Consider the following 141,725-nt stretch of genomic DNA (forward strand, 5'->3'; position numbering starts at 1 on the left):
AACATGCCTGAAACCTCAGCCCCTGCCTGGATAGTAGAGGTAGGAAGAGCTCTGCAAGTTCGAGCCCAGCCTGATCTACAAAGAGAGTCAGTCCCACGGTAGCCAGGGCCAAAAATCTCAAACATTGCTGGGATTAAAAACACAATCAATCAATCAATCAATCAATCAATCAATAAGGACTGGAGAGATGGCTCAGTGGTTAAGGGCATTGCCTGCTCTTCCAAAGGACCTGGGGTTCAATTCCCAGCACCCACATGGCAGCTCACAACTGTAACTCCAAGATGACACCCTCACATCAATGCACATAAATTAAAATAAAATATTAAATAAATAAATAAATAAAAAAGCATTCACTACCATGCCCAGCAGAGGTTTATTTTTAATAATGTGGATACGTATGTGTGTGTGTGTGTGTATGAATGTATGTCACACGTGTGTGAGTGTCCCCAGGGACACTGGGACCCTGAAGCTGGAACACAGACTGTGGACAGCCTCACATGGGGGTACTGAGAGTGGAGCTCACGTTCTCGGAAGCGTTATACTTGCTCTTATTGATGAGCCAACTCTCGACCCCAGAGATTGGGTTTTTTGTTTCTTTGTTTTTTGTTCCAGACAGGGTTTCTCTGTGTAACAGCCCTATCTGTCCTGGACTCCCTTTGTAGACCAGGCTGGCCTCAAACTCACAGCTATCTGCCTGCCTCTGCCACCCAAGGGCTGGGATTACAGGCATGTGCCACCACGCTGCGCCCCAGGAACTCAATTCTTACCTTCTCAAATCTTAGGCCTTACATTAAAACAAAAAACAAAAAACCTGAGATAGCTGCAGTGGATTAAACATTGCATCAAACATGTAGTTTCCACCCCCACCCCAGACAGGGTTTCTCTGTGTAGCCCTGGCTATCCTGGAACTACCCTGTAGACGAAGTTGGCCTGGAACTCAGAGATCTGCCTACCTCTGCCCCTGGAGTGCAGGCATTAAAGGTGTGGACCGCAGGCCATGATAACATGTACAATTCTTAAGGATTTTACATCTCATTGAATGAATTAAGGGTCTGAGGGATAAAGCTTAATGAAAAAATTCTTGAGATTTTTAAATCTTTAAAAATCTGGGGTTTAAGCCGGGCGTGGTGGCACATGCCTATAATCCCAGCACTCAGGAGGCAGAGGCAGGTGGATCGCTGTGAGTTCGAGGCCAGCCTGGTCTACACAGTGAATCTAGGACAGCCAAGGCTACACAGAGAGATCCTGTCTCAAAAAAAAAAAATCTGGGGTTTAATCCCAGCACTCAGGAGGCAGAGGCAGATGGATCTCTGAGAGTTCGAGGCCAGCCTTAACTACAAAGCCAACCCAGGACAGCCAAGGCTAACACAGAGACCCTGTCTCGAAAAACAAACCACAAAACCAAAATTAAGCCGGGCGTGGTGGCTCACGCCTTTAATCCTAGCACTCGGGAGGCAGAGGCAGGCGGATCGCTGTGAGTTGGAGGCCAGCCTGGTCTACAAAGTGAGTGAGTCCAGGACAGTCAAGGCTACACAGAGAAATCTTGTCTCGAAAAACCAAAAAAATAATAAAATAAATAAATAAATAAATAATGGACGCCTTTAATCCCAGCACTTGGGAAGCGGAGGCAGGAGCATCTCTGAGTGAGGCCAGCCTGGTCTACAGAGAGGGAGAGTTCCAGGACAGCCAGGGCTACACACGGAGAAACCCTGTCTCGAAAAACTAAACAACAAAAATTAAAAAATAAAAAAGGAAATAAAAAAATTAAGGGCTTCAATGGGTTCAATCTATGAGGTAGGCTAAATATGAATAAACATTTGAAATTTTCGTGTTTCCTTAGTGACGATCGCATAGAACCTTCTCGAAGTTTCTACCAAGGACACCAAGCATAAGCAGGCTCAAGAACAGCCTGGAAAAGATCTAGTTCTGCCTCGCTTCAGGTCTAATGCCAACAGTTTTCATGAACTGTGTGGACTGTCTGCTTTCCTTAAAGAATTAAGATTTGTTTTCCCCAAATGGGGAGGAGCGGTTTCTTCCTTTATAATTTTTTTAAAAATTCATTTAAAAAATCTTTGTAATTTCCCTTGTTTTGAAATTTGCATAGTCATCCACCCTGTCACCGTGCCAGAGAGGTGAGGGCTGGGCCCAAGGGAACCCTCCGTGGCTGAGGAGAATGAGGAGGCAGGGTCGTCAAAGCAACCTAAGCCCTTTGTCCCCCAGGACGTGCAAAGGGGACCAGGACCCCCCAGATACAGTTAGCTGGTGTGTGTATGGGTGGGTGGGTGGGGCTACTGGGCGCGAAGCCGTGGTGCGCCTGCGCCGAGGTCCGCTTCGGCCGCGGTGATCCGAGCCGGGTTTTCACGCCGATCACGTCAGCGTCTGACACAACACACGCGCTGATTCCTCCGCGGGGCCGCCTAGGGTCGCAGCCCTTCCCTCCCCCCCCCCCAAAAAAGCCCCGCACACTCTGAGCTTCACATGCGAACACTCCACCAGAGGACCCCGACGGTTACAGCCAGTCGTTTCCGCTGCAACGACGGGAACGGCCTTTAAAAAAATAGTCCCTAACCGCCTTTCCGCGGAGGAATCGCGGGTAAGGGGGCGGGGCTTCCTAAGACTATATAAAGCAGACGCCGGGCTCGCCTCCGCTAGTTTCGTCGAGACCTGGCGTTCCGTCCCTTCTCTTCTGTGAGGACTGCTGCTGCCACCGTCGTAGGTGAGGACACGGCCGTCGTACCCCGCGGGGCCGAGGGGCGGGAGGAGGAGGGGACGGGTAGCCCCGCGGCTCCGGCGTTCGGTTTCCGTGGCCCGCGAGGAGGGCGGCTGTCGTGGGGCGGAGGACCCCGGCGACAAGATGGCGGCCTAGTGGAAGTCGGAGGAGGAGGAAGACGCGCGGCCCTGACGCGCTGGGCGAGGTCGGGGTGGTGGAGCAGGGTCGCGAGGCCTCTGCCGTCGGTTAAACCGGGAACTCAGGAGGCCGTGGGGTGGGAAATGAAGGCGGGTCGCGCGCGCTAGGGAGGAGCCTCTGGCGTGAAAGCTGTGGGGGCTTGACCGGCGGGAGAGGTCGGTTTTCCTTCCGTTGGCAAATACGGAAGTGAGGTGGAGACGTAGAGGGGAGGGCGGCGGTAGGTGGCGTAGGTTCCGCCCGGCCTGCTGCCCCTGTGACGTCGCAGGTTCGGTGAGCTCATAATGCATAGTGACGCCATTTTCCCTGACCAGGTTTTACTCAGATGGAGGGCAGGGTTTGGGCCTCGGCCTCGGGTGCCCTCTGCAGAGTGGACAGGAGCCGGAAATCCAGAGGGGAAAAGTGAGCCCTACGTTATGGGTGTTATTTCTTGCCCTGCTTGGTTTTGAGAGAAGGTCGCTGCCATGGCCGCCTGTTTAGACCAGGATGTTTTTAGACGTTGAGACCCTCTGACTCTACCACCTATGTGATGGGGATTCAAAGCCAGTGCCACCGCCCCAACTATTAAGTTCGATGTTCCTTTGGTGTGGGGGGGGGGCGGGTTGTTTGGGTTTTTTTTTTTTTTTATTTTTAGACTTGGTTTCTCTGTGTAGCCTTGGCTGTCCTAGACTCAACTTTGTAGACCAGGCTGGCCTGGAACCCGGCAGCGTTCCTCCTGCCTGTGCCACCCTAGTGCTGGGATTAAAGGCGTGCACCATCAGGCCTTGCCCCTGAGTGAGTTTTTCTGTTTTCGTTTTGGTTTTTTGAGACGGGTTCTCTGTGTACCCTGACTATCATGAACTTGCTTTGTAGATCAGGCTGGCCCCAAACTCAATCAGCCTGCCTCTGTCTCCATGAGTGTTGTGATGCTGGGATTACAGATATGCGAAGTTTGGTGTTCTGCGTAGACACAGGACCGTTCCCGGTTGACTTAACAAATCCAGAGATCTGTCTCAGTCTTTTGTTCCTGGGGCTTGGAATAAACTTGTGCACTGGCTCAATTTTTAACCCGGGAGACTGGGTTTTTCTGTTTCTCCTTGGCTGGTCTGGACTCACTTTATAGACCAGGCTGGCCTGGAACTCATTGATCTGCCTGCCACTGCCTCCCAAGTGGGCCACCACACCCAGCACCGGACCTGTTTTTTAGGTCGTCTGTAGTAGTAGCTGGCTATATTGACCAGACTGTTTGGGAGTCTCCCAATTTTGCCTCCTAAGTTCTGTGATTTACTGCCTATTTGGAGTGGGTTTTCCCAATCCCCCAGAGGTGTCATGTCAATCAGGCTTTATTCCAAACTATACACATAGACAGGAACTGACTTCCAGCTATGTGTACTGCAGTCTCCACTTACTAAATTGGTAAATATAGGCAAAGGTCACCATGCCTAAGTCCCTATCTTTTTTTTTTTCTTTTGGGTTTTCGAGACAGGGTTTCTCTGTGTAACACTGACCTGACCTGCTTTGTAGACCACACTATCCTCGAACTCAAAGTGATCCTTCCACCTCTTCCAAGAGTTGGGATTACATGCCAGGCTTGCCTAGGTTTCTTTCTTTCTTTCTTTAAGGTTTCTTTATTGAGACATGCACTTTATTTTACTTTTGGTTTGTCAAGACATTTTTTTCTGTGTAGACCTGGCTTTACTGGACTTACTTTGGTAGACTTCTGTTAGCCTCAAAATCAGAGCTCTGCCTCCGAGTGTTGGGATTATAGGCATATGCCACTATGCCCCCAATGAAGTTTATTTCTTGTTGGATTTTAAAGTATTCCGGGGGAATCAGTGGCTGAGTTCCGGGACAGAATGGGGTCTGTGCAGCTAGAACTTATGTAGACTGGTACCCAATTAAGAGATCTAACAGTTGGTACCACCCCACAAACACATCGTTCCTGACCTGTTTATTTTGTTTGTAATAGACAATGCAGATCTTTGTGAAGACCCTGACAGGCAAAACCATCACCCTGGAGGTCGAGCCCAGTGACACCATCGAGAATGTCAAGGCAAAGATCCAGGACAAGGAGGGCATCCCCCCTGACCAGCAGAGGCTGATCTTTGCAGGCAAACAGCTGGAAGATGGCCGCACCCTGTCTGACTACAACATCCAGAAAGAGTCCACCCTGCACCTGGTCCTCCGCCTCAGAGGAGGGATGCAGATCTTCGTGAAGACCCTGACAGGCAAGACCATCACCCTGGAGGTCGAGCCCAGTGACACCATCGAGAATGTCAAGGCAAAGATCCAGGACAAGGAGGGCATCCCCCCTGACCAGCAGAGGCTGATCTTTGCAGGCAAGCAGCTGGAAGATGGCCGCACCCTGTCCGACTACAACATCCAGAAAGAGTCTACCCTGCACCTGGTCCTCCGCCTCAGAGGAGGGATGCAGATCTTCGTGAAGACCCTGACAGGCAAGACCATCACCCTGGAGGTCGAGCCCAGTGACACCATCGAGAATGTCAAGGCAAAGATCCAGGACAAGGAGGGCATCCCCCCTGACCAGCAGAGGCTGATCTTTGCAGGCAAGCAGCTGGAAGATGGCCGCACCCTGTCCGACTACAACATCCAGAAAGAGTCCACCCTGCACCTGGTCCTCCGCCTCAGAGGAGGGATGCAGATCTTCGTGAAGACCCTGACAGGCAAGACCATCACCCTGGAGGTCGAGCCCAGTGACACCATCGAGAATGTCAAGGCAAAGATCCAGGACAAGGAGGGCATCCCCCCTGACCAGCAGAGGCTGATCTTTGCAGGCAAGCAGCTGGAAGATGGCCGCACCCTGTCCGACTACAACATCCAGAAAGAGTCCACCCTGCACCTGGTCCTCCGCCTCAGAGGAGGGATGCAGATCTTCGTGAAGACCCTGACAGGCAAGACCATCACCCTGGAGGTCGAGCCCAGTGACACCATCGAGAATGTCAAGGCAAAGATCCAGGACAAGGAGGGCATCCCCCCTGACCAGCAGAGGCTGATCTTTGCAGGCAAGCAGCTGGAAGATGGCCGCACCCTGTCTGACTACAACATCCAGAAAGAGTCCACCCTGCACCTGGTCCTCCGCCTCAGAGGAGGGATGCAGATCTTCGTGAAGACCCTGACAGGCAAGACCATCACCCTGGAGGTCGAGCCCAGTGACACCATCGAGAATGTCAAGGCAAAGATCCAGGACAAGGAGGGCATCCCCCCTGACCAGCAGAGGCTGATCTTTGCAGGCAAGCAGCTGGAAGATGGCCGCACCCTGTCCGACTACAACATCCAGAAAGAGTCCACCCTGCACCTGGTCCTCCGCCTCAGAGGAGGGATGCAGATCTTCGTGAAGACCCTGACAGGCAAGACCATCACCCTGGAGGTCGAGCCCAGTGACACCATCGAGAATGTCAAGGCAAAGATCCAGGACAAGGAGGGCATCCCCCCTGACCAGCAGAGGCTGATCTTTGCAGGCAAGCAGCTGGAAGATGGCCGCACCCTGTCCGACTACAACATCCAGAAAGAGTCCACCCTGCACCTGGTCCTCCGCCTCAGAGGAGGGATGCAGATCTTCGTGAAGACCCTGACAGGCAAGACCATCACCCTGGAGGTCGAGCCCAGTGACACCATCGAGAATGTCAAGGCAAAGATCCAGGACAAGGAGGGCATCCCCCCTGACCAGCAGAGGCTGATCTTTGCAGGCAAGCAGCTGGAAGATGGCCGCACCCTGTCCGACTACAACATCCAGAAAGAGTCCACCCTGCACCTGGTCCTCCGCCTCAGAGGAGGGATGCAGATCTTCGTGAAGACCCTGACAGGCAAGACCATCACCCTGGAGGTCGAGCCCAGTGACACCATCGAGAATGTCAAGGCAAAGATCCAGGACAAGGAGGGCATCCCCCCTGACCAGCAGAGGCTGATCTTTGCAGGCAAGCAGCTGGAAGATGGCCGCACCCTGTCCGACTACAACATCCAGAAAGAGTCTACCCTGCACCTGGTCCTCCGCCTCAGAGGAGGGATGCAGATCTTCGTGAAGACCCTGACAGGCAAGACCATCACCCTGGAGGTCGAGCCCAGTGACACCATCGAGAATGTCAAGGCAAAGATCCAGGACAAGGAGGGCATCCCCCCTGACCAGCAGAGGCTGATCTTTGCAGGCAAGCAGCTGGAAGATGGCCGCACCCTGTCCGACTACAACATCCAGAAAGAGTCTACCCTGCACCTGGTCCTCCGCCTCAGAGGAGGGATGCAGATCTTCGTGAAGACCCTGACAGGCAAGACCATCACCCTGGAGGTCGAGCCCAGTGACACCATCGAGAATGTCAAGGCAAAGATCCAGGACAAGGAGGGCATCCCCCCTGACCAGCAGAGGCTGATCTTTGCAGGCAAGCAGCTGGAAGATGGCCGCACCCTGTCCGACTACAACATCCAGAAAGAGTCTACCCTGCACCTGGTCCTCCGCCTCAGAGGAGGGATGCAGATCTTCGTGAAGACCCTGACAGGCAAGACCATCACCCTGGAGGTCGAGCCCAGTGACACCATCGAGAATGTCAAGGCAAAGATCCAGGACAAGGAGGGCATCCCCCCTGACCAGCAGAGGCTGATCTTTGCAGGCAAGCAGCTGGAAGATGGCCGCACCCTGTCTGACTACAACATCCAGAAAGAGTCCACCCTGCACCTGGTCCTCCGCCTCAGAGGAGGGATGCAGATCTTCGTGAAGACCCTGACAGGCAAGACCATCACCCTGGAGGTCGAGCCCAGTGACACCATCGAGAATGTCAAGGCAAAGATCCAGGACAAGGAAGGCATCCCCCCTGACCAGCAGAGGCTGATCTTTGCAGGCAAGCAGCTGGAAGATGGCCGCACCCTGTCCGACTACAACATCCAGAAAGAGTCCACCCTGCACCTGGTCCTCCGCCTCAGAGGTGGAATGAAGATCTTCGTGAAGACCCTGACAGGCAAGACCATCACCCTGGAGGTGGAGCCCAGTGATACCACCCAGAAGGTCAAACTGGAAGATGGACGCACCTTTCTCAACACAGTGTCTAGAAAGAGCCCTTCTTGTGGTTGTTCTTGGGCTTGATGGGGAATTGTCTTAGCTTCCCCATATCTTTTAAACTGTTAACCAGTTTCCTTGCACTTTGAATAAAGTATTGCATTCCCAAAGGTCTGGTCTTGTTTGGCTTTGCTTCATTAGTTCCTTTTGGGTTGTGGAGGCTTTCAATTTTGTGTTATCAGTTCATGTTTCTGTCAGAAAATGTTGGCTGGAGAGATGGCTGTGAGGCTAAGAGAGTACTGTCTGCTCTTCCAAAAGTTCTGAGTTCAATTCTCACCCAGCAAGCACATGATGACTCACAACCATCTATAATGTGATCTGGTTCCCTCTTGGGGCATGCAGGCCAAACGCTGTATATGTAATAAAATGTTGAAATAGGGGCTAAGTGGTAGAAGTCAGAAGATGTTCAGTCCTCTAGGATTTAGATGTTGGTGAACCAACATGAGTGCAGGAAGAACAAGTTCTGATCCATCTTTCTAACCCTAGAATATATTTCTAAAAAGATGTGTCTAAAAGAAACCAAATACAACTTTCTAAGATTTATTATTTATGCAGTATAATGCCTGAATGTTTGCTTGTCAGAACAGGGCAGGAGATCTCACTATAGATGGTTGTGAGCCACTGTGTGGTTGTTGGGAATTGAACTCAGGACCTTTGGAAAAACAGCCAGTGCTCTTTTAACTGCTGAGCTATCTCTCCAGCCCCACCCCACTCCACCCCCACAACTAGAATTTTTTAAAGGTTTAAGTTTAATTGTGCAAAGTATTTGTTTGCATATGTGTGGGTGCTTAAGCTCAAGGCTGTAGTATCAGATGCTTCATTGGCAGTCAACCTGATCTGCATGTTCAGAACCAACTGCTTTATTTTTTTCTTGGTTAGTTTGAGATAGGGTTTCTCTGTGTATCGCTGGCTGTCCTGGGCTTGCCTTGTAGACCAGGGTGGCCTGGAACAAATCTGAATGCCACTGTGCTTGGCTTAGGACCTGTTTTTAATGTGCTGTCTCCAGGTTGTAGGCAAGTGGAATTTTGTGTGAAACATGCCAGGTAATCACAAGTGAATTGTGCAGAGGACATGAAGAATAGTTAATAGTCCTGCTCAACCCCCCCCCCCCAAAAAGTGGAATTTAATGGCTGAACTATTCTGCACAGTGAGTTCCAGGCTTCAAGTTCTGTGATAACAGTTAACAGTTTCATATGTAGTATGTAGGTGTATTGACTTGAACTTGCACAAGTGTGGGCAGTCAGGTGATATGTTTGCTAATTGGAGAGGTTGGGAGGGATGTATTTATAAGAGGATATAAGTTTGGTTCCCTTTACCCACATATTTGCCTCACTGCTTTTAACTAGCTCCAGAGTAGTCCAATACCTCTAGCCTTAGTATGTACCTCTACCGAAGGTGCATTTACGTCCCTTAAAGATAACAGATAGTTGAAAATCAATTGGTGTAATCCCAGCTCTTAGGGACAGGTCAAGTCAGGACACCCAAGGCTACACACAGATGTGTTTAAAAAAATGTTTTTTTAATTAAAAAACTGAGAAAAGTGTGATTTGGCTGTCCTGGGATTTGTGCCACATGCCTAGCTTTTTCTGTTCTGTGTGGAAGGTGCAGGTGTTCCTTGGAGACCCTGGCTTGACTTTGGGGAAATGCTCATGGTAGGTGGTAGCCGTTTGGGCAACATGATGTTGATAAACCATAGTATGATCTGATGACCCCATCTTTATCTTCTCTATTTCTTGTAGCCCCTGATTTGGAGACCAAAATTTCTTAGCATAGGTTGACTTCAAATTCCTGATGCTGTGAGCTTCCGTCACCCCTTTTTTTCTTTAGGAATAATGTGGGGAATAATGAAATAACCAGTCTTAGCCATGTAAGCACACGTTCCACGTGATTAAAATTAACCTCACTTTTTGTTTGTTTCATTATAGTCCTAATTAAAACACATGGTGTCCTGCAGACTGACTTTGAATCTGACATATATCCCTGCCTTAACCTCCTTAATCAGAATTACAAGCTTGGGGGTTGGAGATGTGGCTCAGAGGTTAAGCTTACTAGTTTTTCCAGAGGACCAAGGTTCAGTTTCTGGCACCCATCACCAATCATTTGTAACTCCAGTTATCCAATACCCTCTGGGCCTCTGCACAGCAGGCAGGCAGCAAAACACCTATACAGTTTTTTAAAGAGTTATTATATATACAGTGTTCTGTAGGCCTGTACTCCAGAAGAGGGCAACAGATCTCATAGATGGTTGGGAGCCACTATGTGGTTGCTGGAAATTAAACTCAGGACCTCTGGAAGAGCAGGCAGTGCTCTTAACCTCTCAGCTATCTTTCCAGCCCCCACCTATACAGTTTTAAGTTAAAAGCATAACTTGGTGGTAGTGAGTACTTCTTGTTTATTATTTATTTTGGTTTTTTGAGACAGTTTCTCTGTAGCTTGTACACCAGGCTGTCCTCGAACTCAGAGATTGTCTGCCTCTGCCTCATGAGTGCGCCACCATACCTGGCTGGTAGTGAATACTTTGAATTGCAGTAAAGGTAGGCCCAGTTCCAGAACAGCCAGGGCTACACAGAAACCATGTCAAACTACAAGCATGGTTGTCATGTTCAGCGTAATTAAGAAAAATTTTTATGCTTATTTGTAGGTATGAAGATTGGAGTCAAATTTTTCCACTATGTGTGGTCCCCAGGTCCAGCAGCAAGCATTGGCTGACCTATTGCTTGATGCTTTGTTTCAATGAGAACTCTTTGGTTTTTAGCCAGTGCTCCCACTCAGTATATGTTCAGCTTTGTGTGCATACGAGTCCTCAGTTGGGGACACTGGGAGAACTCGAGGTTCCACACTGTCCCTTTTATGTTTTCACTTCTTAGTATTGTCAGCCTTAATTAGCCTTTCATCTTGTGCAAAGGGAAGAAAGTCCTTTTCTAAAAACGAAGCCAGTATCTCATGTTTCTAGAGTACAAGCATGTGACGAGCATGTAAAAGAACTGCTCTCCATAGTTTGGATTGATATTTGATACTATTTTAAGAGTTCACTTACACCCCACCATGTTGGTGCACCCCGTTAGTACCAGCACTTGGGAGGCAGAGGCAGGTGGTTCACTGAGTTCGAGGCCAGCTTTGTCTACAAAACAAGTCTGGGACAGCCAAGGCTACGCAGAGAAACCCTGTCTCAAAAAAACAAAAATCAGCCAGGCAGTGGTGGCGCACGCGTTTAATCCCAGCACTCAGGAGGCAGAGGCAGGCGGATCGCTGTGAGTTCAAGGCCAGCCTGATCTACAAATTGAGTCCAGGACAGCCAAGGCTACACAGAGAAACCCTGTCTCAAAAAACAAAAAAGACAAAACAAAAAGTTCACTTACAGAGGTGGGTTTGAGTTTGAAAGTATAAGGCTTGAATAGTGTATATACACAACCACTTGTAACTCCAGCTCCAAGGGAATACAACAGCAGGCACTTAGCACCCAAGATGTCCCTGCTTCCAGATTGACAGTTCCGGCAAGCAACGCTCCTCTGCAAAGAGGGCACCACTGGGACACATGCAGGTTTAGTAATGAAGACTTGCAGTGCCCCCAACTACAACAGCTGGAATTAAACTACAACACCCACTGGATTACAGCAGGGAAGAGGTCTCTTATTAACCACCGTCTTCCCTAATCTCACGTTCTGAGTCGTCCTCCACCTCTTCACCCAAGTTGTCTTTTTTTCTAGAGCCACTACTCTTACTAGGGGCTTCCACAGGGTGTCCCTTGTAACCGAGACTGGCCTTAGACCATCTCATGCCTCAGTGTTGTGCAGTACTGTCTTCCAAGCCATACTGCCACCATCTTCATCAAATCAGATGTGCCACCTTGCAAAATATCTCAGCTGGGCTTGTTGACTGTTGTTTTGTAGATGGAGCATCCTGGGACACTGACCTAACTATCCAACTGCCATTCCCAAGCACTGAGTGCAACTCTGTCCTAACTCCTCATGGCCTCCAGGGCAGGCTAGAGAAAATAGGAAAGGAGTAGGTGAGGCTGACTTCATCTATGTGGCTCCAGGAAAGTCATCCATGCTGGGTGCAAGCCTTCCAGTGTCCCTGCTGTGGGGGTCACACGCACACTTTGTAAGGAAGCCCAAAAAACTCATTAGTTTCTCTGTGTGACCTTCGGTGGACTCGAGCCTCTGTTTGTCCTTGGGACCTTAGGAGGAGGGGCAGGTGTGTCTTCCATAACCTCCAGGGTAGGAATTTTAGCAACACTAACACTGAAACTTTTCCAGGGGATGAGAGTCCTTTATTTTTTAAGATGTATTATGCTCTGCCTGCATGTACACCTGCAGGCCAGAAGAGGGCATCAGATAATATAGATGGTTGTGAGCCACCACTGGAAGAGCCATCAGTGCTCTTCACCTCTGAGTCATCTCTCTAGCTCCCTAACCCTAACCCACCTACCCCCACCCGGTCCTTTCCTTACACTAGTGGCTTAACAGTATTTGGTAATCAGCCATGGTGACAGTGGCATCTAGAGCTCTAGGTGGCTCAGGTGTTCAGGGAAGGGATGTAGGGATAGAGGAGCTCAGGGGAGTAGACAGCAGATGATGGAGTAGGGACCAGGTACTAGAGAGAGCCTGACTTTATTTTAGTTTTTTAATATGTTTTATTAATTTATTCATATTACACCTCAATTGTTATCCCAACCCTTGTGTCCTCCCATTCCTGCTTTCCCCCTACTCCCCTCCCCTATGACTGTGACTGAAGGGGACCCCTTCCCCCATATATGCTCATAGGGTATCAAGTCTCTTCTTGGTAGCCTGTTATTCTTCCTCTGAGTGCCGCCAGGTCTCCTCATCTAGGGAGCCTGACTTTCAAAAAGGGCCAAGTGTCTAGTGTGGAGTAGGGCCCAGACACTGGCTCTCTGCCGTAGTGCTCGGGGACAGAACTCAAGGCCCTGCCTGCACAGGCTGAGAATTTGAAAATCCAGGGAACTCTCAGCACCAGGTACATTAGAGAATGATGCTCTTGGGCCGAGTGAGGCTGGAGCTCAGAGGGTAGAGCACTAGTAAAGCCATTAGGCACAGGGTTCCACCTCCTGGACAGTGTACATGGGACCTGGTGGTGCAGGCCTGCAGTTCCAGAGAGGGAGCTGGAGGCTGGAGGGAGGCCTGCTTCATCATGAGTTTGAGGGCAACCTGGACCACAACAGACTCTGTATCATATTTTCTCCCCATTTAGGGTTTATTTTCTGGTTGTTCAACCAAAGCTTTCTGGAACGTCTGCTCTGAGGCTGCTCTAATAGGGGGGAAATCAAAGCACAGGGCCCCAAATCTGCTCTGTGGTGGCTTTCAAAAACTCTTCTGTTCCCTTCAACACAGCTGGGCCATTGACAATGTGGCATGCAGACAAATGCCCAGAGAAATGAAAGGTGTCACCTCTTGCCTGTGACTTCCTGGAGTTGAGAGCCATTTAGATGTCCTCTGGCAGACCTGTCCACTCTGGCCACTGTTGGGTTCACACTTCATGGAGGTGGAAACTCAAGCTGACATTTTCCCTCATTATTGTTCTTTCTCGTTGGTGTCAAGGACATAGATTTTGATGGGAGATAAAGATTGGGATACAACTGTCTCTTCCTCAGAGATGATCATAGGAAATGATAGGCTGGGGGAGGGGCACACTAAGCTTAACACTAAGAAGGCAGGAAGGAGGCAGGTGCCTTTAATCCCAGCACTCCGGAGACAAAGGCAGGCAGACGACTGAGAGTTCAAGGCCAGCCAGGTCTACAAAGAAAGTTTCGGGACAGCTTGGGCTATTAGAGAAACCCTGTCTCGGGGTGGAAGGGAAAGGAGGAACCAGGTACAGTGGCACCCCTTTAGTCCCTGTGATCTCTCTGAATTTGAGGCCAGCCTGGTCTACATAGGGGGTTCCAGGCCAGCCAGGGTTACATAGTGAGAGCTTATCTAAATAGTGCAGGAGAGGGGCTGAAGAAACCTACCTCTTGCTCTTGTATAGGACTCAGTTCCTAGCACACACATCAGTGGCTCACAGCCTCCTGTTGTTAGGTTTGGGGATCCCACAAATAATGAGGGATCAGCAGTGCAAGTCAAACAATCAGGTTTGATTGTCTGTTTTTGTTTTTCTTTTTCTTTTCTTCTTCTTCTTTTTTTTTTTTTTTTTTTTTTTTTTTTTTTTTTTTTGCTTTCTTTTGTTTTTGTTTTTGAAAATGGTCTCAGAATAGCCATGGCTGTCCTGAACTCACTATGTAGACCAGGCTGACCTTGAACTCACAGAGATCCACCTGCCTCTGCCTCCCAAGTGCTGGGATTAAAGGTGTTCAGTACCATGCCCAGCCCACAATTTATTTTAAATGTGTAGGTTTTTTTTTTAATTTATTTATTATTATGTATACAGTGCTCTGCCTGCATGTACACCTGCAGGTCAGAAGAGGGCATCAGATCACATTATAGATGGTTGTGAGCCACCATATGGTTGCTGGGAATTGAACTCATGACCTCTGGAAGAGCAGTCAGTGCTCTTAACCTCTGAGCCATCTCTCCAGCCCCCTAAATGTGTAGGTTTGTGGCACAGGAAATAGTGGCCGCTGGGTGCACCTGCAGACTATAGCATCCATAGAGCTTGCATGATAGTGTGTGTGACTGTCTCTTACAAGTCCTCATCTCAGTTTCCCTCCCTGGTGTTTTTGGGGAACTTTCCACTTGTTGGTCTGCCATCTGGCTGCCCAGAACAGCAACTGACTTCACTAACACTGAGTAGTTAGCTAGGCTTCCAGTACGAGGCATGGTTTCCTTTTTTTTTTTTTTCCCCCAAGACAGGGTCTCTCCGTGTAGCATTGGCTGTCCTGGCATCACTTTGTAGACCAGGCTGGCCTCAAACTCACAGAGATCTGCCTGCCTCTGCCTCTGCCTCCCAAGTGCTGGGATTATAGGTATGCGCCACCACGCCCAGCTCATGGTTTCCTTCTTTTGAGCAGGTCTTAAGTCCAGTTAGGGAGCAGTGGGTTACTGTCAAGACACTGTGCCACCACTGCACTTTTACGCTTATCATGCCATGGTATACACTGAGGTGGTTCAAAGGCGTCATAGCTGGGTAGGATTGTTAAGTGCCACCCTATTTTGGAAGCTTCCGCGTCATCTCCTGGAACCATGAAGGCAAGTCCTCAGGGAGGAGACATTCAGGTCACTTCTATCTCAGGGGTCTCTGGGCCTTATTTCTGAAGTGTGTGATGCTTGCAGTAAGAGGGCATTACCTTTCACCTTTGGGGGGAACCAAGAGCAACAGCGAAATGACATATGTTTTGGACAGCCCTGACGAGCACTTCAAAAGGCGGCTTCTTGTATCTGGTATTGGGGTTTTGGTTAGATGGTCTTTGGCTCTCAGGAGAAGTACCATTAGCCCAGATGAGAAAAGTTCATTAAAACTGTATATGTAGCCGGGCGTGGTGGCGCACGCCTTTAATCCCAGCACTCGGGAGGCAGAGGCAGGCGGATCGCTGTGAGTTCGAGGCCAGCCTGGACTACAAAGCGAGTCTAGAACAGCCAAGACTACACAGAGAAACCCTGTCTCGGAAAAAAAAAAACTGTATATGTAGTTGTATACATGGAGTTACTTGTATTATGAATTATTTTTGGTAAACAGTTAATATGGTTTTTCAGACATAGTTATTATTTTACCCACCTCCCTCCTCCTGTATTTACCTTCCTCTCCAGAAAGAGCCCCACCCTTTCCCCATTACCTCTATAAGATCATTTGTTCCCTGCTCTCCACTTTTAAAAAAATATTTATTTATTTATTTATTTATTTATTATGTATACAGTGCTCTGCCTGCATGTACACCTGCACACCAGAAGAGGGCATCAGATCACATTATAGACAGTTGTGAGCCACCATATGGTTGCTGGGAATTGAACTCAGGATCTCTGGAAGAGCAGTCAGTGCCCTTAACCTCTCAGCCATCTCTCCAGTCCCTGCTCTTCTCTCTCTGTCTCTCTCTCTCTGTCTCTCTCTCTCTCTCTTTTTTTTTTTTTGTTTTTTTGTTTTTTTGTTTTTTTGTTTTTCAAGACAAGGTCTCTGTGTAGACTTCACTGTCCTGGACTCACTTTATAGACTAGGCTGGCCTCGAACTCACAGTGATCCACCTGCCTCTGCCTCCTGAGTGCTGGGATTAAAGGTATGCGCCACCACTGCCTGGCCCTGCTCTTCACCTTAACAATTCCTTTTTTTACTTGGGAGGCAGAGGTAGGCAGATTCCTGTGAGCTCGAGGCCAGCTTGGTCTACAAAGGGAGTCCAGGACAGCCAAGGCTACACAGAGAATCCCTGTCTCAAAAATAAATAAATAAATAAATAAGTAAATAAGTAAATAAATAAAATAAAAAAGAATTCCTTTTAAAAAAATATTTTTAAAAGATTATTATGTATACAATGTTCTGTCTGCATGTGCACCTGCCTGCCAGGGTAGGGCAGCAGATGTCATTACAGATGGTTGTGAATTACCATATGGTTGCTGGGATTGAACTCAGGACCACTGGAAGAGCAGTCAGTGCTCTTAACCTCTAAGCCATCTCTCCCGCCTCCCTTAAGTGACTTCTATCAGACCTCACAATTGGCTTGGCAAGAAAACCAGACTATGGGATATTCTTGTGGAAGATGACAAGTTGGAAGGCACCAGCTGAGTGTCTGTCTGTCCCTGACATGGATTTGAAGGATAGAGAAACCTGTTTTTGTTATGACCCCAAGTGTGGCATGGGGAATGGGCTTGTGAGGGAACAGGTGATGTTAATCCACTAGAAGGCAAACCACATCATTCAGGAGCTTGATTGTTGCCAGCTAAAAAGATCTGTGAACGGACTCTGGGAGGAGATATATAAGTGAGCCAGAAACAAGAGGTGGGGTCTTTGGAGACCTGGGATAGTTTTGCCTGTTTATCGCTCCACTTCGAGACGCTCCTAGAGAGAAACCATTTCAGGGAAAGCTCTGGGGCTCCGGACTCCTGCTGAGGTTCCAGGTTCTGGTTACTCCAGGTTCCAGCAGAAGAAATCCTGCTAATTACGCTAGGAGAATCGTTCCTTGGAGCTGATATCCTTACTGTTTTGTTATTGTATTCTTTAATCCTCTTCTCCTATTGTTTTGGTTAGTCAGGTTATAAGTGATGTGCTTTCAGGTACTAAGTTCTTAATAAAATATATTTGTTAGGAAAATTGAACCTACATGGATTAAGGCAAGCATCCACACACGCACTCCTGGACAGAGGCTTTGGGTGGATGGTGTGGATACCCTTGAATGTATCCTCTGTGGACACACTGGTAACAGATGATTGGTGTCCACCCCTTCGGACCACAAATGGCTGGCTTCTGCAGGCTGCCTGTTCTGTAATGGCAGCTTGGTTCTCTCATGTGAGTCAGTTTCCTCTGTGCATCCGGGGAAGCACCTAGCCTTTACCACATAGAAGAGAAGAGAAAGAACGGTCTTGAAGCAGCTGAGTTCACTGAAATAACACAAGGTACTTTACAGTTAGACTTTGCACCAATATGTGCATCAGGAGTGTGTAAGTAAGAGAAAAATCAGAGAGATATAAGTTAGGACATGAGGCCGGGCGTGGTGGCGCACGCCTTTAATCCCAGCACTCGGGAGGCAGAGGCAGGCGGATTGCTGTGAGTTCGAGGCCAACCTGGTCTACAAAGTGAGTCCAGGACAGTCAAGGCTACACAGAGAAACCCTGTCTCGAAAAACCAAAAAAAAAAAAAAAATAAGTTAGGACATGATAGTTTTTTCACGCACAAGTCTGAATATAAAGACTACAGATCTCTAACATCAAGGCCTTTCTGCCCCACCCCCACCCCTGTCTCTCCTCTCTCTCTCTCATGGGCTCTAACTATGTAAGCCTGACTGGCCCAGAACGCAGAGTTCCTGCCTCTGTCAAGTTCCAGGATCAAATTTGTACACCAAGAAGCTGGAGAGATGGCTCAGTGGTTAAAAGCACTGAGTGTTCTCGCATAGGACCTTGACTTAGTTCCCTGCACTTACACAGTGGCTTCAGTTCTAGGGAAATCACACTGTCTTCTGACCTCTATGGGCATTGGGCATGCACATGGTACACATATATGCATACAGGCAAAACACATACATGAAATGTAAGTCTAGGGCTGGAGAGATGGCTCAGGGGTTAAAAGCACTGGCTACTCTTCCAAAGGTTGAATTCCCAGCAATCACGTGGTGGCTCACAACCATCTATGATGAAATCTGGGGCCCTCTTCTGGCCTTCAGGCTTTACATGTAGGCAGAACACTATATACATAAATAATTTTTTTTTTAAATCTAAAAAGTAGAAATAAAAACATGCACCACCACACCTGGAAGTTTTCTTGTTCTATTCCTTAGCTTTACAAGATGGCTGTCACAGCTCTGGAGATGACAAAAGAGGAAGGTGTGGGAAGGGATAGTCAACTTTGAACTTTGGTAGTTGGATTGAAACAAAGCCTTTTTATGTATGAGTAAAGTGCCAGCAGCGGCTACAGAAGGTATCAGATCCAGATCCCCTGGAACTAGCGCTACAAATAGTTGTGAGCTGTCATGTGGGTGCTGGGAACCGAAACTGGGTCCTCTGCAGTAGCTTTAATAATAATCATCATCATCATCATCATCATCATCATCATTATTATTATTATTATTATTATTATTTAGGTTTTTTGAGACAGGGTTTCTCTGTATAACAGTCCTGGCTGTCCTGGACTTGCTTTTGTAGATCAGGCTGGCATCAAACTCACAGCAATCCTCCAGCCTCTGCCTCCCAAGTGCTGGGATTAAAAGCATGCACCACCACACCCAGCTCAGTGCTTTAATTCTTGAGTGATCTCTCCAGTCCTAACATCTTTCTTTCTTTCTTTTGTTTTGTTTTGTTTTTTCCGAGACAAGGTTTCTCTGTGTAGCCTTGGCCATCCTGGACTCACTTTGTAGACCAGGCTGGCCTCGAACTCACAGAGATCCGCCTGCCTCTGCTTCCCGAGTGCTGGGATTAAAGGCGTGCGCCACCACGCCTGGCTCGCTCTTTCTTTCTTTCTTTCTGCCTGAATGTACACCTGCAGGCCAGAAGAGGGCACCAGATCCCATTATAGATGGTTGTGAGCCACCATGCGGTTGCTGGGAATTGAACTCAGGACCTCTGGAAGAGCAGTCAATGCTCCTAACCTCTGAGCCATCTCTCCAGCCTCTAACATCTCTTTCTTTTATGGAGAAAACAAAAGCCTTCACTTACTTGCTCAGCACCCATCCTGGGTTTCATTTGTCCTTGGTGTCATTGTCACTAGAACAATCTTCCTTCCATAGCCACAGAGATGACTGGGGAGAAAAGGGGGGGGGGTTGTTGATTGACTCCCTGACTTCTCACCTCTGTACTGCTCCACTGCCCACTTCAAGGCTTCAATTGGTCTGGGTCTTAGTTATAAGGACCTGCCCCATGCATTGTGTGATATTCAACAGTATTCCTTGCTTCTGTCCCCAAGAAGCCTTACTGTGATAGCTAAAATGTTTCTAGACACTTTGAAGTCTGCACTGTGTTAGTTAATTTTATCTGTTACAAAATACCCAACAGAATAACTTGAGGGAGGCCAGCATGGTGACACATGCCTATGAACACAGCCTGTATGAGGCTAAGCTAGGGAGGTCCTGAGTTCAAGGTCAGCCTGTGCTCCATACTGAGATTCTAGCTCAAACAAACAAACAAACAAACAAAAAACCCCAAACCAACCTCTCCTTCGTCGAAAAAAAACACCCAAAAATCCGGGGCCTGGGAGATAGCTCAATAGTTAAGAGCACTGGCTGCTCTTCCAGAAGGCCTAGGTTACAGTCTCAGCACCCATCTGGTGGTTCATAAATAACTACATGTAACTCTTCTTTGTTTGTTTGCTTTTTCAAGACGGGGTTTCTCTGCGTAGTCTTGGCTGTCCTGGACTTGCTTTGTAGACCAGGCAGGCTTCGAACTCACAGCAATCCACCTGCCTTTGATTAAAGTCTTTTTTTAAAAGATTTATTTATGCCGGGCATGGTGGCGCATGCCTTTAATCCCAGCACTCGGGAGGCAGAGGCAGGCGGATCACTGTGAGTTCGAGGCCAGCCTGGTCTACAAAAAAAAAAAAAAGATTTATTTATTTTGTTTATACGAGTGTTCTATCTGCATGCACACCTGCATGACAGAGGAGGACACCAAATCTCATTATAGATAGTTATGCACCACCATGTGGTTGCTGAGAATTGAACTCGGGACCTTTGGAAGAACAACCAGTGTTCTTAACCTCTGAGCCATCTCTCCAGCCCAATTTATAGGGTTTTGTTCAGGCTTTTCACCTCAGAGAGGTCCCACTGAGGGGCTGGAGATGGCTGTTTTGACAGAGGCTGGAAATGCCAGTTTGACAGTTAGAGAGCTGTGGGGGAGGGGCCTATTAACTCATGCCTCAAGGGGTTTACACAGACTTGGACTCTAAGTTAAACAAAACAACGTTCCTTAACTAAACCATGAACTTATCCTAAAGGGTCAGATTCCTGGTCCTGGTCCTGGTCCCTGGCTGGCAGTGCCAGAGCATGTAAAGCTTCCTGCCTCAGAGCAATGGCCAGGAGCTCACAGACTAGCTCCAGGTGGACAGGCCTCCCTCCCCTGAGTTCCCTGTCAACAGCAGCCTTAACTGAGGTCTCGGGTGCTGCTGCTTTATCTGTGGCTGCAGCTTCTCAGTTCCTCCAGGAGTCTGGTCTCAGGTCCCAGGGCTGTGGAGATTTAGCCCCAGCTGCTCTGGGGTCAGGAGGTGTAGAGAGGCCAGCAGCACAGCCTGAAGATCTGAGCTCCTGCTCAGGGACCACAGGGGATGGCACCTAGGGTTACTGAAGAGCTGAAGAGGGAGTACCCAGGGAAACATGTAGGGGGAGCCCAGAGGCAAAACTTGAAGCACTCAGGGACTGACTGCTGAAGCTCCTCAGGCAGGGGCCTCAACACTTTCCTGCAAAGTATACAAAGTTTACAATGTATATCAAATTTACAAAGAGAGTCAGCCAGGCATGGTGACACAGGCCTTTAATCCCAGCACTCGGGAGGCAGAGGCAGGCAGATTGCTGTGAGTTCGAGGCCAGCCTGGTCTACAAAGCAAGTCCAGGACAGCCAAGGCCACACAGAGAAACTCTGTCTTGAAAAACCAAACAAAGGGAGTCTATGGCAGGGAATGCTTTCCTTCCTGCCTAAGACTGAGGCGTGAACAGCCAACACTTCTGGCCTCTGCAGGCACCAGGCATGCATATGGAAAACAGACACACATACAGCCAAATCACCCGTACACAGAAAACAATATTTGGGGAAAAAAAGAAATGAAGAAACATAGGTAAATTTAAAAATACATTTTTTAAAAAGATGTATTTATTATAGTGTTCTGGCTTGCATATACACCTACACACCAGAAGAGGGCACTAGGTTTCCTTATAGATGGTTGTGAGCCACCATGTGGTTTCTGGGAATTGAATTCAGGAGCTTTGGAAGAGCAGATAGTGCTCTTAACCTCTGAGCCATTTCTCCAGCCCTTAAAGATACATTTTAAAATCCAGATCGGGCATGGTGGTATACATCTTTTAATTCCAGCACTCAGAAGGCAGAGGCAGGTGAATCTCTGTGAGTTTGAGGTTAACTTGATCTACATAGTGAGTTCCAGGCCAGCCAGGGCTATAACACCTAGGGTTGGTTGGGGGAGCTGGAGAGAGAGTTCAGTGGTTAAGAGTGCTTGCTTCTCTTGCACACAGGATGTTTAAGTTTGGCTCTGGATACTTTTCCAGAGTGAGCTGATTGTCAGCTGCAGGGGAATTATCTAAGGAATACAAGGCTGGGGTACATGGTATGGTTTCCCTCTGGACCTGAAATATAGCTCTGGGTCAGGCTTACCACAAATGGGGGCTCTTTTTCAGAATGAAGTCAGTCAGGTTCCATACTATCAGTCAGTCAGTCAGTCTGTCTGTCAATCACATTTCACCATCCCCTACTGGTCAATCATCAGTATACATACGTCATACTTTTTTTTTAAATTTTGTTTAAAGATTTATTTATTATTTATACAGCATTCTGCCTGCATGTACACCTACAGGCCAGAAGGGAACCCCAGATCTCATTATAGATGGTTGTGAGCCACCATGTGGTTGCTGGGAATTGAACTCAGGACCTTTGGAAGAGCAGCTGGAACTCTTAACCTCTGAGCCATCTCTCCAGCCCCCCTACTTCATGCTCTTATCGCCCATTGCTTTGTCTGAATCACTAGTAGGTGGAGTATAAACCTCACTTTTTTCTTTGAGGTGTTGGGGATGGAACCCAGGGCCTCGCACACGCTAAGCAAGCATTCTACCACCAAGCTGGAAACCAAGGCCTCAAACCTCTCACACAATTTTGATTCTGAGTGTCAGCTTGTTGCCCTACAATGTGCAGCCATGACACTATTATCTAACTGAATTCCAGAACACACACACATACACTCTCTCTCCCTCTTCCTCTCTCTCTTCTCCACCACCTCGGGGGTGTGTGTGTGTGTGTGTGTGTGTGTGTGTGTGTGCGCGCTCACATGTGTCATGGTACAGATGTGCTCCTTCTACCATGTGGGACTACAGGTGCCTTTACCTGTTGAGCCAACTCATCAACCCTCATTTTTTTAAAATTAAAATAAATAAAAAAAAAAGAACAGTTCACAATTGCTATCTGCAGACACCCTGCTGACTAATAGCCCACCAGAACTCCTTACTGTCTCTGACTCAGTACCTGGCCCCTCCCCCAGTCCTCTGGGTCTAAGGACCCCATGACTGCCCCTGACCTCTCCTATTGGCTGCTCTGAGTCAGCATGGGTGAGCTGGTGTTGGTGTTATGGCCTCTAACCCTGGCTTAGGTGTTGGGATCAGCTGTCAGGACTAGTGTAGAACCATCAGTTCCTGACAGACTTACGGCTCTCAGGCCCCGGGTGTCTGGGACCCTCCACCCTTCAATCTTGTGACTCCCTGGACCTCGGGAAGGTTCTTTTTTGCTTGTTTGTTTGTTTTGCTTTGTTTCCGGGAAGGTTCTTTAGCCTCAGCTCTCTGCTGTTTCTTGCCAGCCCTCACCACCTCTGCTGTCTGAAGCTCCTCTCCGGGTCTCTGTGCTGTTCTGCAGCCCCTTCAATCTCTCATCTTCCTGTTTCATAGTTTATTAGCGATGAAAACTTCAGAACAAAACAAGGAACAAAGCAAGATTGCAGAGAGCAAGTTTTCCTTGGTCCTAAAGTTGCACCACCAGGGGGAAGCACAGGAGCATCTCCAGGCTACAGGGTCAGACTGCACAGCTAGAAACCAGGTTGCTTAAGGATGTTGCAACTAACCCAAGGCATCCTCTGAGCCATGGGAGGGGTGGGGTGGAGGAATACTCCCTCTCTGGGCTGGGTGTAAACCCTACTGAGGCTGCTGGGGGCAGAATGATCAGGGGTGAGCTTTCTTTTGTTTGTTTGTTTTTCAAGACAGGGGTTCTCTGTGTAGCCCTGGGTATCCTGGACTCACTATATAGACCAGGCTGGCCTCAAACTCACAGAGATCCACTTTCCTCTTTGCCTGGGATTAAAGGTGTGGGCCACCACTGCCAGGCGAAGACTTAAGTTTGATCCCATGAACTACACATGTGCAAGGAGAGAGCCAATTTCTGCAAGCTGTCCCCAACTTGCATGTATGTGCTGTAGGATGCACATAAATACGCAATAAATAAACAAATAAGTAAGTAAACACACAAATCTAACAAAAGGCATGCTTATAATAAAGTTTTGCCATTTACCTTATTTAATGCTCTCAAATAACCTTAGAGAGGGTTGAGCTTTCAGTTATCTGAAGTTGGTAGTCACAAGTGGCTGGTAACATGTGGCATGTGCACCTGTAGTTCAAGTACAGACAGGCATGGTGTATGGTACAGGCCTGTCGTCTCAGCACTGGGATGCTGTTTAGCCAGTGACCCCTGAAATAGAATTGGATGCCCTGAGACAGGAAGAAATCAGGGTTACTTGAGGACCAGAGAAGGAAGCACATCTGGAATGTTTTATCCCTTCTGTTAAAAAAAATCACAGCAATTTTTCTTTAAAAGTGTATACATGCTGAGCTTTTGTGGTGGTGCACGCCTTCAATCCCAGCACTCCAGAGGCAGATGCAGGTGGATCACTGTGAGTTCGAGGCCAGTCTGGTCTACAAAGTGAGTCTAGGACAGCCAAGTCTACACAGAGAAACCCTGTGTCAGAAAAAAAAGTGTACATGTGCACTGGGTGTGGTGGTATATACCTTAAATCCTAGAACTCAGGAGGCAGAGGCAGGTAGATCTCTGAGTCTGAGGCCAGCCTGGTCTACAGTATGAGTTCCAGGACAGCCAGGACAGTTATACAGAGAAACCCTGTCTCAAAAAACAAAAATAAATAAATAAATAAATAATAGTTTAAGGACATCAGATCTTTTGCTGAGCATGATTGAAGCTATGGGTACACTCTAGAATAGAAAAAAAAAGCTGCATACGGTTTAGGAATGCTTTTTCTCTTTCTTTGTTTTTCTGAGGCAGGGTTTCTCTGTGTAGTCTTCGCTGTCCTGGACTCACTGTGTAGACCAGGCTGGCCTCGAACTCACAGTGATCTGCCTGCCTCTGCCTCCCGAATGCTGGGGTTAAAGGTGTGCACCACCACAGCTGGCTTTATTTTTATGTGGATAGGTGTTTTGCCTTCGTGTAAGTCTGGTTACCCTGTGTATGCCTGGTGCCCAAGGAGGCTGAAAGGACATCAAATGCCTTGGAATTGGAGTTATTGGCATTCGGGAACCACCATGTGATACTGGGAGTCAAACCTGGGTCCTCTGAAAAAGCATTCCGTGTTCTTAACCACTGAGCCATCTTTCCAGCCCCCTCAACGCTCATTTCAATGGACCAAAATCTAGGCACATACACTTTCCTGTCAGATGTTTGGGTGTCTTCTAGTAATAACTTTCCTGCTATGATCTGTGAAGCAAAAAAGCTTTTATTGTGTATTTTGTGTTGTTCTGCGGACCAAACCCAGGGCACACTATGCAGTAGGAAAGTTTTACAGCTCCACAAACGCTATTCCCCTTGTAACTGCATCCCTAGGGTCTCCAGCGCCCTCTCCTGGCCTCTGTGGGCACCTACAACTCCCATGCACATACTCACACACAGATGCACACTCACTTACACATATTTAAAAATTAAAGTCGTGTGTGCTGGCATGTGCCTTTAATCATAGCACCACCAGAGAGGCAGAGGCAGGTGGCTCTCTATGAGTTCAAGGCTAGTCTGGTCTATATAGGTCCACTCTAGCCAGGGATACCCAATGAGACCCTGCCTCAAAACCAAAACAAAAGAAAGGTGTGGGGGAGGGTGAGGAAGGCAACAAAACAAAACACTCCCCCCCCCAGTGCCTAGTCATACCTAGATGACTTTTGGCATCTCCCACAGTAGTCACTGGTCCCCACACCCAGGCTGCACAGGAGCCTTGAGACTTTAATCCTTGTTTATCTCCTTGGAAAGAAATGGTGTTCGTGATAGTTTTACCTTCAAAGTCACTTTGTGTGTCCCCAAATAAAACAAGGACTTCGCTGACTATCGTACTTGACAGAGTCAATTCCAGTGTGGAAACTGTCTGGAAGCTTGTCTCTGCAGGGGGACTTTGCTCCTGTTGAGGCATGCTCTTTTTGGGTTCCAAGCTAACAGGATGTTCAGTGCTTTATCACAAGGTCCTGAAGTGAAATCCACCCCCTTCTCTCTCTTCTCTCTCTCTCTCTCTCTCTCTCTCTCTCTCTCTCTCTTTCTCTCTCTCTCTCTCTCACACACACACACAAAAACAAAAAACAAAAAACAAAACACACACCTTCTTTTCTTAAAAAAAAAAAATGGTTTGAGCCTTCAACAGTTCCCTGTAGTCCTGTTTCTTCTGCACAGTTCCTACTGCTCTGCTACCCAGAATGCTCTGCTTTCCTCAGTGACTTGTCAACCACTTATTTTTGTTTCTGATTTTACTCTCTTGACCAGGTATAGTAGTGCATGCCTTTAATCAGGTGGACTGCAATGACTTTGAGGCTAGCCTGATTTACATACTGAATTCCAGGCCAGTCATGGCTACTAGTGAGATCTCGTTTGGACAAACCAACACGAACAATAAAGAAGCCTTATTCGTAGCCTTATCAGCCCCAAAGATGTCCCCTTTCTTTCTTTCTCTTTTTTTTTTTGGGGGGGGGAGGTTTGGTTTTTGGTTTTTCGTTTCTCTGTGTATCCTTGGCTGTCCTAGACTCACTTTGTAGAACCAGGCTGGCCTCAAACTCACAGCGATCCACCTGCCTCTGCCTCCCGAGTGCTGGGATTAAAGGTGTGTACCACCATGCCCAGCCTACCTTCCTTGCCTTTTAAAACATAATTAATTAGTTAATTAATTAACTTTACATCCAGACTGAAGCTTCTCCCCAGTCCCCACCCCAATCCACTTCTCCCTTTCTCTTCAGAAAAAGGGAAGCCTCCCACGGATATCCGCCAGCCTTAGCATGCATGTCAAGTTGCAGTAAGCCTAGGCACATCTTCTATTGAGGCTAGAAGAGGCAGCCCAGTAGGGGAAAGAGTTCCTAAGGCAGGCAACAGAGTCAGAGACAGCCTCTCCTCCTGCTGATAGGAGCCCCACATGAAGACCAAGCTGCACAACTGTTACATATGTGCAAAGGGCTTAGGTCAGCCCTGCGCATGCTCCCTGGTTGGCGGTTCAGTCTCCGTGAGCCTCTATAGACCTAGGTTAATTCTGTAGATTTGCCTTCCTTGGATTGTTATGGATGGTTTATTTTGTTTTTCCTTAGGGCTCATCTACATCGTAGCTAATGACGGTGTTTCCTTCCTTTTTCAAGGCTAAGTAATATTCTACAGTTCTAACAGACCATATACTCAGTTACCCGCTGGGAGGCTCTTGGGTTGATGCTACTTTCTGGTTCAGAAATAATATAGTCATCGATGAACTGATGTGTCTTTGACACTTTATATGGTAGACTTTGTGTCACTATGGGACAACACCTGACAGGAACAACTGATAGACAAAGATTTATTTTGTTTGTGGTTTCAGAGGTTTGCCTTCATCCTAGAAGAAGTGTGAAGGGAGCAGTTCGTCATGGTGGACAGGAAGCAGTGACAGGAAGTGCCCAAAGCAGATACAGCCCCCAAGGATATGCCCTAGGCATTTGGTTCCAACAGCCAGGTCCGGCCTCCCCAAGTGTCTTCAAAGTTCAAGTCCATCCATGAGTTAAAACACTTGTCAGCTCAGAGTCCTCAAGACCTAACCAGCTCTGGAAACTCCCGTGTGGACACACCCCAGCCTGGCTTCAGTAAGCTCGTAGGCATTCCTTAATCCAATCAGTTCGGGTCACCAGTCAGGATCAGCTGTGGCACTTGGCCTCCAGCCCTTATAGCTGTGTGACCAGAAAGGGGGAAAAAAAGAAGTTGTCACAAAACATTATGTTTGAACCAAACACATGAAACGAGGGTGGGGGGGGGAGCGTGAGGTGGAGTGGGGGTTGTTGCAGAACAGTATACTGAGCATGTGCAGAACATTGTACTAAGCATGCGCAGTACCTTCTCTTGGCCTCAATCCTGAGTACGATCTGCCAACTGTTTGTGCAGCAGCTCCGCGGTGTCAGGAAGAATAAGCAGACATGCCAATGGAAGCATAAAAGAGGGCATGTGGGGCCCGCAAGAGGGTTCACCGGGTATAGGTGCTTGCCACCAAAACTGATGACCTGAGTTCAGTCCCCGGGACCTGCCAATTGTTCTTTGACTTTCTATATATGTGCCTTGGCATGTGTGCACACGCACACACACACACACACACACACACACACACACACACACACACACATACATGCGCCCCATTTGAGATAGCGTCTCACTATGTAGACCAGGTTGGCCTTGCACTCATGATTACCTGCCTGCCTCAGATTCCTGTGTGTCAGGGCGGCTAGGTTATTGACTACCATGTCTGATAGAAATACAGCCCTCTGGAAAAAGTAATTTATTGTGTGCGTGGAGGGTGAGGGTGTATATCACACTGAAATCAGAGAAAGATTTACAGGAGTTGGTTCTCTCCTTGTCCCAGGTGGGCCCCAGGACTGGAACTCGGGTCATCAGGCTTGGTGGCAGGCATCTTTACATTCTGAACCACGGTGCCAGCCTCTCACATCCTTTTATAGAAGAGAATTGAGCTCCTTTGGGTTCTGGTAGCTGGCGTGGTTCAGTGGGGCCGCCTTCAGAAACCAGCGTTCAGTAGACGTGAGGATAGCTGACCTCACTCTCAAAAGGGCGCACTCCTTCGTAAAAAAATGATCCTTTCTGGCGGGGGGAACTGATAGTAAAAGCAAATCTTGACCTGGTGCCCTGGCCCAAACAACAGCCTCCCACAAAATTCGAATTTAACCCTTGAGGAGGGTGAGTGGGTCCTGACAGGACAGCTCTTGCCTGAATGGTTTTGCTATGTTCACATGCTATGTGAACAGATGAATGGATGTCCGGGGGCGCTTTTTATTTTTATTTTTTAAAAAGATTTAATTTTTTTTTTAATGTGCCATGTGAGGTGGGGTGCTGACGGAGACCAGAAGACAGAGTAGGGTTCTGGAAACTGAATGCTGAATCCTCTACAAGAACACCAAATGCTTTTTACCACTGAGCCATCTCTCTGGCCCCAGAGGCAATGCAGCTGAGGCGGAAGTGAATTTCTTCTGCTTTGCTCAGTTTGACTATTGCCCTGTGGCACTTAGGGACTCAGCAGGGGATCCCCGCAGCAAGCCCTGATGTGGCTTCCTCACTGTGACCATGCAAGCCACTGGAAGTGTAAGAAACAAGTTTTCTTTTTGTCAACTATAAGAAAAGATTATTATTATTATTATTATTATTATTATTATTATTATTTTTTTTTTTTTTTTTGCTTTTTTGAGGCAGGATTTCTCTGTGTAGCCTTGGCTGTCCTGGACTTGCTTTGTTTTGTTGTTTGTTTGTTTTTATTTTTTTAAGATTTATTTATTGTATACAAGTGCTTTATCTGCGGAAGAGGGCATGAGATCACATCATAGATGGTTTTGAGCCACCATCTGGTTGCTGAGAATTGAACTCAGGACCTCTGGAAGAGCAGGCAGTGCTCTTAACCTCTGAGCCATCTCTCCAGCCCCTGGACTCACTTTGTAAACCAGGCTGGCTTGGAACTCACAGAGATCATCTTGCCTCTGCCTCTATAGGGCTGGGATTAATGACATGCACCACCATGCCAGGTGTTTAAATTCTTGTTTATTGGGGCTCAGGTGAACATGGCCACCGTAGAGCTTGAGTGCAGATGGGATGGTGTTTAGTTGGCTTTCTCTTTTCATCTTTACAAGGGTCCTGGGTATCCTACTCAAGTTGTCAGGCTTGCTTTTCATGAATTTTACCTGCCCAGCCCTGATTACATTTTAAAGATTTGGACTGGAAAGCTGGGTGTGGTGGCGCACACCTTCAATCTCAGCACTCGGGAGGCAGAGGCAGGCAGATCTCTGTGCATTTGAGGCCAGTTTGGGCTACAAAGTGAGTCCAGGACAGCCAGGGCTACACAGGGAAACCCTGTCTCAAAAGACTAACAAATAACAACAAAAATGCAAAATTAGTGGTGAGGCTTTGTACACAGGTTCAAAAACCAAACACTGGAAGAGCAGGATGCACTGTTAACCACTGAGCCATGCCTGCAGCCCTTTATAGTGTAAGGGCAAAGGGCCCCAGGCAGCTGGAACGCTCAGCCCAAGCTCTGCCACTGAGCTCCACTGGGCAATGGCTCTGCTCTGGAGAAGGCTTTGCTCTAGGCATGCCTCGCCTGCTGGTCATGGTGTGAATGGAAGAGCTCCTGTTTGGTTTTGCAAAGAGGAACTCTGGCTCTACAAAGAGGAGCTCGATTCCTCCCGGCATTCTGTGCTGGCAAAGCTCTGATTTCACTTCTTCATTTCTCACTTCTCGGAGTCCGAGGGGAAGCCGGAAGTACTGCCACATGGGAGACTATTTGATCTGCAGTGCAGATCTGCAGGACCGCAGGAGACCTGCATCGCTTCCCCAGCACTCATGCAAGAAGTCAGGTATGGTGGGCCTCAGTTTGTAGTCCCTGCTGCTGGGGAAATGGAGACAAGGAGGATTCCTGTTGCTCCCTGATTGGCCAGCTAGCTGAATTCAGGAGCACCTGAATGTGAATACACATACACATACACACACATTCTGTAAAAGTTAGATGTCTTTCAGCTTTTGTGGAAGAGCTATGTGACCCAAGGGTTGTGTTATGACCTACAAGATACAGCCAGTTGGTGTCCACAGCTCTGGACCCAGCAGGCACGATGCCACCAAACTGTCCTGAGCTATGTTAAGCAAAAAGACCATCTTCCTGCAGCACCAGCCACCTCTGCATTGGGAAGTGAGAGCAAACATCGTTTCCAGTATGTTGGAGCTGCTGTGACTCCGGGTCCTAAGGTTTCCACTCTCTCTCAGCTATAACAAAGCACCCAAGGCAGACTGCCTTTACAGAGGAAAGAAGAGGAGGGTGTGATAACTCAGCCCTGGATGCTCTTCCAGAGGACCCAGGTTCAGTCTCCAGCACCCACATGGCAGCTCGCAATTGTCTGTAACTCCAGTTCCAGGGGATATGATGCCCTCCTCTCATCTCTGCAGGGCACCAGGCACAAAGACATACATTCAGGCAAGCGCTCATACACAGAAAATAATGCACCAATTAGCCAGGCATTAGTGGCGCACGCCTCTAATCACAGCACTCGGGAGGCAGAGGCCGGCAGGATCTCTGCGGGTTCGAGGCCAGCCTGGTCTACAAAGCGAGTGCAGGACAGCTAAGGCTACACAGAGAAACGCTGTCTTGAAAAACCAAAACCAAACCAAAACAAACCAGAACAACCCAAAAAAACAAAAGCATTTCACTGGGGCTTGCTTACAATTTCAGAGGTTTAGCTCATTATTATCACGCCAGGGAACGTGGTGGCATGCAAACAGACATGGTGCTGGAGAAGGAACTGAGAGTTCTATATCCTCACCTATAGGGATGGAGAGAGAAAGAGAGAGAGAGAGAGAGAGAGAGAGAGAGAGAGAGAAGGAGGGAGGGAGGGAGGGATCTGGGGGGGGGGGATACTGGGCTTGGCATGAGCTTTTGAAACCCCAAAACCAGTGACACACTTCCTCCAACAAGGCCACACCTCTTAATCCTAATCCTTTCAAATAGTGCCACTTTTTGGTGACTAAGCATTCAAATATATGGGCCTATTGGGGACTGTTCTTCCTCAAACCACCACATTGGCTAAGCAAGCGAGGTGTACTTTAGTTCACTAGGTTCCCTCACACTTCAGGAGGCTGTCCAGTGTGAGGTTGTTCAAAGTCAGGAGCCTCTGAGTTGAGAAAACTTTCTAATTTGGTGGTTTTACAGCTTGCACTATAATGCTGATATAAGGTATCTGGAAACAACTGGCTGGCCTGTGAGTGTAGGAGAGAGGGGGTTGACATCTGACCCCTGGGATGTATGTTTCAGAGGACACAGATATTTACATTATGATTTGTAACTGTAGAAAAATTACAGTTATGAGATAGCAACAAAAATAGCTTTATGGTTGTGGGGGTCACTACAACGTGAGGCACTGTATTAGAAGGTCACAGCCTCAGGAGGGTTGAGAAGGAATAGTTTGCTTCAGATCACTCCCTTCTACTTGAACACTTTTCTGGCTCCGGGAAGGGCAGCTGGGGAGCAGGGAGGGAGAGCAGGGCTTGCTTGGAGCCATGCCTCTGGTTGTACTAACTCTAGCTGACAGTGTGTCAGAGCCACGTTTTCATCCAAGGTTCTGGGATGCAGGAGCATCTGTGGTGGTCCCAATTCATAGTTACCTTAAAGAAAGGATGTAGATGGAGGAACCAGAGGGGAGCCAGATAGCATCAGTGTGTGTGTGTGTGTGTGTGTGTGTGTGTGTGTGTGTGTGTGTGTGTGTGTGTGTACCGCTTTCCAGTACCAAGCTCAAGCCTCAATGCCTGGGTGCTGGTGACTCAGGTGTAGGAGATGGCTGAGTGGCACCATAGCCTGACTGGGAAGGGAACCTAAGCCGCATAAGGGACTTGGAGAATGACTCTTGGTCCTTATGTCAGCCTCTAGGCCCTGGGGTTCTCAGGGGCCTGGCAAGAACAGGGAAGGCTTTCAGGGGTTGTATCAGCTCTGCTCCTTCTTGTCTCTCAGACGGCAAATCAGATGCCAGGGGGGCTCATAGAGCCTCGGCAGGCCCTTCCTTCCTCCTCTCATTTCCTCTTCTCCCTCCCTCCTATTGAGAGCTGTAAAAAAGCAAGCCAGCTCAGGTTAGAGAAACAGGAGGCACAGTGGCCACAGCTGTGGTTTCACACAGCCTGGAGCTGAAGCTAGGAAATTCTTCACACAAGGGGCATTTGAGGCAGGGGCAGAGTGTGTTGAGGCAGGCAGGGTGGCTGCTTGTGGGGCCAGGAGTGGAGAGTAGTAGAGTTGAGGGTGTCGGGCCAGGACGTAACTGAATCTTCTCTTTGCAAAAGGCCACACAGGGCGCAGCTTTGCTTCCCCTAGGAGCCTTTATTCAGATATCATTATAAGGTCTTGGTGCAAAAGTCACATGTTCATTTGCATAGACTGGGATCAGGGAGACACATAGCTGACTCATGTGGTGTCCGCCTTTACCTGCTGGAAAACGACACGGCCTGGCCATGGACCCTGTGTGTGAGCATCCAGGAATCCACTCAACATAACTTCACCCTGCCCCAAAGAGACACCATTGCCCCCAAGCTGGGGAAAGTGCGCTGTCCCTGGCTTGCAGAGACAAGTTTTGAACCTGCTTTCACTTGCAGCCCCGTGTTGTGTCGCAGCCAGGTGCTCCGGAACAGCTCTCGCCTCAGGAGGGAACCTGGACTCTGATATTCCCTAAGTCACAGGACAAGGGCAGGTCCTGACCGCAGGGTGCTCTCTCTCTGGGCCCTGTGGCCACAGCATGCTACTCTGACCTAGCTGTTCCGGTGGTGTCCACTCAAATGTGAGGTGGGAGGCCCTGGCCCTTCACAGGCTCTTGAGTGTGTGAGGGGCTGGGGGTGGGGTAAGGGTTGGTTGGGTGCGGGGAAAGGGACAGCCGGGACAGGAGTGGAGGTTTTCTAGGGTGGCAAGTGACTATCACTGGAGCAAGAATAGGGTTTGGGGAGGTGGCTCAGTGGGTAAACCCCTTGCCCTGCAAGCCTGGTGTGTTCAGACCTCCAGGACACACAGAAAGCCTAAGCTTGCATGTCTGTAATCCCAACATGCACTGATGGAGGTGACAGGCAGAGACCTGTGGGGCAGCTAGCCCGGTGTACAAAGCCGTGTGCAAAAGGCGCTGCTCAAACAAGGTGGAGGGTGAGGAATGACACCCAAAGTTGTCCTCTGACCCCCAAGTGTGTGCTGTTACACACGTGTGCCAGCATTCACACATAAAAATCCAAAATGTGCGTGCACGTATGGGGACCCGCATGTGCGAGCGTGCACACCCACAAATAATAACTAGACAAATTAAAAATGGATTATCAGCCGGGCGGTGGTGACGCACACCTTTAATCCCAGCACTCGGGAGGCAGAGGCAGGTGGATCGTGTGAGTTTGAGACTCGAGGCCAGCCTGGTCACAAAGTGGTCCAGGACAGCCAAAGCTACACAGACAAACCCTGTCTCTAAAAACTAAAAAAAAAAAAAGGATTATCTGGGCACTTCTGAAGGGCCTACAACAGAGCTGATGACTCAGGCCAACGTCTTAGGACTGAGTTTGCATGTGAGGATTCACACACTGGCTACCTCTTCAGTTAATTTGTTAATTTACTTAAACAGGGTCTCACTATGTAGCCCAGGCTAGCCTCCATTCTTGGGCACTCCTTCTTTCTTTGCCTCCTGAGTACTGGAATTATAGGCCTATGCTTCTATACCTACAGCCTGGACTGACCTCAAACACTCAGTTCCCCTGCCTCAGCTGTTGGCTGCTGGCTAGAATTATGTTTGCTGAAACTTTCACTTATCTTTCTTATAGCTGGTCCTCTGTGTCTGCTGGTGAGCTGATTGGTTTTATGTCAATGTGACACAAGCTAAAGTCATCCATAAAGAAGGCACCTCAGTTAAGGAAATGCCTCCATAAGATGCAGCAAGCCTGTAGGATCCAGTAGCCACACTGGGCTGGTGGTCCTGGGTGCTATAAGAAAGCAGGTTAAGCCGGGTGGTGGTGGCGGCGCACGCCTTTAATCCCAGCACTCGGGAGGCAGAGGCAGTTGGATCTCTGTGAGTTCAAGGCCAGCCTGGTCTACAAATCGAGTCCAGGACAGGCAAGGCTACACAGAGAAACCCAGTCTCAAAAAAAAACCACCACCAACAACAACAACAAAAAACCCAAAGCACAAACAAACAAAAAACAATCAGCCAGTGTTCTTAAACACTGAGCCACCTCTCTAGCCCCTAGAAATTACTTTGTAGAAACAGGAGTGTGACCTGTAGTTAGTGCGTTCAAGGCCTGAGGCTTACTCCCCAGCATTGAAGTACTTTGCTTACTTGTGGTTGTCTGTTTCCAGTCTCTGGCATGACCATCTGGAAATGCAAGTCCTCTCTGTGGGTCTCCAGAGCCCAGCACTGTCCTAAGCAGGGCAGGTGCTCTGTGGTTGAACGGATGAAGCTGTTGAGCTGTCAGCTGCCTCAACCTACATCCGTTGAGATGCCCTGGGAGCTGAGACCTAGAAAGTACAGGATGTTAGCGAGGGAGACAGAGTCCCGAAGTGAGGCAGCTCTAGCCGCTCCAGTTTTTTTGTTTTTTTGGGTTTTTTTTGTTTTTTTTTGTTGTTGTTGTTTTTCGAGACAGGGTCTCTCTGTGTTAGCCTTGGCCGTCCTGGACTCACTTTGTAGACCAGGCTGGCCTCGAACTCACAGTGAACCGCCTCTGCCTCCCAAGTGCTGGGATTAACCGGCTCAGTTTCAGGCTTCTGATGAAGATCCGCGTGCCAAAAGCTCTCCATCACACTAAGGCTGCTGTCTCTTCAACACCTTACCTAGGCAGCCAGCATCCAACAGAGGAGCAGAAGTGTGTTTCTGGGACAGCCTCTTTTAAAGAGCCTCATGAAGGCCGGGCATGGTGGCGCATGCCTTTAATCCCACACTCAGGAGGCAGAGGCAGGCGGATCGCTGTGAGTTCGAGGCCAGCCTAGTCTACGAAGTGGGTCCAGGACAACCAGAGCTGTTATACAGAGAAACCCTGTCAGGAAAACAAACAAAAAAAGAGCCTCATGTAGTCTGGGTTGTCCTTGACCTTGCCGAATAGGACAGTCTTGTGCCTCCACTGCGTACTCTTGGATAACAGGCATGGCCCATTTTTTATTAGCAGGGACATTGCACCAGAATTCCCCCAACATTTTATTGGCCAGAACTTGATCACATGTCCTCTCCTTAACCAATCATAGCAAGAGGCGTGGTATTATGTTGACTTTCTATTGGGGCCTTTTCTGAGCGTCTATGGCTACAGGGGTAAATAGACCCTCAACCTGCAGGGAAGGAGGGGAGGGACGGGAAGCTGCAGAGCATGCTTGCAATCCCAGCACTCTGGAAGCTGAGTAATGAATTCAAAACTAGCCTGGCCTACACAGCAAGGTCCTTTTTTTTTTCTTTTTAAGTAATTTATTCAGATTACATCTCAATTGTTATCCCCTCACTTGTATCTTCCCATCCCCCCTCCCACCTTTCACCCTACTCCCCTCCCCTAGGTCTGTGACAGAAGGGGACCTCCTCCCTCACCATATAATCACAGACTATCGGGTCTCATCCTGGTAGCTGGCTTACCCCTCCCTCTCTGAGTGCCACCAGGCCTCCCCACCAAGGGGAAGTGGTCAAATAGGGGGCACCAGAGTTCATGGCAGAGGCAGTCCCCACTCTGCACACAGCTGTGGAGAATGTGCTGTCCATTGGCTAGATCTGGATAGGGGTTCTAGGTTTACTGCATGCCTTGTCCTTGGTTGGTACAGTAGTTTGAGCAGAGCCTCCTGGGTCCAGATCCACCAGCCTTAATGGTCCTCTTATAGGTTTCTAGGATGCTCTGGATCCTTTTATTTCCCCCCTCCTTTCTCTTACTCTTCTCACCTGGAGTCCCAGTAGGAAGTCCCAGCATCTATCTCAATCTCCTGGTAAGTAAAGACTTTCAGGGGACATCCATGATGGGCTAGTGTCCAATTATAAGTGAGTATATACCATGTGTATTTTTTTTTTGGGTCTGGGTTAACTCAGGATGATCATTTCTAGTTCCATCCATTTGCTTGCAAATTTCAGGATTTCCTTGTTTTTAATAGCTGAGCAGTATTCCATAGTGTAAATGTACCACAGTTTCTTTATCCATTCTTCGACTGAGCGACATCTAGGTTGTCTCCAGATTCTTGCTATTACAAATAAGGCTGCTATGAACATGGTCGAGCATATGTCTTAACATAAAGGCAAGATATAAGAGAAAAAAAGAAAAGAAAGAAGCCGGGCGGTGGTGGCGCACGCCTTTAATCCCAGCACTTGGGAGGCAGAGGCAAGTGGATCTCTGTGAGTTCCAGGACAGCCAAGGATACCCAGAGAAACTCTGTCCTGAAAAAGAAAGAAAGAAAAAAAAAAAGAAAAGAAAAAGGCTGGGGCCGGGCATGGTGGCTCAAGCCTTTAATCCCAGCACTCGGGAGGCAGAAGCAGGCAGATCACTGTGAGTTCCAGGACAGCCTGGTCTACAAAGTGAGTCCAGGACAGGCAGGGAAACCATGTCTTGAAAAAGAAAGAAAGAAAGAAAGAAAGAAAGAAAGAAAAGAAAAGGAAGGCAGTTCAGTGGTACAGTGCTTGCCTAGCATGCATGAGGCCCTGCCAAAACAAAAAGGAGACGGTAGGAGAGAATTTGGGAAGGCTACCAATTGTGCCTGGCCTGCTTGTCGCCATATCCTCCCCTGCCCCGCCCCCTGCCCCGCCCCCCCAGTATCATCTCTTCCCCTTCCCAATGGTTTCTAGTACTGAGTGCTCCATTGTGTGTCAGCACTGGCTGTCCCAGAGGCGAGTCAGTCATACTATCTCATCACAGCTTTGCTGCGTCTCCTGTGACTGGGAGGTATTGCAGCCAGAGCCTTTGACGTGGTCTCAGGATCCCAGGGCAGCGCCCCGGCCACCACGGCAGTTGACCACCCCCACCCCACCCTCCTGCACACAGAGCAGCCAGGGAGTGATTGTTGTCAGTGGAATGAGGCCGGGGACACAGGGACATGAGGATTCGGTGAGTCACCATATCTGGATCCCTTGGGACGGTGTCCAGTATGAGTGACTAAAGTCTGCCATAGTGGCGCTCACCTTTAATCCCAGCACTCAGGAAGCACATCCCTGTGCGTCTGAGAAAGCCCGATCTACAGAGTGAGTTCCAGAACAGCCAGGGCTATGTAGAGAGACGCTGTCTCAAAAACCAAACAACAAAAAAGCCCGGCGTGGTGGCGCACGCCTGTAATCCCAGCACTCGGGAGGCAGAGGCAGGTGGATCACTGTGAGTTCGAGGCCAGCCTGGTCTACAAAATGAGTCCAGGACAGCCAAGGCTACACAGAGAGAGACCTTGTCTCGAAAAACCAAAAAACAAAACAAAACAAAACAAAACAAAACAAAAAAACAAAAACAAACAATAACAGCAAAAGTGATTGTCTTTATATCTTGTCACTGTGATTAAAAACACCCTGTTGGGTTGGGGGTGGTGATGCACTCCTTTAATCCCAGCCCTGGGAGGCAGAGGCAGAGGCAGAGGCAGGAGGATCGCTGTGAGTTTGAGACCAGCCTGATCTACAAAGTAAGTCCAGGACAGGCTACACAGAGAAAACCTGTCTTGAAAATAAGAAAAAAACAAAACAAAACAAAACGAAACAAAAAACCCAGAAAAACAAAAAACAAACAAACAAAAAAACACCCTGCCAAAAGCACCCTAAGGGAAAGGGGATTTGTTCCCACTGATTCTGAGGGTGCCATCCATCATGTGGAGAAAGTCCCCACAACGACGATGACAGGATTGTGAGGCAGGGGTCATGTTAGACCAAAAGTCAAGCAGCAGAGCACAGTGACTTCTGGCACACAACTCCCTTTTTTTTTTTTTTTTTTTTTTTTTAGCAGTCCACCACTCACGCTCAGGGGGCGGTGTGGTCCACTGTTAGGGCAAGACTTCCCACCTCAGATAACCTCATCGAGGGAATCTCTCATGCGCACGGCCAGAGGCTAACCTGCTCTAGATAACCCCTCCCAGAATACCTGGGGGCTCTGATTCAATCTCCTAGGCCAGGTGGCTGGGACCCAGAGCCGAGCCCCCAAATGACCAGGTGCATTGGAGTATTCTCTTATCTCACAGTGCCGAACACCCAACCCCCACGCCCACAGCTTTCAGTGTTGGCTGTAAAATAGTTATAAAATGGCTCATTAAGAGAAACCCGCCTCCAGCTCACCTCTCTGCAGCCTCACGCCTGCACCCCAGCTACTCCCTCTGCCCAGAACACTTAGGGTTCGGAGTAAGCTGAGAACACCCACTCTTTTGCTAACTCCCATGGACCCCTTCAACCCAAACCCTGTGCATACTGGCCGGCCTCTGAGTGAGGAAGGAGACTGTGCCCACAGCTGGTGACTGCCATCCCTCCCTTGGGGAGGGGACCGAGAGGATCTGTAGTGGAGGCTAGCCTCATCTACAGAGTGAGACCTTTTCTCTCTCAAAACAAAAACACCCAGGCCAAACTAACCATCCAACAATACCATCTACTCAAAACCCTTCTAGAATTCTCTGCTTGTCCTTAGAGGCCTCTGTGATAATGTAGTAGACCTTCCTTCAAGAGAACCAGACCATGGACTGGAGGGCTGGTTTGGCAGTTGAGGGCATGGGCTACTCTTGCAAAGGACCTAGGTTCAGTTCCCAGAGAGCGCAAGGAACCTAAATCATCTGTCTGTAGCAGAGGAAGGGTTATCTCAGGACAGCCACTGAAGAGGCTCACACTCATATCCTACAGAAACACAGACCCGCTCTAACAGAGCATACAGGGGCCCTGTCATAACCAAAGGCAGGAAGAGGGGTTCAGCCAGCCTTTAATGACATATTCCATGGGACAGGAGTACATGAACTTTTTCTTTTGTCACGGGTACGCCTGTTGTTTGTTGTTGTTGTTGTTGTTGTTGTTGTTTTTCGAGACAGGGTTTCTCTGTGTAGCCTTAGCTGTCCTGGACTCGCTTTGTAGACCAGGCTGGCCTGGAACTCACAGTGATCCACCTGCCTCTGCCTCCCAAGTGCTGGGATTAAAGGCATACGCCACCACGCCCGGCTGGGTACACCTGTTTTTAATGAGCGCCACATAAGTGCAGTAGCGTCAGTGGCCAGAGGGGGGCACCAGATCCCCTGGAAACAGAGTTACAGATAGTTGTGAGCTGTTTGGTGTAGATGTAGGGACCTGAGCAAAGGTCTTCTGCAAGAACAGCCAATAGCAAGTGCTTTTCTTTCTTTCTTTCTTTCTTTCTTTCTTTCTTTCTTTCTTTCTTTCTTTCTTTCTTTCTTTCTTTCTTTCTTTCTTTCACTCCTGAGCTGTCTCTCCAGCTCCACTTTACTTGCCGGGGATTAAAGGCGTGCGCCACCACGTCCAACTTTCATTTTTCCTTCTAGCTGGGCAGAATCCCGTTTTGTAAATACACCAAATTTTTCTCATCCACTCATCTGTTGAGGAACGACAAGGTTGATTCCGATCTTTGTTATAATGAATAAAGCTTGTCCGTCCCTTCCCAGCAGGCAGGCCAGGTAATGACCCCTTGTTTCCTGCCACCGTCTTTGTGGGGAGCCAATCTCATGTTGGGGGTGTAGCTCAGCAGTCCATGGAGGACTTCTCCCACACAGGCAGGCACCTTCATCCTAGACAGTGCATCTATGTGCTGGCCTCACCCAAGAGAAGATAGCACAGGTCCTGAGCCCAGGGCAAAGGTGAGGTGTAGCTGGCAGGGAATTACCTGAAAGACAGACACACGGAGGCAGGTCTCTGTGGTTTGGACCGAGTGCCAGAGGCATTTGTTTGTCTGGTTTTAGTTTTGGTTGTTTTTTGAGACAGGCCCTCATGATGTAGCCTTGGCTGGAATTCACTAGGTAGACCAGGGCTGGCCGTGAAGTCACGGAAAATCCACTTACATCTGCCTCCCCAGTCCTGGGATTAAAGGTTTACGTTACCTTATCAGACTTAATAGTATGTTTTTGGTTGGTTGGTTTGGTTTGGTTGTTGTTGTTTGGTTGGCTTGGTTTGCTTTAGTTTTTTTTTTTTGAGACAGGGTTTCTCTGTGTAGCCCTAGATTTCCTGGAACTCACCCTGTAGACCAGGCTGACCTCAAATTTATAGCGATTCACTTTCCTTTGCCTCCCACGTGCTGAGGTTAAAGGTGTGTGCCACCACCACCTGGCTTTTAATAGTATGTTTGACCCTGTTTTTCCAAATATTATCATTCCCGTGTGCAATCAATTAGGATCTTGGAGATGGTTCCCATCCTTCTTTTCCTAGGCATGTTTGAGAATTCACTATAGACACACACACACACACACACACACACACACACACACACACACACCACAACAAACCACAAACATCACACACCACACTACACACACATAACATACTACAAATACCATACAGCACACTACACACACACACACACACACACACACACACACACACACACACACACACACACTTCCCTTGAATCTGTCTGCTTTTGGGTCTCTTTCTACGTCTTGAGACAGGATCTCACTTGGACTTGCTTTGTAGACCAGGCTGGCCTGAAACTCGCTGCGATCCACCTGCCTCTGCCTCCCAACTGCTGGAATTAAAGGCCTGTGCCACGCCACACCTGGCTTGATATGGAACTTCTGACAATCCTCCTGCCTCAGCACCGAGATTACAGGCAAAACCCACCATGCTTGGCTCATCCCCTCCTTACTCCAGCTCCTCAGTTCAGCAGTGTAAACTCTCCTCCGTCGTTGGTGTGTTTGGGGAGGGTACAGGACACCCCTGGGATTGACAGCTGCACCAAACTGAGCCCTTGCCAAGTGTGGGACCAGGATTCACCCCCTGTGTTCTCCCGGCTCCCCAACAGGTACCTCCATTTCCCAGGCTGTAGAAGGTTTAACAGCTTTTCACCTTACAGGAAGAAGGAAGCCAGGGAAGCCAAAAAGCCCATTGGCTGCCTGCTGAGGGGTGATAAGGTCAAGCGGAAGCAGACAGAGGGAAGGAGATGGCCAGGATGTGGGGTGCCTGTCATTTTGAAAGGGTGGACAGGAAACAAGTGGTCATTGATACAATGTTTGAGCAAAGATGCAGACTATCTAGGCAGTAGATGGAGGGTGCCTTTGTGCAAAGGCCTTGAGGTAGGAACTGGAAGCTTGCGAAGCAGGTATGGCTACCGTGGAGTGTGCAGCAAGGATGACGACCTTACCAATGACAGCAAGGGCATGGGAGCCAAAGAAAAGGTGTGTGTGTGTGTGTGTGTGTGTGTGTGTGTGTGTGTGTTTGTGTGTGTGCGTCATATAATTTTATTTTATATACTATATTGTATATATAATATTATATATTTTTTAAATGACACCAGCTCTCCTGTTTTTTTTTTTAATTTCTTTACTTATTATGTATATAATATCCTGCCTGCAAGCCAGAAGAGGGCACCAGATCTCATTATAGATGGTTGTGAAGCCACCATGTGGTTGCTGGGAATTGAACTCATGACCTTTGGAAGAGCAGTCGGTGCTCTTAACCTCTGAGCCATCTCTCCAGCCCCCAATATTTTATATTTTATACTTTTATTATATATAGTTATATATATTATATAATTTGAATATGGTAAGCTCACTCATTTAAAGTGTAAGATGAGGGCGTGATGGCACACACCTTTAATCCTAGCATTCGGAGGCAGAAGCAGGCAGATCTCTGTGAGTTCGAGACCAGCCAGGGCTACACAGTGAGACTTTGTCTCCAAGGTAAATAAGTAAACTGGGAGATTCAGTGGCTTTTGGCCCAGTAACAAAGCAGAATGGGGAGTAGAAAGGGGAGCTCAGCCCTGGGCTGTTTCTTCCCCTCCCTTATCCCTGGAAGCCATTCAGCCTCTTTTGGTTTGGATTCACCTACATGGTCTTGTGTGTGGCTTCTCTCTCTTATGGTGTCTTCTGTATTCGTCCACATGACCTCACCGTGCGCCAGAGCCTCGGTATCCCTTCCTGTGCCCAGACCAGGTGTGAATATCTATCGGTCGGCTGCGAGGTGGCCGGGCTGCTGTAGATCACAAAAATGGAACCTTGGGCACAGGAGTCGCCCTGGACGTGGGCATTCTCTCTCTTTGGGGTACAGACCTGGGAAACGAGGTGGGGCCTCACGGGGCCTCCAGGTCCAGTGTTGGAGGTGTGGGCACATCTCAGGTGCCCACTGCTGTGTGCAGCCTGCATTTTTGGGGTCCCCGGTGGAGATCCTTGATGTCTTTCTTTCTGTTTTTTGGTTTTCTTTTTCTCTTTCTTTTAATATTTATTTATTTTATGCATAGGAGTGCTCTATCACATGTACATCTGCTTGCTAGAAGAGGGCATCAGATCACATTACAGATCATTCTGAGGCACCATGTGGTTGCTGGGAACTGAACTCAGGACCTCTGGAAGAGCAGGCTGTGCTCTTAACCACTGAGCCACTTCTCCAGCCCCCTGTTTTTTGGTTTTCAAGACAGGGTTTCTCTGTGTAGCCTTGGCTGTCCTGGACTCGCTTTGTAGACCAGGCTGGCCTTGAACTCACAGAGGTCCACTTGCCTCTGCCTCCCGAGTGCTGGGGTGCCTTTCTTTCTGAACCTAGGCCCATTTACATGCTACTAGCGAACTCTCTTTTGCTGAGTCACCCTGCCCTCTTTTTACCCTTAGAAACGGGCTCTCGCCAAGTGGCTAGCTTTGAACTCGTTCTGGTCCCTAGGCTGGCCTTGATCTTATGATCCTTCTGCCTCTAACCTCCCAAATAGCCAGGTTGGCAGGCCTGGCTTCCAGCTGTGCTTTGATTGTGGAAGGCTCTGCACTGAAGGGGTCCCTCTGATGGGGTACACGGCTCCCCCAGATTCATCCTCTGACCCTTAGGCCGGTTAAGTTTTGTCAACCTGACAAACTGGAGTCACAAGGGAGCAGGGGACATTTATTGAGGAATCACCTCATCTGACTGGCCTGAGCGTGAGAGTGTGCATTTTCTTGATGCATGGTCGATGTGGGAGTGTCCAGCTCTCTGTGGGTGGTGCCACTCCAGGGCATGTGATCCTGGGATATATAAGAAGGTAAACTGAGCAAGGCATGAGGAGCAAGCCAGGAAGCAGCACCCTTCCATGGCTTCTGCCTCAGTTCCTGCCTCCAGGTTCCTGCTTTGAGTACCTGCCTTGGCTTCCCCTAATGATATACTATGATTTGTAAGCTGAAACAAACCAAACTCCTCCCCAAGTTGCCTTTGGTCAGGGTTTGGTCACAGCAACAGAGCACAAACTAGGACAGACCTTTCTTGGGTGAGCCTCCCCTACAGGCCTTTTCTGCCACCCAGAAGCGACCTTCCTCTTTCTTCCTCGGCCATGCTGTGTTGTCTCCTTGACTCCCACCAGCAAGGCCAAGGCTTGGTCACATGTGTTGTCCATCCTTTAATGTCTGTTCTTCCTGTATGTGTCATCCAATGATAGCGTAGCTTGTCCCCAAAGCCTAGCCCCGGCCTTGGGCTCTCTGAGGTAAGCATCACGTAGATTTGGACCTTGAAGACTTGGCGACAATTTGGACTGCTGAATTGGTCAAGGCAAGTGGGTAGCAAGAAAAGGGAGGTGGGGGGGGGAGGGTGGGTGGCTGACCTGAGCTTTCAGCTGACTGGCAAACTTCCAGGAAACAATGACGTCATCAAAACAAAGCAGCACTTGCCTGAAGGATGCTGAAGGCCTCATGGGACTCAAGGACACTATTTTTAAAGGTTTATTTTATTTTTAATTATTCTCTGTGAGTACTTGTGCACACGAATGCAGGTGCTTGAGGAGGCCAGAGGTGTTAGATCCCCTGGAGTTGGAGTTAAAGATGGTTGTGTGCTGTCCAACAAGGGTGCTGGGGGGGGGGGCACACTCCTGTTCTCTGCAAGTCCTTTTTATCACCGAGCCATCTTTCTAGCTCCCTTCTGTGAAGTCTTATTAATCATGAGTCCATGAGTAATGAATAAATGAGTTCCCTAATAGTCTGCTTAAATTAAAAAAAAAAAAAAAAAAAAAAAGGTTAAGAGCACTGTCTGTTCTTCCAGAGGTCCTGAGTTCAGTTCCCAGCAACCACATGGTGGCTCACAACCATTTATACCCTCTAATGCCCTCTTCTGGGATGCAGGTGTACATGCAGAGAGAGCACTCATGCATAAAATAAATAAAAAAATATATTTTAAAAAGTGTTTAGCATTTGCATATATTATTTTTGAGACAAGCTCTCACTATGTAGTCCTGGCTATGTAGAACAGGCTTTTTTTTTTTTTTTTTTGAGACAGGGTTTCTCTGTGTAGCCTTGGCTGTCCTGGACTAACTATGTAGACCAGGCTGGCCTTGAACTCACAGCGATCTGCCTTTCTTTTCTTTTCTTTTTTCTTTTTCTTTTCATTTTTTCATTTTAATTTTCTTTTTCTTTTCTTTTCTTCTCTTTTTCTTTTGAACAGGCTGTTTTTGAACTCACAGAGATTCATCTGCCTCTGCCACCCTAGTATTGGCATTAAAGGTATACACTACCATGCCTGACTACATGTATTTATTTTGTGTGTAGGTAGCCTGGAGGTCAGAAGACAACTTGAGGGAGTCAGTTCTTAACTTCAACTGAGTGGGCCCTGGATATTGAATTGAAGTCATCAGGCTAGGCAGCAAACGCCTTTTTTTTTTTTTCTTCACAGAAACATCTTGCCAACCTGAATTCTTAATTTTTTATCCAGGACCTGCTTGGTGGTTTGCTAGGCATAGTTCTAGGTGCCAGGAATATATTGGTGTTCAAAAAGGACCAACTTCTGGGCTGGAGAGATGGCTCAGTGGTTACAAGCACAGGATCTGGGTTTCCTTCTCAGCACTCACCTGGTGGCTCACAACTGCCTGGAATGCCAGTTCCTCCTGGAGTTCCTCTTCTGGCGCCCTCTTCTGGCCTCCTTGTGAAACTACACAAATACACAAAATCTAAAAAATAAATCATAGAGGCAAGAGAGATGGCTCATAGGTTAAGAGCACCGTCTGTTCTTCCTAATGTCCTGAGTTCAATTCCCAGCAACCACATGGTGGCTCACAACCATCTACAGTGAGATCTGGTGCCCTCTTCTGGCATGCTGGCTTACATGCAGGCAGAATATGTATAAATAACCATTAAATAAATCTTTTATTTATTTATTTATTTATTTATTTATTTATTTATTATACAATGGCCTGCCTGCATGTACACATGCAGGCCAGAAGAGGGCATCAGATCACATTATAGATGGTTATGGGCCATGATGTGGTTGCTGGGAGTTGAACTCAGGACCTCTGGAGGAGCAGTCAGTGTCCTTACTCTCTGAGCCATCTCTCCAGCCCTAAATAAATCTTAAAAAAAAAAAAAAACCTTAAAAAAATCTCTCTTTAGAGAGATAAATAGACAATTTCAAATGAATAGAACACACGTTTCCTTTTCTTTCAATTTAAGTTTTTATTAGTTATTATTATTGTGGGGGGTTGCCATGGCCCCCGAGTCTGTTCTCTCCATCCGTCATGGGTTCTTTAATCCCAAGTCAGGTCTTCAGGCTGTCTACCAAGTGTCTTTACTTTCTGAGCCACCTCACCAGCCCTTTTCGTCAGCTTATTTGAGACAGGTTTTCATGTAGTCCAAACTGGCCTTGAACTCCTGTTTCTTCTCCCTCTATCTCCCAAAAGCTGAGATTACGGGAATGCACCACCGTGCCTTTGAGGACTCCCATTTTTTTTTCAACAAATTAGACACGCAGCCTTCTTTGATGAGTAGGCTTTGGGCTGAGACCTGCAAGTGGAGGAGTCAGCCATGGAAGGATCTAGAGAAACAGTCCCGTGGGCTCAAGAGTAAGCTGGGGAAATGGTGGTGTTGGTAGACTGCTTGCCTAACGTCCTGAGATCAATGCCCAGAATCCATATTTAAATAAAGCACACAGGCCTGAAGAGATGGCTCAGCGCTTAAGATCACTAGCTGCTCTCACAGAGGACCCAGGTTCAGCTCCCAGCATCCACATGGCAGCTCACAGCTGTCCTTAACCTCAGTTCCAGGGGATCCGACGCTCTCTTCTGACCTCTGAGGGCACCAGGCAGGCACATGATGTACAAACATACACGTGGAAAGACAACTGCACACTTAAAATAAATAAGTCACAAACAAACAAACAAACAAACAAGCTATTCTGATAGTTCCCTTGCTGGGGAGGCAGGGACAGGAGGGAGGGTCCCTGGGGGCGGGATGGCCAGCCAGAGTTCTCTAACCAATCAAACCCAGTTCCTGGTAGGATAGTCTGTCTCAAACAACATACTCAGCTGCACCGACAAACATGCACACACACAGACACAGAAGAAAGAAAAAAAGGAGGCTAGGAGTCTGCTGAACAAAGGGGCAGAGGTGGGTGGGACCTAGGAACATCAGTTGTGTCACACCTGCATATTCCAGGCTCAGAGGCTGGCCAGCTACCAACCGGCTCTGCAGCTGGAGGAGACCAGTTCGGATCACCTCCACATTGCACAAGAGGATGCAAGGTGCAGAGGGGCCTGGGGACTTTGGAGTGGGATTCATCGCAGGCCAGGTTCCTCTGTACCTGCTGCCACTCTTGGCCTGATGGAGGTCGGGGCAGGAAGTCTACCTTGGCTGTCTCTCCAGAACTTACCAAGTGCCCAGTAAATCCCGACCTGGGGACATGTTGCTGAAGGTGGTCCCCAAGAGGAGCCCTTCTGGGATTTAACGGGAGCTAGAGCGGCCCATATGCTTAGGTTTCTAAACCTAGGGTACCTGATGTCAGGGACACTACTGGGCCATCCTGTGTGACCCAACAGCACCCTACAAAGCTAAGGACCTGGTCCGCCGGCGGTTGTCCAAGGGGAGCTGGTGTCATTTCACGCTCGTGGGACTGGGTTTTCTCAACTGCGATTGTCCTGAGTGGGAAGCAGCCTTCGCTAAGTTAAGTTGACCCAGACTCAGTTTTCTCGGCTGTAACACGGAACACTTAGGGTTAAAGGCTCTGGCTGTGGCCTGGGCATGAGCCAACTGCCCACTGGGCAGGGCAGGGGAAAACAGAGTCCCCGCCGCTCTGCTGGTATCCTGAGTGGGGTTTATGGCAGAAGAACGCACAGCTGAGCGCCAGCGAGCCGGTGGCTCTGAGTGATAAGAAAGAGTCAGCAGGCCAGGCATCTCTGCTTGATAAGCCTCTCAAACACCTTCCTGGATGGAGTTAGGGGCCCTGCGGGTGTTTGGGGCCTGGAATTCTGAGTGCAGGGTGTGCAAAGATCCTGAGGGACACGAAATCCGAAATTCTGAGTGGAGGGCGTGCGTGGCCCGGAGGCAGGCCCTAGCTGATTGCAACTGACGCAAGACAGGGGATGCTAGAGCGGAAGGCATTCGCTACAGTCGGGAGAGAGAAGAGGTCGCGGGAGTGAGCTTAGCGGGTGTCGACGGTGCCAGGGGCTTCAGCGTTCTGTGGAGAGTGCCTCAGTTCCCACCTAGACCAGCGCAAGACAAGGCAGCAGAGAGAGGAGCGCGCTGTGGGAATCCAGACACTTCCAAGCACCCGGCATTGAGAGGTGCGCAGCTCCAAGGGGCGGCGCCAGAGGGAAGCCACGCCCACGCCTCACCACTGGAGCACCGCCCACTCCCCGCCCACCCCCACCCCCCGCCGGAATCCCGCGCTGAGCGAGGGGGCGGGCTGCCTAGGCCATGGCACATAAATCCACTGGTCACCTGCGGTGGCTACTACTGCGCTGGCCACCACCTGGTACTCACCTTGCTGCTGAGGAAGCCTGGACTTCTGTCATCTCTGTGGCCTCCGAAGTCTCTGTCGCCGATCCTTTCAAGCCCTGAGCCCGCGAGCCCAGCCGCGCACGCGGACATGGGCGGCAGCTCCAGGCCGCGCTGGGTGGCTGTGGGACTGGGCGCCTTGGGGCTGCTGTTTGCTGCGCTCGGGGTTGTCATGATCTTCATGGTGCCCTCGCTCATCAAGCAGCAGGTGCTCAAGGTGAGTGACGCGTTCTCGGGCGGGGAGGGGGATCGGGAAGCGGGGTGGGACGGTGAAGCTACTTTCCCACTACCTGAGAGGCCCAGGCTCACCCCCAAAGACTTGGAGGTCTGAGTCACCAGTTTCTCACGGGGGGCCTGACCCTCACTGGAGCAGAAGTGTGGCCTGGTTGTTCCTGAGTTTCGACTGCAGCTGCCCTGACCTCCAGCCCTTTCGCACACTCTAACCGATGGCAGTACCTAGTGGCCTCAGGGCTGCGTGTAGCTGGTATTCCCTATACCTCTGTGAGGCTCCTACTGGCATCCAATTCTCAGTGGGTGCTCTGCCTGTCTCCTCCCGCCCAGATGTCCCAGCGATGCCCTGGCTCGCCCTCACACTGCCAGCCAGCCTGGAGCGTTAAGTAGCTTTGCGCCCCAGGCTCTGGCAGAAGCAGACACTGCCCAGGTCTGCCGAGGGCAGGCAGTCGGGGCCTCTCCCTTGATCTCAGCCTTAGGCCCCGTTTTGCCCTTTCAACGGGGCACCTATATTACGCGGGCGGTGCCTGTCAAGCCACAGACTCTGCCCTGGGATCCGGTGTCCTCCGAATGAATCGGGAGCTCATTAAGTCCTGGAGATTACCGTGTAATTACACTCCAGCTAAGGGTTTTTCTCAGATGCTGGGTTACCACGGAAGGGGAAATGGAGGCTGGCCAGCCGGCCTTTAGGGAAGGTCCAGTTAGACCTGGACCTGAGATATAGACGGGGCTGTTGACACACAGGGATTGACTGACATCTTTCCTCTTCGCCGGTTTGTTTACTGGGAGTTTAAGACTGGCTCCGTGTACTGTGTGAATGAATGAAGGCTGCTCTCTCTTAGGCTTAGCAGCTACCTCCCAGGACCTGGTTGGTTTTCCAGATGGAGCCACAGGCGGGGCTTTCCCGGGAGTTCTGGTGGGCAGTTCTGAGTCCTCTTGGCCACACTTTAGATTCTCAACCCTTGGACCTGGAAGATCCTCTAATCTAGGGGCCACAGAAGTCCCAAGGTCCCAGGAGTTGCCATGTCTGGGTGGAGAGAAGTTTCTTCTCGTTGGAGCACCAGAACTATTCTGGGCCTTTCTTGTAGGCCTGGCAAAGTAGCGGTGACAGTCTTGTCTCAGTGGCAGCCTGTGGTTTCAGCAACGCTAGGACCCCGCCCTGTGTACCCAGCACATGGACTGGCTGCCTGCTCCTCCTCTTGCCTGCAGTGGGTGGAGACAGCAGGTGGCTCCTGATCTCCTATTTGGGGGTGACGGGGAGTCTTACCTTTCAGGGCTGTTTTCTTTATTGGGTTGGCACAGAGACTAAGGATGCCTGTGGGGATGGGGGCCGTGGGGTGGGCGTTAACTTTGGGACCGCCTGACTCATCAGTGTGTGTGTGTGTGTGTGTGTGTGTGTGTGTGTGTGTGAAAGAGATCTCCCCTGTCCTTGAAAAAGGAAAAGCAAGTCTGCCTGAGTTGTCCTACAGTTAGAAGCTTGGGGATTTAAGTTTCAGTGAGCGGCTTCCAGTTCCTTACGTGAGAAAGTTCCCAAGGCGATTGGTTGGGGGCTGAGTGGCGTGAAGGAAGACAGGAAGACACGCCTAGCCCAAGACAGCCTCTTCAGGCTGGAGCAGAGCCCGGACCTCCTGTGGGAAAAGAAAGCTCACTTCAGAGACTGACTGGTGGGAGGGGACAGAGGGGAGCAGGGAGGGGTGACCCCAGAGTTGACTTTGGCCACTTTTGGTCTGTGGGACTTGAATGGAAGCCTTGTCTTTTGAGTTTTCATGTTTTATGCTTTGTGTGTGTGTGTGTGTGTCAGTTAAAGAAGTTGGTGTGTAAAAAGCAGGAATACTTGGTTGTTTAAGAAAAAAAAAAACCAGGGGCTAGAGAGATGGCTCAGTGGTTATGAGCACTGGCTGTTCTTCCAGAGGTCCTGAGTTCAATTCCCAGGAACCACATGGTGACTCATAACCTTCTGATTCCCTCTTCTGGTGTGCATGAAAAAACCAGAGCACTTATATACATAAAATAAATAAATACATAGATAAATACATAAATAAATCAGGACTGGGGGTGTTGCTCAGTGGTAGAGCACTTACCCAGCATGCAACAGGCCTTGGGTATACACACACACACACACACACACACACACACACACACAGAAAGAGAGAGAGAGAGAAAGAGAGAGAGAGATTTCACTCTTATTTTCTTCTGATGTTACTATCATTTTTAGACACATATATATTTGTGTGTAAGGGTCAGGCAGTGTTTTGTTGCAGATGCACTCTCAGCTATGCCCAACATTTTATGTGCTGTTGGGAGTTTGAACTCGGGTCCTCATGTTTGCCCAGCAAGCACTTTGCCCACTGAGCCCCTGCTCCCCCCCCCACACACATCAGGGTTTCACTATGTAGCCCAGGAACTCATTGTGTAGCCCATGTTGGCCTCAGACTCACCAAGATCCACTTACCTCTACCTTTTGAGTGCTGGGATTAAAAGTGTGTACCACCATGCCTGCCTTAAATAGTATGGCTTTTCTCTTCAGTGTTAGTGATCAAAGGTGTGTGTGTATGCTTGAGCACCCGTGGGTGGACTTGCCACACATGTCGCAAGGGGTTGATGGGTGTCTTCCTCAACGGCTCTTCACCTTGGGTTTTTTGTTTGTTTGTTTGTTTGTTTGTTTTTGCTGTTGTTTTTTCAAGACAAGGTTTCTCTGTGTAGCCTTGGCTGTCCTGGAGTCGCTAGGTAGACCAGGCTGGCCTCGAACTCACAGATATCTACCTGCCTCTGCCTCCTGAGTGCTGGCATTAAAGGCATGCGCCACCACACCCCCGCTCTGCCTTAGTTTTTGAGACCGGCTCTCCCATTAAATATGGGGTGCACCTTTTCTGCTAGCCACTGGACAGTTAAGTCCCTGGGATCTGCCTGTCTCCACCTGGCCTAGTGCTGGGGTTTCTCTGTGTGGCTCTGGCTGTCCTGGAACGTGCTCTGTAGACCAGGCTGGCTTCAAATTCAGGGATCCACCTGACTGCCTCCCGAGTGCTGAGACTAAAGGGCCTGCGGGCGCCACTACACCTGGCTCTGTGTACAGTTTTTGTTTGGGTTCTGGGAACTGGAACTCGGATCCTCTAGCAAACACTTTACCCACGGAGCTACCTTCCCAGCCCTGTTCAAAGGTTTTTGCATGACAGGCAGAACATGCTAATCTCTTACTGCCTTCCCCATTGCGGTGTGGTATTCCTTTGTTTACTGGTTCCTCTGTTGCCTGGCCACTTCTTTGTCTCAGGCTACGGAAAGCACATACCCTCCCGTGGAAGTCCATGAACACTTCCACCATGTGATTCTTAGCCTGTGGGCCCACAGGCACCCTCTGTTTGGACTTTGGTATCTTCAGCCATACTCCCACTGACAATTTGGGGGACCATCCTCTTCCCCTCATTTCTTCTCTCATCACATCCACCCTCTTTGGCTATCTGCTTGGTGGCTTTGATTCACAGCTTCAGCTCCCAGAGGTTGGGCAGGAACATGATGCCCATGTAGGTGACAGTTTTCATAGCTTAGGAGCTCAGGCCTACTGTGCCATGTGCTAGCTGGGACCAAGGCATCACTTGGGAGGCAGGTTGTCTCCTGTGAGACAGGGGCCAGATCTGGTTTGTTCCCCCTGAGGGATTAGCACGTTACAAAGGAGATTATAAGCGCCTTTGGAAACGTCTTGTGAGGCTGCCTGCTCCTGCTCTGAGCACAACCACAGCGTTGTGAAATAGGCCAAGGCCGCGGAATTCTTCCTCTCTCCAGATAAGGGATCTGGGCCCCGTAGCAAAGGTTGAGGAGCTAGTTATAGTAAGCATGGCCTGAGGTGGGCTGGGAGGGACTCTAAGTGGCAGTGCCTGATTTGCCCTCCATGGGGAAGTAGGAAATATGCAAGAGACCTCTCTGTATAATGAGCTGCTGGGGAGAGTCAAAAAAAAAAAAAAAAAAAGTAAGAAGGGCCAGGTGTCAGAAAGACATGAGTGATGGAGAAAAAGCTCTGTTATTGTTAAAGTCCCTACTCCCCAGCCTCCTGCCCTGTAATCCCAGCTACCTGGAGGCTGAGAGGCAGGAGCAATGTAAATTCAAAGCTGGCCCTGGGCTGTTGAGGAAGTTCAAAGCCTGCACAGCCTATACAGGAAGTTCAAGGTAACTTAGTGAGCCACGGTCTTTAAATAAAGTGTAAGCTAGGCACATTGGTGTACTCTTTTTTTTTTTTATGGTTTTTTCGAGACAGGGTTTCTCTGTGTAGCCTTGGCTGTCCTAGACTCACTTTGTCTAGACCAGGCTGGCCTCGAACTCACAGCAATCTGCCTGTCTCTGCCTCCCAAGTGCTGAGATTAAAGGCATGCGCCACCATGCCTGGCCTGGTGCACTCTTTTAATCCCAGTGCTCAAAAGACAGCCAGAAGGTAGATCTCTGAGTCAAATCAAGTTCCTTGGACAGCCAAGGCTGTGTAGAGAGACCCTGCCAAATAAATAAGTAAATAGGTAAAAAGACACCCAAGGAGAGAGTTCAGTGATAGAATGCTTGCCTACATGTGCAAGTCTCTGTGTTCAGTTCCCAGCCCTGCAGAACATAAAGGGGCAAAATTAAACACACACACACACACACACACACACACACACACCCTAAAGTGATCGGTGGTAGTGCAACCTTTAACCCCAGCACTCACAAGGCAGAGGCAGGCTGATCTTTTTGAGTTCGAGGTCAGCCTGGTCTACAGAGAGTTCCAGGACAGCCAGAGCTACACTGAGAAACCCTGTCTCAAAACAAACAAAGAAACCAACAAACAAACACAAAAACAAACAAACAAACAAACAAAAACCCACCACCACTACCAAAACAAAACAAAATAACAACAAGAAAAAAAAACCCCACCAATAACAACAAAATCCTAAGAGTATTCTATAATTTCAGGAGACTAGTGTTAATGCAATTACAGTTTAGAAAAAAAGATGTGGAAGAGTGTACACCAGACACACAAAGTAGATAATGGCGTCTCTGTGATTCTTTGTAGACTGTTGTTTAATTTATGCATACAGGTGTTTTGCCTGCATGTACATCTGTGTGTGCAGTGCCCTCAGAAACCAGACGGGGGCATCAGATCCACTGGACCTGGACTTGCAGGTGGTTGTGAGCCACCATGTGGGTGCTGGGAACTGAACCCGGGTCCTCTGGCAAAGCAGCCAGAGCTCTTAACCCACCGAGCCATCTCTCCAGCCCACAATGATTCTTTCTTGTAAAATATGAAATGTATGTATTTGTTTGTGTGTGAGTGGAGGACTGTGCCATAGCATTGTCTGTGCAGGTCACAGGACAACTTTCAGGAGTCAGTTCTCTCCTTCAACTGTGTGGGTCCCAGGGATCGAACTCAGGTCATCAGGCTTGGCAGCAAGCGTCTTTAACTGCTGAGCCATCTTTGAGGCAAGGTCCCACTGTATCGCCCAGGCTTTATTTGAAATTCTCCTGCCTCAGCCTCCTGAGTGCTGGGGTGACAGATCTGCACTAACTCACCTAACCTCTTTAAAAACAAAAAAAAAGAGAACGTATCCACGTGTTATGAATTTCACTCAAAACGACAAGTGAAGCAGCAACTTAGTGTTACAATTGCTGTGATGAAACACCATGACCAAAGAGACTTGGGGAGGAAAGGGTTTATTTGCCTTACACACTGTTGAACATTGAAGGAAGCCAGGGCAGGAACTCAGACAGGGCAGGGACCTGGAGGCAGGAGTTGATGCAGAAAGCCATAGAGAGATGTTGCTTACTGGCTTTCTCTTCATGGCTTGCTCAGCCTGCTTTCTTACAGAACCCAGGACCACCAGCCCTGTGGTAGCCCCACCCACATTGGACTGGGCCCTTCCCTATCAATCCCCAATTAGAAAATGCTCAGCCCGGCGCCAGTGGCACAAACCTGTGATCCCAGAACTCTGCAAGGCAGAGGCAGATGGCTCTTTGTGAGTTCGAGGCCAGCCTGGTCTACAAAGCGAGTCCCGGATAGCCAAGGCTACACAGAGAAACCCTGTCTCGAAACAAAGGAAATAAAACAAAACATTCAAAAGCAACAACAACAAAATGCTCCATAGGCTTGCCTACATCTTATGGAGGCATTTTTCTTTTCTTTCTTTCTTTTTTGTATTCTAATTAAATTTAAAAATTATTTATTTATTTGGCATATACATTTATATTATTACACGTAAGTAGAAAAATTGCGTACAGCAAGAAGAAGTGGGAAACAATCAGGGATCATATGAACATTACATTCAAGGTATTTTGGTTAATTGCATTTGGCAACATTGTAGAAAACATCTTTCATATCTTGGTGAGTCTAAAATTCTGAATGAGAATCAATAACTATCCTCCCTCATCTCAATAGGAGGCTTTTTTTTTTTTGAGACAGAGTCTCTCTGTGTAGCCTTGGCTGTCCTAGACTCACTTTGTAGACCAGGCTGGCCTTGAACTCACATCGATCCACCAGCCTCTGCCTCCTCAGTGCTAGAATTAAAGGCGTGCATCACCACGCCCGGCCCAGGAGGCATTTTTCTTAACTGAGGCTTCCTCCTCTCAGATGACAATACGCTGTGTCAAGTCAAGTCGACATAAAACTAGCGAGCACAGGCGGCATGGTGACAACACAGGTCCTTGTCACTTAAAGAAACAGCTGGAGACTGTAATTGCCCATGACTCTCCTGAGGTGTGTGTGACCATCCCAGAGGCAAGCCCACCAGCACTGGGACCTCTGTGTGTTTCACCTAGAACCCAGCCTGGCACGCAGATGTCCAGCCACGGGGCCACCAGAATCTTTCCTGTGTCCATGAGTGCGTCACCTCTGCTGTCCTGAAGTGAGATTTCCTGTTGAACTCGCCCCAGGTGCTTGATCTGTTCTGTCACCCCTCGCCCCACCCCCATCCCCATCTTGTCCTCCCCCCCCCCCCATCCAGAGCAGAAGCCTCAAGCTGTCCCTACCTGCTTGTTCTCTCTGCTGTTTCCTGCTGCTACCTCATAGCTGGCTCATCAACATCTTGACTTCACACACTTGGGGCGGGGGCTCACCCTTTAAAACCCCTCTACCTCCGTGGCCTCTCTGCCTGCTTGGCCCTGTGTGGTAGTTTTACCCTGTTTCATGCAGGCAGCCAGAGGGACAATGGCCTCCCTGCTCAGACCCTTTGACATTCCCTGTCTTTTCCCAAGTGAGCCTCAAATTTCTCTCAGGAGCTTGAAGGTCCCCACCCAATCTGTCTCTCTTTGCTTTCCCTTAACTCCGCCCGCCCTGCCATCCTCCTGATTTGAGCCCACTATACCCAGACCCACTTCAGAGGCCCTGCCATGTCCCCCAGGTGGCAGGAACCTTTAATCCCAGCACTTGGAAGGCAGAAGCAGGCGATTGTCTGTGAGTTCCAGGCCAGCCTGGTCTTCAGAGTGAGTTTCATGATAGCCAGGGCTACACAGAGAAACCCTGTCTCAAAGCACACTCCTCCCCCCACCAAAAAAGATTTATTTATCATTTTCAGTGTTCAAGTGTTTTGTCTGCATGTCACATGTGTGTGGTGCCCGAGGAGGGTCAGAAGAGATGTCAGGATTCCCTGGAACTGGAGTTCCAAAGGGATGTGACTGGTCATGTGGGTGCTGGGAACCCGTTACTAGAGTAGCCAACGCTCTTAACCTCTGAGCCGTCTTCAGCCCACCATCCTTACTGTGTCACAGGCCTATAGGCGGTTCGTTCTTTCTCCTGAACGGCGGCAGTGGGGAGGGCAGGGTGCTGGGGAGCTAATTGGGATGGGTGGTCATTGGCTGTCCACCTGTCCTCACCTCAATTCTATTTAGTCTCCTCCCAAAACTCCCTATAGAGCCCCAGGGACCTCTCAGACGAGGGGCTAGCCTGGCATGTCTACACGGTCCCTGAGTTGTTTTTGTGACTTTTTGGCAGAGCTGCTTGGCCTGGCACTTGGAAGGTGGTACTGAAGGCACATAGCAGCTTGGAGACGCTGGGTCACTCTGAGTGTCTGAGGTTCCTCAAAGCCTTTTTATGTAGGATCTAAATGGCTACAGTTGCTTCCTGCTCCCTCTGCAGAGACAGACACACAGAAATAGAAAGTAACTTGCCCCCGGTCACACAGATTTAGGCAACAGAACCAAGATACAGCTTTGGCTGATAGATTGTAACCTCTGGGTTTTGAACAGCTCACCTTGCCTTGACCAGAGAGACACAAGGCCACCCTGGTCCTTCCTTCTTTTTCCCTTCCTGGGTTAGCCTTCCATTTATCTGCATGGGCTCATGGGTAGATTCTGGGCTTTTCTCCCGTGACCTACCTCCATAGGCTGCCAGTCAGAGCTCTTTGATGCCTCCTCAGGAGGCCTCAGATGGGAAGGAAGTTCTGCCTTTCCCCAGCTTGTGGCACCCTGTGACCTTGCGGCTACGATCTGCCTGGGCTTCCATAGGCTGCTCCCCAAATGAGATCTGGCCCTCCCCTCCCAATGTCACAATGAGTGTCCCTGTAAGGTTCCCCGCGCTCCCCGGGTCCTGGGTAGGAATGCTTGGGTGTGCTGGGATTTCTTCTGTTTTCTTCTTCTTTCCTGCTGCCTAGCTTCCGGTCCCTATGGCTTCCGGTGCCCATGGCATGTGAGTAACTATTTTAGTTCCTTTCAGGGCCGCGGCTGTGGCTATTCTATTTTTAGTTCCAAACGTTTATTTCTGTTCCTTTCTGGCTCCTCATACATCCACAAGTATTCATGTCTCCAGTGCATGTGTCTGTTGGTGCGTGTCTGCATAATGGTGTCCCCTGGGTATAGCAGCACACACAGCTTGGTGTACGGTCCAGTGATAACATGTGTGGACATGTGTGTTTCTCTGTGTACCACTCGAGTTGCAACCCATCCACATGTGCATGCAAGCACACGGGTCATTGTTCTGGGCACACATGGACTCATGCACACATATGCTGATGCATGTGCTGAGGGGCAGGGGGGAATGTGACTCCATGGTAGACTGATGGCCTAGCAGGTACAAGCCACTTGGCTCCAACACTGCAGAAAATAAAAAAGGGTCATTGTCACTGTGCAGTCACCTTGTGCAGTAGTTAGATCCTCCCAACTGGCATTTTGAAGCCAGGCTCCCTTTTTTTCATTCCTGGAAGGACCTTGGGAGCCTTCCTGGAAGGATAGACTCTTTGCTGTCCTCCCACAGTGACTCACCCTGATACACTCCAACTCTAGGAGCCCGGCTACCTGGAAACCTGTACTCTGGCCTTGGATCCCAGCAGCTGACGCTGGAGCCAGTCCTGGGGGACCACTTGGCTCTCTGCAGTTCCTAGCCTATGTACATCTTGGTTTCTAAGAGGTTTGGTCCAGGCTGCTGGCTCTGTGGCCAGTTGTGACTTCTAGGGGGTACCGGGGACCGTTCACACATCCTTGGCCAGCAAAGGAGAAGCCCTGGGCCACCGTGAGGGCCTCCCTAGGTTGCCACTGGATATTTGACACTTTCCATCTTAGGACTCAGGAATTCAGCTGAGAGGCCTCTAGCATTCTGAATGGGGAAAAGAAAGAAAGAAAGAAAGAAAGAAAGAAAGAAAGAAAGAGAAAAGAAAGAAAGAAAAAAGAGAAAGGAAGAAAGGAAACATGAATTGGCCCAGGTTTCATCACCAAATGAATGAGAAAGGAACTGAAAAGGAAAAGGAACCATGGCAGCGCCTAGGTGTGGTGGAAGAGAAGGTTTACTGTAGGTAAGAGGGAGAACAGAGCCAGAGTGGGCATGACCCTGAGCTATGTGAGGCAGGGGCAGGGCAAGGAGAGGAAAGAGGGGAACCCGGAGCAGCCGCCAGGAGGCCCAGATGGTCAGATTACACAGGGGCTGAAGAGATTAGGGTGGAGGGCAGGGTATGCCAGCCAAGAGGGCCCGGTAAAACGGGGTAGGGAGTGAGGGTTGCAGAGAGAATCTGGTGTCCAGGTCTGCTTTGATAAGTAGGCACCTCAGCCTTTGGTCCCCTCCTCCCCAGTCTTGAAACCTAACACCTTCTGCTCTGGACCTGTCTTGGGTGTCAATTTAATTGAGGAGGATTGAGCCAGGGGCCCCGGCAAAAATAGGAACTGGCCAGTCTGGGCTACAGTGTGACGGACCTTTGAAAAAAAAAAAAGTCCATTAAAAAAAAAAAAGGAAAAACAGAAAAACAAAACCATGTAACCCCTTTACCTCTCTCCCCTCCCTCTGCCTCCATCCCAGGTGGCCTTGGCCTCCGCTGGCCTAGGGCAGGGTCAGGACAGGCTGAGCCACAAATGGAAACAACAACAACAAAAAAACCAGGTCTCGCTGCTCAGCCTGGCTCTGCACTTCGGGGGCTGCTACTCAGGGATGACTCCACTCCCAGCGCCTCCTCAGCATCATGGCCTCTTCAGACCCAACCCCCAGGGCTTTCTTGTTGTTGTCCGTCCCCCCCCCCCACACACACACATACCCCACCCTTTGTTTTGTGATCTTCAGCTGCCTAGGGAGGGGAAGGAACAGGAGTGGCCTGACGCTCACTCGCTTCCTGGCATTTCAATGAAGTTCCTTCCACCTTCTCTGGAAACTTCTAGAAGAACCCTTGAGTTTCTTTAGCTGTGGGGTTTCTGGTTGTCGTTTTTGGGTCTTGAGGGATTGGGGCCTCTTTCACTCTTGAGGCGATGAGTCCTTTACCTTACCTCAGCCCTACTCTGGTGACATATGTCTAGGTCCACCTTACTGACCTACTCAGCCTCAAATCATCCCCCTTGGGCCCCCTTTCTCTTAAACTCCAGCCTTGACCTCTGGTGTGCCGTGTGGGGTCACCTTGTCTTCACCTCCAGGTCTGTCTTCCCTCACTTTCCTGGTTAGCTTGGCCTGTGGTCTTCCATCCTGTGGCCTCCAGCGGAGACCTTGGGGGCAAGCCCTCACTTGCTCTGTCTGCTTACCACACTTGAGCCTCAGGGAAGTGAGTCTCCTACCTCTGTCCCTTTCTCGAGTTTGGCTACTGTCCCTAAACCTTTCATCTGGATTCTAGAACTCCTTTCCAAGGAGTTACGATTAAAAATGAGATGACACGCAACTGATATGAATATGGAGGGATTTATTTGTGAGGGGGCATGAGGATATATATATATATATATATATATATATATATATATATATATAGAGAGAGAGAGAGAGAGAGAGAGAGAGAGAGAGAGAAGGGGTGTGCTAGAGAAAGTGGTGGCACACGCCTTTAATCCTAGCACTTGGGAGGCAGAGGCAGGCGCGGCTTTCTGTGAGGCCAGCCTACTTTACAAAGTGAGTCCAGGACAGCCAAGACTACACAGAGAAACCCTGTCTCAAAAAACCAAAAAGAGAAGAGGAGAGAGAGAGAGAGAATGAGTGAGGAGAGTGAGAGAGAAAGACAAGGTGACAGGTTGGCCTTTTTATATCCTGGGACCCTGGTGCACACCTAGTGGTCGGCCCGTGATGATGTCACAGGTTGCTAGGTAGCCTAAAGGCAGGCCGCTTATATGCCAACACAAAGTTTCCTGTGTGTCCGTCCCCCCACCCCCAAGTCCCAGTGCAGCAGCCAGAGAGAGGTCCTAGGTCCTTCCCCTATGCCACGAAGCCAGTGCTCTGTCCTCTAATATAGTTCCTGTCTCGTTTTTCTCCCCCTCCCCTTGTGCACCAGTCAGGTGTGTGTGTATGGCCTCATGCCTGTGACATTTTCCAGTGAGAGCTCGCTGAGGTTGATTCAAACCCAATACACTGTTCTGTTTACCTGTGACATTTACTTGTATTTCGGGCTTTTTTTTTTCTTCTTCTTCTTCTTCTTCTGCCACGTTGTCCTCATGGGAATTCTGGGCTCAGGAGAGGGCAAAGACCTCTGTGGAGTTTGTTCTCTGTCCCCAGTATTGGAACTGATGCGTGGCACTGGGCCTTGGGTTCCCAAATGTTTACCCAAAGTGGACAGGCCAAATCACAGGGTGTTCTGGGACCCTTGGCACTATGAAGTCCCGTGCCAGACCAGGCTATAGATGCCATGGTGCCACTGTCCCTCCATGGCTGGCCTAGCAGTTCTTCTTGTCACAAACAGAATGCTCTTGTCACCACATAGGTGCTGTGGTTTAAAAGAGCTGGTTCAGGTTCCAGGGAGATGAGGTAAATTGGATTCCCAGAAGCCAGGTGAAAAAAAAAAAGCTGGTAATTCCAGTGCTGGGGAGGCACAGGAGAACCCCTGGGGCTCGATGAACTCTGGCCGCTGAATTGGGGAGCTCCAGTCCATGGAGGGACCCTGTCTAAAAAACAAGATTGACAGTGCTTGAAGGACTACCCCCCCGACACACACACACACACACACACACACACACACACACACACACACACAGACACACTGCTTTCTCCTGCTAGTAATCCGTATTGAAGAACTGAGGAGGTGTGGCCCAGAGGCATGAAGAACAAAAATAAACTAAGTGCCATCACACACCTGTAATCTTAGCAGTCCAGAGACTAAAACAAAAGAATTGGTAGTTAAGTCACCCTGACTATCCAGGGAGGCCAGTAGGGACTACATGAGACCCTGCCTCAAAATAAACTAAAATAGAATAGAATAAAGTAAAAAAAAAAAAAAAAAAAAAAAAAAAACAAAAAAAAAACGCGGTTGAAAGGGCTCAGTAAGTAAAGATGGTTGCCACCAAGCCTGTTGACAGGGTCTGTCTGTGTAGCCCTGGCTGTCCTGGAACTCACTATATAGCTGGGATTGAAGGAATGTGCCATCATGCCCAGCTCATCACCATCATCATCATCATCATCATCATCATCATCATCGTCATCATCATCATCATCGTCATCATCATCAACACCGACAGGGTCTCACACTGTAGCCCATGCTGATCTCACACTTTTGGCAATCTTTCTACTTCCGCTTCCCAAATCCTGGGATTACAGGTGTGTGCCACCATGCAAGCCTGGCTCATCTTTTATTTTGTTAAAATCACACGTATTTCTCCCTCTCTCTCTCTCTCTTTCTCTCTCTCTCTCTCTCTCTCTCTCTCTGTGTGTGTGTGTGTGTGTGTGTGTGTGTGTGTGTGTGTGTGTGTGTGTGAGAAGGTTATGTGTGTATTACGCGTGAGTAAAGAAAGGGCAAAGAACAACTTGTAAGAGTCAGTTTTCTTCTTCTTCCACCGTGTGTGTGTGTGAGGGGGGGGACTGACCTCAAGTCAGCAGGCTTGGCCACAAGGGCTTTACTGGCTGAGCCATCTTGCCAGTCTACATGGGTTTTTGTTTTGGTTGGGTTTCTCTGTGTAGCCCTGGCTGTCCCTGGGATGATTAAAAGTATGTGCCACCACTGCCTGGCATAGCCACCCATGTGAGCTCAGAGGAAGCTGTGGTCTGTTCAAGGCTATGGGGGTGGCTGGTAGCCAGTGCTGGTTGGTTGTGGGCCAGGTTGTCTGTTCCAGGCAGGCTGGGCCGCAGGGCCTAGGAAAAGAAAAGATATCTTGGTAGGTGAGGGGTAGTCAGGTTACTTTATGGTGAATCCACCTACCTTTTCTTTGCTCATATCCACCTTCAGGAGTGGGAGGAAGTGTTTTGATAAAGTGGGAGAGATGTCGCCAGGTGTGGTGGCACACACCTGTAATCCCAGCACTGGAGAGGCAGAATCAGGTGGATGGATCGCTGTGAGTTCGAGGCCAGCCTGGTCTACAAAGTGAGTCCAGGACAGCCAAGGCTACACAGAGAGACCCTGTCTCGAAAAACAAACAAACAAACAAACAAACAAACAAACAAACACACAAAAGGTGTGTGTGTCAGGAGATGTCAGGGTCCATCATGCCAAAGTTCAAGCCTATGTGCCTCCCCTGAGTCTCTGGATGCCCCCTAAGATGCAAGTTGAGGTGAGGGGGGGAACCGATCCCAGACCTCTGTGACCTTCACTACACTTGGCACCAGGTTCAGATGCAGAGGAGTGGATCCACTCTGGGCATGTTCTGCAAATGTGGCTCAAGAGTCAGCTCTAGCCCCAGACAAAGCGCCTGCTGGCTCTTGCTCAGAACTCTGGGCCATGCCCCACCCTTCTGGGACAGTATAGGGTGGGGGGCCGAAACTGAGCCTCAGGGATAGGGCCCCTGTTTGTGTCCCTTTCTAAATTGAGCCGTGGCCTGGGCACTTACCATCTGTCTGGAGGAGAGGTAGGAGGTGGGTACTCCTGGAGAGTCACTGTCAAGGTTGTAAAAAGAGTTGCAAAGTCTCTGGGCTTGGCCCTTGGCGGGGGGTGGGGGGGTGGGGGGGTGGGGGGTGGCATTTCTAGTTTTAATCTTGGCTCTGCCGATTCCCTGCTGGGTAACGTCTAACAAGTGCCTTAAACTTCTCTGCATCTAAGTGCGGCGTGGTGGCGCACACCTTTAATCCCAGCACTCAAGAGGCAGAGGCAGGCAGATCACTGTAAGCTCAAGGCCAGCCTGGTCTACACAGCGAGTCCAGGATAGCCAGGGCTAAACAGAGAAACCCTGTCTCGAGGAAAAAAAAAATTCTCTGTGCCTTTTCACCTTGTTCCGACTCTTGCGAGGGCAAGGAAATAGCACCTGTTATGTACCTAGCGTAACAAGTTGCTGAGCATGGCTCACCGTGTTGACACACATCCCCGGTGGGCCTGTCACCAGTGCTTGCAACAGAACTCTGCTCTGCTTGGTACCTCAAGCCATCACCAGGCTCGCTCATGACACGCCCAGGTTTCCCTATGGCCCTCAGACTGGCTGGTGATGTCTCAGGCTGATTCGGCCACTACCCGAGTAGCTTACAGTATTATAGCCTTGCCCCACCATGTCCTGCTCTCCTCTGGGGTACACTCAGCCACGGGCCACACTCCTACCTTCAGGTTTTCTTTTACAAATTATTGTTTTGGAAGAATTGCTAACACAGGCCAGTCAGCCACATTGGTACTCACCCAAACTCCTTGACCCTGCAGAGGATACACGCGGACCTCTGTTAGAGTCAAGGACGCTTGCCATCCTGCCCACAGCCTGCAGCTACAGCCTGGCCCCTGCCTGTGATGCCTCTGTTTCCAGCATTGTACTTTCTCCGTTAAATCTACCTTGTTTATTTTCTGTCAGAAAATTTATTTCTGTCAGAACACTGTATACATGTGCAGTTAAAAAAAACATATATATCTATATATATCTATATATAGATATATATATCTTTTTATTTTATTTTATTTTATTTTTGGCTTTTGGTTTTTGGAGACAGGGTTTCTCTGTAGCCTTTGCTGTTCCTGGACTCACTTTGTAGACCAAGCGAGTCTCGAACTCATGGCGATCCCCCTGCCTCTGCCTCCCGAGTGCTGAGATTACAGGCGTGTACCACCATGCCCAGCCCAATAAATCTCATTTAAAAACTTTTTTACATTTATTTATTTATTTTTAAGATTTATTTATTTGTTATTATGTATACAGTGCTCTGCCAGAATGTACACCTGCAGGCCAGAAGAAGGCATCAGATCACATTTATAGGTGATTGTGAGCCATCATGTGGTTGCTGGGAATTGAACTCAAGACCTCTGGAAGAGCAGCCAGTGCTTTTAACCTCTTAGCTATCTCTCCAGCCCCCCACTTATTTATTTTTTAAGAAACTTTAATTATGCCGGGCACGGTGGCTCATACCTGTAATCCCAGCACATGGGAGGCAGAAGCAGGAGGATCTCTATGAGTTTGAAGCCAGTCTGGTCTACAAAGTGAGTTCAGGACAGCTAGGACTCCACAAAGAAACCCTGTCTCAAGAAAACAAAAAATCAAACCAAAACAAAACACCCTTTAATTATATGTATCTATGTGTGGGTATGTGCGCATGAATGCGGGACCTGTTGGGGCCACATGAGGGCGCCAGATCCCCTGGAGCAGGAGTTACAATGAACTCTACCTAACTGAGGTACTGGAAACTGAACTTAAGCCCGTTTCTAGAGCAGTGCACGCTGAGCTGTTTCTCAGGCCCTTATTTACTTGTTTGTTTATATAGGGGCCATGTAAAGATTAGAGGGCATCCGTGGAGAGTCCATTTCCTTTTTTCCATCACCTTGGCTCAGGGACTGAACTAAGACTTGGCAGCAAGGGCCTTTCCTCTATGAGCCATTTTGAAGGCCTAGCTTTTGACGTATTATTATTTTTGAGACAAAGTTAATCTCACCAAGTTTCCCAGGCTAGCCTTGAAAAGTTCATTCCTCCTGCTTTGTCCACCCCCCAAGGAGCTGGGCCGGCAGGCTTGCCCACCATGTCCGATTTGGTTGTAGTTGTTCACTTTAGATGTTTGTCTTGTGCAGGTCTCTTTCCTCCTGCTGCCTGTGCCACCGGCCCTTTCTTGTCACTCCTCCTCCTAGCCTTGTTTTCCAGGATCTGAGGAGCTGGCCAGGTTCTAAGCAGGGTGCCCTGGCTGTGGCTGACACGTGTAATCCCCAGGGACCCTGCACAGACACTGACCAGCACCATCCTGGCTGAGCTGGGCTCTATGCTGGTAGCAATAGGGTGGTGGCAATAGGGGCTACGTGGGCTAGAGTCCCCTGCACCAGCCCCTCCTTAAGGTTCTTGTCTTTGCCAGCCCCATCTCCATGTTCTAAGAGGTGTTAATCCTTTCACTGGCCGGGCTGGGCTCAGCCCACGGTTCCTACCCACCCTTGCGCCTGTAGAAGTCCTTGGGTATCAGAGCTGGCCTTCTGGAGTTGGGGACTCTTCCTGTCCTACTTCCTTTGTCCTGGCCTCTGAGCTCCACAGGAATCCTAAGCCCTGGCACTGGTCCCATCTGGCCTCCTGGCACCGGAGGCTCTAGTGGCTCCCCTGGGCCGAGAGCCCCATCTCAGCTAGTGCTCCATCATAGCTGGGGTCCTAACCGGGTGCTAGCCTTGGGAGTTCCTTCTACCGTCTGTTCCCGGCCCTCACCGAGCCTCCCACTCTTTGTTTCTTATTATTGTGAAATAGTACATAGTTCTAGCAAAGGTCAAAGCGTACATTCATGAAGGTAAGTCAGCCCCAGGTGAAAAGATGGAGTCTTGAGGGCCTGTGGGCCTGCAGCCCTGCCAGAGGGAAACATTACCCTCGAGTGCTCCTTGCCTTTCATAGAACCTTCTAGGCCTATCCCTACATACCTGCTTCGATCTGGTTTTGAACTTCCCTCTGGTGTACACAAACTCTGATTTTATTCCTGTGACATTCTGCTTTTGTTATTTGATTTTTTTTTTTTCGAGACAGGGTTTCTCTGTGTAGCCTTGGCTGTTCTGGACTCACTTTGTAATCCAGGATGACCTCGAACTCATAGCGATCCGCCTGCCTCTGCCTCCCAAGTGCTGGGATTAAAGGCATGTGCCACCACGCCGGGCCCTGTTGTTCGATTTTTTTTTTTTTTTTTTGAGACCAGGCCTTGCCCTGTAGCTCCAACTAGCCTTGATCTGGTGTCAATCCTTCCGTCTCAGTCTGTGGGATGCAAGGCCCACAGATGTGCACCGCCACACCTGACCTCGCCTGCATCCTGAATATGGCTTCTTTTCTCTTGGCCTGCTTTCAAGTTGATCTATGTAATAGCGTATGTCTGCGCATCCTGCCTCTTTATGACTGAGTGACTCTTTACAGTATGGACAGGCACGTTGCGTGTTTATCTCTCTAGCTGGTGGCAGGTAGATGTGGCACGAACAGGTGTGGGAAGCGTGTGTGGTGTGTGGACACATTCTTACCTATTTTGTCCCCTTTCTCTCTCCCTCCCTGTCTGTCCTCCCCTCTCCCTCCGAGGCTCATCCCCTTCCTAGCTTCGACCTTCAACCTGCTTTAGCAGCGGGAGCCCCTCGACACCGCAGTGGGCAAAAGCTTGATTTGGAGGCCTCAGGTTTGGCTCCAAGTTTTGGCTGAGCCTTCTGCCAGCTGTGTGACCTACAGTGGTTAGATCACATCTCTGACCACGGTTAGGTGACTTGCGACACCCATTTCCTTTCTGGCTGTTCTGGAGACTGGGTGCCTATGGCTACCACCATGGCTCCTAAGAGTCCCCTCCCCTCCTTTGTTAGCTTGTAGTCACTGCCTGCTTTGTCCCTGTAGTCAACCTTGGTGTCTCTGTCCCAGCTCTTTGTTTTTGGTATTTGGTTTTTTTTGGTCCTGGGTTCTCTTTGTAGACCAGGCTGGCTTTGAGATCCGACTGCTTCTACTTCCCGAGTGCTGGGATTAAAGGTGTTTTTCACCATGCCTGGCCTGGGCTCTTCTTGCTGTAGGCTCCAGTCACACTGCATAAGGGGCCACTCTGACTAATGGATTGCCTCCTTTTAATCTGCCACCCCATTATTGACTCTGACTCCGGCACAGTCCCAGTTTGAGGCACGGCGGTTGGTTGGCTAGGAGGTAGTGGGTCAACCTCATGTGGAATGCTTCAGGAAGGACACTGTGTGGTCATGTTGAAATTAAGAGTCACTGTGATTAATGGCTGAAACCCTTGAAAGATTGAGTCCTGTGGGAGTGAGGGGGTTGCCCAGGAAGAGCTAAGCAGCAAGCAGCTGCTCAGGGTGGGGGAAAAGGATGACACAGTGGCTTTTGAGTCACCCCATCCTTCTGTAAATGACCACAGTAAACGCATTGCTGACCTGTCTGGATGGGCCAGATCACCTCCTTGGTCAGAGGTCACCTTGTCAGGGGTGAATGGAAAGAGTCCCCAGGAAAAGTCACACAGGAACAAGGGGTTTTATGTTTTTGTTTTGTATTTTTCCAGACAGGGTTTCTCTGTGTAGCTCTGGCTGTCCTGGAACTCACTCTGTAGACCAGGCTGGCCTCAAACTCACAGAGCCTGCCTCTGCCTCCTGAGTGCTAGGATTAAAGGTGTGCGCCACCTACGCCGGGATGTTTATTTTGCTTATGTATTTATTACATGTGTATGTGCGCACGCACGAGTGCATGTGTGCACAGAAGCCCAAGATTGACATCAGGTGTCTTCGTCTCTCATTCTCTTCCACAGTGATGAGGGCAGAATCCAGGGAGGTGGTAGGATCACCAGGCACTGGCCAGTCACTTAGCCAAGTGTCACTATCGGATCTGGGCTGCCCTGTGCGTATCTAGCTCCTGGCTTCTTGCTGTTGCCTGGACTCCCTGTTCTAATGTCTGTCAGATTTCGTCTGTTCCCATGGTGACAGATGCCCTGGTTTTTCCAACTCCAGCTTCACACACAGCGTACTCCACACACTCCATGGGACCTGCCACATTGGGTGGCTGCTGCAGATCTGTCCCTGGGTTGTTTGAGCAAGCGATTGGCTGCCTACTGCTAACAGGCTGGATTCTCAAGTGGTCATTCACCCTCTCGGAGTTCTATGGGACCAGCCTTCTGGAAGCTCTGTGGCTTGGAAGAGGGCTTGCATTTCTGAGGGGTGTGTGTGTGTGTGTGTGTGCGCGCGCGCGCGTGTACAGACATCTGTAATTGTCTGCCTATGTGTGCATTTTCTGTGTTGGTGTACATGTGGATACCAGAGGCCTGTGCTGGAGGTTCTCCAATGACTCTTCAGCGTGCTTGTTTGTTTATTTTGAGACAAACTCTTATTATGTAGAACAAGCTGACCTCAAACTCCCAGAGACCCACCTGCTTCTGACTCCTAAATGCTGAGATTAATGCCGTGTGTCTCCACACCTGGCCCTGAACTACATATAATTAAATATATACTATATGATATAATATAATATATTTTCTTATTTTGGTAGTGGTGCTGGAGTTTGGGCCCAGAGCTTCCTGTGCGTTAGATAAGCACCTTATTTAGCACTATCCTTCCTCCCATGTCCAGTTTATTTTTTGACTGGGCAAGAGGGGTTCTCTCGCTTGCTAATTGGCTAGTCTGTCTGTCCATCAAGCTTCAGGGACCCGCCCTTTCTCACCCACCCCAGAGTCCACAGTGCTGTAGTTATAGACCTGTATGGCTGAGCTTGCTGGCCCACTTTTCATGGGTTGCTTTTCCATGGGTGCCGGGGGATGGGGGGTGGCGATGGGGTGGCCCAAACTCAAGTCCTCATGCTTGGATGACAAGTAGTTGTTTCTTCAGAGTTGACTGCAGCTTGCTAAGCCTCTTTGGCTTGTAAGTAGGGCTCTGAGTGTCTGAAGGACATTCACAGGCTGACCTGAGGCTGGGGCTCCACTTAAGAACTCCCCTTAACCTTTAATCCCAGCACTCAGAAGGCAGGCGGATCGCTGTGAGTTCGAGGCCAGCCTGGTCCACATAGTGAGTCCAGGACAGCCAAGGCTACACAGAGAAACCCTGTCTCCAAAAACCAAAAAAGAAAAAAAATAAATAATAAATAAATAAATAAATAAATAAATAAATAAAAGAACTCCACTTAAGAATTGGTGTTGGACTGAGCCTGTGGCTCACTTTGTAGAGGGCTTGCCTAGCACGCAGGAAGCCCTGAGTTCAATCCCCAGAGCCCCATGAACTTTATGTGGTGGACCATGCCTGTCATCCCAGCACTCTGCTCGACTACTATAGAGAGTAGGCGGCTAATCTGGGCTAGAGACACTGATCCAGAAAGGAAACTGGGATGAAGGTCACAGAGCTCAAAGGTGTCTGGCTCTAGTCTAAGACAGAAGCAGCAGGAAAGTCCCGCCAAGGGCTGGAGGCCAAGGAGTGAGTGTGCCAATCCCCTCGCCAGTGCAGAGATGGGGGCGTTCCCTTCAATGGTGGTGCCCCCTTCAATGGTGGTGCCCCATGTTAGTCACTTAGGTCTAAAGCCGTGCCCTTAAACAATGGGCACTTGATGGTAAGCTCCTAGCATCTTGCGGGGGTCTTGGTTCTTGCAACTCCTGGAGACTTTCATGGTTTCTCAGTTGGTGGCATCAGTGCTGGTCTCTGCCTGTGCCGCAACATAGCCTCCTCAGTATTTTCCTCTTCTCCTTCTCCTTCTCCTTCTTCTTCTTCTTCTTCTTCTTCCTCTTCTTCTTCTTCAAGGTTTAGTTATTAATGCTATTTATGTGGATGTGTGCATGCCTGCGTGAGTCGGTGTGCATGGTGCATGTGCCTGCTGCCCATGGAGGCCAGAGGGCATCAGATCCCTTGGCATTATACAGAGTTGTGAGCCACCATGTAGGTGCTGGGCACTGAACGCCCATGCTCTCATGCACTGAGCCGTCTCTCCAGCTCCCCGCCTCTTCTTTGGGACCCAACCTAAGTCAAACCATTTTGGGATGTGTTCCTATTTTGAGACAAGATCTCACCGTGCAGTTCAGGCTGGCCTCAACCTCACGCTGAAACCCAGGCGGGCTTTAAACTCACAATCCACCTACCTCGGCGTCCCAAGTGTTGAAGTGACAGGCCCGTGTCGCTGTGCCGATCTGATATTAACTTGATGGCATCTGCCCAGACCCTGTTTTCAAATGAGGTCCCACGCTGAGATATTTGTCAACTATTCTCACCCTTGGCCATGTGCCATGGATACGAGCCCAGCCCCAGAGCTGTGGGGCTGTCAAAAAAAGCATTCTACAGAAACTGGAATCTCTCCTGAATGTCACGTCCTCATTGGTGGAGGGCCTAGTCACCCCCTCACCACTATCTGGAGGTAGTGAAAATAAACTACAGAACAAAAATCATCAACGTATCATGATGACCAGGTCTCAGCCCTTGAGAGGAAGAGGCAGGAGGATCAGAAGCTCAGGGTCATCTCTGCTCATAGTGAGTTCAAAGCCAGCCTAGCAAGGAGTGATCCTCTGGGAAGACAAAGGTGACCCCCTCCTTCAAGGTCCCAAGCATAGAGGTAACTTTGGTTCATGGCTTTTTGTTCCTTCCTGCAAAAAAACATGTTTGTGTCCTGGAGAGCCCCTCCCTGCCCTCCTTCTCCTGGCCCCCGGTACCCTTGCGCACTTCCTGAACTTTACAGCTCTTGGACCGGGCACCAAGATGGGTCCCGGGTCTTCCTCTTCTCTTCAGAGTGCTGGTTCCCATCAGCTCCGGCAATGGAGTGCGTGTGCATTCAATAGCACGTCTCTGGGACATTGGACCTATTCCAGAACCATCTTCCCATGTCTTCCGGAGCTTTCTCAGGGGGTGTATTGGTTTCTAGAGATGCCACTAATGTCCTCTGGCTGGGTGCCTGGAAGTCACATGGGCGAATTAAGGTGCTGTTAGGGCTGAGTTTCTTTTGAGGCCCCAAGAGTCTTGACATCCCCCAACCCCCTTCAGCTCCTGGTAGCCCCTACATCCCTTTGTGGACCCATCATCTGTTACTCTCTCTCTCTCTCCCTCCTCCATCTTCTGATAAGGACATTTGCTGTTGGATTCGGGCCCCACCCCGATCCAGGCTGCTCTCAAGACCCTCAATCATAACATCCAAGGACCCTTCCTCTTGACAAAGCCATGTTCATGCATTCTGATGACCATAGCTTGGTGGGGGGCGGGGGTTTGGGGATGGGATGGGGCACACCATGCAGGAGGGATGGTGCTAACAGTAACAATCATCGTTGGCCAAAACGTAAAGCACAAGAAAGGCTGAGAAGGGGGATTCCAAGCAGGGATTAAATAGCTGGTCACATCAGCCACAGGCCAGAGCAGAAAGGAACAAATGCATGTATGCTTTCTTGTCTCAGTTTGATTTTCCTGCTCCTATACAGTTCAAGACCCCTTGCCTAGGGAATGGTGCCACCCACAGTGGACTGGATCTTCCCACCAGTTAACCTAACCGGGACAATCCCCACAAGCCAACCCAACGTTTCACTGAGTCTCTCTTCCCAGGTGGGCAACCCAATGTAGACAGTTCTTCACTGAGACTCTTCCTAAGTGATCCTAGGTTCTGTCAAGTTGACAGTTAAGAGCCAACCACTGCAAGGTCATAATTTTTAAGGACAAGGCATATCTTTGGGTGTGCTGAGCTCAAAGTTGCATGTTACATATGTTAAAAAAAAATTAAAGGGTTAATCAACACAGAATTTGGTCCCTGACAGCATTTTGCCATGTGTAGTCACCATCACATCTTCACAGTAAGACTCTTTCTCAAAAAACAAAACAACAAAACAAACAAAACAACATGGACCAGGGATGTAGTTCAGTCGGGAAGGGCTTGCCTAGTGTGCACAAGGCTCTGGGCTCCATCCCAAGCAACACACACACACACACACACACACACACACACACACACACACACCAGCTTACAGTGAGCACTTGCTCCTCCAGGCACCATGCTGGGTGTGGTCCAGGCATCCTCATCAGATCCAGATCAGTCCCCATCTCAAGGCATTTTCTGCAAGTGGAGGTGCACAGGCATTGTGGGGAGGAGGTACCCACCTGAAGCCACACAGCTGTTCTTCCTGGCACTTGGGTGCACCACCTCCTGCCTGGAGGTTGTACCCTGGCCTTCTTCGGGGTGTGTGTGTGTGTGTGTGCGTGTTGTGTTTGTTTTTTTTCTGATGCTTACAGAGGTGTGGATCTCAACTCAAATCCATGTTTCCAGGCAACTACTATGCATCAAGGTGGCAGAATTTATGTGGCAGCCACTGGCAGAGATGCACCCTCAAGGATGGCTGAGCTTTAGTGGGGTCCTCCTTCTCCTTGGATGGTGATCTCCAGTGAGTGGCTGAGGGAAAGAGACAGGACTTCCCACGTGCCTCAGTTTCCCTGCTTGTCAGTGGGGCCGTGGTTGTGAGGGGATAAGCGTGTGATAAGTGGTGAAGAATGCTAGGGTCGCCAGGATCGCCTCTAGCTGTTGGCTAGTATGAGCAGCAAGGTGACCAACTCGAGTTGGTTGGCAGCGATGGCGTTAACACCTGGCCTTCCACATGGTGTCCATCTAGTGTGTTCTGGGAGGTGTCTGGGCTCTCTGGGTGATGGTTTGAGAATAGAAAAATTGAGCCATTGCGGGTGCTGAGACCTGAGGCTGGTGGCGCTCTCTGTGGTGACCTCCTGCTTCAGTGTCCTGGTTTGTCCTGAGCCTCCTACCTGGTCAGATGAGATGGCAAAGAGAGAAGAGATGGCCAGCGAGATGGCTCTTCAGGGAAGGACCCTTGCTGCCAAGGTTGATATCCTGAATTGGGTCCCGGGAATCCACATGGAAGAAGGACAGAACAGCCTCCTACACGTTACTCTCTGCCCTCCACACACGTGCTGTGGCACATCTGTGCCCATGCATGTACTTAATTAACTAATTAATCAATGTAATGTTTTAAAGATTGAAAGGAGCTGGGCAGTGGTGGCACACACCTTTAATCTCAGCACTCAGGGAGGCAGAGGCAGGCAGATCTCTGAGTTCGAGGCCAGTGTGGCCTACAGGGCAAGTTCCAGGACAGCCAGAGCTACACAGTGAAACCCTGTCTTGAAAAACTTTTTTTTTTTTTAAGGGGTGGAGGGAGACAAAGAGATGTCACTTGTTTTCTGTAATTCTCCCCTCAGTGTATGGCCATGTGGCATGGGACTGAAGACGACAGGCCCAGGTCTAGGCTACTGACTCAGGCAGGGCCTCTTCTTCCAAGGACTCAGTTTCCCCATCTGCAAAAGGTCAGTCAACACCTATAGGGGTGTTGGCTGTGGTGGAAATGGTGGTGGTAAAGGTGTCCCTAGGACTCTCCAATAGCAGGGGACAAGTCGGCCTAGACAAAGAAAGGTGGGGAGAGGAGGTGGCCAGGGCAATGACCATGCCTGTGGGCAGGAAGCTGCCCTTGGGCTGAGCAGCCTGACCTTTGAGGTCTCCCCACAGCTGACCTTCCCTGTCTGGCCTTGCGTGGTTTGTGGTCCAGGAGCAGATAAGTGGGCCAGGCTATCAGCAGTCAGGGCTGTCAAGGCCTCATGGTTGCGGGAGGGAGGAGACGGGCTGGGCTCTGTTTCAAGGTAGAGGCTAATGGAGAACCCCCACAGCTTTGCCTCACAGTGCCATTGTCCCCTTCCCAGGCCCACAGTGGGGCCTGGCTGGTAAAAAACAAAAACAAAAACTGTGAGATGGGAGGTGTCTGTCCCCTGGTAGGTGGGATACCTACGAACTCCAGCGCAAGGCCTCTTGCTCCAGGCCAGTTTAAGACACTTGGTGCCTTAAGTCTTCTCCAGGTGTTTTCGGGTTGCACTGAAGCCTTGGGGATTATCGGTCTTACAGATGGGACAGATACCGGGGAGCAGGGTAGACAGGAGGAAGGCCCTGAGGCTCTTCTGGGGAAGCAGACATTGCCTTTTCCAGTTGAACTGCCTGCCCCATTGCATGCTGGGCCCTTCTCAGGCCCCGGAGCTGCATTGTGGGCAGAAAAACAGGGTCTTGATGGACCATCTGCAGCACATGACATCTGCAGAAGAGGGGCTAGGATGTAGAAAGGGGTGTGGTGAGCGTGGATACCCAGGAGACTGGAGGGGGAGGGGCCTCTGGTGCTGAGGAGGAGTAAGCTCCTCTGAGGAGGTGACTGAGAACCGCTGGGGCAGATGTTCAGGACACCTTTCTGGGCTGCAGGGTCGAAGGTCATGCACACTCACAAGGACAGCGTCTGTAAAGTCCAGTAGGTCACAAGTGTGCCATAGAGCAGGCATTGGCAGGCATTCGTTGTTATTGGTATGTAAATGATGTAGCTGCCAATTGGGAGGCCGGGGTCAGGTTCTCAAAAAGCTAAGCAAGGAATCCCCGTCCGGTTCAGCCAACCACTTGGGGAATCTGGACACCACACAACAACTGAAGGTAGAAAGGGGTCCAAGTGCTTAGTGACGATGGATGGGCAAATAGAAAAACCAAGCGAAGTACAGAGAGGTGGCTTGGAGAGATGGCTCAGAGGTTAAGAGCATACACGGCTCTCCCAGAGGACCCAGCGCCCACATCAGACGAGTCACAGCTACTTGTAACATCAGCTCCAGGGCAAACTACGCTCTCTTCTGGCCTCGTCAGACACTGAGCTCATGTGCACAAAGTCACACACACATTAATAAAAGCAACTGTAGGGGGCTGGAGAGATGGCTCAGTGGTTAAGAGGACCACCTGCTCTTCCAAAGGTCCTGAGTTCAATTCCCAGCAACCACAGGGTGGCCCATAATAGCAACTGTAAATCTTCAGAAATAAAAGGAGGGCTCTGTAAGCAAGGGAATAGTATACAGCTTTACAGAGGAAGAGAGACTCGTCCATTCATTATTTTATTCATTCTTTTAGTTTTTTGAAACATGGTCTCTCTGTGTAGCCTTGGCTGTCCTGGACTCGCTTTGTAGACCAGGCTGGCCTCAAACTCACAGGGATTCGCCTGCTTCTGCCTCCCCGAGTACTAGGATTATAGGCATGCGTCACCCATATCTGGTGTCTGTCTGTCTGTCTTTTTCCTTTCTTTCTTTCCTCCTCCTCTTCCTCCTTTTTTTGAGACAGGGTTTCAATATATAGTCCCCAGGCTGGCTTCAAACTCATGATCCTCCTGCGTCAGCTTTTTCTGAGTGCTGGGATAGCTGCTACAGAGGAGAGAATTCTCCTTCGTGCTGTAACGTGAATGAACCCTGAAGTCAGATTCTGAGAGAACGCAGGATGGTTGCGATATGATTTTGTTTACAGGAGTCCCTAGAGTACACAGATGGCGAGGTTGGAGGATTGGGGTGCTGGAGGGGCACAGGGAGGGGGTTGAGTAGAGTGTTGAATGGGGACAGGGTCTCACTCAGAAGGACAGATGGGAGGTGGTCTGTGGCCTTTGGTGGGGACAGTTGCCCAAAGCCGTGGGTGTACTTAACATCATTAGAATGCATGCTTTAAAAAAAAAAAAAAGGCCTCGCCTTTAATCCCAGCACTTCAGAGGCAGAGGCAGGCAGATCTCTGAGTTCGAGGCCAGCCTGGACAACAGAGTGAGTTCCAGAACAGGCACAGCTACACAGAGAAAACCTGTCTCAATCAATCAATCAATCAATAGTCCAAGTCTGGAGGCTTCGATCAACCAGCTATGGCTGGTTTTCCCCTGAAGGGACAAGGGTAACACCCTCCTTACTCTGGTTTGTAGATGGAGAACTCAGTGTCCGTGCTGGCTCTGTCCCAACCTGATGAATGTCTTAGAAAAGCCCAGTTCCCTGGAAGTGCGGCCCTGAGCTGGTGCTGCAATCGCTGCCCTTTTCTCTGAGGCTTGGCCGGCCTCTGGCTGCATTTTTGAACCTCAGCCAGCGCTGACCTAGAGGCCTTTGCGGCATCGTCCTCATCAAAGTGTTTATGAATGGGTATCTTCCTTGGGACAGCCTCATGCCCCAGACCACTGCATGATTTGCCACTGGAAGGGGCCCTGAGGGGACCACGCAACACTCTGGGGACCAGGCTGGAGAAAGCAGAGGATGAGGGTCCTAGCCTAGCCCAGTCACGTAGTCACGTATGGCCTTGTGTGACTCTGGCTCAATGGAGAACTCTCACACATTTCTGAATGTTTAAGTCCATCGCTGCTACTGAAGGAATTCTCTAGAAGTCTCCGACAGACCTCTCACCCAGTCTAGAGTCAGGGCCACCTTCCCTGAGAGGGAGGTTGGACTCTCTACTCCTCATGTGTTTCTAATGGGGGTAGGAGGCAGAGGGTTTTTTAGGTGGGCAACAACACAGTCGGCTGTGTGTGTGTCAACTGCATGTAAGGCATGTGGCTGTCAGGAAGCAGAGACAGGAAGATCATGGGTGTGAGGCCAGTCTGAGCCACATAGGGACGCGCAGGCTAGCCTAGGTTACATAACCTGGCAAAAAAAACTACAAGAAAAGGTGCCCATTTACCGCTTGGCTTGGCCCCTTGGTAAATAATAGCCATTGTCATTAGCCTGACAAATTGAGACCGGAATAAAGAAACAGGAGCTCCCAGAATCCTTTAGGGGCACCTGGAAGGTAACCCATCCCTTCACTTTTTTATTTTATTTATTTATTTATTTATTTATTTATTTATTTATTTATAGACAGGCTCTTGCCATGGCTTTGGCTGTCAAAGTCACAGCAACCCTTTTGCCTTTGCCTTCTAAATGCAGGGATTAGAGGTATGAGTTCCCACACCTAGCCCTCCGTTAGCTTCCCGCTGCATGGATTGGTTTGATCTAAACTGAGCTGGCTTCTGCACTGACTTGTGTCTGTGCTTTCAGAGTGGGCCCCTGACCTAGCTCTGCAGTGGCTCCTTGCAGCTCGGCCTGAGGCTGGTGAGATGCATACAAGTCATAGCTGGTTGCTTCTTGTTGCTGGGTCACGTCCTGAGCAGACCGGTCCCTGTTCGGTGGGCTCCAGATTAGGGCCGCGATGGGAGCGTTCGGGAACATCACTATGATGTTTGCTGATGTTTTCACTTTTCTGAGCGACACCTAGGATTGAGCGACTGACTGCAGATGGGTAGGAGTGGGCGACAGGCGTCGTTATTCTGCTTTAATGGCTATTTCCCAGTGATGCCGCCCTGCGGGGCTCCCTGCAAGAGTATGGTGTCACCACCGCATGCCAGCAAGCGCGTGTGATGCCATGAGCGCTCCCCCTCTCACACCCCTGAGTCATACAGATTAGGAATCCTCTTCTACCCTCACAACCATTTCCCTGAGGGCAGAATCCAGTTTGATTAACTCTGCCTCATAGTGCTAAGTACCAGTTTGGGGCCCTGTGGGTACGTGGGCAGGCTGGAGTGAATAAAAATGAACGAATAGATTCATGAGCAAACATGAATGAATGAATGAGTGAATGAATGAATGAATGAATGAGTGAGTGAATGAGTTCTCAGCCTGTGCTGTTCTAGGTTGGGGCTGAGTGGGAGTGTCAGTGGGTGCAGCACCCCGTGAGCTGTGGGGTTAGGGCTAGAGAATAGGATGCCTGTGGGCTGCATCCCTCGCTGGACCCCACACAGTTTAAAAACAAGAGACAGAAATGAGGCACTTGAGACTAACCTTGGTGATATCTGACTGGGGTTGAGAACGGGAGTGGGAGTGGGAGCGGGGACCGAGGAAGCAGATGGCCACTTGTCACCTTGGAGACAAATCTCTGGATGCATCTGCGGAGGACCCACCCTAAGTGCTGCTGGACCAGATAAAAGGAGAGGATGAGCTGGACCCTAACATTCACTCATCTGTCTCTGCTCCCTGACTATAGACTCTGCTCCCATTTCCTTTCTAAAGTCTTTTCTGTCATGTATGTATGTATGTATGTATGTATGTATGTATGTATGTATGTACAAAGCCAGGGGCCTGTGCACATGCCATGCAAGTGCTCTGATGTTAATACCCAGCCCCTGAGAACTTGAGACTTGAAGTTTCTATCAGAGCCTGGGAAAAACCACTGCTCAACAGCAGCTTGTTAAACAGTAAGTAGGCCCCAGAACAAGAGCCGACCTGACCAGCCTCCCATAGGCCTCACCCACTGACAGCTGCCCGTGGTCCGGTCCAGACTGGTATACAGATCTGCTCTGTGTTCGGCACGTGGAGGTCCTTTGGGATCAGGAAGAGTGTGGCTCAGTGATTGACAGGCACGCAGGTGCCCGTGTGTCTGTGTGCAGTCCTGGCCCAGCCCATGAGCTGGAGCAGCTCTCACTGCCATTGTCCCCTGAGAAACCACTGGCAGTGAAGATGCCTTTGACAGATCCCAGGTCCTGATGTTACCCTGGAGGGACAGCAAGGGACCCACCAGGGACTCTTTGATGGAGCCTGCTGAGTCCTCTTCCCTGGGGGCTCTGAGTTTTATATCTGGACAGGCTCCCTGTCCTGTCCAGCTGGGTCAAGGGCTCATATCTTGAGGATGCCTTCCCTCCTCTGTTCCTAAAATGTGTCTGTGTGTCACAAGAGCAGAAACCAAAGTTTTCCCATAGCCTGAGGGAGCCACCCTTTGACATCTAGGGAACATTCTAGCACGTGACTATGCAACCCCAGCTACGTTGGTATCACTCTTGTATATTAGGCTACTGTAGCAAAACTCTTGAAAACATTTATGGGCAGCTCGTGGGTGGATGCTCACATTTCCCCAGGGTAACACCGGAGTGGACTACCACGTCACGGTGACCAGGTATTCGGCTCCAGCAGGCAAAGCGATGACGCCAACACACACTCCCCACCAGCAGCGTGTGCACGTTCTGATTGCCCCACGTCCTTGCCAACACGTGTGATCATCATTTTACGAAGTCCTAGGTCACCAGGTCTTTGTGTAGGGCTTTCTTTGTGTAGGGCTTTCGGTCTCAAAGCTGTATCATGATCCCCGGTGGCTGTGTAGCTCTCCCCACAGGACTGAATTTCCAGATTGGGGTGGGGTGTAGGGGTGAGGGGCAAGAGGTTGTTGCTGAAGCCACAGGAACTTTTGATGTGGATAGGGTGTGATGGGGGAGGGGCTTTTTTTTTTTTTAAACAAACAATGGCCCTGTCCAATTTCTTCACTGATGTGATTCAGGCCTGGCACACAGCCTGTTTTGCATTGGGGGCTCAGCAGAGGCTGTGTTGGTGCTGGGAACTGAACCTAGGTCTTCTGCAAGAGCAGCCAGTGCTTTTAACCACCGAGCTCTCTCTCCAGCCATGTTTGATATGTGCTGTCTCCAAGCCTTAGGCTAGATTTTTCCCTTGTGGCCTGTCTCTCCCTGTATGCATGGCACCCCACAGGGCTGGTACATGACTGAAGCAGGCAAGATCTACCTCAAGCCAGATCCAGGCCTGGTAAACCCATTGGTAATGACCAGAACTGTTTTTTTTTTGGGGGGGGGTGAGGGGGATTGGAGACAGGGTTTCGCTGTGTAGCCCTGGCTGTCCTGGAACTAGCTCTGGAGACCAGGCTGGCTTTCAGACTCAGAGATCTGCTTGCCTCTGCCTCCTGAGTGCTGGGATTAAAGGCATGTGTCACCACCGACCTGCCAGAACTGTCTTTGAACCAACCTGAATTGTTGTTTGCTGTGATTCCTAGGGGAGGAGAAATTGGGTTTTTGCAATTTTTTAAAGTAGATTAATGATGGATTGCTTTATAAAATACCTGAGCTGAGCCGCTGGGAAAGGCCGGGAGAGGCTGGGAACAGTGTCCTGAAGATCTTGTGTGGTCCTGTGTGGAGACAGAGCCTGGGTGAGCCTCCATCTCTGTGATCTTTACAGGACAGAGACCTCCGGGCCTGCTGTGTGTGCCTGCGACAAACGGTCAGACTCCATGACGTGAAGTGGGTTGAGTGTCTTGTTACCCACACAGAGGGTCCCTCAGGTCCCTATTACTTCAGGTGGGGGCCTTGAGCAGCTTCCCTCTCCTCTTGTTTTTCTTTTGCGTGGAGTCTCTAGCATCTAGGGGTGTTTGGCTCCTGCTGGCTTTAGCTGAGAATCACCCCGGCCAACAAAGTACCCTCTAACCCCAGGGCCATCCATGTGTTCTCTCTCGTGTGGCTTGCTCAGAGCCTACCTCAGGCTCAAAGCATTTGGTTATCTGTTGCCCACCCAGTCCTACTCTGGAAAGCAGCTGGCTTATTCTCTAATGTACCCCGCACCCAGGTCACCCGTGGACACGCAGCACATGCCTCGTATTTGGGGTACAAGCAAATGATTGGAACACACAAGCTTTTGTTGTCCAGGACATGGAGGTTGCTCTAGTCTTTCTGTCTCTCAGGCACTTGAAGTGCATTCTGGGGGTCCCCAAGGCTTACAGAGTGGGACTGAGGTAGCGCATGGCTCCCCACAGAGGAGGAAACCCCAGTGTATCTGTTGGTGTTACTGTAATGAAAGACTGAGGCTCGACCTACCTCTGATGACACCACTCCATGCTGCTGAGCACTTGAGGGAAGCAGCCGTGGGCGGAGAGATGGGGGACAAAGTGAGGGGGACAAGAAGGCAAAGAAAGTCTGCCCCGCACAGCCTTTTCCCTAAGGCTTCGTGTTGGAGCTCAGTGATGACCCTCCCCACCTGGTTTTGTGCATGGGTGCTGGGGATCAAAGCCGGGGCGCCTTATACTTATGAAGCAAGCACTTTTCGCCAGAGCCATCTCCCCAACCTTCAGTTGGGAGCCAGTGTGTTCCAGAAGAGGGCCTTCAGTCTCCAGATCACACTATGTCAAAGGTGCCCACAAGGATGCCAGGCCCTCTGAGGGATCGTTTCCCACACTGGTGGATTATGGCTATCCAGAATTAGCCTGAGCTCTTTCCTCAGAGTCCTCTGAGGTCCTGCCAGGTGCCTAGCGCTGTCGAGAGTTCACGGATGCAGCGGGAGCATCGGCGGTGGGGGCGGTGGGGGCGGTGGGGGCGGTGGGGTTTATGGCCTGGCAAGGAGTCCTAAGCACAATACACAGGATGAATTCATTGACATAATCGGGAAAGCAAGGAGTGCCAAGGAAAAAACAAGAGTCAGCGAGGGAGCTCGGGGCTCAGGATGGGCTGGGTGGGCTTTCCTGAGCACAGGCACAGGCTCCCTGGAGGCCTTGCCTGAGGCTTCCTCCGCAAACAGTGAAGGAGGAATAACTTGTGCAGGCGCCCGGGTGAGTGTGTGAGCATTCGAGGTAGGGCGAGGCTGCTAGGCTGGGCTGATGGGGTGATTGAGGCAGTAGAAGGACACGGCACTAGAGATGCCACTGGGGCCAGACAAGAAAAGGCTCATAGGTCAGTGTTAACATGGTAAAATGTATACTTTTTAAATTAAAAACAAAAACAAAAACAAAAAACCAAACACATTTTGGTGGTGGCGGGGGTGGGCATACATATGCCAGAGCATGTGCAGAGGACAGAGGACAATTTGTTAGAGTCGGTTCTTTCCTTCTGACATGTGGGTCCCAGGGACCCCCAACTCTAGTCCTCAGGTGTGGGGATAAGCACCTTTACCCACTAAGACATCTCGCCAGGTATAATCTGAAAGGTGTTGGGCCCTGAGCGTCAGATAAGGGCCAGCCACACACACCCCACAGGCACTCCGCCTCCCCACACTGATCAACTGTGACACCCCAACCGCCTACTCTCAGAGGGGGGAACCTCCCACAACTCCATGGTTTTGAGTAAGACTCTGGCTGGTCTCCTATGTCCACAAAGAGCCAAGCAAGACCATCCGGGGGGAGCGTGCCCTGCCAGCTCTCCCGAGAGCCCTCTGGGTGTGGAAGGGAGCCAGTGTGTTCCAGAAGAGGGCCTGCAGGTACTTCTCCACACCTCTGGTGGCCTCTTGCACCTTGGGAATTCCTCTAGGGCAGACTTTCCAAATGGCTGGATATGATCTTTCTGATATGTGTTGTGACATCCCCGGGGTGTGTGGGCGATTGGCATTTAAAGCATGGTGTGTCTGTGTTTGTGTGTGTGTGTGTGTGTGTGTGTGTGTGTGTGTGTGTGTGTTGGTGGGGGTGCCAGAGAAATGGTGCAGAGGTTAAGAGGAGTGAGTGTGGGGGGTGGACAAGTGTGCGCTGATGCCTGAAGAGAGTGTTGGATCTCCTGGAAGCTGGAATTAGTTGTGAGCCACCTGATGTAGGCCCTAGGAACTAAATTCAGTCTCTTAACCACTGAGTCACCTCCCCAGCTGCTCCCCCCGCAAACAAACAAATAAATAGAAGTCTTAAACACTGTAAGATCTAGGTGTAATGATATCCCAGGACCCCTGTAATCCAAGCACTGGAGAGGTAGAAGCAGGAACATCAGGAGTTCAAGGCCATCCCCAGCCACATAGAAGGTTCAAGGCTAGCCTGGGCTACATGAGACCTCATCACATACAAAGAACCCAAAAACTACTCAAGAGGGACAGGGTGGAACATTGGACCAAAAAACAGTGCAGTTGGGGTGGCGGTCATTTTGTGCTGGGGAGGTTGCCCTAGGTGGCAAGCAGCATTTGGAAACTGGTATTCTGACTGCTGGGCCGAACAGGGGCTCCTAATTGCACAGATATGATCAAAAGTGCACACAGCTACCCGGGGGTGGAGGGGGGCTCCCCAGGCTGCGCCCCTCACCAATTTCTGAGAAATTGTATCCTATCTAACTTTACAGTTGATCCTTTTCATATTATGGGTGAATTTCTGTTTGGGTATACAACTTAAGGTCCAGCAAGATGGCTCAGTGGGTGAAGGCGCTCGCTGCCAAGCCTGATGGCCTGAGTTTGATCCCTGGGGCCCACATGGTAGAAGGGAGAGAGCCAACTCCTGCAAATCGTGCACACGTGTGCCCTGGCGTGTGCGAGCCCACACATACACCCGTATACACAGAATAAGTAACTGCAATGATTTAAAAAAAAAAAAGAAAGAAAGAAAAAGAAAACCTTTGTGGAGACATGCCAGCCTCGTCTGTTCTGGAACTTTGCACAGTAGGACTCACAGTCTGAGTGCTTCTTGCTTCTGCCTTTTCTCCCACAGTAGTACTACGCTGCAGCATTCCAGTCAGGCCCTTTCTATTTTTGAGACAGGGTTTTATGTAGCCCAGGCTATCCTTGAACTTACTATGTAGCTGAGGCTGACCTTGAACTCAGAATCCCTCTACCTCTGCTTCTGGAGGGTTGAGGTGAGAGGTGTGGGTCGCTGGGCTTGCTTTGTTCAGTGCCAGGGAGGGAACTGATTTAATACAGCAGCTCACACGCACGGAGTCATGAGCCCCCGTGGGGGCTTGTCCCATGTTGCCAAAGGCAGGTTAGGAATCTCCCAGCAGTTCTCCAGATGTTTCCTAGAGCCTCATTTTACAAACGCCCCTGTCATGGGTAGACACGGAGCCCTGCACGCTCTCACAGCTGGCCAGCCTTTGCTGGAACTCTCTCTTGGGACCTTTTCCTGGCACAGCCTGTTTTGTCTTTGTTTTGTACTCTTGCTATTGTGCAGCCAGGCTGGCCTCAGCAAGTCGGCCAACCTTCTGCCTCAGCTGCCTGAGTGCTAAGGTGACTGGCACTCAGTTCTTGATCCTTTTTAGTTTTCCAGTTTGTCTATTTTTGTCGTGGTGATAGCGATCGAACCCAGGACCTTGCACATGCTAGGCAAGCTCTCTGCCGCTGAGCTGCACCTTCAGCACTTGTGGACACTCTCTTTTATTGTATTTATACCATTGCTTATTTATTCTTTGAGAATCACAATATTCATACAATGTATTCCTATAAAATAGACTTGCTACTCCTCCCAGATCCCTCTACAGGCCATTCCTAACTTTATATCCATTTTTTTTGGAGGGGTCTTATTTTTGTTTTTCCTTTGAGACAGGATCTCACTACGCAGCTCTGGCTGGCCTCAAATTCACAAAGATCCTCCTGCCTTTGTTTCCTGGGTGATGGGAGTAAAAGTGTGCCCTACCACTTCCAGAGCTTTCTTTTTTCCTTTTCTTCTTTTCTTAGTAACCCACTCAGCTGGGCGTGGTGGTGCGTGCCTTTAATCCCAGCACTCGGGAGGCAGAGGCAGGTGGGTGGCTGTGAGTTCAAGGCCAGCTTGGTCTACAAAGCGAGTCCAGGACAGCCAAGGCTAACACAGAGAGACCCTGTCTCAAAAAACCAATAAATACGTAAATAAATAAATAAATAAATATAACCCACTCAATCCAATTACTGTGGCCCATATACACATAGGTAGGGGGCAGTTTTATACTATGTCCATTTAGCAAATAGTACTACATTCACCCCCGGGGCCTATGAGCTCTCGGCCATTGGTTGTCTGCCAGATTTATTGTACCAGGCATGTTTTTTCATCCTATAGAGAAGGCCTTAAGTTCATTCAGAAAGTGGCTGGTTATCCCCATAACATTCATGTCACTAATGCACCCCTGGGTATATCTTAGCAGGCTGGTGAGCTGCAGGGTAGCTCTTAGAGGTCAGAACTGGGCGAGACTGTTGGTGGATGCTTCTGCCCCAGCAATCTGCATAGCACCTTCCTGCACTGTGAAATCTGAGCAGAGGAAAGGAGGCTTCTGGGTTAGCACCAGCTTTATTTCTCCAAGTCCTGTGATCAAAGTGTGTGGTGTTGTCAGCAACAGGGTCTTACCGTTAAGTTCTGGGGCAACCAAGAGCAATGGTGACAACCTGTATTGTTTGTGATCACAGGTGACAGTGTGATCCCCGGGTCCTGTCTGGTCCAGTCACTGTTCCTTGCAACAACAACTCTCACTTAAACCTTCCAGTGGTCGGTGAGATGGGGACACTGTGCTTGGCCCATGGCAAGACCTCTTATGTCGCCAGGGTAAAGCGACTGTGACAGTCGCCGCCTGTCGCTACATCACCAGGGCCATGGTGTTGGCTAAGAAAGGGGAGTGCAGTACAGGGGGGGCAAGGTCTGGCATGTGGCACCCAGACACACCCCGCCTTCTGCTGCCAGTCTTCTGAAAGTCTCTCTGTGCCAGATGTTCAGGCTGTGGGCGACCAGCGGCCACAGCTGTAGGAAGGTGTGAGGGGCCTCTCCTCTCCTCTCTTAGGTGGGGGATTCATACTTTGCTTGAGTCCCAGGGGGGATAGACGAGACCCGGCGGTGGCTTCAGTGACTCCAGCCTTGTATGTAAGAACAAAGCCGGGCCCAGAGAGGCAAGGTAGGCCTGAGAAAGCGTGACCCGGTGTCTGCCCGCCTCGCAGTCCACCCCGACATGGGGCTGGACCTGACCTGCCAGCTCTGGCTTGACACCTCCTCTGGGGCCACCGCTTGTTGTTTCTGGCTGTTTGCGGACAGTGGGGTGGTTGTCCTCATCCTGGCAGGCCTAGTTCAGAGACAGTCGAAAGTGACGTAAGCTGCCTAGGACCTGGCTTTTGAACCTTGCTGTCTCTGAGAAGCTGGGGGTGGTGGCTCTTGGCTCGGGGGCAGAGGCCAGCGGTCAGGGGAATGGCCCACCTCTTTATTCTAGCCTTTGAGAAAATTGGCGGTTCTCTTCTGAGACAGAGTCTCATTCACCACATATCCCAGGCTGGCCTCAGAGTTAGCAGCTTTCTGCTTCAGCGGCCCAAGTGCAAGGTGACAGAACCAGGGCTGCCTGCATGCTAGGAGAGCACTGAGCCACACCTCTGGCCCTGCTTCCTTTTTTTCTGTCCCTCGCAGCTTGTCCCTGCCAAGAATCCAGCCCCGTCCCTCTCCCTGCTCTCTGAACAAGCCACACAGCTCTGGCTTCCCCTCAAGGCATAGAGCCTGAGTTACCACATTCCCCTGATTTGATAAAAGCTCCACAAGGCTGGAGGAGACAGTCTGCCTACTTCCCACTCCTGTCTGCCACTCCTGGAACCCCATCTGTCAAAAAGAGCTGCCCAGCCGGGCGTGGTGGCACACATCTTTAACCCCAGCACTCGGGAGGCAGAGGCAGGCAGATCGCTGTGAGTTCGAGGCCAGCCTGCTCTACAAAGCAGGTCCAGGACAGCCAAGGCTGTACAGAGAAACCCTGTCTCGGGGGAAAAAATGGGTAAAAGGATGAGAGAGTAAACGAATGAAAAAGTGAAAGGAAATGAATGAATGAATGAATGAATGAATGAATGACTTACTGGATGAGTGATTGACTCAATGAATGGAAGTGGAAATGCCACTGAGTCACATCCACCTAACCAGGGCTCCAGCCGTAGGAGCGCCTCCCCTGAGGAGCAGTGTCTTAGCCAGCGTTCTGTCCTGCTGTGAAGAGATGTCATGACCAAGACAACCCTTATAAAAGAAAGCATTTAACTGGGGGGGGGGGCTTGTTTACAGTTTTGGAGGCTTGGTCTATTATCCTCATGGCAGGGAGCATGGGAGCAAGTAAAATGGTGGTCTTGGTACCTTCCAGAGACAGACAGACAGACGGACCGACAGGCCATAGGGACACACCGATGAGGACACCCCTCCTCTGACGAAGACAATCCTTCCAAGCAGTTCACCCACTAGGGACTGAGCGTGCAAATCTACAGACCCTGTGGGGGCGGGTCCCGTTCAGATCACCACAGCCATCTTTCCGGATGAGCCTTGGAGGTCCTTGGCACAGGGTAGCCTCCAGGCAGCTGGTGCAGAGCCATAAAGTGGGCGAAGCCCCTCCTCAAGCTCTCCTTCTGTCTCCTCACAGAATGTCCGCATAGACCCCAGCAGCGTTGCCTTCGGGATGTGGAAGGAGATCCCCATCCCTTTCTACCTGTCCGTCCACTTCTTCGAGGTGGTCAACCCCAACGAGATCCTCCAGGGCGAGAAGCCAATAGTGCGGGAGCGTGGACCCTATGTCTACAGGTGAGGCCGGGCCGGCATGGGGGTGGAGCCGGGGCGGGTGGAGTGCTGATGTGCATCTATATGTGTCACCATGGAGGAGGCACAGAGGACCCAAGAGGGCACCAACTGGGCAAAATGGCTGCTATTTAGTCAGAAAAGTCAGACAAAGGTACAGAAGTAAAACCAGTTAACATGGCACCTCAGTGGGAGGTGGGCTGGAGAGATGGCTCAGTGGTTAAGAGTACTGTCTGCTCTTCTAAAGGACCCGGGTTCAATTCCCAGCCACCACATGGCAGCTCACAACTGTCTGTAATTCCAGTTCCAATGGCTCTGACACCCTCACGCTAAAATAAAATAAAATAAAATAAATTATTAAAAAAAAAATAAGTGAGCCACGGGCTGGGCGTGATGGTGGCGCACACCTTTAATCCCAGCACTCAGGAGGCAGAGGCAGGTGGATGGCTGTGAGTTCGAGGCCAGCCTGGTCTACAAAGTGAGTCCAGGACAGCCGAGGCTATGCAGAAAATCCCTGTTGGGGGGGGGGGGGGGAAGTGAGCCTCAAGCAAGCAGGGAGGTGACTAAGAATGGAGGGAGCTTGTGTCTTAGTTGACATGGCCTGTGTGGACCTGTGTGAGGAGACAGGAGAACTTGGGACTATGGGTTAAGCAGTGCAAAGGTCCTGAGGCATGAGCACTGGCAAACAGCGAGGACACCAGCTTATGGTACAGTTCCCCCGGGGCAGAGAGGTGCAGGGCCTGGGGCTTGCCTGCTAGCCAGCTACCCTCCTTGGTTTCTTGTGGATGCTGTGGAAGGACAAAACTTGAGCCTCCAGAGGTAGAGAGACTCATTCAGCGGTGCCGGCCCCAATGCTGGCCTCTCATGGTTAAAACTGAGAACTCTGGGAGTGGCTGCCTAGTCATCCATCCTTGGACGGGCAGTTTCCTTTTTTTTTTTTTTTTTTTCTCCACATGCCCGTTTCCTCGTCTGTGAGATGGAGATCATAGTCCCCACTGTGGGTGGGTTCAGGGACCAGATGAGATGGTTAGTTTGCACTCTTAGCACAGTGCCTTGCACGCTCACGGTCAGTTAGCGCTGGCTGTGTGGACATCTGCTTGGTGCTGGTGGTCGAGCGGGAGGGAGATGTGGGAATGCGGAGTTCTTTCTGGAGGGGTTCAGAGAGCGGTGTGGCTGGTGAGGGGGAGCAGGGACGGGCCGGCTGGTGGTGGCAGTGGGATGGGCTACACAGAGGAGGGTATAGACGAGAGGCAGCAAGCTTGCTTGGTTGGCCTTGATGCTGTTGGGTATCAGTGCACCAACACTTTGAGGTCCCTGACTCCCAGGGTGTGCTGGCAGCTGATGGGAGCATCCATGTGGCCTCTCCCAGACCCAGCTGATTCAATGTCTCTCTACAGGGAGTACAGACAAAAGATCAACATCACTTTCAACGACAATGACACTGTGTCCTTCCAGGAGCACCGCAGCCTCTACTTCCAGCCAGACAGGTCCCAGGGCTCAGAGAGTGACTACATTGTACTGCCTAACATGCTGGTCCTGGTGAGGCTGTGGCCCTGTGTCGACCCTCTGCCAACCCCACTTCCTCCCCTGCTTAGCCTCCAGGGATCCCTGAGCAAGAGCCAGCTCAGCCCCACTGTCTCCATAGTGACCACCCCATTTTCCTCATTGCTTTACTTCCCTGGGAGCTCTACTGTTGTCCCTGGGGAAGCCTGAAGGTTAGCGTCACTGGGGGGCCAGTGTGGCTGGGTCACTCCATCTGGGCAGGCGGGAGTCAGGAAGAGCAGGCATTTATGGAACACACTGTGATGGAGTTGCTGAGTCAATGCCCTGGTGCATCCTGGGACTCAACTCAAAGCAGGCCCAGCGGTCCAGAGGAGGAAGCAAGAGGGAGGAGAATCTCTGTGAGTTCGAGGCCAGCCTGGCCTACAAAGCGAGTCCAGGACAGCCAAGGCTACACAGAGAAACCGTGTCTCAAAACAAACAAACAAGGCAGGGTTGGATCCCATGGTCAGACACCATAGTTCTGGCTGGAAGTTTGAAGACTGGGTGCAAGGTGGTGATGGTAGGGACAGCTAAGACCTGATGTCCCCAGGTAGGCACGGCCATTCCCAGTGAAACTAACTTTTAAGATTGAAAATGTGAACTTTGTGTGATTTTTCATATTTTTTAGAAGATTCTTTTGATTCCCTCACCCCCACCCCCAGCCATAGGAAACTGGAAAACACCAGCTTTCACGTAGGTGACAAACAGAGAGAGGTGCTGGTTTGGCTTTGCCCCTCAGCCAACCCCACATTCATTTTCAGAGGAGCAATGGGGCTAGAGGGAGAAATTTTGTTTTTATTTTTATTCATTATATTATTTATCACCACCACCACCACCACCACCATCATCATCATCATCATCATTTTGAGACAAAGTCACTATGTAACCCTGGCTGTCCTGCAATGTAAACCAGGCTGGCCTTGCCCTCACAGAAATCTGCCTGCCTCTGCCTCCCAAACGCTGGGACCAAAGGTGTGTTTGCATCACTACATTTGGCACATTTTTTGATATTAAAAACCAACAGCGATCTGTGCTGGGCCAGCAAGACAGACTCAGTAAGTAAAAGGTACCTGTCACTAAGCCGAAGGATCTGAGTTTAATCTCCAGGACCCACGTGACTCCCACAAGTTGTCCTTTGACCTCCATACATATGCTATGGCACCCCTCAATAAATACAATAAAAACCCATGTTGATTCCTAATAGTGAAGGAAACCTGTAAGTGGGGGTGGGGGTGGGGGTGGGGGGCATCACGTGCTCACTGGAAATAACCCAGAAATACCAACCACGCGTTGCCCTGCCAGCAGGAGATTACTATTGGTTGAGCAGCCGTTGGGGAAAAACCAAGTGCCCAGATGCTCGATGCAGAGGAAAAGCAAACACAAAAACTGTAAACTCAGCTGCTCTCAGGGCGAGAGGGGGGGGGTGGGTGGCGAGGAATTTGACCCTGGGTGGCGGGGGGGGGGGGGGGACGGGGACTGGGTGTTCTATCTCAGTGTTGAGGCAAGGAGGAGACATGAGAAGGTGGGGTGAAGCGGCTGAGGCAGGAGGATGCCGAGTTCCAAGTCAAGCTGGACTACATACTGAGACCTTGTGTTTAAAAAAAAAAAAAAAAAAGCATGGAAGAAACCGGGAGCGGTGGCGCACTCCTTCAATCCCAGCACTCGGGAGGCAGAGGCAGGTGGATCGCTGTGAGTTCGAGGCCAGCCTGGTCTGCAAAGCGAGTCTAGGACAGCCAAGATAACATAGAGAAACACTGTCTTGAAACCCACTTCCACCCCACCCTGAAAAAAAAAAAAACTATGGAAGAGGAGGCTGCAAGGAGCTGTGGAGGCTTCCTCAGTATGCTGTGTTTCTGGGCTCATGTTACTCAGAGGGTGGAGTTCACATCCTAGTTATAAACAGGGCCCCCAGATCTTTGCTGGCCCTCTTCTTTGGTAGGCCTGCCCTTAACCTTGGCTGGGGGTGAAGGACGGAATGGGGAACCTCTTTCTCCGTGGCCCAGCTCTGCAGGGTGTCTCCTGGTGGGTCCCTGGTTCCTTTCAGGCCTCTGGTGTGGCTCTGCAGCCACAGCGGCTGAGGAAGGGTTCTGTCATGTCAGGACTGAGTTTCCTGCCTGCCTCTGAGTCCATGTGGACTTTGCTTAGTCTGAACCTTCTTGCGTGTTTGCAAGGGTACATGTTGCCCTGGCAACAAGGACCAGGAAAAGGTCTATACTGAGGGCCTGAGCTGTTTGCCTGAGGTTGCGAGGGGTGGGGGGAGTGTCCCACTGTGTCCGTCACCCTAACGCCATGTCTTTGGCTTTCCAGGGGGCTGCAATAATGATGGAGAACAAGCCTTCAACCGTGAAGCTGATGATGACCCTGGGCCTGGCCACCATGGGCCAGCGTGCCTTTTTGAACCGCACGGTTGGCGAGATCCTGTGGGGCTATGAAGATCCCTTTATTAATTTTCTCAACAAATACCTCCCAGGCATGTTACCCATCAAGGGCAAGTTCGGCCTGTTTGCTGAGGTAGGTGGCTTCCATCCACTCGGAGAACTGGGTGTCAGTCAAAGATCCTGACTCAGACCAGCTTAAGCAAAATTGGGAAAGTATTAGCTTATATAGCAGGAGACGCCAGGCTTGTATTCAGGTGCGGCTTGACTTAGTTCAGGTGTTGGGGTGGGGTGACTGGGGTTTAGCTTAGAAAGTTGCAGGCTTTGCTGGAGGAGGAGAACTGGATCCTAGCGACACATACCTCAAGTGTCCTCATCTGTGCTTCTCACAGGTGCTCGCTTACTCTCAGTCTTGACCTTTGCTCACCTGAGCTAAGATCTGATCCCTTGCCAGACAGTGATGACACATGCTTTTAATCCCAGCACTCGAGTGGCAGGCAGATCTCTCTGACTTCGAGGCCAGTCTGATTTACAGAGCGAGTTCCAGGACAGCCAAGGCTACACAGAGAAACCCTGTCTCGAACGCCGCCCCCACCACCCAAAAAGATTACTGACCCTTGACCCCTTGCTCACGGTGGGGTCTACTGATGGAGTGGGCTTGCAGTGAGGGCCAGAGGCATGGCACAGTGTCACCCACTCCTCCAGCACCTGTTGTACTAAGCTCAGACGAAATCTACTGCTCAGTGATTAAGAGCACTGGCTACTCTTCAAGAGGGCCCAGGTTCAGTTCCCAGCGCCCACATGGTGGCGCACAACCATCTCTAACTCCAATTCCAGGGGATCTGATGCCCTCTTCTGGCTTGCTCAGGCACTGCATGCACATGGTGCACAGACAAACACACACGCAAAAGACTCATGCACATAAAATAAAAACACACACCCTCTTTGTGGAGAGCAGAGTGTGGGTAAACCACCGGTTCTCCCAGTGACCAGGTAAGGGCCCCGTGGAATGAACATGTAACAAGATGGACCAAGGGCAGGATCAGGAACCCAGGGTAAAGCCCAGTTTCTGTGCCTGCCCTTCCCAGGAGCCTCCTCTACGGACTCCCAATCTCTCTCTCTCCTCACAGCTGAGGTACGGGCTCCCAGACGTTCTGCCATTGACAGAGCTGTTGATTCTGTCACCTCTGACCCATTCAACCCCTCAATGGCCCTGCCACTGAGCTTCTAGAACCTTCTTCCATGGCACTCTTTCTCCTGGGGAATTTGCATTAAATGATTTCTTTCTTCTTGTTTTGTTTTTGTTTTCTTTGAAATGGGGGTGGGGGAGCATCTCTCTCTCTCTCTGGCTGTTTTATAATTCACTCTGAGGACCAGGCTGGCCTCCAACTCACAGAGATCCACCTGCCTCTGCCTCCCAAGTGCTGGGATTAAGGGTGTGTGCCACTGTGCCCCCACTTAAATGCCTTTTTTTTTTTTAAATTAGCTGCTGGGCCTGATGGCATAGGCTTGTCATATCTGTTCATGGGCGTATGAGGCAAGAGGATGGCAAGTTCAAAACCAGCCTGGACAACTTAGTGGGATCCTGTCTCAAAAATGTGAAGTGAAAAAGAAGACTGAGGGTTTTGCTCCTTGTATGAGCACTTGGCCAGCCTGTGCAAGGCCCTGGGTTCTAGTCCCCCATTATTGAGGCAGTATTGAGGGGGATCTGGTGTCATGCCCCCAACTCCAGGACTAAGGTCCCTGTTTCCTGCCTGTCTGCAGATGAACGACACAAATTCTGAGGTCTTCACTGTCTTCACTGGCGTTCAGAACTTCAGCAGGATCCACTTGGTGGACAAATGGAACGGGCAGAGCAAGGTAAGCAGGAGGGGAGACCGCAGCAGGGGACTAGACTGGGACAAGGCGTGGTGGGCGGCAGGCACTTTGGAGAGGGTGTGGGGTCACCCGAGGACTTCACGGGTCCTTGTCCTTGGAATGCTTCTGCTGGGAACGCATCACTCTTCTGTTCCTGAGCGTTCATTTACAAGGCAGACAGGAAGACATTCCCATAAAGATAGACAATGGAGGCCCAGAACCTTCCCTAGGCCTACCCGGAAACCCCCGGCACTGCTCGAGGGACCCCGCTTCCTGGCCATTTACCCACCACCACGCCTCTGTGTATACCCAGAGAAATGTCTTTTCCTTCCTTCTTTGAGCACACAGAAATCCTGTCATGTGCTGTTTTTCAGCTCGCTCTCCTCCTTAGGGCATCTTCACTTCACGTACATTGTGGTTTGGTTTTGTTATGGTGGTCAGGCACTGAAGACGGAGCCCAGGCCGTGTGCATCCTTGACAAGGGCGTTGCCACTGAGCCACACTTCTGCCCCTCACTGGGGGGAGGATTCTAGGCAAGCCTTACCCTGCTGAGCTATCTCACCGTCCCTACTCTTTTTCTTCTTAAATTTTTACTTTGAAATAAGGTCTCATTGTGTATCCACCCCCTACCCCCCCTTCCCCCCACCCCCCTCCCCCCACCCCCCATAACCTCCACTCCCACTGGCTTCAAACTTTCAATCCCCCTGTCTCTGTTACCTCCCGAGTGTTTACATATTAAATGTGTTAACACACACACACACACACACACACACACACACACACACAGCCAACAGCCAATCCTAGTGGGCGCTGGTCACATTAAGCAGACCCTTTCTTTCTTTTATTTCTACTTTTATTTTATTTTACGTCCGTTGGTGTTTTGCTTGCGTGTATGTACGTGTGAGGGTCTTGGATCCCCTGAAACTAGAATTACAGACAATCGTGGGTGCTGGGAATCGAACCCGGGTCCTCTGGACGTGCTCTTAACCACTGAGCCATCTCTCCAGCCCCTAACCAGCTCCTTTCTGATATAAGAGACCTGATTGAAAGAGCTATCCCTGCAGAGGGCAGTGCAAAGTGCATGGTTTATTCTTTTGTTTTTGAGACCAGGTCTTACTGCGTAGCCCTGGCTAGCCTGGGAACTCACTATGTAGACCAGGCTGGCCTCAAACTCACAAGAGACCCACCTGCCTCTGCCTCTCAAGTGCTGGAATTTAGGGGGTGTGCCGCCATGCCTGGCTTGAGCCCTAGTCTCCCCTACTAGAGGCAAGTACTCAGATGGTCCTCAGCTGTTTCTACTGTCACTTTAATAGCTCCCCTGGCATTTCCCAGCTTCCCTTGTTTTGGGTGCCTGTGTTGACTTCTGCTAGGGAAGGGAGCAGGGACATGTAGGCAATGGACCCATTGTACAGATGATTTAACCGAGTCTCCAATAATGCTGTGTTCAGGCCCCACTGTGGGGAGCAGGAAGCTGGGCCAGATGCTCTGTCTACAAGGCTTACAAGGTTGAGTATGGCAGTGTCTGCACTGGGGCGTGTATTTGGTACAGGCCTTGGCTGTCCCTCAAGGCTACATCTTCGTTTGTTTGTTTGTTTGTTTGTTTGTTTTTCGAGACAAGGTTTCTCTGTGTAGCCTTGGGTGTAGCCTTGGCTGTCCTGGACTCACTTTGTAGACCAGGCTGGCCTCGAACTCACAGTGCCCAGCTCAAGACTATGTCTTATCCTGTCCTCCTTCCCGCAGATCAACTATTGGCATTCGGAGCAGTGCAACATGATCAATGGGACTTCCGGACAGATGTGGGCACCATTCATGACACCCGAATCCTCGTTAGAATTCTTCAGCCCGGAAGCCTGCAGGTAACACTTGTTAACTGCCTCCTGGGGACTCCCTGCCTCCTAAACAGTTAACTCTGCTTCTGAGATGGTTGAGGGTCCACTCAGGTAGCCCCTGGGGGTGTGCACTCAAAGTGTCTGGCCCTCCCTGTGCTATGGCTCAACTGTTTTTCTTGTCACCGTGACAAAATACCAGACAGAGGTGACTTGAGGGAGAAAAAAAAATTATTTTGGATTTCAGTCCTAGAGGATTTACATCTTAAAGGTTCTACAAGCTCCCCCAAACAGCGCCCCCACCCCTGCACCGGCTTGTGTCCAAGACTTCAAGCATGTAGCCTGACTGCCTTGACTTGCTCATGGGGCTCCACAGGCTGATGCAGAGGCCAGAGTGGCTGCAGCTGGTGGCTCAGCCATGGTGGTGATGCTGAGAGGGTGAGGGTAGGAAAGGGTAAAGGTCTCAGGTGAGCTGTGAAGGGAAGCTGGTGGGATGGACCTTTGACTGCCAGGTGCAGTTCCCTTTCCAATCTATTCTTCTCCAGTTTCCCTGCCTCAGAGAGGTGTGCTTGGGGCCTTTGAGTTTGGGCTACACCATCTCAGGGCCCTGACTGTGGCCTAGGAACACATGGCGGGTCTTCTGGGACCCATTCCCAAATGGTGCCCTGGCCCGTGTTCCATTGTGGCCGCTCTGGAGATAACCCTGGCTTGGGAACTCACTGGGTTGACCCTTGATCCCTCTGCCTCTCTGACTAACACAGGCAACCATACTCCATTCGTTGCCAGATGTGAACACAGTAGCGACGGGTGGACAAAGTCTGTGTGCTTTGGTGGCTTGCGTCCCATTGGGGACTTTTAAAAGCAGAACTTCGTTATTCTTTAAATTTTATTTATTTAACTAATTTTTAAAAAAACTTTTTGGGACAGGGTTTCTCTGGGTAGCCTTGGCTGCCCTGGACTTGCTTTGTAGACCAGGCTGGCCTCGAACACACATAGATCCATCTGCCTCGGCCTCCCGAGTGCTGGGATTAAAGACGTGAGCCACCACCGCCCGGCTTGACTGTCTCTTGTTTTGTTTTGTTTTGAGATGAGACCTCACTGTGTAGTCTGGAGGCTGGAACTCACAAAGATCTTCCTGCTTCTGCTGCTAGAGTCCTAGGATGAAAGACCTGGAAAACCATCCAGCCTGGCGGACTCCTGTGAGAGCAGGCTGCAAGCCAGGTCCCCCTTTCCTTCAGTCCTTCACAAGGTGTTCTCCAAAAACAAAGGCCTCTTCTTAACAGTCTCAGGGAATTTAAGATCCTCTGATAAGATCCTCTGAGCCGGCCTTCAAGCCGGCTGCCGCTTAAAGTAGAAAACAAACCATGCTTACACTTACCCATCCTTATGGGTGGGTGGGTGGGGGGGATCAAAGCAGGAACCCCAGACAGCTAGTTAATTCACTTACAAGAGCAAAGGGTCAAACTGAATGCACTCATGCCTAGGGCGCAAGGGTTGTCTCCATACTTACACGGTCCATTACCGAAACCTAGGGAATGGCGCCTCCCCGAGAGTGGGCGGAGTCTTCCCACATCAACAAGACTGATCTAGACAGTTCCCCCGCCCCTCCCCCCCCCACACTGAGGGTCTCTTCACAGGAGATTCTAGATACGTCAAATTGACAATTTAAACCTTTCCATCACAAGCTGTGAAAATTATATTTTCTGAGAAGAGCTTTCGTTTAGTGTTAATCTAGGTGTCAGCCGGGTGTGGTGGCACACGCCTTTAGTCCTAGCATTCAAGGCATAGGCAAATGGATCCCTGGGAGTCTGAGGCCAGCCTGGTCTACATAGCCAGTCCCAGGCTAGCCAGGGTTACACAGAGAGACTATAAAGAAAAGAAAGGAGTCAGGTGTGGTGATGCAGGCCTTTAATGCCAGCACTTGGGAGGCAGAGACAGGCAGATCTCTGTGAGTTCAAGGCCAGCCTGGTTTACAAAGAGAGTCTAGGACAGCCAGGGCTACACAGAGAAACCCTATCTCTCAAAAAAAAGAAAACGGAGAGAGAAAGAGAGAGAGAGAGAGAGAGAGAGAGAGAGAGAGAGAGAGAGAGAGATGTGGTTCATCTCATTTGGACTCTTTCTTGGTTCTATTTGTTTGTTTGTGGAGTTTGTTTTGTTTTGTTTTGTTTTGTTTTTGAAGCAGGGTTTCTCTTGTAGCCTTGGCTATCCTGGACGCCTTTTGTAGACCAGGCTGGCCTCACAGCCATCCACCTGCCTTTGCCTCCTGGTGCTGGGATTAAAGGTGTGTGCCACCACCGCCTGGCATGGGTGAGGGAAGTTATGGATAGCGTCTCATTACAACTTGACAGTGGGGCCATGGAGATCCACAGGCAACCATTGCCCAAAGCCCTGGTTTCCACAGTCCTATCCAGAGAGCACCACATTTTGTTGTAAGGGGACAGGGGCGCTGTAAACTTCTAACTATCTAGATGAACACATTTAACACAGCAGGACACTGTGCAAGTGCTGGCTTTCTTTATTGTTTGGGAAACAAGGAGAAAATTTACCAGGTCGACAGTACACGTGCAACTTTGCCTCAAATATTATTTGGTTTTTTGTTTGTTTTATTTTAATTAAAAAAAATTTTTTTTTGAGGGCTGGAGAGATGGCACAGAGGTTAAGAGCACTGCCTGCTCTTCCAAAGGTCCTGAGTTCAATTCCCAGCAGCCACATGGTGATTCACAACCATCTATAACGAGATCTGTTGCCTTCTTGTGGCGGGCAGGCTCCCATGTGGGCAGAATACTGTATAAATAATAAATAAATCTTTTTTAAAAAATGTTTTTGAAACAGGGTCTCATCTCATCCAGGCTGGCCTTGAACATGCTGTGTAGCCAAGAATGACCTTGGCTTCCTGATCCTGCTGCCTCCACCACCTGATTGCTTGTCTTTCATCACCACACCACATTTATACAACGCCAGAAGGGAGGTTAACCCAGGACCCAGGGCCTAGGGCAGTTTTCAACCTTCCTAATGCGGCCACCCTTTACTACAGTTCCTCATGTTGTGGTTACCCCAACCTTAAAATTATTTTCATGGCTACTTCATAAGTGTAATTTTGCTACTGTTATGAATCATAATGCAAATACTAGTGCCTTCCGATGGTCTTTTTGGGGGGGATCGGTCGCAACCCACAGGTTGAAAATTGCTGGCTTAGGGCATGCCTGGCTGGGTTGAGTTATGGGTTTTTGTTTGTTTGTTTGTGTTTTGGGGTTTTGTTTTTCTTTCTTTCTTTCTTTCTTTCTTTCTTTCTTTCTTTCTTTCTTTCTTTCTTTTTAGTTCTGGTTTTAAATCTGCCTAGCTGTGGGGATGGACTGGTGGGTGGGGAGCCGAGGGACCAGTGAAGTTTCCTCTGGCCACAGGTGGCTAGTGTCCCAGCAGTTCCCATGGTTTCCTCTGCAGGGCTGCCCCAGTCTCTGTAGTTATGGAACAGTTCTCACCCTGCCTGTCCCCCCCCGCTGCAGGTCCATGAAGCTCATCTACCAGGATTCAAGGGTATTTGAAGGCATCCCAACTTATCGCTTCATAGCCCCCAAAACTTTGTTTGCCAATGGGTCCGTCTACCCACCCAACGAAGGCTTCTGCCCATGCCTGGAGTCCGGCATTCAGAATGTGAGCACCTGCCGTTTCGGTGAGTGTCCTGTGCGTGCTCCTCGCCTCCGGGCCGAGGTGAGAGGGTGGTACCTGGATTGTATCTGCTGCCAGCTCGCTGTCCCATTAATCTCTGGTCTCTGCACTCCGGATGATCTCAGTGTTACAGATAGGGAGCTAAAGCTAAGTGGAAGAGATAACGCCGCCTTGATAAATGTCCCACCAGCACGCCACTCCGCTCCGAAGTCCGAAGGGTCCTGCCCTGAGGTTAAGATTCCCACAGTGGGCCCTGATTCTTGGCTATGGAAAGGAGTCTGCCCCTGCCCCCTTCCTGTTTCTGGAGGCACCACATTCCTTGGCTCGTAGTCCCTTCCTTTTTACCCTAGCATCCAGTTTGAGATTGGGTAGCTTGAGACTGGTGGCTTCTCACGTGCATTCTCCCTGCCACTGCCTTGTGAGTACCCATATGGGTAGGCATGCACCCCAACACCAGATCTCCTCCAAACACTTCTTTCTTTTTTCTTTAATTTTTTTTGTTTTGTTTGTTTGTTTGTTTTGTTTTGTTTTTCAAGACAGGGTTTCTCTCTGTAGCCTTGGCTGTCCTGAACTCACTTTGTAGACCAGGCTCAGGCTGGCCTCAGACTCACAGCGATCCACCTGCCTCTGCCTCCAAAACACTTCATTCTATGATCTCCTCTTTCCAACTCTTACAGTTTTCAGAGGCCCCAGAGATGACGGGATGGGACCCACGGGGAAACTAAGGAATCTGTATAAGAGCTGGTCTGTAGCCTGGGTCCTTTGCCCGATGAGGTGGGTGGGTGGGGGAACATCTCCTGGGGCCTTTTCACCTGCTGGGGAGCAAGGGCTTAGCAGAGTCCACCCTTCATTCAAGCTGGCAGCTCTGCTGTGGTGTGGAACTCTCCTTTTTCACCCGAGTCTGGTGTCAGTCTTGGCGCTGGCTGTGTCCCCTTGGCACCAGCTCTGAGTTCTAACCCTGCGGTGCCCCACCTCTGTTACTCAATTTGGATACTTGGGTATCACACCATGCCGCACCCCTCACCCCTCACCTGGTGATCAGGCCCAGGCAGCTCCAGGTACCTCCTACACCTCCCAGGGCAGCCTTTCGTTTTCCTACTCAGCTTCTTCTCCAGTCTGGCACTGTGGTCCCCTCGGTCCCTTGGCAACTCATGTCACAGCAGATGCAAATCAAACTGAGATGAAAGGCTTCCCGTGCTCATATCCTCTCAGAGGTCCCCCTCATCTTCCATCCCCTCTGGCCCTCCAACCATGGCTCTGGTACCTTCTCTTTGTGCCTTTCTATGGCCTGCTCACGGCTGTTCCGTGCTAGTTAACCCTTCCCTGCCTGTCTTCTTCCTGGACTGCAAACCCACTGGCTGTTCCCCACCCCCAACCCCCCACCCTTGTCCCACTTTCTAAGATGCACGACCTGTTAGTAGTTGCTCACAGAGTGTTGAAATATGCCAGAGACAAGCCAGGCGCGGTGACACTCACCTTTAATTCGAGCACTCGGGAGGCAGAGGCAGATGGATCTCTGTGAGTTCGAGACCAGCCCAGTCTACAAAGAGAGTTCCAGGACAGCCAAGGCTACACAGAGAAACCCTGTCTTAGGGGGTCGGGGGCGGGGGGGGGGGGGAGAAAAAGAAAAGAAACAAAGAAAGATGCAGAGACGGAGGCATGCCTGTTCTAGAATCTGTATCTGGAAGGCCTGACGCTTGGTGGTGACCTGGGGTCTGATGGTTGGTGCAACAAGGCCTCTCTCTGACTGGCTGTGACTTTCAGAGCCTGTTTGGGTAAAACACTGTTTTGTAGCTGGAGGAGTGGACTCTGGGGCTGCTGCCGAAGGCGTGGGAGAGAAGGCAAGAGATGATGGGTGGAAGTCTGGGGTTTCCCTGGTGCCTACCAGGTCACCAGGTGCACGGAGCCTTCAGATGTCTGTAGCAGGTGGCAGGTACCTAGCCAAACTGAGGAACTTGTTGGCTAGTGGGATTAAAGTTCTGAAGGCATGGGGTGCAGACCTTGCCTGTAGGCAGGAAGTTCCATCCATGACCCAACTTCTGCGCCACTCCACACACCCGTATCCCCCTCATCCCCCATCCCCCCACCTCTCACCCACCCCCACCCACCCCCTCCCCCCACCATGTGTGGTTGAGCTGTTAGTCCTGTATCAACAAACATCCCAGGGCTGGTTCCAATTGGTCCAACTGAGATCTAGTAGGCCCTGAGGCAGGGGTTAGGCTGTGCTGATTGGCCAGGCTGGGTCACAAAGACCACAGGAGCAGTGACAGGCCTATATTCCCTCAGAGCTTTGCTGACAGACTTTCAGCTGTGCCAGAGAAATCTACGTGTACTTGTGTTTGCAGTTTGTTTGGTTTTTTTGTTTTTGTTTTTATTTTTTTATTTTTTATTTTTTATTTTTTATTTTTTGTGTGTGTGTGTGTGTGTGTGTGTGTGTGTGTGTGTGTGTGTGAGTAAAAGCATGCATGTGCATGGGAGGTATGTGCAGACGCATGTGCGCATGGAAGCCAGAGGCGGGTGTCTTCCTCAGTCACTCGCTATTTAATTTTTTGTTGTTGTTGTTGTTGGTGGTGGTGGTTTTGTTTTTCAAGATAGAGTTTCTCTGTGTAGCCTTGACTGTTCTGGACTCACTTTGTAGATCAGGCTGGCCTCGAACTCACAGAGATCCACCTGCCTCTGCCTCCCAAGTGCTGGGATCACAGGTGTGCGCCACCACGCCCGGCTATTTAAATTTTGACACAGATTTTTCTCATTAATCCTGGACCTTGCAAGCTCCAAGGACCCCCTTGTCTCTGCCTCCCAGGGCTGAAGCAGCGCCACATCTGGTTTTCTATGTGAATCCCGGAGACCTGAACTCGGGTCCTCACACTTGGCGCTTTCCTGACTGAGCCATTTTCCGTGACCCCCAAAGCTTGCTCTTTGACATGAGGTGGGGGGGGGGTTGAGAACAAGAAAGGGGAGAAGGGGCTCGAATGGTGGGGAGCACAGCCGTGCGGCCAGCAACAACCTTGCAGGAACCGGCATTTTCCTGCTCCTTCTGCCCACTGGCCTGACTTTAGGCCTTGCCATTATCTGCCTAGCATTAGTCTTTATGTAGATGGCGTCGTGATGTGTGTTCTTCCCCGTCACTGCCCGATGCCACCCCCATCACACTGATACGGTCCATGTGTCAGATGGGGCGGCATGGGGTGATGATAGTGTGGCCTCTAGATTGTCATGTGATATTCCATGGTAGGGCTAACTCTGCTTGCCTTACCCCTTCCTGGCTCATGGACCTCTCTCTTAGCATTTCACTATTACAAGGGTGGTTCTAGAGCATTCTTGCACGTGCTGTGGAGGGGTGCACCTGAGTCTGCACTTCTGTGGTATTTTATCTGAAGATAAAGAGCGTACATAGGTTTCCCTTTCTGGTCACAAGGATTTCTTGGACTCAGGACTCCCCTGTGTCTCATCTCCCTGTCTTGGGAGTGCCTCAGACCTTTCCTGAAGTGCCTTTAATCACGACTCGGGTAATTCTGAGCAGTTAAGTCTGAATACACGGGTCATAAAGCTGTAAATTAATTATACTTATTGCCCGGGTGCGTCTCTCTGAGGGTGTTTGAAAAAAAAAAAAAGATGAAATACATCTGTTGATAGAAGGCCACATGGGTGTGCCATATGCACCAGGCCTATGTTGGCTAGCCGTGACACTCTGTTGGAATCTGTGCCTTCTTGGTCTGGTTAGGCGGTGGCTTCATTTCCTCAGGGATCCATGGTGTCCCTCCTATAGAAATGGGGTTCTGGTGTTTGCTGGTGTCTCCATTCACAGTTTGGATAGGAGGATGGACATGGTTTTCCAAACTGAAAACAAGCCCAGGGTGACTTTAGAGGGTCCATGGAGGTGACATTCGACCTCCACATTTCTCTTTTCTGTTCTGTTTTACCCTTGGTACTGTGTCTTCACAAGGGATCGAAGGCCTCGCCGAGAGTCATCTACCTGTCTCTCTGACAGGACCAGTTAAGATCTCTCTGGAGCCTCGAAGGTTTTAGGATTCACCTGGATTCTCAGGGACCCTTGCTCTCGGCTGCCTCCCTGCCCACACGCACCTCCTGCTAGGGCGTTTGTCTGCTGCTGTGGCACAGGTGCAGCGCTCTCCTGTTGGACACCTACCTGCACTTGAAGATGGCGGTGGCAGCCAGTTCAGTGAACTGTGTTGTGTCATGGCTTAGGATGGCCCACAGGGAGAATCACAGGGACCAATGAAGGGTGTTTGAGAACCCGAGGGGCAAGGGATCAAATCCCCACACCGAAAACATCCTGGCCTTCACTCTCAACCCACGCTTGAACCTGAGGCCACAGGCCACACATGAGCACCAACTTCAACAAAGTAGGGGTTCGTGTTTCATCGGGGGGATGGGGTTTGAAGTTTTCTTGGAGACCAGACTGGGATGGAACTCACAGATATCTACCTGTCTCCACCTCCCAATTCAAGGAGTATGCTATCATGTCTGGCTTTAGTTTTTAAGACTTTTTTATATTTTTAATTATGTGGTGTATATTCTCTGTGTTTGTTTGTGCACATAAGCGCAGGTCGCTGCTGAGACCAGAGATCCAAACAGCTAGAGTTACAGGCAGTTCTGTGACTTCTGACATAGCTGCTGGGAACAGAACCCAGGTCCTCTGCTAAAGCAAGGATGCTCTTAACTGCTGAGCCACCTCTCCAGGGTTTCCTTTTTTTAATTTTAGAGTTCCTGGAATGAAAAGGCTAAAAAAACCCCACAAATTTTGCTGGGCAGTGGTGGCACACGCCTTTAATCCCAGCCCTTGGGAGGCAGAGGCAGGCGAATCGCTGTGAGTTCAAGGCCAGGCTTGTCTACAAAGCGAGTCCAGGACAGTCAAGGCTACACAGAGAAACCCTGTCTCGAAATACCAAATACAAAAAGAAAACAAAAAACAAACCAACAAACAAAACCCACAACTTAAAATATATATATATATTTATATGTATACAGCATTATACCTGTATGTACACCTGCCCACCAGAAGAGGGCACTAGGTCTCATTATAGATGGCTGTGAGCCACCATGTGGTTGCTGTGAACTGAACTCAGGACCTTTGGAAGAGCAGCCAAGTGCTGTTAACCTCTATCTCTTGTGGTCTCCTGAGGGAGGCTCATAGTTCACATGTCAGACCCCTGTCCTAAGATGGCTATGTTGAGCCACTTTGCTTGGTTGGTAGCACTGTCCTGCCTTAGGGTCCTGGGTGGGAGTCTCTTGCCAGTACCACCCCGTACCCTCCTGTGGATGTCAGAGACCCACTCATGAGCACCCCTGAGTTACAATGCCTGCGGAAACAGCCCGTGTACCTGGCTTAGCATTCAAAGCTCTGCTTCCGCTCTCAAATTCATGTGACTTTAATTTTCCTTTCCTTCTTCATCTCCCATGATTCCTTCGTGGGCTTCCAGCCTGGGGCCTTGAATCTCTGCCTCTGTGCTCTCACCTCAGCCACAACTCCTACTTAGAATGCCTTTTCCTTGCCTGGTAGTAGCTGCTCTCTCCCCACTCCCCTGGAATCAGCCATCCTGGGTCCACCCACCCTGCCCCGTGTCCTGTGCCCAGCTTCCTTACGCAGCGAAAGAAGGGTTCTCCCCGCCTGGTGTCCTTCCCCCACCCCACCCCACCCCCACCATGGTCACGTCTTGTTAATGCCGCCGCTGACTGTACAGGCCTGTGTCCTTGCACCCGTGGCACCCAGCCCTGCCGATGTGGAGTTCCTGTCTTCTGACTTTTCTCTCGCCTCCTTCAGGTGCGCCTCTGTTTCTGTCCCACCCTCATTTCTACAATGCAGACCCCATGCTGGCAGAAGCTGTCACTGGTCTGAACCCTGACCCAAGGGAGCACTCCCTGTTCCTGGACATCCATCCGGTAAGCTGTTTCCTGCTAGAGTCTGGGGCCGGTTCCGTTGGCCACTGTCCCCACCCCCACCCCACCCCCGCACCCCCCCAGAGCACAGAGCTGGCTTAAATTGGGGCAGGGGAGCCAAGTACCTTCCACAGTGCCTGCTTCTAGAACTTCGAGCCACCAAAGGTCTTACTTCACCCCAATTCCATAGTTCAGTGATGTCATTGCTTTTTTTTTTTAATTGGGGCCTATAAAAAAGATATAAGACAGTAAATTAATTAAGGAATATCAGCCGGGATTGTCTCCTGCGCCAGAGATACCCTTGACAGTGTCAAGACACTAAAGATTTCGAGATATCAGTGCGGGCCACAGCGTCTCACAGAAAAATCAGTGTGAGGAATTTGTCCTGTAATAACCTCCGTCCACCAGCCAGGGCCGGGAGAATGACACTCAGACAGGGCCCTCTCTGCCTCTGGTCACTGTAGGATGTGTACAGTTGGGCTGGGGTGTTCGTCATTAATTTGGGAAATCTCTAAGCTCCTAGCCTACCCGGACAACTGTGATGCCCTAAGGACATTTTATTTAAAAACAAAAAAAAACAAAAACAAAAAAAAACTTTTTTGCTTTACTGTATGGGATATGGAAGACCAGGCTGAGTCTGAGCTGTGCCTCCAGCTGGCTTTGAACTTGCAATCCTCCTGCCTCAGCCTCCAGGTGCACCGTCACAGCAGAGGAAGGGTGGGAAGACCAACTGGTAGAGAGGGTGCGCACATGGGAGGAAGTTGTCTTATGTCTTCCCCAGGCTGTGCCTTACTCCCCAGCAAACAGCCAGACATGTAGGTGTTGTATCTCAGGAAAGCCCCTCAGACTAGGGGCCTGGGTGTTGACTAGGGACCCTCCTCCCTGGGGCAGACCCACGCCCCAGACTCCCAGAGGTCACAGGTATCTGGTATTAACTGTCTAGTTTATGCAAACGGTTGTGGCTCGGTGCAGCCAATACCCTAGCTTAGCAAATAGGGGAACCCCTGGAACTCACGTTCCAAGACTGACACTGAGCACCTGCCCTGGCAGGCTTCCTGGGGAGGGTCACCCAGCCCACCCACAGTGGATCTGTGCGCACGGTTATGATACCCGTGCCTCTGTCCGAAAGTCATATCTGGTTTCTGGAGGCCTTTGCCCAGTTTCCCTTTGCCCTGGGTGCGCTGGGCTCAAAGGCAAGGCAGTGTCCTTGGCCTCTGCTGTGGGTGGCCATAGTCCAAGGGGCAGCCTCCTGCCCCCCTTCATCCCTGCAAGGGTCTCATGATCTGGACAGGGCTAACTACATGCTCAGTGGAGAAACAGTGACCACAGACCCCTCGTACTCACTTCTGGAACCTCGTACCGAGGCCTCTTTTCACCAGCCTTTTCTCATTTCACACTAGAACCTTCTTCCTCATTTAGATGACATGAGTGTCACTTCTCCTAGTGATTTTTTGTTTTAAGCCTCTCATTTTATTTTTTATTTTATTTTATTTTATTTTATTTTATTGGTTTTTTTAGACAGGGTTTCTCTGTGTAGCCTTGGCTGTCCTGGACTCCCTTTGTAGTCTAGGCTGGCCTCGAACTCACAGCGATCCGCCTGCCTCTGCCTCCCAAGTGCTGGGATTAAAGGCGTGGGCCACCACGCCCGGCTAAGCCTCTCATTTTAAAAACAGAGCCGCATGAAGGAAGTTTTCTGTTGCTGCCTCTGCTAGGGAGTGGCAGGATGCTGCATAGGTACCGAGTAGAGACAAAAAGCCGAAAGCTGCTGTGCAGTGAAACCTACTCAGTCTGGATCAGGCCCTTCGCTTGGCTCCCCGAGCCATTGGGAAATGCAAACACACGCGGAAGACATCCTTACTGTGGTGCCCAGTAAAGGAGGCACTGGGAGGCACTGGGAGGCACTGGGAGGCACTGTCTTAGGGGTGGCTGGGACTATAGATTAGTCAGGAGAGTGCTTGCCTCAAGCCCACAGAGCCCTGGCTTCCATGCCAGCACCCCCGTGCCAGGTAAAGTTAGGCATGAGCCAGCCCTCACGAGGTGCATGCACGAAGGTTTGCTGTTCAAGGTCATCTCGGGCTATATAGCCAAGTTGGAGTCCAGTCTGGGCCATGGGAAATTGTGTCTCAAAACACAAAATACAGGTCGGGCGTGGAGCCACATGCCTTTAATCCTAGCACTTGGGAGGCAGAGGCAGGCAGATCGCTGTGAGTTCAAGGCCAGCTTAGTCTACAAAGCGAGTCCAGGGCAGTCAAGGCTACACAGAGAGACCCTGTCTCAAAAACAAAAAAACAAAAAAACAAAAAATACAAGGGGGGGGGGGAGGGAGGCTGGAGAGATGGTTCAGCGGTTAAGTTAAGAACACTGGCTGCTCTTCCAGAGGCCCTGAGTTCAATTTCCAGCAACCACATGGTGGCTCACAGCCATCTGTAATGAGATCTGATGCCCTCTTCTGGTGTGCATGTGCAGGTGTACAGGCAAGCAGAATATTGTATGCATAATAAATAAGTACATAAATCTTAAAAAAAAAAACCCACACAAGCAAAAGCACAGATGGGGATCACCCCTCTAGTGACAAAGTGGCTCTACAGAAGGGACCTTGAGATAGCAGACATCTGGTCCCTTTGGGAAGCATCTATTTCCCAAGGGAGGGCCCAGAGGGTGTGGGGGAAATTTCTAGCAGGGTGAATGCCCCAGCGCAGTGCCTAGTTAGGTGGGCGAGAAGCCTCTCAGGGACCCGGGCCTGGAGCAGGCTGGGGACTGGCCCCCATGGTCTGATGATATCGGTCCTTGCTGTTTTCTGCTTCAGGTCACTGGGATCCCCATGAACTGTTCAGTGAAGTTGCAGATGAGCCTCTACATCAAATCCGTCAAGGGCATTGGGTAAGTGGAGTAGGGCCACAGCTTCTGAAGGCATCAGGGAGCAGGAGGCTTCATTGGAGGGGAGGCAGGCATGGAGTGGGATCATACATCCTCTGTGTTCCCTATGAAGGTGTCTTTGCTCTGGATGGAGACCCAGGCTGCACCAATCCCCCTTTCCTAAGGTCTCTGCTCCCACTACTCAGATTGGCTGATCCAAACCAGTAGTGGAATGGATTTGCCTACTTGTATGTCTGTGCACCACGTAAGTGCAATTCCCACAGAGGCCAGAAGAGGGCATAGGGTCCCCGGGAATCTGGAATTACAGACAGTTGTGAGCCACTCTCTGTATGGGTGCCGAGATTTGAACCTGGGTCCTCTGGAAGAGCAACCAGAGCTCTAAACTACTGGCCTATTTTTCTCCATTCCATGGTTTGACTTTATTTTATTTTTATTTTTTATTTCCCAGAGCTGAGAACCGAACCCAGGGCCTTGCGCTTGCTAGGCAAGCGCTCTACCACTGAGCTAAATCCCCAACCCCTTGACTTTATTTTTAATTATGTGTAGTTATGTGAGACTCCCAGGGATGCTGCCCCATTCTGTCCTCGCCAGGCAGAAGCTTGGCAGTAGGAGTCCAGCCTTGGAGCCACAGGCTGGTCACTCCTCGGTGTCACAGATCAAATGCCTGGGAACCACTTAGGAAGATGTGAGTGAGGAAGAGGTGGGCTCTTGGCTTGAGTGGAACAAAGCCAGCAGAGTGCCTGCAGGTCTCATACTCAGAGCCCAGCTCTGACCTTCTGTGGAGGAAACTGAGGCTAGGAGTCACCTGACACACCTAGGCTCCTGTACACACACATGCACACAAGACATCATGCATGCTGGAAATGCACTTTTTTTTTTACTGAGTTATTCCCTCTGCCTTTTTTTTTTTTTCATTAAAAAAAATCTTTTAAATTTTTTATGTATGGTGTTTAGTCTGCATGTATTGTCTGTGTGAGGGTGTCAGCTCTTGGAGTTACAGACAGTTGTGAGCTGCCATGTAGGTGCTGGGAATTGAACCTGGATCCCATGGAAGAGCAGTTAGTGCTCGTAACCTCTGAGCCATCTCTCCAGACCCCCTCTTTTCACTTTTTATTTTGACACAGGGTCTCACTAAAATTGCCCAGGCTGCTCTTGTACTCGCTCTATAGCTCATCGTAGCCTTGAACTTGGAGCAAGTCCTGCCCCATTGGATCTGGCTCATCCAGGCTCTTGAAACTGGAGGCCAGGACTGGAGAGATGGCTCAGAGGTTAAGGGCACTGACTGCTCTTCTAGAGGTCCTGAGTTCAACTCCTAGCAACCACATGGTGGCTCACAGCCATCTATAATGTGATCTGACGCCCTCTTCAGGCCTGTGGGTGTACCTGCAGGCAGAGCACTGTATTCATAATGCTAAATAAATAATAGAACGAAAGAAAGAAACTGGAGGCCAAAGTGAGCTGGCTATGGGCCTGAGCTCCTGGGGTCAGCTTCCAAACATTGATTTGTTCCACTGCCTAAAATACTCTGTAGAATCTTTATAGATTTATGGAGAGGTGGCAGAAATGCGGATCTTTGTTCCCTGTCCCCAGTGCCCTCAGCACTGTGAACTTCTGCCAGTAGTTGTCACCCATAAGGAATCAAAGTCTACTGCGGTGTTATTGCTACAACCCCAGCTCCTCAGCTTCAGCTTTAGGGTGCAGCCTGCACACACACACACACACACACACATACACACACACACACACACACACACACCTCCTTGTGGCTGTGATGTTATGTCTGTGTGACTTTGGGGTGGGACAGGTTTGAGACAGGGTTTCTCTTTGTAGCCCTGGCTGTCCTAGAGCTCACTATGTAGACCAGGCTGGCCTTGAACTCAGATCTGCCTGCCTCTACCTCCCAAGTGCTGGGATTAATGGCGTGTGCCACCACCGCCCACTTCATGCACACTTTGTGCTCAGGTGTAACGAGGAAAAGAAGATGCAGTGTGTCTTGCTCTGTCCCCCTCCACTTTCTTCCCTTGAGACAAAGACAGGGTTTCTCACTGAAGCCCCAGCCAGCCTCCTGTCTCTACGCCACTCAGCCCTGAGGTCATGGGCTCAAAGCCACACACAGCTTTTAGCCTGGGATAGGGGTTCATATGCTTAAGCGGCAAATGCTCTACCTCCAGCACCTCAACATTTTCTCCTCTAGCCTCTGGGACATGTTAAAGGCCTTGCCAATTTGGACCCCTGTGGGGGAGGGGGCCAGGGAGAGGAGAGGACAGAGGGAAAAGGGGGAGGGGGGCAGGTTCGGCTGTAGACAGCAGCGGATGCAGCCGCCCAGGTTTCCATGGGGATGGGAGTCATTGTTTATCGTTTATCATTTATTTTTTTTTAAAGATTTATTTATCACATATACAATGTTCTGCTTACATGTACACCTGCACACCAGAAGAAGACACCAGATCTCATTATAGATGGTTGTGAGCCACCATGTGGTTGCTGGGAATTGAACTCAGGACCTTTGGAAGAGCAGACAGTGCTCTTAACCTCTGAGCCATCTCTCTGGCTCTATTATTTATTTTTAAAGGTGTATTTCTTTATGTGTTTTGTGTACTGAGTCCTCTAAATGCATGTGAGCCAGCAGGCCAGAAGGGGGCACCAGATCCCATTATAGATGGCTGTGAGCCACCATGTGGTTGCTGGGAATTGAACTCAGGACCACAGTGCTCTTAACTGCTAAGCCATCTCTCCAGCCCAATCTTTAATTGTATTGTGTATGTACATTTATACAAGTACATGCCACAGTGCACATGTGGAGGTGGGGACAACTTTTGGGAGCCTGTTCCATCTTGTGGGGCTTGGGGACGGAAGCCTTGCCTTCCGAGCTCCCCTACATCTTTCTGTCACGTTTTCTTGTGAGGTCTTCTGGGTTGAACCAAGGCCTTCACAGGATACCCAAAAGCTCTACCACTGATCAACATGACACCCCTAACCTCAAACCTAGCTTCCACTCTAGGGTCACCTTCCTCGGTCACTCACTCTGTGTCCCTTGCTTCCAGGCAAACAGGGAAGATCAAGCCTGTGGTCCTGCCAATAGTGTGGTTTGAACAGGTGAGGCCATGAGGTCAGTAAAGAGCTGGGGGGAGGGGGGGGGTCGCAGGAGTCTGCATGTTACCTGAGGCAGGTAGAGAGAGGCGGGGGCCTAGCTTGTTTATTTTATTTAACTTTGTTTTACTTTGATGCTGTTAGGTTAACTTCTGGTACCTAAATTTAGTTGTTTTTTTTTTTTTTTGTCTTGTTTGGTTTGTTGTTTGTTTTTGGTTTTTTGGTTTTTTTGGTTATTTTGCCTGTACGCATGTATGTATGAATGTATGTATGTGTATATGTATGTATATATGTATACCATGTGAGTGTGTGGTACCCACAGAGGCCAAGAAAAGAGCATCGGATCTCTTAGAAGTGGAATTACAGATGGGTAATTACAGTGGGTGCTGGGAATGGAGCCTGGCTCCTAACCACTGAGCCATCCCCAGGGTTTGTTAATGGCCCCTGAGGGTCAAGTTCACTTCCTTTTTTTGGGTTTTTGTTTGTTTGTTTGTTTGTTTGTTTGTTTGTTTGTTTTTTGACTCAGGATTTCTCTGTGTACCCTTCGCTGTCCTGGACTTGCTCTGTAGATCAAGCTGGCCTTGAACTCACAGAGACCCCCTTGCCTCTGCCTCCAGAGTGCTGGGATTAAAGGCATGTGCCACCATGCCGGGCAAGTTCACTTCCTCTTTGTCTGAGCGTGCTCAGAGATAGAGTTCGGCATCAGGCCACCATGTAGGCCTCCTGATCTCTCTCGTGGCCCTTCAGGTCCTAAGACTAGATTCTAACCAGTGAAAGAAATCAATCTTGTGCAAGGGGCGTTGGGGCCAGATCCTTCCCCCATTGGCCAGCGCATCATCACACAGTCCTGCCAAACGCAAGGGCGTCTGGGAAATGTAGTTCTCCTTGGACTTCCAGCCAAGGCGCCACAGAGGCTCTCTGTTTTGAGTTTGGGAGGGGTGAGACACAGAGGGAGGGTCCGGTAGGACCCAGTGTGCAGCTCCGGCTCTCCTCAGCCATCTGTCCTTCCGGATGTCCTTCTGCAGAGCGGGACCATGGGCGGCGAGCCCCTGAACACGTTCTACTCGCAGCTGGTGCTGATTCCCCAGATTCTTCACTATGCGCAGTACGTGCTGCTGGGGCTGGGTGGCCTCCTACTGCTGGTGCCCATCATTTACCAGCTGCGCAGCCAGGTAAGTGGGCTGGGCGGCCCGGCAAAGGACTCTGCTCCAGTTGGTCTCCTGCAGCTAGCTCTCATCCTACCACCTCTCTCGCATCTTGCACTGATTCTTCTCTACCAGCCCTGGAAGGCCCCGGACCCTCCCCGGTGGGTGCTAGGTCAGTCATTTGACCAGCAAGTGGGTAACAGGCTCTGGGAAGTGCCTGCTGGAGGTGGGGGACTGGGGACCGGCCTGATCAGAGAAAGCAAATGAAAGCCAGGTTAAAGTAAACAGAAAAGATAATCTTACCCAAGGGAAATGTGATGGGCCGGAGCTGAGTGTGAGATGCAAATGCAAGGCGCCACATGTAAGATCTTGAGCTTCAATTTTCTAAGTCAAGAGAAACAAGTGAAATCAGTTATAAGTTTTATTTACCCCAAATACATCAGAGTATGGGGTTGAGGTTTTAGGTCAGCAAAAGGGTGCTTGTGTAGCAAATGCAAGGCGCTGAATTCAAGTCCTCAATACTAACAGAGAAAAACCCTTCATCAAAAATGATTAAAAGAGCCGGGCGCGGTGGCGCATGCCTTTAATCCCAGCACTGGTCTCCAAAGCGAGTCCAGGATAGCCAGGGCTACACAGAGGAAACCCTGTCTTGAAAAACCAAAAGAAAAAAAAAAAGAAAGAAAGAAAGAAAGAAAGAAAAAAGCTGGGTGGTGGTGGCGCACGCCTTTAATACCAGCACTTGGGAGGCAGAGGCAGGCAGATCGCTATGAGTTTGAGGCCAGCCTAATCTACAAAAGTGAGTCCAGGGAGGCAGAGGCAGGCGGATCGCTGTGAGTTTGAGGCCAGCCTGGTCTACAAAGTGAGTCCAGGACAGCCAAGGCTAACACAGAGAGACGCTGTCTCGAAAAACCAAAAAAAAAAAAAAAAAAAAAAGCGAGTCCAGGACAGTCAAGGCTACACAGAGAAACCCAGTCTCAAAAAACCAAAAATAAAAAATAAAAAAATAAAAGAGAGAAAGAAAAAAGAAAAAAGGATGAAAAGATTAAAAAAGAAAGAAAGAAAAGAGTTCCAGCTGGGCACGGTGGTGCATGCCTTTAATCCCAGCACTTGGGAGGCAGAGGCAGGCAGATCACTATGAGTTCAAGGCCAGCCCAGTCTACAGAGTGAGTTCCAGGACAGGCAGGGCTACACAGAGAAACTCTGTCTTGAAAAACTGAAAAAAGAAAAGAGAAATCCGGTGACCATTTCACACTGGGTGTGGTAGCTCACCCCTGTAATCTCAGCCCTTGGGAGGGGGGTTGAAGGAGGAGGCTCTGAAGTCATCCTTGGCTACATGTAAAGTTTGAGGCCAGCCTGGGCTACAGGAAACCTTGTCTCAGAAAAAAAAAAATGAAACTTCAGCCGGGCGGTGGTGGCGCACGCCTTTAATCCCAGCACTTGGGAGGCAGAGGCAGGCAGATCGCTGTGAGTTCAAGGCCAGCCTGGTCTACAAAGTGAGTCTAGGACAGCCAAGGCTACACAGAGAGACCCTGTTTCGGAAAAAAAAAAATGAAACTTCAACCAAAGATAGTGTGGTTCAGACAGGGCTAAGGAAGGAAGCAAAAATGTATGAAAAATGTAACTCTAGGGCATGCAGCCACAAAAGCAGGAAGCAAATGGGGGGAGGGGGCGAGGATTTGAGTAGAACTTTAGTTCCTTTCTGGACATAGTGACATCTGTCCACTTGTGGTGAGAATTTTTCGGAGGCCGTATCCGTAGATCTTGGGGTTGCCACAATGAGCAGAACATAATCAAGTCCCCTCACCTGGTGCTGATAACTATAGTTAATGGGCCCAGGGTAGTTGGGGACCTTACGATGACCAGCTGTGATGAGGTGGGTCAAGGGCCACCCACATGGTCCCACCTGAGATGTCCTGGGGCCACAGGCCCAGCTTTCTGTGCCTGCCCGGTGAGGGGACCTTCACATCTGCTCTCCTGCCTCAGTCAGTCGGCTGGTTTTCTTTCTTAGGGTGTGCTTGCTTGCTTGCTGTGGGAAGGACAGAGTCCTCTCGAGTCACCAGCACCCGCCTCCCTTTCCAAACACCAGCCCAGGGACTCTTGTCATCTCCAAGGGGCATCTGGGAGCCTCTGGCTTCTCCATGCTGACTGCGGCGTAGAGTATGTGCTGGATGTCACTGTCTGGCCCTGGAGGCTGCTGTCCATCTTCTCTTGTGCTGCCCAGCGAGAGCTGAGCCAGCATCCTTCAGTCAACCATTGGAGGAGAGAGAGGAAACAAGATGAGGAACTGTACCTTGGGGTCGGAGGTCAAGGCTGCTTGCCCTGCAGGTTTCATCAGAGGCCAAAGAAGCCGTCTTTATCCTATTAGCCTTGCCCTAACAGAGCTAGGCCTCAAGCGTATGTATGCGCGTGTGCGTGTGCGTGTGTCTCAGTTCTTTTTTAACTGCTTGCAAGTAAACAACATACCCACACATACATCATTCATAAGGAGAACAAATAAACAGTATATTAGCATTATCCCTCTGATTAAAAAACTCCGTGGACCTGAGGAAGTGGCTAAGTGAAAGGCCCTAGGTTTAAGTCCAGCCCCACCAAACCAGACCAGAGGAACCCTAACACTCACCAGGCCTGCCCTGCTGGGGGCTACCTCTACTGCTGCTTGCTTCCCATCGGCGGCTTCCCTGACACTCTGCTCACCCATCTTTCAGGGTGGTTTGCCCTCATGGTGCAGGGTGGAGGACAACTCTGCAAGCCTAATCTCTTCTGTCCCTTTCCTTCTGGGGGGACTCTCCAGTGACACGGCATGGAATATAAACTAGCTTGGTTGTCTTCCAGGAGAAATGCTTTTTATTTTGGAGTGGTAGTAAAAAGGGCGTGCAGGATAAGGAGGCCATTCAGGCCTACTCTGAGTCTCTGATGTCACCAGCTGCCAAGGGCACGGTGCTGCAAGAAGCCAAGCTGTAGGTGCGTACCAGGTAACCCCCACCCCCACCCCCACCCCCACTTACCTGTATCCTGGTAGATCCACTCGTTTCAATCTGCCAGGGTGGCGGGGGCCTGGAGGGCCGCCCTCCTGCCTTCCCAGTGGGTCCCATCTCGCCTCCGTTCCTTCGACCTTCAGTCAGTGACTCTCGTTTACGAGGTCCTGTTAAAGATGGAGGTTAGACCAGTGGCTTCTCTGTGCTCCATCTGCTTGAGCATCCCGGAAGCCCAGGGACTCCCGCAGCCTGAAGGGTTTGACAACTTGTATTTTTTCTGGACCTCAAAGGGTATAAGAGGACACACTGGCTCCATTCCAGAATAAGTGACTGAGACTGAGGAAAATCAGCATTGCTTGAGCGCCAGCTGTATGCTTGTCCTAGGCCCAAGGGTAGGATGCGGAACAGACTACTCTATACAGTCTGAATTTAGATCAAGTGTCTGCCCTGTGCAGTGCTGGGAGCGGTGGTCCTAGTGGCTCACCAACCGATTCAGGTACAGCTGGCATCCTGGCTTACTCAGCAGGCCACCTTGCAAGAGATCCAGGACAGCACTTGTCCGAGATCCTCAGGTCCTGGGGGGGCCTAAGGAGAGACTGAACCCTACAGGGTGTGTCCCTTGCCTGGGAAGTGACAGCAGGAACTATGGGCCGTGCAGTTTGTGGTTAACAGAGGTGAGTCGTGTCCCAGCAGAAGCTGCTGTTTTAGCTTCTGAGCCAGCTTGGGTGTGAGCGCTTCCTTGGAAAGAGCTAGGAGGGTGGAGGCCACAGCTCCATTGCTGGGCTCCTGGGGGCCGGCTGGTGGCTCCTTCCAGCAATGTCAGCTGTCTGAGAAGAAAATAAAACAGAACTTTGGTGGGTAGGTGACTGTCTTGGTGGGTGTCACCTCCCTGGAGGAGGAAGGAGGGCAAGGCCCAGCAGCCTGGGCCTCTGCAGCTCAATGGGTCCCCACGTGCTCCTATTGCTGAGGAAGGGTGGGGCTTCCAGGAAACGGGGCGGGGCTCTGGATTGGGTCCTGCTGCCTTCCAGCCATGGTGCCCTCTGCAGGTGATGTTTGGTAATGCCAGAGGACAGGTAAGGCCTTCCTGGGAGGGAGATAGGGGACTCTCAGGGGACAAATGCGGGGCCCCAAGCAGAGACTCAATAGTCACTTTAGCCTAAATGAAGCTCATAGACCCTCTCCAGACCCCAGTAGAATGAACAAAACTGGGGTTTCCTCTTTCCCTTCCCAGCCTGGTCCAGGCCTTGTTTGGCTTTAAGATTCCCCTGGGTAGCCTGGCCAGTGGTGGCGCACGCCCTTAGTCCCAGTACTCGGGAGACAGAGGCAGGAGGATCGTTGTGAGTTCGAGGGCAGCCTGGTCTACAAAGCGAGTCCAGGACAGCCAAGGCTACACAGAGAAGAAACCCTGTCTTGAAAAACCAAAAAAAAAGATTCCCCTGGGCAGCCGGGAACGATAGTGCACACCTGTAGTCCCAGCACTTGGGGAGGCAGAGGCAAATGGATTGCTGTGAGTTCAAGGCCAGACCGGGCTACAAATAGAGTTCCAGGACAGCCAGGGCTATTACACAGAGAAACCCTGTCTCAAAACAAAACAAAACAAAAGCAAAACAAACAAATAAAAAGAAGATTCCTTTGGGCTATGGAGAGTAGCTTGTGTCCCACCCCAGGAGACACCCCAACCTTGGCCACGCGCTAGGGAGAGCAGTGTCCTCTAAAGCCAGCTTCTGTAGGTGGGGTAGACATGCGGGTCCTTGCACAGGGGCCTTACCCCACCCACCCACCCAATGCCCACTGTCTGCCTAAGAGTAAGACTTAGTGAGGCCCCACATTTCGCCTTGCACCTGGGTGTGGGGGTGGCCCCTAGGGACTTCTGTTGTTTGCTGAAGGAGAAGGGAAACAGGGCCAGCCGCCACTAGCCCAAAGAATATTGTTATCTGATTATGGTCCCTCTGGGCAGATGGGCCTTGCTGTAAGGGGCGGGGGGGGGGGGGAGGGGGGGGTGGTTGGCAGGCACGGGTGGCCGTATGGCCAGGTGCTGTGAACAGAGTGGCCCTTAGGGAAATGTTCGAACATCTGCTTCTCATTGGTCTGTCTCCCATCCTAAAATCTCCTCTGTCAAACATAGTATGGGGAGCAGAGAAGCCGGGGGGTGGGGTGGGGGGTGAATCTGCCCAGCTGCCCTCACTGCCCGGTTCCTTGCGGATTTGCCATGTACGTTTTTCTTGGGAAAGGCCAGGCTACAGTCAACTCTCGTTTTTCTCTCTGGCAACAAGGGCTTGCTGGGTCACTCACGCTGGCTTGGAATTTGTGGCGTATTTGTGGTAGTGGGTTTTGTGTTGGTGGGATGTGGGCTGGGAACCGAGGATAGACTGGGCAAGGCTGGGTGACAGGCTGGTGACTGGGCTTCTTTTTTTCTCTCTACAGGGTCCCAAAGACACCATGAGCCCCCCAAGCCTGACAGCTTGGACAGACCAGCAACCCAGTCCCTTCACCCCACTTCTTGAGGACTCTCTCAGCGGACAGCCTGACAGTGCCATGGCCTGAGCCCCCCCCATTGTCATACCTGTCCACATATCACACATGCGCCCAGGCATGTACAAAAACACTCAGGGACCAGGGACAGACTCGCTGCTGAGTATGCCTGTTGGGCCACAGGAGCTCTCTCCTAAGTGGCCTGTGCGCCGGGCTGTGGGAACTGAAACTGCCATTGGCCCCTCCTATGAGGGGCAGGCCCTGCCCAGACCCCCCCCCCCGGCCCCCCGACTTCTCCCCGCCCTTCTCTTCCTCCATCAGGCTCAAGCCTCAGTTCCCACAGAGGATGGATCTGTCACTCCTAGGGGCTGGGTGTGTGTCAGCCTCTTGTGCCAAGGCCAGGCAAGCAGTTCCAGGTTCTGACCTGTCTGCACGCACACTCTGGAGCTGTTCCTGGCCCCTTTTTCCTCTGGTCTCTGCTATGTCACTAAACACTGAATTGGCCACTGTAAGCGGCCAAGGTGGCAGGTCCCTCAGGGTCCTTAGTTTTCAGGTATGGGGTCAAAGATAGAGAGGTATTGGGCCATCTGTCCCTGTTGCCTGGTCCCCTGACACCTGGCCTGCTGGCATGGTGTACCTCCCCGGAAGGTAGGGGGACAAAGAGGCCCATCACCCAGCAATTGCCCCCCCCCCCTTTTTTTTTTCTACTGGAAGATAAATTGTATCATCTTTTGAAAGAAACTCCTGACTGAAGCAATAAACCTTTTCACAAATTTAACACTGGCTTCTGTGACTGTTTGCCGGGCTGGGCTGGGATTTCCAGGATCTAAGGCCACATCACTCATTCAGTATGTATTCCCCGTAGCTGCCAACCATGTCTCCTCGTGTTAAGCCAGCACCCGCCCCGAGGCACGTTCTCACCTCAAGCCTGATGTGGTACGTGGCTCAGATACACCGGGATCAGGCTGGCTCGGCTCTGTATTTTCTCTGTCCCATGAAGCCCTCTGGGTCTTGCTATGGACAGTGCCCAGGGCTGGAGCATCCTTGTCACCCATGTGACAGACCTGGGATGGGGTAGGGAAGGGCTGGGGGAGGTGGGTCTAAGTTTTGTCCCAAGTTCACACAGTTATAAGGAAGGAATTGCTCCCCCCTCCCAAGTGTCCCTGTTTTAGAATAAAACCATGTTTTGCCCTTAAGGGACCTGCTAGGAAATGGGCAAGAGATTTTTAACTGAATATTGAAAAACACATAAGGAGACTGGTGGTGTTTGCAATGGTTTGCATATCCCTGCTTTTTTTGGTTTGGTTTGGTTTGGTTTGGTTTGGTTTTTCAAGACAGGGTTTCTCTGTGTAGCCTTGCCTGTCCTAGAGTCACTTTGTAGACCAGGCTGGCCTGGAACTCACAGCGATCCACCTGCCTCTGCCTCCCGAATGCCTGGATTAAAGGTGTGCACCACCACGCCCAGCTCCCTCTCTCTTTAAAAATTAATTTTATTTATTATCGTGTGTGGGCCCATGCTGTGGCACGGGTATGCAAGTCAGAGGACGACCTGGAAGGATTGACTCTTTGCTCTCCATGTGGGCCCCAGAGGTTGAACTCAGTTCCTCAGGTTTAACAGCAAGCTGACTGAAGCATCTCCGGCCCTGTGCTTCCTTTTTAATCTGCACTGCTCTCTTCCTGCCCTGGAACCATTAAAAGGTTTCTACCTCATACTAGCCACTCTATTGTACTGTGCAACATTAGCACCATATAAATATTACTATTTTGGTTTTTTGGGTTTTTGTTTGGTTTGGTTTGGTTTTTCAAGACAGGATTTCTCTGTGTAGCCTTGACTGGCCTGGACTCACTTTGTAGACCAGGCTGGCCTCAAACTCACCTGCCTCTGCCTTCCCGGTGCTGGGATTAAAGGTGTGTGCCACCACTGCCTGGCTTGTTTTAGTTTTTTTAAGACAAGGTCGAAGGGCTGGAGAGACGGCTCAGAGGTTAAGAGCCTCCTGAGGTGCTGAGTTCAATTTTCAACAACCACATGGTGGCTCACAATCATATGTAATGTGATTTGATGCCCTCTTCTGGCCTGTAGGTGTAAATGCAGGCAGAGCACCAGCACATAATAAAAGGTAAATACATCTTTTTTTAAATTTTTAAAAATTAGGACAGGGTCTAGCTTTATAGGCCAAGCTGGGCTAGAACCCTGCCTCTGCGTCCCAAATTCTGGGGTGACAGGCATATATCTCCTGCCATACTCAGATTTTTTTTTTCCCCAAGATAGGGTTTCTCTGTAGCCTTGGCTGTCCTGGAGCTCGCCGTGTAGACCAGGTTGGCCTCGAACTCAGAGATCCACCTGCCTCTGCCTCCCAAGTGCTGAGATTAGATGCATGCAGCCCCACTGCCCGGTTCAGATGTATTATTTCTATAGCTGGAAACAGCCAGGCCTTCTGTGCTTCCTAGATTGGTCATAAACTTCCCGGCTCAAGGAATCCTCAGCTCTCTGCATGGCTGAGGCCAGAGACAAGCAGCTCTGTGCCCAGCCTCCTTGTGACTTTCCTGGTCTAGCGTCTGTGCCTGCTTCTATTGCACCACAGACAGGGGACAGGAGTCGGGAAGCTCAAGCAGGTTGGGGCAGGCCGGCTGGGGTTCTGGAATGTTCCTCCGTGCCCTGAAGATGTTTGTGTCTTACTTCTCTTATGGGTGTGTGGAAACTCCACACCGGCCTGGGACCTCCTTCCACCTTACTCATTTCCTAGTGTTACCCACAAACGCAGCCCCATCGGGTCAGGTCTTCTGCCTGTGGATATGGGTCTAAACACACTCAGCTTCTGACGGTGACATCCCACTCAACTAGGCAGTACAGCCTCATCAGCGTGTAGCATGTTTTGCCAGCAGAGGACACCGTCTCGGGCTGTCTTTCCTTGCCACACGTATTTTACGTATTTTATGTAGTTTGCCACATACACAGACAGGATCGGCATAGGCATGCACATCTGTGAATTTTAATGTTGTACAGTTCTGAGCCCCCCCCCCCTGCTCAAGTGTGTACACAGAACAGGAGCTGGATCTGAAGCTCCATGGGTAGACTGTTTACCTAGTGTGCAAGAAGCTTTGGGTTGGATCCCCAGCATTGCATGGACTGGGGCGCAGAGGCGTACTCCTGTAATCCCAGGACTGGGAGGTAGAGGCAGGAGGATCAGAAGTTCAAAGTCATCTTCAGCTACATGGTGAGTTCAAGGTCGGCCTCGGCTACAACATAAGACCCTATTGGAGAAGGAGGAGGAGGAGGAGGAGGAAGGAGGAGGACCAGAAAGATGAGGAGGAGGAGGAAGAGGCTGATGGGGTGGCACACACTGTTAATCAGAGGACAGAGGAACTCTGTGAGTTCGAGGCCAACCTAGTCTACACAGCAAGCTCTAGGCCAGCAAGGACTACATAGTGAGATTTAAAAAAGAAAAGAAGAGCCAGGTGGTTGTGGCGCACGAGACAGAGACAGGCAGATCTCTGTGCGTGAGTTCGAGGCTAGCCTGATGTTTGGGGTGACAGAGAAACTCTGTCTCAAAAAAAAAAAAAAAGAAGAAGAAGAAGAAGAAGAAGATGCAAAACTTGGGGTTCAAGCCACACTTCCTCAGTGATACCTCCCCCCCTTTATTGTGACCCCCCCTCTCAGTGTGTAAATGTTTGGCAGCAGCAGGCTAGAATATTTGTTGCAAATATTCTCTCAGAAGGAAGCACGCAGCCTGTCCAGTTGGCTGCGGGGACTCCTCCCCTGCAGAGCAGTGTGCAGGGATCGCTGCCACCAGTTGTCAGTCGTCAGTCAGCCAGCGTATTTTTATCCTGTGGGCTAAGGCGCCTACTGATCTCTCTCCACATTTATAGAAAGCTAGGGAGTGGAAATAACCCGCTTGCAAAAGCTGGTTGCCCAATCTGCAGCCTTCTGGGAACTAGAGTGGGAAGGTTTCCCCATGGCGGGTGTGGAAGAGGCCTGGGCGGGGCAGAGGCCCCAAAGCCCTATGGAGGTCCAGCCCCGGGAGATGGCTGCTTACAGCGCCCCCTGCTGGCTCCTGGGGAAGGATTCTTTTTGCTTTGGTTTGCTATGTGAGCATGTGTGTGCGTGCGTGCGTGCGTGCGTGTTCTGGTGTTGTTCCTCGGCCTTTTTGACCTTCAGCTTCTTGATTGAGCTAGGTGAGCTGATCAGTGAGTCCCACGGATTCTCTCCCTCCCTTCCTCCTCCCTATTCCCCTCCCCCTCCCGGTTTTCTTACGGTGCTGGGACTTGAACTCAAATCCTGATGCTTGCACTCTATTATTAACTGAACTGTCTCTCCAACCTCTCCTCCTCCTCCTCTTCCTTCTTTTCTTCTTCTTCTTTTTTTTTTTTCCTTTGACTTTTTTGAGACAGGGTTTCTCTGGCTGTCGAGGAACACTCTCTGTAAGTCAGGCTGGCCTTGAGCTCAGACAGCCACCTGCCTGCCTTCTGCCTCCCGAGTGCCATGATTAAAGGCATACGCCACACCTGGCTTCGAGAATTAAACTTGTTTGAAGAGGAAGGCAGGATCTGTGACACCTGTGAAGGTTGACACACCGCCCTTAGACCTGCAGGCCCTTCAGGGTCCAGCAGCTCCTGGCTGTTTGGAGGACCCTCTGTACCAGGTCATCACTTCCTATGCTGCCAAAGGAGTGAGTGTCACCTCTGGCCACTCTCCTGCCTCATCCAGGCCTTACTTTCCTCATCCGCTCTATCCTAGCCATACTCCCTGCTCTGGGAAGCCCCCTGTGCTGGCTAATTACAACTGTCAACTTGACACAACATAGGCTCACCCAAGAAGAAAGGGTGAAGGAGACAGCCCTTCAGAGAGGGATTGCGCAGATCGAGTTGGCCTGTGAGCACACATGTGAGTGTGTGCCTTGATCCTTAATTGAAGTGGGAACACTGGTGCCTTAATCCTTAACTAAAGTAGGAAGGATGGTCCTGATGTGGGCAGCGCCATTCCCTAGGCTGGGTGCTGACCCGCGTGAGAGGGAAGAAAGCTGGCTGAGTGTGAGCAAGCAGGCAGAAGGGGCGTGTGCATTTCTCTGCTCCTGACTGCGGGTGTGATGTGAGTTAGCTGCCTGAGTTCCTGCCTTGACTCTCCCAAAATGATGGATGGTGACTTGAAACTGTAAGTCAAATATCCCTTCTTCCCCCATACTGCTTTTATCACAGTAACAGAAGTAAAAGCAGAAGTGTGCCCTTCCCACCCCCACCATGACAACTGCTTACTCAATTTTTTTTTTTCATCTCAGCACCCCTGGAGTGCTGGCGAGGTTAGAATGCTTTGCAATACTTGAAATTCTAACTCTGGTTGCTGTAGTCCCCTCCCCAAAGCCCTGGCCTGGCCAGCAGATGAAACCTCTGGTGTGTGATCCCCCCCCAAGATGTCCACCTTCTCAGAGGCCCACTGGTTCAGGAAATATCTGCCCAGTGGCTGCTGTGTGCTTGGCACCGGGGGTGGGGGGGTGGGGGGGCAGTCCTGGGATGGGGTGCAGATGGAGACACCCAACCGATGCCCTTTTTCTCAGATGGCTTTGTTATGCTGCTGCTTGCAAGGGCCATAGATGAGTCACGGTTAGCAGCCCCCACCCACGCCCTCCCCTTTAAGACTGTACGCCTGAGAGGTAGAGACGGGGCATCAGGAACTCCAGGAATAACTGAGCTGTCTAGTGAGCTGGAGGCCAGCCTGGGCTGCAGGAGGCTCTTGTCAGACAAACAAACCAAAATGAAGCCAGGCTCACTGGTGCATGCCTGTCACACAGCATTCAGGCTCTGTCCCCAGAGTGTTTGGCTGCTCCTGGCTCTCCTATGTGGCCTGGGCCTTCTGTTCTTCACGTAGCTACTCAGGACCCTTTCTGAGATGTTATCTGCCACAGTTTGTCCTTAATCACATAGGTAGCCTGTCCTTACTCTGAAGACAACCCCCTCTATCGACGACACGGCCAACTTTTGGGTAATTCCAGGATCAACCACTGGGGGGTGGGCTGCACACACACACACACACACACACACACACACACACACACACGATGCCCAATGGTGACTCTAAGGGCTGGCATGTCCCCTCCATTCTTGGGACATGGGAAAGCCATCTTTATCTGTGCACAGGCTGGCTGCTGGCTTAGGCTTTGATAACCTTGAGGGATTTTATTTTATGTGTTTCAGAGCACCCTTTCCATACCAGAAATATGCCTTTAGTAATCTTCAGATTTTGAAAGGGTCTTAATGCTAAAAGGGTTGCAAAGGAGCAAGAGCAAGACCCTAAGCTAAAACCCAGGGCTCATGATAAGGGCTTTGGCCATGGAAAGCAGCCATCTGTGTTGCTAATTTCTGCTCCAGGTGCTGGGCTGCCTCGGAGCAATGCTCGACATCTCTGAACTTTGCCATTACCAGCTCATGGAAGGGAGTGAGGATCACTGCCTTGCAAAACTCTGGCAGCATTTGTGAAGAGAGAACAGAAAGTGCAGGATGGTGCAGGCCTGTGACCTCGGGGCTGAGGAAGCAGGAAAACCATGAATTTGAGCCAACCCGGGTTACACCTTAGCAAGATCCTGCCTATAAGTAAATAAGAAATAAACGGGTGTGTGAGTAGTCTCTCCAGAGATGAGACTCCAGTGAAAATGCTTGGATGCTGAGCTTCCAGCAAGCAACTACTAGACACCTGCTGTATGCGGGGCACTTTCTGCTCTGTGAAGGTGCTTAGATTTCTCTCATTCAGCAAGTGTCTGGGTGGTAGCCATGTGCCTGGTGATCTCCTGTGCATTGGGACTGTGTTAGGCGGGGTTCCCTAGAAGGAAAGTTTGAAACAGGGACTGATGGCTAAGGAGTGTCCCTGGGGAGAGGGGACGGGCCCAGTAGCCAAGTGCAGTTGCACAAGAAAAGATAAGGACACAGAAGTGTAGTAATCAGGGGCATAGAGTAGCTTGGAGCAGCTGCAGATACAGGCCATGGACACCAGGGGTCGCTGTGGTTCTAGTCACTAGGGAACCTGGAAGCAGAGGTCAGCGTTCTCAGCTGCCCTGGGCTTCTGTGGCAGCTTTGAGACCAAGGAACCTCTATTTCTTGAGGCTGTGGACATGTTAAGAGTAAAAAATACAAAACAAAAATCAAAACAACAATGACAACAAAACAGGACTACATAAAATATGCTGTTGAGTATGTTTACATTTAAAAAGGCTGCCCCCAGCTCGCACACACACAGATGCTCTATGGTGTTGCCAAGTCCTGGGGCTTGTGGACACTGTCTATGGAGATAGTGACAGTTCTTCAGCCCAGGAAGCCATGCACTGGGAAGGAGCATCTGTACTTCATCTCCAAAGTAGACACACGGGGTGCAGGCCACACACCTGTCCTTGGGATAAGTGGGAACTATGAAATGAGCAGATCCCGGGGGTGGGAAAAATAGCTCAGCAGTTAAGAGCACTTGCTGCTCTTGCAGAGGACTGGAGTTCACACCCACTCAGATAGTTCACATCCATGTGTAACTCCAGACCCAGGGGGATCTTGCGCCCTCTTCTGGCTTCTCTGAGCATTGCACCCATGTGTGCACACATTCACATACACAGAGACACACAAGCATATGAGTGATTTTTTAAAAAAAAAATAAAATAAAAATTGCAGATTCTGGCAGCTTCCCACCCAGTGAGACCAAAGTTGGACCCTAGTTTCTACATTCCTGGAGGTGCTAACGTTATTTGAGCACTTGCTGTATACCAAATAGATATGCCACATTTACCACATGTATTTGGTATTTTGTGTCACGGCCTGGGGAGGCGCTGGTGTTATCATTCCCTTCATTTGCCTAATGCGGAAACCAAACCGAATCACAGAGAGATGATGTCATCATCCATGGCCTCCTGGTGGATGAAGTAGCAGGTTTGCATCTAAGTGCCTTGGTCCATCTCATGTTGCCCACTTGTTCCTCTGTGTGCAGTACCCAGGACAGCCCACTGTGCTGCCAAGAATGACCCTCAGGGTCCTAGAAATAACATTTCAACCCAGATCAAGAAGGATGACAGGTGCTATGGCTGGGGACCTCAAGAAGTCTGGGCAGGAAGGGAGGTTATAGGCTTGGGCCCCAAACTGCATCCCAACTGTGTCTACAACAGTGGTCCTCAACCATTCTAAGGCTGTGACTCTTCAGTACAGCTCCTCATGTTGTGGTGACCCCCAACCATAAAAAGGTGTTGTTGTTGTTGTTGTTTTTCAAAACAGGCTTTCTCTGTATAGCCCTGGCTGTCTGGGACTTGCTTTATAAACCAGGATGGCCACCTGCCTCTGCCTCCCTGAGTGCTAGGATTACAGGCATGTGCCACAGCGCCGCCGAGCTCCATAAAACTATTTTGTTGCTACTTTATAATTGTAACGTTGCTACTTTTACTAATTGTAGTACAAATATTTCTGGGGAGAGATGGTTGCCAAAGGGGTCTCGACCCATAGGTTGAGAACCACTGGTCCAGAAGAAGGAACCTCATTTACCCGGCTAGGCTGCTCTAGGGAGGCCCCAGGCTTGCCCAGTTCAGGCTTGTCCCAGACAGGTGGCAAGGGGTGGGTGGGTGAGGAAGAGTCACATGTCTAAAAATAGTGCCTGTCTCCCCAGAGCCTGTCACAGGACAGAGTGAGACAGAGAGTGGGAAGGTTCCCTGGAATTGGGGGGGTTAGGTATATAGGTTCGGGGAGCTAGGCTGGAGGGGTGAAGGTACTAGGCAGCAAAGGCCACACTCTCAGAGTCAGGTCTGAGCCATTGGAGGTCCTGTGTTGTACAGGTCACTTCTTCTCCTCCTCCTCTTCCTCCTCTTCCTCCTCTTCCTCCTCCTCCTCCTTCTTCTTCTTCTTCGCTTTTTTGAGACAGGGTTTCTCTGTGTAGCCTTGGCTGCCCTAGACTTGCTGTATAGACCAGGCTGGCCTCGAACTCCCAGTGATCCGCCTGCTTCTGCCTCCCAATTGCTGGGATTAAAGGCGTGCGCCACCACGCCCGGTTCCAGGTCACATCGTGTATGAAGAGGCTCAGAGGGACATGTAGGAACCAGGAGAAGCTTTGCCATGCAGTCACTATGCCCGTTTCTCTCATCTACATGTCACCTGTCTTGAGTCTTCACCCCCCCAACCCATCCCTCCCCCATCCCCCCTCCCCTCACGCTACCCTCACTCCGACCCCAAGACCACATCTCCACAGAGGGATAGGAAAGGCCTGATGTGGAGCAGGACTTATAAGCTGGTAGACACAGCTCAGTGGCCCCTCTGGACACCCCCGGTGTCCATGGTTACCATCTGCCCTCTCCTGGGCCACAGGAATGTCTTCTATTTGAGGGGCAGGGACCCAGTGATGACACACAAGCCTCTCTGACCTAGCTTTATGCGGCTCTTCGCCCTGTGGTCTCCGACTGTAAGCAGCAGCTGTTTAGAGGCAGGGACATGGTTTCCCTATGACATCAGCTTTGGCAAGTGAGCAGGCAGGGGTGGGAGGCCAGCTCTGTGGCTGGAGGCTGGATGATGCACTGTGTCTCCCTGGGCAAGACTCTGTGACCATACCGTGCCCACGTCCAATTAACAGGAAAGCCACTTCCTGCCCTACCCACTCTAAGGTCCAGATGAGGGTGGGCGAGAGGGACGTTGTATGAACATTATGCTGAGGGCAAGTTGGAAAAGGTTTTCAGATGTGTCATGGATGCGGAGAACCGTGCAAACTTCCCTGCAATCCCACACATCACCAGCAGATGTCGCTACTGGCTACCCAGCAGGTTTCAGGAGTCCTGAAACAGGAGGCAGAACTTGAACCTGGGGCTGAAGTAGAGACTTCAGCAAGGGCTTATGCACTGCAGGTGGTTTACAGCAGTCAGGTAGGAAAGGCGTGCCTAGCTCAGAAGCTGGCCAGAGAAGGTAGCTGCAAGGAGCAAGTGAGATTCTGGGTAATGGTACATCCTTCCTACCAGGCTGTGGCACTTACTACTCAGGGAGGCAGCTGGGTCTCTCTGAGTGCAGGCCTGGACTACGATTTCTCACAGAATTAATTTCCTGGAAGGAAAAATAAAAATCAGTGCCTGTCCCTCGGTGCCAGACATTAAACTCTTCAGCACTGGCGGTGGCAGGCTGTTTTGACAAGGGTGAGAACAGAGACGCCCGGGAGACCAGCGGAAGCCCAGAAGATGCCTCACTTCCTGACACCCGTGCCGCTGAGCACACTGTCATTGAGTCAGGACAGGCAGCCACCCGCCCCTGCAGCCATTCACTCCCCTCACCCCACCGTGCGCACGCGCGCGCGCACACACACACACACACACACACACACACACACACAATTTCCGAGCCCCTCGTGTGCAGCTTGGCGGCCGTAGCAGAGCAGAAGCCCCAAATGAGCTATTTATGGGCCATCTTTCCACATTGCTTGCATATTATAATTAAGAGATAATGTCAGTGGGATAGAACGTTGTCACCCAGTAAACGGCCCTCCTGCCGCCTCGGAAATGTCACGGCAAAGTCACAGATATATCAAGCGTAAAAACTGATGGTTTGTTTCCAGAGCGGGGGACGCTGCTGATCCTGGGACAGTGACAGTGATACAGCTGCGGCTTCATCCCTGTCTTGAGAGTGATGGATGCCGGTGGATGGTCGCGTCTGCAGGAGGAGGGGTCTTGTCTGTGGTGGAGACCAACTGGGGCTATGCTTCACTTGGCAGGTGGAGGATGTGGCTGGCCTCTGGCCTCCACAGCCAACAAATCCACTCTCTTCTGTAGCCGTGAAGGTGGCCTGGGTGCCCTGGCTCCCGATTGGGCAGTGTGTTTTCTGCAGCCCAAGAGGCTGCCAGCTGGCAGCGTCCCCCTTCCTGTCACCGCGTGGCCTCTGGAGAGCTAAGCTGCTGCCGCCGTGGCTTGTCCTTGGACAACCTCAGTTTCCGCGTCACTGCCTCGGAGCCACAAGGCCGTGGAAGGACAGCAGTGACTTGGTGACTGCGGTGTCTGCCCCGTGGAGTGGCTGAGGGTCCGTAGGCTTCTAGAGGGTGGCCTGGTGACACCAACTCCCCTGATTTTACATCCGCCCAGCATCATTGTCAAGTGTACATCTGCTCGGTGGTCCACAAGCTCCACTGATGTAGCCTGGCTCCAACATATCTCGTCCCCAGCCTTGCAGAACAGCCCACTAGCTCTGTCCCCATAGCCCCTGCCAGTCAGGCCTTCACCCATCTTTTTATCTTGGGACACCCACCCATCTTCCCACATACCTCCTCCAGGCTGGCCTCCCCGTTCTACTGTGGCCACTCCCTGGAGCACCCATGTAGGTCTCTCCAATAGACTCACACATGGGTTCTCCCACACCTATGCCTTAGTCTTAAGCACTTGCCATAGCTTCCCCACCCCCACTCCACATTTTTTTTTTCCACTGCTGGGTATGGAACCTAAGGTCACATGCATGCTGGCAAACGCTCTACCAGTGAGCTACAGCCTTCAAAAACCCTTTCCTAACTAAGGGTCCCGTGGGGGCCTGGCTGGCAGCCATGTTTTCATGAGGTCACATTTGAGTGCAGAGTACTGCCTTGTGGTGTGGTCTGGCTGTGTGGCGTATGCAAACCCAGTGGCTACATTCTTGCCCAGTGTGGGCATTTACTGACTCGCCGTGAGGATGGTCACAGGGGCGGTAGTGGATCCAACTCTTCAGTCACGAAGTGGAGAGTGAGTTTCTCACCCTTCGTTTTAGGGGTGCAGTCTGCACACAGAAGCACAGCTTGGCCCCAGGCACAAATCCTCAAGGAATGAGAGACAGGCAACACAGAATGATGACCGAAGCCTAGCCTGGGCAGAGAGAGACATGATGATGAAGGATGGTTTGGGCCACTAAGTGTGGGGCTCTTTTGTTATGCAGCACTTTGAGGCAGTAACTAACTGATACAGCCTGTGACTGGTAAATGCTATCAGTAGTCCCATTTTACAGTGAAGTATACTGTGGCCCAAATTCATGAGAAAAGTAAACAAACGCCCTTAGCTGGAACCCAGCCACAATGACTGAGCTCTGACCCAGGCAAGGCCAGAAGCCTACCCCATAGCTGAACACAGATGCCAACACCCCACATTCATGCACTGAGAGTGGCAAAGAAAGGCTTTTTCAAACAAGGCTGTCCACCCTTGTTTTTAGGGGCGCAGTTTGCAGATAAACACAGAAGCAATGCTGTGTTTCTCTAACCAGAGCATAAGAGACTTTATATTGTCTCGACCTGTGTCACAACGCACTCACGGAAACCTCAGCATTTATCTGAGGGACTGAGAAGCCAGTTGACAGGGAAGTAGATGTCACCAGCAGTAGACCTCAGCCCCAGGCACATCGCAGAAGCTCTGTAATCCTCTGTAAAAAGTCCCCCTGGCCACGCAGCTCCCGGCCTCCCACGCTCCAAGCCGCTTGGAGAAGATCATATGTGATTTATTTCAGGCGCCGGCGCCGTGAGGTACTCTGCCGGAACAGTGAGTTACGAGGTCATTTATCTTGTTGGCAGCTCCTGATAAAACGGGCAGTCTGGACAGACGGGCCCGTTAACGAATGCGGCAGCCGAGCTGATCATTTAGAGGGCTGGAGACCTTGAAACTGACTTTGATTGAAGGGGTTTGCAAGCCAGGAGCTTGCCGGGCCTGGCTTGAGGTGAGACGCCCTCCCCCCCTGCCCCCGCCCCCCACCCCACCTCTGGAGACAGTGTAAAGTGGCATTGCAGGGTGTGACTTTATACAAGCTAGGTGACGAGTCCCCAGCCTTGCTTTCTACCCTTTCAGAGAGATGTGTATTAGTCAGTGCCGGTGTGGGGACAGGCTGTGGTAACAAAGAGCTCCATAGCCTTGTGGCTAGAAACCAGCAAGGTCACTGTTCACTTGAGTTCCAGGTGTGCTGTAGTCCGCTTGGGTTGACTTGTACCATATCCCTCTGTCTATAACCCAGATTAAAGGGCATTACTCTATGGGCTGCTGGCTGAGCCTAGACAGGGGCTGTGTCTTCTGCAGCTCACTGTTATATGTGTGCGTGTGTGTGTGTGCGCATACATGTGCATGTGTGCCTATGTGTGTGTATGCATGTGTATGTGTGTGTATCTGTGTTTATGTGTATGTATGTATGTTAGTGTGTGTATGTATATGCATATATGTATGCTATGTGTATGTGACTCTGTGTGTGTATGTGTATGTGTGTGTGTGCATGTGTGTGCGTGTGTGTGGTGTGTATAGACTACAAGGCAACATTGGGTGTCTTCCTCCGTCACTCCTCACCTTATTTTTTGAGGCAGGGTCTCTTGCTGATTTGGCTAGACTGGCAGCCGGCAAACATCAAGAACTGACCTCTCTGCCCGCAGTGCTGGGGCTACAGGTGTACTCCTGGCTTTTTGCATGGGTGCTGGGATCTGAACTTGGATCCTCAGGGTTGCACACAGACACCACTTCTTTATTGATCAAAAGGTCTCGCCAGCCCTCTGCACATTTTAAAACAATTTACTTATTTTATCTTATGTACGTTGGTGTTTTCCCTGCATGTGTGTCTGTGTGAGGGTGTCGGATCCCCTGGAACTGAGTTAGAGACGGTTGTGAGCTGCCATGTGGGTGCTGGGAATCGAACCTGGGTCCTTTGGAAAAGCAACTAGTGCTCTTAACCACTGAGCCATCTCTCCAGCCCCTCCACCACCTCCTGCGCATTTTTGTTGAGCACCTACTGTGTGCCCAGAGCTGTCCTAGATCCAGACTGAACAGCAGCTCAACACAAGTCTGATGGGACAAGCAGCAGCATTGTTCTTTATTTCATGTGTGCGCGCAGGTGCCCGGATCCTTAGGGGGTGCCCGGATCCTTAGGGGGTGCCCCTATACCCCACTCACATGTGTAGGTCTGTGCTGGTCAGTCACACGGGCATGCCTGGGTTGTGACATTGTGGGTAGGGGGAAATCCTACCAGGTGGCTGTCAGCAAGCAAACCAACAGTTACTAAAAACGAACCTAGCACTGCCTGGCTACTTCCGCCAGGGCTAATCTACCTCTCTGGCATTTGTCACATCCCTCTGTCTGCTGGGGACCTCAGGCTTGTTCCTCACAGGAGAGCCAAGCAAGGCACCGAGAGCCTAGAACCTGGTGCTTCTTATCCACTGTATACCTAGCATTTCCCACAGTGCCTGGCACACAGCAGGTGCATAATACTTGTGTGCGGTGACTGTGAGATGACTCACCCAGCTCTATGTGCCCTGGAGTCCTTCAGCGGTGCGATGCTGAAGCCAGGCAGGACTCCCACCGAAGCGCCTGCTCTCTGCCTGTTCCCCTGCACTCAACCTGTACCTTGGGCTTTGTTTTTGCCAGATGCGAAGCTTCTATAAGATAGCTTTCCTGTAGCCGTGCCCTGTGTATTTGTCAGCTACAGGTTCAGCTGCTGTGATAGTGGGTGATCTGCCCCACTGTTATTGGGTGTCTGAGTCTCTCCATGTGGCTCTTCCGCCATGGGAGCAGGGAGGGGCTACACAAAGTCTTTTCCCATAGAGTGTAGGCAGCTTGGGGTGAGAGCCTAAGCGATCAGGGGGTAGAAGGTTACACACAGCAGGGGGCGAGGCAGATCTGACTGTGTCTGGGTGTCACCAGAGTCTACCTGATAGCCAGCGGGGCTGGGCTCCTGAGCGGCTAAAACTGATCTAAGGAACGGAAAAGAGACAGATGGGGCTGGGTGGGAGGGAGCCCTGGAGACTCGCATGCCGTGTCACAGCGGTGACTTGGACTCTGTCCCCAAGGCTGCTGGACAGGCTATTGGTCCTTTGGTTGCGATCCCCCAGCATCTCAGGGTCCCTAGGGGACCCAGTGAACAGCAGTGTGCCCAGGACAGTTGATGTTGACCCCTGGTGTGTCGGAATGGCCAAGCCAAGGCTGACACAGAAATGTCTTCCAACTAGAGGACAAAGGTCTGAGATTGGTGCGTGTCGGTGTGAGAGAAACCTAAACCAGGCCCAGCTTTGTGGTCTGGGTGTGTAGTGAGGTCTTGACAGGCAGCTTTTTTTTTTTTTTTAATATTTATTTATTTATTATGTATACAAATCTCGTTATAGATGGTTGTGAGCCAACATGTGAGTGCTGGGAATTGAACTCATGACCTCTGGAAGAGCAATCAGTGCTCTCAACCTCGGAGCCATCTCTCCAGCCCCAGGCAGCTTTATTATATGAGGCATCAGGGGCTTGACAGGAGGTCAAGCCACACTGCCTTGTAGACACACAGTATGGTCACTCGAAATAAAACTGGGGGGGGGGGCCTGGAGAGATGGCTCAGCGGTTGAGAGCACTGACTGCTCTTCCAGAGGTCCTGAGTTCAATTCCCAGTGACCACATGGTGGCTCACAGCCATCTATAATGTGATCTGATGCATACTGTATACATAATAAATAAATCTTTAAAAGAAAAAAGAAAAAAAAAGAAAGAAAGAAAGAAAAAAGAAAACTGGGGAGCTGGGCACAGCGGCGCACGCCTGTAATCCCAGCATTTGGGGAGGCAGAGGCAGGTGGATCTCTGAGTTCGAGGCCAGCCTGGTCTACAAAGTAAGTCCAGGACAGCCACGGCTACACAGAGAAACCCTGTCTTGAAAAACAAACAAACAAACACAACTGGGATTTGAAATGGGCCTGTGTGTCCAGCTGACCCCAGAGAAATGCCGCAAGATATGCGGCTCTATGTATCTTTGTGTGTATGGGGGGGGGGGGTTTGAGGGGGTGGTGGACACAAGGTCGTAAGGAGGAATGGATGTCCAAGGAGACAGATGTCTGTGAGTCTTGCATAGACCTGCCAGTCCGTTGTTCATGAGATCTGTCAGAACTGTTCAGCAGAACTTTCTAGAGAGTTGTAGAAGTCTCTTAAGGGCTCTCATGCATGGAGATCTCAGAAGCAATGGCTCAGAAGCAAAGGGCCTGGGACAGAGTGGGAAAGGGGAAGGGGGGAGGTTCAGCCCCCCCCCCCCCCGTGTGGGCCAGGCCGGCCATTCACCTCCCTGAGCCCTGGTGCCCTCCCTCCCATGAGGGTGGTGGGGATGACAGTACTGTAGGGGCACTTCTGCGGGAGAGGGAGGGGTGGGAGGCAGAGGGGGAGAGAGGGAGAAAGGGAGAGAAGGAGAGGGAGAAGGAGGGAGAGGGGGGGGAGGTAGAGGGAGAGCAGGAAAAGAAGGGGGGAAGGAGGGGGTGATAAGTGAGCTGTGCCAAATCCATCACCAAGACTCAGCCTGACCTGGATGCATTTCCCTGCAAATGTCAATTTGAAGTCACTCTCAGGCTCCCCACCTGCCCCCCCCGCCCGCCATCCATGGCAGCCACCAGTCCTCTGTCCCTCTGGAGCCTTACAGTAGGGATAGGTCACACTCACTACCTGGCTTGTGGAACATGGAGTTTGCGCGTCCTTCACTCTGCCCATCGTGCTCTGAGAGTGCCAATCCTTCAGAAGCATGCCCGGCATGCCATTCATTCTGCGGGGGACTGTACTCTGGGTTGTTTCTACTTATAGAGTTACACCATTCTTCTTTATGGCACTGCCCTGCCCAGCTCTGGTGTCCCCAGCAGCCCATGGAGGCAAAGTATAGAGCAAAACCATGGGGCTTCAGATAGCACAGCACACAGAACTCTGCTTTGAAGGCAGGGAACACACATCTTAGGCGGTACCCAGATGGGCAGCAGCGTCCCCTGGGGATGGTTTCCCAGTGCTCTTGGGTGGCTCTGTCCCTGGGCTTCCCATAGTCCTCTGGGGTACTCTGAGCACACTCAGCTTGAGACTGAGCTTGTAAGGCAGCGATGGGGAGCCATGCCTCTGTCCCAGAGGGCAGAAGCCAAGGAGTGTGTGCCTGCAGTGGTGGCACACACCTTTAATCCCAGCACCCAGGAGGCAGAGGCAGATTGATCTCTGAGTTCGAGGCCAGCCTGATCTACAGGGTGAGTTTCAAGACAGCCAGGACTATTACATAGAGAAACCCTGTCTTGAAAAAACAAAACAAAACAAACCACAACAACAAAAAACAAGGTCAGGGCTGATGTCCCTGAGAAACCAGTGAGCTAGTGTGAGCCCAGAAAGATCTATTCTTGTTTTTCCATCTCCAGGAAGTCCTTGAGTCTCTCTCTCTCTCTCTCTCTCTCTCTCTCTCTCTCTCTCTCTCTCTCTCTCTCTCTCTCTCATGCATGCATGAACGCATATACACAAAAATGCTAAGAATAAACAGAAATAAAACCAGCTGACATCTCAGCTACCCCCTTTTGGGGACAGGGAAACCAACTCTGCTCAGCAAAAGGAGGCGAGGATCTAGCTCCAACAGAGGCTACCCAGCGGGGCTTGCTCTACGCTCACCACACCTTGCCCTGGCTCTTCTTCCTGGACTCTTACAGATGGGGAAGATAAATCACAGAGAGGTCCAGAGACTGGCCCAAGGTCACACAGCTTAACAGACAAGGATCCAGGCTCCATCCCCTCCTCTAGGCTGAACTCTGACGTTGGACCCAGGCTCTGCTTCCCATGGATGTGTCTGGCTGTGGAGCACACCAACAGGAGGCCCCTTAAGGTGCTTTGAGGTTTTTCTTGTGTTCCTTGGGTCAACCAACTGGGGCCAGTGGCTCTCATCCATGCCCAGCCTAGGCCAAGGAATGTCATAGCCCTGTAGGTCTTGGTGGCTCTGAAAAACAGTGTATTGTGTTTTGCCTGCTGGGGAAGGGGACAGAAGCCCAGTCACCCAATTACAATGGAGACTCTATCCAAGCAGAGGGCAGGGCAGCCAGAACTATGGGTCATGTTGTCCCTGGCACAGCTGGGACCTGGCCTGGGATGACTGGCCTTTCTCCTACTGTGGCCCCACCCTCCCCATGGGCTGGGAGTTCCTTTCCCAGGGGGTCACTCTCAAGCAACCTGGAGCCTCTTAGTCCACAGAACTGTGCCCTCCACTGAAGGCTGCTGGGGTCTCGAAAAGATTCTGTCATCCACCCACCTACCCACCCATCCATCATCCATCCATCCATCCACTCATCCATCCACTCACCTATCCATCTATCATCTGTCCATCCACCCACCCATCTACCTACATAACCATCTATCCATCCATCATCTATCTATCCATCCATCCATCATTTCATCCATCTACCTGTCCATCTATCTGTCCATCCATTCATCCATCCATTCATTTATCCTCCCTCCATCTACCCACCTACCCATCTATCTATCCATCTACCCACCCACCCACCTATCCATCCATCCATCCATCCATCCATCCATTCATCCATCCACTCACCTATCCATCTATCATCTGTCCATCCACCCACCCATCTACCTACATATCCACCTATCCATCCATCCATCCATCCATCTTTCCTTTCCTCCTCCTTCCTTCCACCTTCCTGAGAACCCAACCAAGCCAGAGCTAAGCATGGCCAGACATGTCTGTAGTCCCAGCATGGAGGAGGCTATTGGTGGGGACTGGACACGCACTATACATCAAGAATCTGTCTCAGAAAAAACAAAACACAAACAAAACAAAGAGCAAAGCAGAGGAAATGGTGAGAGGCGAGGCCTGCTGGTGTCTGTGGCATGCTGACCACCTGGATCCAGGCCCCAAACTGGAGAGCTCCTGGCCCTTGGGGACATGAACCAATGAAGGGATCTTGTCACTGAAGAGCAGGCCTTCCCTCGCCTTCATTCCAAAGACACTTCTCACACTCAGCCTGTGGACACTCTGCCGTGGACACTCTGCCCTTGGCCACTCTGCCCGTGGACATTGTATGTGGACACTCTGCCCGTGGACACTCCTCCCTTGGACACTCTGCACATGGTCACTGTATGTGGACACTCTGCCCATGGACACTACCCACGAACATTCTGCCTGTGGACATTCCACCTGTGGACACTCTGCACTTGGACACTGCACATGAACACTGCGCGTTGTGGAAACTCTGCCCGTGGACACTCTGCCCGTGGACACTCTACATGTGGACACTTCACCCATGGACACTTCACCTGTGGACACCCTGCCCGTGGACACTCCACCCGTGGACACTCCGCACGTGGACACTCCGCACGTGGTGGGAGGAACCGCATGAGCAGAGTCCTGCTATACACTGTACCCAGTGCACTGGCGTGGGACAGGGTGCAGTGACATCTGGCCATTGTAGAATGCTGTTCCTTGAGGGTGCACAGAGACCGAAGGAGGTGTGAAAACAGCAGGCAATCAGTCTCTGCTTGTCTCAGGTGGCAGGTGACTAGAGATAAAAGCAGAACCTCCTGCCGACTGTGTTTACCAGCCCTACAGGAGCCTTGTTGACTGAGGTGACAGCCCTGGAGAGGAGGACAAGCAGCCCGTGTTGGGAGGGGTCTCCTCTTCTGTCCCCTCCCACTGTGAAGCCCTCCCCACAGCCTGCAGCTGTGGAAAATGCCGAGTCTGCCTTTTCCTGAGCATGGCCCCCGGTGACTTACTATAAGCGAGCTGCTTCCTGTCCTGAGATGGGTTCGCTGGGGTGGAGGGGGGTAGGGGTGGGGTGCAGCTGCCATCCTGGATTAATCTGGAAGTGCTGGCTCAGGATGTGGTTCTGCTACACTCCGCCAAGGTTACCACCTCTCCAAGTCCTCTCTAGAGCTCCAGGGGCTCAGGAATCTGAAGAAGCCACACCCCCAGCGGGGTCTGCAGAGCCTCCTCTGTCCCCCTGTTCCAATAATAGCAGATAGAGGGAGACTGTGGGGGTGGGTGTTTCTTCAGTTGTTCAGTGAACTATTCAATCAACAAACTTTTATATGTGGCCGGGCATAATGGCGCGTGCCTTTAATCCCAGCAGAGGCAGGCAGATTTCTGTGAGTTCGAGGCCAGCTTAGTCTACAAAGTGAGTCCAGGACAGCCAATGCTATACACAGAAACTCTGTCTCAGGGGAAGAGAGAGAGAGAGAGAGAGAGAGAGAGAGAGAGAGAGAGAGAGAGAGAGAGAGAGAGAGCGCAGCAGGAAACTTGGGCCTGGGGAGCCTCAAGTCCCAGCTGTTTGTCTCTGAGCTGTGTGACCTTTGGTAGATGGGGCACACTCACCAGTCCTCCTCCCCACACCAGTAAAAATCAGTCAGTAGTCCCCAGCATGTCTCTTCCTGGGCTAGGACTAGCCTTGAACACAGCGCTGGCTTTAAACTGGTCCTGGCCTGTTTCCGCTGCCCCAAGCTGCGGAGCCTGGCTGGGCTGGCAGGGCTCCCGCCTTTAGAGTTGGTTGGGAGGCTTTCCCTTATCTGGGTGTGAAATGGAATCTTTGCTGATGACTCAGACTTCAAAGGACAGGGCGTGACCTTCTGGGCTGGGCTTCCCATATTAAGAAAGCATTGATGCTGGGCCAAGGAGGATGGCTTCTCCCTTTGGCTTGGCTTGGAGATGGCCAGGCACCCTTCCTGCACCAGAAGTTTCTATCAGAGCAAAGTAGGAGGAGCTAGCAGCTACCTCCTCAGCCCACCCGTCCTCAGCACATTCTTTCATCTTCCCAGAGACAGCCAGCAGCTAATGATGATGCATTTAACCCTCATCTGTTTATAGAGGACGGAGGTGTGTATGGACAGAGGTAAGAATAGGGTGTCCGGGGCTGGAGAGATGGCTCAGTGGTTAAGAGCTCCACCTGCTCTTCCAAAGGTCCTGAGTTCAATTCCCAGCCACCACATGGTGGCTCATAACCATCTGTAATGTGGTATGGCGCCCTCTTCTGGCTTGGCAGGAGTACATGCAAGCAGAGCACTGTATACGTAATAATAAATAAATAAATCTTAAAAAAAAAAAAAGAAAGAAAAGAATAGGGCGTCCATCACTGTGGGGACTGTCCCTCAGTCCCCAACACCACCCACGCCTCTAAGCTCCTATGTAACCCCTTGCCCCCTGACTGTGGGTCTGTTCCCTGTTACGGCTTTTTTGTGACTTTGAACTCTATCCACTTCCTGCCTCTACTTCCGAGTGCTGAGATGGTGGGGTGAGTGCTGACTCAGCCACACCCAGCTCCAGCCCCTGGGTGCTAGTGTCCCTTGTTGACGGCCTCGGGCTGCCAGGGTGGCTGGAGGGCACCAGCATGGCGCTGCTATGAAAAACAGTGCGCGGACTTGGCTGCTCCCTGGGCAGAGCCTGCATCTTCCTGCTTCATTTGCCTGTGAATGCAAGCCCTCGAGCTGGGCAAGCTCCATGGAGGTGTACACCACAGACCCCCCCCCGCACCCCCCACCTGCCAATATGTCCACACTGATCTAGCTTGTGCTTGTAGACTTGGCCTGCACACTGGCCAGATGGGTGGCCTTCCGTTGCACACTTTCGCTGCCCAGCTCATTCTAAAACTTACTGTGGGGGCTGGAGAGATGTCTCAGAGGTTAAGAGCACTGACTGCTCTTCCAAAGGTCCTGAGTTTAATTCTAAGCAACCACAATAGTGGCTCCTAACCATCTTTAATGAGATCTGGTGCCCTCTTCTGGCACAGTTGTACATGCGGACACAACGCTGTATACACAATAAACAAACCTTAAAAAATAAAAATAAAAACTTACTGTGTCATTCCCACAAAGGGACTCAAGGAAACACTTTTTCTTGTTTTTTGTTTTCGAGACATGGTTTCTCTCTGTAGCCTTGATTGTCCTTGACTCACTTTGTAGACCAGACTGGCCTCGAACTTACATCAATCCACCTGCCTCTGCCTCCTGAGTGCTGGGATTAAAACCGTGTGCCACAACATTCGGCTGTGAAACACTTTTTCGTAAAGAACTATTTGTTTTTATTTTGTGTATGAGTGTTTTGCCTGTGCCTAAATCTGCACACCACATGCATGCAGTACCATCAAAGGCCAGAAGAGGGCACTGTATTCCCCTGGAATTGGAGTTGCGAGCAGATAGGTCGGGGTTGGAATTCAGCCTGGCCCTCCAGAAGGCCAGCCAGTGTTCTTAACCACTGAGCCATCTCTCCAGCCCCAAGAGGTGAATTTCTGATCCACCCTGGGACATGGGAAGTAGATCACTCCCTACAGCCACAGGCTGAATGACAGACGCCAGCTGCAGAGACAGCATGCTGAGCGGACAGGGTCGGGATAGAAGGCACAGGAGAGACGGAGACCCTACAGTGTAACACGGTCACCTGGTCTGTCCCCAAGATCCCACAGGTCTATCTCCTGCTCTCCCTCTCCAGCTCCATGAACACAACAGAGTCCCTATTTCCGGGTCTTCCCACTGGCTCTGCTCTCTGCCTAGGACACGCATCCCCAGACCCAGATGTGACCCCAGAACACAGCTGCCTTCTAGCCTGTCCCAAATGTTACTTTCCCAAGAGACCTAAGTAGACCCCTTCCATAGCCCTCACACTGTGTGCATAGGGGGTACATCCCAACATACCCCAACATGGATGAGCCTCAGCTAGCATACAGGACTGAGGGGTAGTTTAAAGGAAGAGAGCTTTCCTAGCACGTTCGAGGCCCTGAGTTCAAGCCCTAGCCTTGTAGGAGGGGAGGGAGAGGAAAGATAAATGAAGGAGTCTTGCATGGAGCCGGGCGTGGTGGCGCACGCCTTTAATCCCAGCCCTCGGGAGGCAGAGGCAGGCGGATCGCTGTGAGTTCGAGGCCAGCCTGGTCTATAAAGTGAGTCCAGGACAGCCAAGGCTACACAGAGAAACCCTGTCTCGGGGGTGGGGGTGGGGAGACTTGCATGGCTCTGTTCTATGAATAATTATACACAATCATATACAAATTGTCCACTTGCAGCTGTATCAGTAAAGGTCACAGCCAGGAGCCACATGTGGATAGAGTCCTTGAGTTGACTAGAAAACAGAGAAAAGGAATTGTCTGTGTTACCTCGTTTTAATGAACTTCAGTCAGAGCAAAAGTCGGTGTCTTCTCCAATCATTCTGCACCATTTGTTCATTCACTCACTCACTCACTAACTCACTCGCTGTATGTGTGTGCCACGGGACACATGGGAGGACCAAAGGACCGTGCTCATGAGTCCTCTGGAAGATCAGCGAGTGCTCTTAACCGCTGAGCCATCTCTCCGGCCCTCAAAGACAGTTGTTTATACGTGGATCCAAATCAGACCATAGCTTGTGGGGTTGAATTGGGTGATGATGAATTTAAAATCATTTGCACCTGGTCTCCATCTTTTCCTGTTTCTTGACATGGCATCGGGTGCATTTTAATCCTGCCCGGGTCTGTGGTATATATGACCTCGGTGGACGTGGGTCACAAGTAGCGCTGCCTGCCAACCTTTCTCCATCGTGGCCCCTCTGTCCTCTCTGAGCCTGTCATCTATAGAGTCCCCAGCCACAGGAGGCTACCTGCCAGGTCACATCTAGGTCACCTGCATTTGTTGCTCTTTACCTGCCCATAGCTGGCTGCCTGAGGGCGGGTGAAGGTCAGACCCACCAGGACAGACCTGCTGTGTCCTTGCCTAGGAGACATGATCGATATGGCATGAGCCTCTGGCTGCCAGCCAGCTTCCAGAGTGCAGGTGCCACCAATAGGGAGAAGGGACAAACTAGGATGCTGTTCATATCTCTGGGCTCCCCGGCTTCTTAAATTTGTTGAAAAACTGTGTTTGCCACAATAGAGACAAGAGGAAGCGGCCGCTTGGGTTGTTTTAAACACCCAGTTCTCTGGCACCCAGCACTTTGCCAATGATGTGCAGTGACTTCGTTGTACTGCAGCCCCCGCAGGCTACTTGCGAAACTTTGATCTTCTCGGTTCAATGGCTTAAAGCCTCGGGTAAGGAGGAGTCATGGCAGAGGCCAAGAGCCCAGGGTAGATCAAAACCTGGAAGTTGGGGCTGGAGAAATGGCTCAGTGTTTTAAGTGCACTGGTTGCTCTTCCAGGAGACCTGGGGTCAGTTCCCAGCACCCACGTGATGCCTCACAACCACCTTTAACTCCAGTTGTGGGAGATCTGATGCCCTCTTCTGGTCAGCTTGGGTACTGCACACATGCGGTACACATACAGACATGCAGGCAAACACTCGTATACACAAAATAAAAACAAATATTCTTAAGCTAGAAATCTCAGGTGGGCAGTTCCTGGAGGATGTGCTAAAGGGACTGGGCTGGCAGTGCAGGGAGTGTGGGCGTCTCTTGGCCACAAGGAGAAATTCCAGAAACTAGCAGGAGTCTCAGAACCCCTCTCCTGTCCTCTATTGGGGTCCCCAAGGCTAAAAAGAGGCAGAAGTCAAGAAAAACATTATAGCCCAGGACTTTGGGGGTGACAATGGGATTGAATGATCTGGGGGCCTACGGCCCAAAGCCATTTTTTCTTCCTTCTGACAGCAGTCCTGTTTTTCTTCTTCTTTCCTTCCTTCCTTCTTTCCTTCCTTCCTTTCTTCTTTTCTTTCTTTCTTTCTTTCTTTTTTTTGGTGTGTGTGTGTGTGTGTGTGTGTGTGTGTGTGTGTGTGTGTGTGTGTGTAAGGGGATGTTTTGGCACTACAGTTCCTCTGTGTAGTCCTGCCTATCCTGGAACCCACTCTATAGACCAGGTTGGCTTTAAACTTAGAGACCTGCCTGCATCTGCCTCTCAAGTGCTGGGATTAAAGGCATACACCACCACCTCCCTCAACAGCCCTGGCTTTCCTGGAGGTAGGGAGAAATCTGGCTCTCTCCCAGCCTGAAGGCTCTGATCCCAACTCTAGGACACCAGATCAGGGACCAAGCCAGGCAGCTCTCTGTTTCCCCCTCGGTTCCCGCCTCGCTTTGGATGGCTGATCAGGACAAGATGGTCCTTCAAAGAGACACTCATGTTCTCAGGGATGATTTTTTTTTTTTAATTCAGCAGGAATGCTGAGAAAGCAGCAGAAGAGGAACAGCGAGCTGTCTTCCATCTCTGGTCTGTGTCAGCACTCTGCACTGAGCCAGGCAGCGTGCCTGTTCAGGGAGGGCCCCTGAGGACTGGTCCTGCCGAGCTGCTACGAGCTACAATTATTTTAATTTCAATCTGAGGCAGGTTCTTGTCTACAAAAATCATGTAATCATGGTCCTCAAGCTCCAGGGTCCTCCTGGGTCGGGTGAGACCCCTGTGCACATGGACGCAGTGCAAGGGCTGCAGGGACGGTGTTGCTAGGCCCAAGACTTAGCTGAGGCCTCCATGAGGTGTCTGACTCTAGGCCTGGACAGTTCCTGGGCCATCAAGTCTAGAAACCCCTTGTGGCTGCAAGCCCGGGACATCCAAATGTGGCCGTTTGGAGATGGATCTGATATGGTTTGGGTCTGCCCTCAACAAGCTCATGTGTTTGAACTCTATAACCCTGTCCCCGTCGCCCCCCCCCACCACAACTGGGGTTACTGCTGTAGGACGCTGTGGCCTGCTGGCAGAAGTAGCCTTCTGTGGACAAGCCTTGGTTGTGTTCCCTTGTGGTGATGGCCAGGACAGTCTGTGCATCCTGAGTCACCAAAATGAGAGAAGGTATATACACTTCTGCCACCACAGAGACTGCCATTTAAGTTGGCAGTACCCTCTGTGAAGGGCACGGGCCAGAACAAAAAAAAAGCCCTCTCCCTCCCAAGGTGCACCCAGCTGCAGCCCAAGCATGCTAATCTTGATCTCAGTCAGGAGAGGGTGGGTTTTGCTTCATTAATGAATGAACCCCCAAAAATCCCAGGGGTTTTTTGTTTGTTTGTTTGTTTGTTTGGTGTTTTGAGATAGGGTTTCTCTGTGTTAGCCTTGGCTTTCCTGGACTCACTTTGTAGACCAGGCTGGCCTCAAACTCACAATGATCTACCTACCTCTGCCTCCCAAGTGCTGGGATTAAAGGTGTGCACCACCACCGCCCCGGTTCAAATCTTGACTGTTGTAAGGGACGTGCCAGGGTGGGGAAGACAGCTTGATGATGGGAAAGACGTAATT

The 141,725-nt window shown here is 50.6% G+C and overlaps 2 protein-coding genes and 1 long non-coding RNA gene across 6 annotated transcripts; 2 read left to right on the forward strand and 1 right to left on the reverse strand.

Annotated features, from left to right (window-relative positions):
* Nucleotides 1–2,560: 2,560 nt before the first annotated feature.
* Nucleotides 2,561–8,056, forward strand: UBC (ubiquitin C). 2 transcript variants are annotated; one of them, XM_084764077.1, is made up of 2 exons: nt 2,561–2,716; nt 4,854–8,056. In XM_084764077.1, exon 2 carries the CDS (start codon nt 4,857–4,859, stop codon nt 7,971–7,973), a length of 3,117 nt encoding a protein of 1,038 aa, XP_084620203.1. In that variant the 5' UTR covers nt 2,561–2,716; nt 4,854–4,856; the 3' UTR covers nt 7,974–8,056. The 2 variants fall into 2 exon arrangements, with proteins under 2 accessions (XP_084620203.1, XP_084620204.1); XM_084764078.1 differs by lacking the exon at nt 2,561–2,716 and adding an exon at nt 3,290–3,307.
* A 9,127-nt stretch (nt 8,057–17,183) lies between these two features.
* On the reverse strand, nt 17,184–20,334 carry LOC311585778. The gene is made up of 3 exons (XR_014775347.1): nt 20,278–20,334; nt 19,190–19,272; nt 17,184–17,370 (listed from the first exon to the last, which is right to left on the reverse strand). It is a non-coding gene; the product is annotated as an uncharacterized lncRNA (long non-coding RNA).
* Nucleotides 20,335–47,891: 27,557 nt separating this feature from the next.
* SCARB1 (scavenger receptor class B member 1) lies at nt 47,892–116,678 on the forward strand. 3 transcript variants are annotated; one of them, XM_084762981.1, is made up of 13 exons: nt 47,893–48,246; nt 86,023–86,180; nt 87,572–87,713; nt 90,024–90,227; nt 91,856–91,951; nt 93,689–93,804; nt 97,278–97,444; nt 103,226–103,344; nt 106,148–106,221; nt 109,263–109,314; nt 110,334–110,480; nt 113,286–113,425; nt 115,853–116,678. In XM_084762981.1, exons 1-12 carry the CDS (start codon nt 48,121–48,123, stop codon nt 113,412–113,414), a joined length of 1,530 nt encoding a protein of 509 aa, XP_084619107.1. In that variant the 5' UTR covers nt 47,893–48,120; the 3' UTR covers nt 113,415–113,425; nt 115,853–116,678. The 3 variants fall into 3 exon arrangements, with proteins under 3 accessions (XP_084619108.1, XP_084619107.1, XP_084619106.1); XM_084762980.1 differs by having other exon boundaries at nt 113,286–113,414; XM_084762982.1 differs by lacking the exon at nt 113,286–113,425 and having other exon boundaries at nt 47,892–48,246.
* The last annotated feature ends 25,047 nt before the right edge of the window (nt 116,679–141,725 follow it).

This window comes from Acomys minous (genome assembly GCF_964271855.1).
Source record: "Acomys minous genome assembly, chromosome: 16".
Taxonomy (NCBI): domain Eukaryota; kingdom Metazoa; phylum Chordata; class Mammalia; order Rodentia; family Muridae; genus Acomys; species Acomys minous.

Coding starts and splice junctions, on each gene's coding strand:
- UBC (XM_084764077.1), top strand. CDS start 4,857: ATGCAGATCTTTGTGAAGACCCTGACAGGCAAAACCATCACCCTGGAG.
- SCARB1 (XM_084762981.1), top strand. CDS start 48,121: ATGGGCGGCAGCTCCAGGCCGCGCTGGGTGGCTGTGGGACTGGGCGCC. Junction 86,181..87,571: donor CGTGGACCCTATGTCTACAG/GTGAGGCCGGGC, acceptor GTCTCTCTACAG/GGAGTACAGACAAAAGATCA. Junction 103,345..106,147: donor TGTTCCTGGACATCCATCCG/GTAAGCTGTTTC, acceptor TTTCTGCTTCAG/GTCACTGGGATCCCCATGAA.